Below are 121896 nucleotides of genomic sequence, written 5' to 3' on the forward strand. Positions count from 1 at the left end.
TGCCCTCCAACCCCCCTTGTCGCCTGCAGGACTTCACCGCCCGGCCCCGGGTGCCCCCCACCCCCTGCCCCCCGCGACAGCTTGAGGGGACAGGGGGCAGTGGACCTTGGGGGGGGCACCCTGTGCCTGTACCCCGGCCCCCGGTGTCGGGCGACAAGCTGGGCCCCCCCACCTACGAGGTGCACATGCAGCGGGTGCAGGCAGCCCACGCCCGCCGTGGGGGACCCCCCCCTTACATCTCCCCCCCCGCCTATGACGGTCCCCACCGCACCCTGCAGCTCCGCCCCCTGCGGGGACCCCGCAGCCCCCCGCCGGCACCTCGGGCCCGCGGGGCTGTGCCGGGGGGCTGGAGCCACACGCTGCCCCGGGCGGCCACCGAGGCCAAGCACCGCTGGCCCCGTGGGATGCAGCCGTCCCCAGGAGGGCCTGGCACCCCTCGGCAGTGCCAGACGCTGCCGCGGGCAGCAGCGGGCCGGGAGCGAGTGCCGGGGCGCGGGAGAGGGCGGCGGGGGACGGGGGGACATGTCCTCATCGACGCCACCCGTGTGGTCGTCCGCGCCCAGTACGTGCCACCTCCACAGCGACAGCAGGTCCGCTATGCCAGGGGGTCCCTGGGACCTGGTACCCCTCCTCGCAGCCCTTCCGTGCCTCCTGGGGTTGCCAGCCCCTCCGCTGCGCCCTCGCCCCCCCGGCAGCCCTCCGGCAGCCCCCGCAGCCCGGGGCAGAGCCCAGGGGGCTGCCGGGGTGCCCGCGGGCAGCCCCCGCCGCGGCGGCCGGTGCTGTACGCCCAGGCGCTGCGCGAGGCCGTGTCCCGCATCCGCCGGCACACGGCGCCCGACTCGGACTCGGATGCCGAGGGGAGCGTGGGGGGCTCCCGGCAGCGGCTCTGCCGAGACCCCCGAGCCTACAGCAGCAGCAGCAGCAGCCTGGAGAGCACCGGGGCCCCCCCGGGCCGCGCCAGCCCCACCCCTGCCTGAGGGGTGGGGCTTGCTGGGGTGTGGCGCTTCTGGGGCGGGGCTTGCCGGGGTGCGGTTCTCGGGGGCGGGGCTTGGAGGGTGGTCTCGGGGACGGGGCTCAGGACTGGAGGTCCCACGGGCTGACCTAAATAAAAGCTCCGGGGTCTCGGTGTGTTGCCTCTGCCCCTGTTTTTTTGAGGTCGGCGGGGGGCCATCACCCCCTCAGGCCTCTCTGTGGCCCCCAGCAAGGACACAGGTGTCTGGGCACGCCCCCATGACATTCCCGGTGTCCGGACCCCTCCACCGTTATGGTGCCGGGGTCAGTCGGAGGTCCCGGGTGTCCTGGCGGCCACCCCAGTGCGTCACAACCCGGGTGGGATGTGCCAGCTCCCCCCGTATCCCCCATAATGAGTAGGTGAGCACAGCAGGTCTGGCCCTCGGCCACCGGCCCCACGTCACGGCCGGGGGGGGACCCCGAGTGACTCACCCGGGGGAAACTGTCCCCCCCCCAAACAGCCGCCACCTCTTAGTCACGCTGCGGGGGGGGGGAGGATCCCCGCGGCCCCAGGAAACCGCACAAATATCGTGTCCAATTTGCACGTTATTTAAAACCGGCTCCTCCCCCGCCCCCCTGCGCGACCCTGTCATTATCCCGGTGACACCGGCCCGGAGGTCACGGCACGGGGCAGCTGCCGCAGCAAGGCCACCCTGTAGGCTGGGGGGGCACCCCCAGGGCCACGTCACCCCATGTGTCCCCTGTCCTGGCACGTGGCCAGGATGGCATCGAAGTCCCACATCTGGGTCTGGCCTGAGCCACTGCGGCGAACTGCAGCCCACCTTGGCACAGCCGTGGTGCTGCACCCGGAATGGTGGCACCTGGCACGGCCTGGCATGGCATGGCATGGTTGGCGAGGCATGGTATGATCCGTGTGTCATGTCACGGATTGGCACGGCACGGTGCGGTCTGCCACAGCCTGGCACAGTTTGGAACACGGCTTGGTGTGACCCGGCACATCTCGGCACAGCTTGCTGTAGCCTGGCACAGCTTGGCACAGGTCATCTCGGCACAGCAGCCTGGCACGGTTTGGCAAAGCCTGGAAGAGCCAAGCACAACTCAGCAGCTTTGGCATGGTTTCGCATGGCAAGGGGCAGCTCAGCAAAGCCCAGAACAGCTCAGTGCAGCCTGGCAGAGCTTGGCACAGCCTGATACCACCTGACACGGCTCAGCACGGCTCGGCAAAGCCCAGAACACTCAGCACAGTCTGTTTGGCAGAGCTCATCACAGCTGGGCACAACTTGGCACACCTTAGCACGGCCTGGTACAGCCTGGCACGGCTCAGCTTGGCACAACACAGCACGGAACGGCCACCACAGCTTCACAAAGCCCAGAACAGCTCTTTGCGACTTGGCACGGCTTGGCACAGGCTGGTATAACCTGGCATGGCTCAACACAAACTAACACAGCTTGGCACGGGCTGGTAAAGCCTGGCATGGCCCAGCACAGCACGTCATGCCTCGGCGCGGTGCCCGGCGTGGCGCGGGGTGTCCCAGACGCGGGGGCAGCGGCGCGGCCCTTCCCGTGGGATCAGCTCCTGCCCAAACCCGCTCCCCGCCGGGAAAATCACCTTCTAATTCGGGCTGCGCCGGCGCCAGCGCCTTCCCCCGGCACCCCCGGGCCACCCGCCGGGCCCCGAAACTCGCCGCAGCCTGGAGTCCCCCCGGGGCCGGGGAGGCTCAGCCCATGGGGGTCCCAAGGCGTGGGACAGGGGGGTCGTGCCCGGTACCGGAGCCGCCGGACAGGGACGCGTTGTGGCCTGTGGCCGCCAGATGTCGCCGCGCAGCCGGTGACCGATCGCACCGGGGGGCACAGGGGGTCCTGCCTGGCCCGGGAGCGGTGGGGTGAGCGGTACCGGTGTCCCCAAAGAACCACGTGTGACATCCGTGCCGCTGCTGTCTGAGAGTCACGGCAGTCCTGTGTGTCACCGGGGCTGGCCATGTCCCCAGGAAGCTGTGACCGTCGTGTGTCACTGGTGACGGTGGTGTCCCCGGAGGGCTGTGTCCGTGGATGTGCCAGCTCTGGCTGTGTTCCCAGAGAGCCGCGACCTACATGTGTCATGGGTGCTGGCGGTGTTTGAGAGCCACGACCCTTGTGTGTCACTTGTGACAGTGATGTCGCCAGAGACCTGTGCCCATGTAGGTGCTGATGCTGGTGCTGTCCCCAGACAGTCGCGACCTGTGTGTGTCACTGGCGTCCCCAGAGAACCGGTGACTCTCATGTGTCACTGATGCTGGCAACGTCCCAAAGGAGCCATGTCCATGTATGTGCCAGTGCTGGCGGTGACCCCAGAGAGTTGTGACCTTCGTGTGCCACTGGTGACAGTGGTGCCCCCAGAGATTTGTGTCCATGTGTGTGCCGGTGTTGGCAGTGTCCCTGCAGAGCCGTGCCACAACACACGTGTGCCAGCAGCGCTGTCCGTGTCCCCACAGTGCGGTGTCACCCGCTTACACGCGGTGCCAGCCACGCCACGTTCCTGAGCATCCACATCCCACCGTCCCCACCGTGTCCCCGCAGCCACGTGGTCCTGCCCGCGGTGCTGGCTCTCCCAGGCCGCGCGAGGAGCCGGTGGGAAGGGTCCAGTGAATGCGGCATTGTTGCGCGGGGTTGGAGTCACAGATAATTACCTCAATTAGTTACAATGGCAGAGTAATAAATACAGGCTTAGCGGCTCCTTCCCCACTGCGGCTTCTCAGATTAATCCAGCCCGGGCGAGCGGAGCTGAAAGGATTGATGGACAATTCATTAAACCCGCCGAATGCCGCACAAGGCACCCGTGAAGGCCGGCGTTAGCCCCCGGCTGCTCCGCTTTGTCCCTAATTGTTCGTCTCGGGCATTGGTCACCTATCAGGGAGTGGGTGACGGCGACGGTCCCCCCGGGGCTGGCATGCCCGGGGATTAGAGGCCGGCGCTGCCACCGTTGCTGGGCGCGTTGGCCCCGCGCCGGAGGAATGCGGCGGATGGGAGGGGGCGGCCGGACAAGCCGGGAGCTGGCGGGACGTGGGTCCGCACCGACCGGAGGCGAGGGGAGCCGGGACGGAGCTGTGCCGCTGGCGATGGTGACAGGGGATGGGATGGGGACGGTGCCGCAGGTGGAATGGGGCCACCTGAGGATCTGGGCAGGTGGGCACAGCTCTGTCTGTCTGTCCTGCACCTCTGGGTACTGTCCTGTCTTTCTGTCCTGCATTTCTGGGAATGTCACAGTCCTCCTGCCACACACTCCTGGGCACTGTCCTGTCCTGTTCTGCACCTCTGGGAATGACACAATTCCTCTGTCCTGCACCTCTGGGCACTGTCCTGTCCCTCTGTGTAGATTCTTGGAGTGACACCATCCCTCTGTCCCACATCCCCATCCCTCTAGGCATGGCTGCATCTCTCTGTGTCATCCTGTGCCTCTGTCCAGAAACTTTGGGCACTGTCCTGTCTTTCTATCCTGCACTTAGGGGAATGTCACCATCCCACTGTCCTGCACCCCTGGGCATGGCTCTGTCCCTCTGTCCAGCACCACTGGGCACCGTCCTGTCCTTCTGTCCCACACCTCTGGATACTGTCCTGTCCCAATGTCCCACATTTCTGGGAATGACGCTTCTCTGTCCTGGAATCACCCCTGTCCCTCTGTCCTGCACCTCTGTGTGTCATCCTGTTTCTCTGTCCCACACCCCCAGGCAGAGCTCCCCTGCACCCCATCCCTGAACGGGGTTGTCCCAGTCCACATCAGGCCCAGCTTGCGGCCACCATCCAGCTGTTACCCGGCTCCCCAGATGTGACAGGCTGGGGCAGGATGGGACCGCCCTCTCCCTGTCCCTGCTGCTGGCCCTGGCCCTGCGCTGGCCCACAGCAGCTATTTCCAGCACCCAGGAATATTTGTCCAAGCCAGGGAGGTCTGTGCCCCGTGCCCAGGGTGCCCCTGCCCACTCGGGGGTCGGCAGGACACGCAGGAAAAGCTGAGTAACAGAGGTGACTTATAAGAATGTCATTATCTATATTCCTGACTCCTACCGCAGGAAAACAGGCTATTTTCATGCTGAAGCAGGAGCAGAATTTAGCAGGCAGATAACCCGGCAGGCGGGAGATGCTCGGAGGGTTATTTCGGGCTGTGTTCCTTTCCAGGCGTTTTCCTTGCGTTTTGGTATTTTATTCTCCACGCTGGGCTGTGTTTTGACCTTGGCGCGGGCAGCGGGGGCCCCCAGGGTGTTTTTCCCCCCCTCCTCGGAGTCTAAACATCAACTTTTCCACTATCGGCTCCGCGGGATATTTCGGGCGGTGGCAGCGTCATCCCGCAGCCTTTGATGCGGCAGAGCCTCAGGGGCCCTGAGAGGTTCCCGGCTCTGGGGGGGAGCCCAGGCTGTGGGGACCCCTGGGACAGGTGGGCACCAGGCTGGGGGTCCCCCGGACACAGAGAGGGAGGCTTTGATGTCCCCAAGTGTGGAGTCATGGTGTAGGGAGGATGTGTGGACCCTGTGCCCACCCCAGGGGTGCCTCTCACAGGGGGATGCCCGTCTTGGTGGGAAACCCATCCCCGTGGGATACCTGTCCCAGAGGGATGCCCATGCCGAGGATGCCCGTTCTGGGGATATGTCCACCCCTTTGGGATGCTTATTCCAGGGAAAAAGCCATCTCAGTGCATGTCCTGAATGTTGAATTCCCATCCCAGTGGGGTGCCCACGCCTGTGGGAGGACTGTCCCAAGATGATGCCCATTCTGATGAGATGCCCATTGCAGAGGGATGCCCATCCAGAGGGGAGCCCATCCCGGACAGATGCCCATCCCAAAAGGATAGCCATGCCAGCAGAACACCTGCCAACCACAGAGCTGCACCCCACCTTTGCCACAGCCTTTCTCTTGTTGTGCTCAGACCCCACGCATGGATGTGGGGCTCTTTGTGGGGCCAGTGGCCATCTCTGTCCCCTCTGGCCCCTGCCCCGGTAACCCCGGTGCCCTCCCCGGCCCTACTTTTCCCCCGGAGCCAAGGGGAGCCGTCAGCCCCGGCCGGGATCGGTGATGGACGATGCTCATTCCCTGTCTGTCGTCTTGTACCTCCCGGGGCCGCTCCCAACGCCCGGCCTCGGCGGCACCAGCCCCACCGCCCCAGCAAATTCCAGCATCGGAGATGCTGCAGTCAAGGTGCCATGGTGATGGGCGCCGCAGCCGTGGGGACGGACGTCCCGGCCGGGAGCGGCGGCAGGAATGGCTGGGATGGAGACGGGCACAGCGGGAGAAAGAAGGGGGTCTGCGGGGAGGGGATGGCAGAGAGTGGAGGGAAGGAGGAGGAAGACGGACAGACAGCAGCCAGAGGGGCTGATGGACGTGGAATGGGGAGGTGAGGGGATGGAGAAGTGGTGGATGGACAGACGGACACGGGTGGCACATCCCACAGTTCAGAATACATTGGTGTCCCTCCCGTAGCTCATCCCTTCCTTCCCCCAGCCCCACAGACACGAATCAGGGCAGGACTGATAAAAATATATTCTTTATTCTTCTCTAAAGGCTATCAATGACACTTGTAACAAAGCATCATTATTATTAATTATTATTAATTATTATTATCTTTAATTATAAAAAACAGGGCCTGGGGCCAGTGAAGCAGGGTGGGGGTGGCGGCACCAAACTGTCCCCAATAAATATTTTATTTACAGCAAGAAGGGACCCCGTGGAGCCGGGGGGGGAGGAGGTGGCCGGGAAGGTGAGTGGCACTGAGCCCACCCATGGCGGGATGGGGGTCCCTAGGACACATCCATCCCTCCACCCATGGGTGCCTTCAATCCAGCCGGGTACCCGTCATGGGGGGTGGGTGGCGCAGACCCCCTCCGGGGCTGGGGAGGGTGTTCCCAGGGCAGGTCACAGGCACTCATGCAGCACCTGGGTGTTGGTGCAGTTGAGGCAGCTGACGTGGCAGCACCAATGGAAGGTGCAGTTGCAGCGCTCGGTGACGCGCTGGGTGCGCGTGCGGTACCCGCGCCCGCAGCACAGCAGCTCACACCCGTCCAGCCCCGGCGAGGAGCTGTTGCAGAACCTCCCTGCTGTGCCTGCTGTGCCCGTCTTCCCGCTGTAGGTGCAGAAATTGGGGGATTTCTCGAAGTAGACGAGGTCGTGGGGCGAGGGGGGCTTGTGGGCCGGGTTCTCGGGCTCCAAGTGATGCAGCTCCACCCGCGACGCCCGGTTGCTGCCCTTGTTGCCGTAGATGACGCGGGAAGCGCCGTCAAAGCGATCCTTCAGGACGTCGCCCACGGCACGGAAGGTGGGCAGCCGCATCCAGCAGGTGCGGACGGTGCAGGAGCCCGACATGCCGTGGCACTTGCACTCCTGGCGCATCTCTGAGAAGACCGTCTGGAAGGAAGGGGGGATTTGGGGCCTTGTGAGCAGCCTGGGACCACCCTGGGAGCCACCGTGCTCCTCCGCCCCTCATTTCTGCAGTGTCACGTCACCCTCGGACATCACTTGTCCCAAAGACAAGTGCAAAACCCATCTCCAGCTGTTCCCAACACACACATGGGAACAGGCTGAAGATCTTGGTGGCCATGCTTGTCTCCGTGCCCACCCCAGTGCTGCCCACAGCCCCCAGTGCCCTCACCATTCCCCCAGTGCCCTCACCATGCGCCCGGCCTCGTTATTGTGCAGGTTCATGAGGAAACGCAGGTCTCGGCCCTTCTCACTGGAGTCCACAAACTCCCTCCCAAAGAGGCGACCGAAGTCGATGTTGTCACTGCAGCCCCCCCAGTGCCAGTCAGGCCCCCCAGGGCCACGGCGCCGGTAGTCACAGGTGCAGGACTCGATGGACCCCTCCGAGCATGACCGGGCCACCGAGTGTGTCACGCCAGCGCTGGTGATGGCAAAGATGAACGCTGTCTCCCGGCAGCCTGTGGAGGGAGCGGGGCCTCAGGATGCTGCCGGGATGGGGAGGGGGTACCCACCGGCACCTCCAACCCTCCATCACTCTGGGCTGGTGATGCCCCATGGCAAACCAGGGGCGCTTTGACGAGCATCCCAGCTTGGGGCTGCATGGGGGAGGTCCGGGGACCCCAGTGCTGACCCCCAGCCTCACCCCGGTTGACGATTTTGCCGAAGATGTTGGGGCCCTGGGAGGTGGGACAGTTCCAGCGGCGGTTGCGGAACTGCCACTTGCACTCCTTGATGGCTGTCTGGAGGCCGGAGCTGACGCTGTGCAGGATGCCGGGGTTCTGCCGGATCAGCTTGCGCTGCTTTCGGCTCAGCAGCTGCAGGCTGGGGTCCAGCACCAGCTGCACGTTCTTGGAGTCTGTCAGCAGGTTGGTGGACGAGGCCACGTTGATGATGCCCCTGTGGCACAGGTGGGGATGGTGACCGCTAGTAGGGGGTTCCCAGCACCTCCCACATCACCTCAACCTCCCTGCAGGCTCCTCGATGTGACTGGAGCATCTTCCCCTCTGGTACCCCTTTAGGGATCCCAAAAGGGGGTCGCAGCCCTGTGTCCCCCCACACGCCCCATCCCTGAGTACAGGGCAGTCTCTGCTGTGCCTGTGCCAGCCCCGCCCTCCCGCCTCACCACCCCGGTGCCGGTACCGGTGCCGGTGCTGTCCGACTCACCACCACCGCCCGCTGTTGTTCACTGCCAGCGTGTTGGAGAGGGAGGAGAGGGCCAGAGCCCAAAGTGCCCGGAGCGCCAGCCCCAGCGCGGCGGCGCGCATGGCTCCGGCCCCGGGAGCCCCGGCAGAGTGCGCGGGCGAGCGGCCGTCCCGGTATTTATGGTGCAGCAGAGCCCCCGGCCCGGCCGCTACATCCACGCGTGTTTCCGGATGCGCGGGGCGGCTCCGAGATGAGGACGGCCGCGGGGGGACGCGGGGAGCGCCGGGCGTTCGGGCGGGCCGGCACCGCCACCGCCACCGGGCTGCAGCCGGTGGCCGGGGCGCGGCGTCGGGGGTGCGGTGCCCAGCGCACACTGACCGGGCCCTGGAGCGCGGCGTCGGGCGCTCCGTTCGCGGTGCCGCTGCTGGGGACCCGGTGTTCTGCGCCCGGTGCTCGGCACTCTGTGCGCGGTACCCGGCGTCGGTACCGGTGCTGGTTCTCGGCGGTCCGTGCGCGGTCGCCGGTGCCGGTGGTCGGTACCGGCAGCTCCCCGGGGAGCCGGCACGGCTGGACTCGGCTCGGCGCTGCGGGTGCAAAGCGCTCAGCACCCGGGAGCATCTTCCAGCCCCTTCCCTCTTATAGGGGCGGCGCGGAGGGTCCCCGTGGGCCGGTCCCGCCGCGCGGGGCCTCCCCGCGTCCTCGCCCTAACAATGGGGAGCGGCGGAGCTGCGGCATCTCTTACGGGGCGGCGGGAGCGGCGGCGCCGGGGCTGTCCGTCACGGCCCGGATTAGCCCGGCGGGTGGCTGCGCCCCGGCCCCGTGCCCAGAGCTCCCGGCTGCCGCCCCCCGCCCTCCCCGCCGTCCCGCACACACGTTCTACAGGCACCGGCACCGGCGGGGGGACAGCCCGGCACGGCCCGCGACAGCTCCCGGCGCAAGGAGGAGCTGGTCCCGGAATAACCTGGCACGGCCCCGGACGGCTCGGGGCTCACGAAGGGAGCGGGGAACGGGGAGAGCCCGGGCTGTCCCGAGACAGCAAAGGGGCAGGAGTGACGGGATCTCCCGGGACAATTCCGGGCGCACGGGGGAGGCAGAGTTCCGTGACAACCCAGGGCGCACGGGGACCACAGTCCCGGGAAAGCCCGGGGACACTGTCCTGGGGCCACCGGCTTTCCGGGGGACAGGACGTGCAGTCCCCAGGGACTTGGACCTTCGAGGCTTCGTCGCAGCCCACGGAACCCTCTCCCGCCCTAGTCCGTGCCCGGTGGGACGGGGCTACAGCCTCTTATAGCCAATAGAGTCCGGGCTGTCCCGGGCTGTCCCGGCGGCACCTCGGACCCCCGTGAACGTGCCCGTGGACACCCACGGTGTCTACAACCCGCGTGGGCTCGGCACGGCCCCGCACGGCTCGCGCTGCCCCGGAGCGCCCAGTCTGGGCCGGTACCAGGTGTCGCAGGTAGGGATGGACCGATGGGTGGAGGGATTGAGGGATGGAGCATAGAAGGAAGGGCAGGGGGTCTTCGGACGCTGGCGGGGGGCGGCCTGACGTCCCCACGGCCAGAACACGGACTCGGAGCGCTGGTTCTGACCCGGTCTCCGTTGGGACAAGACTGTCCCCATCATCCCCCACCCGGGCCGATTGTGGGTGGGTATGAAGTCCCCAGTGCGGGGCCCGACGGGCCGGGGGCCCTGAGCTGAGTCCCCCGTTGGGGCGGGAACCGGGGGGGGTAATCCCCCCGCCGCGGTTTCCCCGGACCAGTCATGCGGGGCCGGATTAGCCCCGCTCGCCCGTCACGGCCCGGGGCCGCCGCTCACCAGTTTAATTCAAGGAAGGACAAAGCCGGGGACGGTGGCGGGGGTGGGGGGCTCGCACCGGCACCCACCCGCACCCCTTCCCCCGGCCCGGGAGGAGCCCAGGGCCGACCCGGGGTCTGCTCCAGCACGGCACTCCCGCCCCCCCCGCCCCGGTTCCCGGCCGGGCCGGGCCGTGTCCACGCCCTCGGGCCTCCGCCCCGTCGGGGCTCCCGGGGCTGAGGTCAGCGGCCGCGGGGAGGCCCCGGGGCGCGGCTGGGAGGGCCCTGCCCGGGGCTGTGCCACCAGCGGCGGGGCGCAACCATGGCCCTCGCCTCCCCCGCTCCATCCCGGGGCCCTCCGGCCCTCTAACTCCTTGCCGGCTGCCCCGAGCCCCCGTTCCCTCCATCCCCTCTGCTGCAGCTCACGGCGGCCCGGCCGCCCGATGCTCGGGATCCCCCCAGTCCTGGGGTGCCCCTGGAACAGTTCCCGCAGCCGTCGGGGCGGTCGGTGCTGCCCGGCGCCCCCGGGCTGGCCGCCGGTACCTGCCTGGAAGCGGGGGGCATCCGTCCTGTCCCGTGGCACCGAGCAGGGACGGACAGGAGGACAACGGGGACAGACGGACATGGGAAACACCCGCGAGTCCCCCGCGCCCCGTCCCGGCCCCTGCCCTGCCTGCAAGCACCGGACGCCTCCGTACCGACTCTATCGGCAGGGTGCGGGGGTGCTCAGCCTGCCCGCCCCGTGACGGGGTTGGGGTCCCCGTCCCCCGTGAAGCACAGGGACCCCCCTCGGTCGGGACTCTGCCTCCCCGCTGCTCACGGCAGTGCTGGGGGGGGATACCCGGGACTCCGCTCTCCCCATATCCCCATATCCCGCCCCGCCGGTGCAGCTCCCCTTCGGGCGAGGCTCTGCCCCTCCGGTACGGGTCCCGGTGCCCCCAGGAACGGGCTCATGGAGGGGGGACACACACACGCACCCGGGGACTCCCCCTCACAGCGTCCCCCCCGCACTGCTGCAGCCGTTGCCATGGTAACGCCTCGTGGCTCTCGCGATCGCACCCCCCGCTCCCCGCGCGCGCCCCCGGTCCCGGGGGGGGGTTGCGGGAAGCGGTGCGGGGCGGCGGGGGGGGGCCACCGGGCGCTCTCGCGAGATCGGCGCGATCGGGGCCTCCGCTTCCGGCGGCGGGAGCGGTGCAGAGTCAGCGGCGGCGGGGGCGGAACCGGCACCGGCACCGGCACCAGGTGCGGGGGGCCGCACCGCTCGGGGATGCGGGGCGCGGGCATCGCCGTGGGGTGTGCGGGGGTACAAGGGGGGGGGGGGGGTCGGCACGGCACCGGTGCGGGGGGGGGGGGGGGGCTGCAGCGCGTGCCGGGGTGCCCGGTGCGGCGGGGGCGCGGAGCCCCGGTGGGTAGGGGGTCGTACCGGGGGCGGGGGGGAGATGCGGTGCGGTGCGGCGGCCGGGGGCGGGGGGCAATGCGCAAGGGGGGGGGGGCGGCGCAGTGCGGGGTGGAGAGGCGGTGGTTTGGGGGCGCGCTGCGATGGGGGGGTGGTAAAGAGGGGGAACGGTGAATTCGAGGGTCCCGGGGACGCGGGGGCTGCACACGCTGGGCGGGAAAGGGGCGCGCTGCGGTGCGGGGGAGGCGATGGGGGCCTCCCCCTCCGGCGAGGCTGCGGTGATGGGGGCATCGTGCGGAGGCTGGGGATGCAGAGGAGGGGTCGGGTCCGCGGGGGCTCTGCTCCTCTCGAGGAGGGCGACAGTCCTGCCTCAGTTTCCCCCAGTGCAGACCCCTGGGCTGTCCTTTTGCAGGGTGCAGCAGGGGGGAGCTCGGGATCCCCATCTTTGCAGCCCCCCATATCGAGCTGCACACAGAGACACCCCCGTGCAGTGCGCAGCCCCCTCCTCAGCCCCTTGCCTGGGGTCCCCCAAGCCCTGCATCCCCCCAGGACATAAGGATCCCCGATCCCTGCAGCCCCCCCGCAAGCACGGGGGACCCCTCAGCCCCATCCCCGCAGATTTCAGGACCTCCCCCAGCCTGCCCCATGCCCCTGCAGGATCCGGCCTCGGAGCCAGCGCCGCCGTCACCATGGGCAACATCTTCGGGAACCTGCTGAAGAGCCTGATTGGGAAGAAGGAGATGCGGATCCTGATGGTGGGGCTGGACGCTGCTGGGAAGACCACCATCCTCTACAAGCTCAAACTGGGGGAGATCGTCACCACCATCCCCACCATCGGTGGGTGGGGTTGGGGGGGGGGACACTGAGCAGAGACCGCTCCCCGTCAGGTCTCCTTTGAAGGGGCTGGTGGCTCCCCGTGCCTCAGTTTCCCTCCGCTGTCGCTCCCCGCAGGGTTCAACGTCGAGACAGTGGAGTACAAGAACATCAGCTTCACCGTGTGGGATGTGGGTGGGCAGGACAAGATCCGGCCCCTCTGGAGGCATTACTTCCAAAACACCCAGGGTAGGTGTCTCAGGGGACACCGTGGTGGGGGACTTGGGGAACAGGGGGGCCACAGAGACCCCGTCAGTGCCCGCTCCTCTCCCCAGGGCTGATCTTCGTGGTGGACAGCAACGACCGGGAGCGGGTGAACGAGGCGCGGGAGGAGCTGATGCGGATGCTGGCAGAGGATGAGCTGCGGGACGCCGTCCTCCTCGTCTTCGCCAATAAGCAGGTGGGTCTGGGGGCGGGGAGGGCCCTGCGCTGGGGCTGAGACATCCCCAGGGTGTCAGGGCAGCTATCCCTGGTGTAGGACTTCCTGTGGCATCAAGGCTGGTGTCAGAGAGGCTGTGTGACAGAACCACGTCCATCCCTGTGGCATCAGGGATGGTGGTGGCCCCCCGGGGCCATCCCCGTGGCACCAGGGCTGGTCTTTAACACACCCCCCGGCCGTCCCTGTGGTGTCAGGGCTGGAGTCTCCCATCCCCACGGCGGATTTCCCACTCCTTCCTGTAGCATCAGGGCTGATGATGGTCCCCTGTGGCAGAGTTGTGCCCGCCCCTATGGCATCAGGGCCGCTGCCAGCCCCCGTGGAGGGGTTGTATCCGTTCCTGCAGCATCGGGCCCCTGTGTGACCTCCCTTGTCTGCTCCAGGACCTGCCCAATGCCATGAACGCAGCGGAGATCACGGACAAGCTGGGGCTGCACTCCCTGCGCCACCGTAACTGGTACATCCAGGCCACCTGTGCCACCAGCGGGGATGGGCTCTACGAGGGCCTCGACTGGCTCGCCAATCAGCTCAAGAACAAGAAGTGAGGGGGGGTCCCCCTGTGCCCCCCCGGCCCCCCTGGGCCGCGCCAGGGCCCCCCCCGGCCGCCCCCTCCCTGCCCCGGTTGGGTTTTGCTTTCTTCTGGCACCGGTTGCTGTGGGGTTTTTTCGCCTTTTTTGGGGTCCCCCTGGTTCCCCTCGGATCTCATGTGTGCGTGCGTGGAATTAGAGCTCTATATAACGCCCAGGGGGGCAGGGGCAGAGCCCCGGGAGGGTGGGATGCGGGCTGGGGGCACCACCTTGGCACTGCCCTGCCCGGGGGGGGCCGGGGACACCCCATCCCCATGCATGTCCCTGCACCCCTCGCCTTCCTGTGGACCAAATGTGGGGGCAGCAGGGCCATGGGGCGGGGGGGGGGGGATTTGGGACTATACACCTCCCCCTCCCTCCCAGCACCCCCTCCCGGCCCCGTGTGCCCCCCTGGGCGTCCCACACGTCCCCGGCCCCCCCATGTCACTTCGAGGCAGGTCTCCTCCCCGCAGCGTGACCCCCGCAGAGGGGGGGGGCACGGGGCTGGCAGGACCCTCATGGTCTCCCTGGCCATGCCCCCCCTCCTCGTCCTGGCCGCCTGCCCCCCCCCTGCCCCATGCCAGCATAGTGATTGTATGTCCCTGCCCCTCACGGACGGATGGTGTCCTCCCCCACCCCGTACTGTGCCCCCCTCCCCAGCACCGTATTTATACCCCTGGTCTGTGCTTGGTGTGACGTGTCGCTGCGGCTCTGCCCTGTCCAGGGACGTGTGTTCTCAGCCCCCACCCCCCCTCCAGCCCCCTGCGCCTGAGACGGTGGGTGACCTCCCCTGACCCCCCCCTTGGATATTAAACATGTTTTATGTAGCGCTGCCCCTGGTCTCTTCTTCCGCAGCCCCCCCCAGCGTGGGGGTCCTGCGGAGGGGACGGTGATGGACAGCCCTGGGCTGGCTTTAATTAGAAAGAGCTTAACGGGGCAGGGGGGGGTGAGGTGGGGCTGGCAGGGGGCAAGGGGGGCCCCCACCCCTTCCCAGGCTCATCTTTAGGGGAATATTGGATGAAATGGTAAATCCCATTAGCGCTAATCCCAGCTGGGGCGTGGGGACGGTGCCAGTGCTGGGATGGGCGCGAGTGGGACTTGGCCCCCCCCCACACCACCCCTACCCCATGTCATCCCCCCGCATGGGTTAAGGGGGACTGAGTCGCATTTGGGGCCAGCACTGCCATCCCATCCCCGTGTCCCCTCTGGATTGGTGGCCGGGGGGCTGTTGGCTGTGTCGCTGGCTCCCTGGTGGGTGGGAGCTGCAGAATCAGCATCAGGGCCTGGAATGGGGGTGACCGGGGCTCCCCAGTGCGGTGGGGGCCGTGGAGATGACATGGGGGAACTCCAGTGCCGGTAACCAGTGCCCCACAGTGGGCTGGGGGCCGTGGCTATGATAGCGGGGTGTCAAAGTGGGGATGACCGGGGCTCTGGGAGCTGCATCGGGGGCTGCAGTGGGGATGACCGGGGTTCCCCGGTGGGTGGGAGCAGCGGAGCCGGCACCGACGCGTTCCCACCGGCTGGACCGACGGCTTTGTGTGGCGAGGGCTGACCCGGCGCCCCTAATCCCATTAGCGCCCCGAGCCCAGCCGCCAGCCCTGCTTCCCCACCTCTCGGCAACCGAGGCTGGTATGTGGGTGCGCCGGTGGGGCCGGCGTGCCGATGCCGTCGTCCGGGAGCTGCACCCGGCGTCAACGTCGTCACCATCCTGGAGCTGCACCGGGGCCGGTGACACCAGGGCCGGCAATGAGGCCATCCCCGCGGACGGGGCGGGGGACCCAGGCTGCCCACCGTGTGACCCCATCAGACCGGGGAGATTCCCTTTGTTCCCAGAGATTCCCTCTGCCCTAGGGGCTGGATATCCCCAGGGACGGGGACGGGGGTTATGGGGCAGGTTCCCTCACACCGGGCTCCTGCCGGCCCGCGGGCCCCCCAGCCCGGGCGCGGGGCTCGGCTCCCCGTGTCCTGCACAGCCGGGGCTGGAAGAGCTGCCGAAGTCTCGGGAGAAGGAATGACTTACACCTGTGCGGTGCTGGAGAAGGATTCTGCACCCGGGGAGGGGTCCTGCGCCCCGGTGGGTGCCGGTTTCCCCGGGCTGTGCTGCCGCCTGCTGGCACCGGCGGCGCCAGGACACCGGGGGCTGCAGCCAAACCGGTGCCTGGGACGCGTCCCCCGGCCCGGACCCCCGCCCAGACCCCCCCGCCTTGACCCCCGCTCTGACCCTCACCCGGAGCCCCCGCTCGGTGTGGGCCGAAGCCGCCGGGACGGTTCCCGGGCAGGGCAGGACCCAGGTGCCCACCGGGATCCCCACGGAGCGCAGGCGCCCGCGTGGCACCGGGCACCGAGGCGGCGGCGGTCCTGAGCATCCTCCTGTCCCCCAACTCCGCTGGAGCCCGGAGCGGCTGCGGGTGCCCGTCCCGGGGCCGGTCTCGGTGTGGGGGCGGTCCCGGGGGCGGGGCCCGAGGTGGGGGGCGGTCCCGGTCCCGGTCCCCGGTCCTCCGCCGCCAGCCCGGCCATGCCGTTCCCCGCCGCGCTGCTGTTCGTGGCACTGCTGCTGCCTCCGCCGCCGCTCGCCCGCGCCGCCGAGAGCGAAAGCGAAACGGGCGCCCGGGAGCTACGGCTGGAAACGATCGTGAGCCCCGGGGGGGGACGGGGGAACCGGGGCTGCACGGGAGACACCGGGCACCGGGGATCCACGCGGCCCCCCTTGGGCAGGGAGCTGAGACCGGGGCGGGACCGGCAGGGAACGGCGGGAGCGGCGGGACACGGGGCAGCAGCGGGATGGTGCTGCTCGGGGGGCACCGGGGAGCCCGGCCTGGGCACGGGGCGGGGGAGGAAGCAGCGGGAGGCCCGGGCTGCGGAGCGGGGGAGCCCACGGGGCACCGGGAGGACCGGGCTGCGATGGGAGGGCACCGGGAGGACCGGGCTGTGGCGGAGGAACGCGGCTCACCCAGGGCAGGGGGCCCGGGTGGGAGCTGGGCTCTCGGAGCGCTCGGGGGACCCGTGGGCACGGGGGGCTGTGCGGACCCCGAGGGGAGGGGGTCCCGTCCCGGCTCCCCGTGACCTCCCCGTTGCAGGTGCCCCCCCCCGAGGGCTGCACGGAGCTGTCGGCGCCGGGGGACACGGTGCACATCCACTACACGGTGCGGGCTGCGGGCGGGCGGCGGGAGGAACACGTCAGCACTGCGCTCCGGCGGGCGGGGCTGGGGGCACCGGCACCGGCACCGGCGAGGGGGGGCCTCGGCCGGCACCGGGGCGGCTCCGGGGCGGTACCGGGGGTGGTACCGGGGTGGGCAATAGGGCGGTACCGGGGTGGGTAATGGGATGGTACCGTGGTGGAACCGGGGTGAGCGTAGGGGTGGTACCGGGGTGGGCATGAGGACGGCGCTGGGCTGGACAAGGGGATGGTGCCATGATGCCACTGAGACTGGCATGGGGACAGCCCCAGGTTGGGCTCTGGGTGGCACCTGGAATGCCACTGGGGCTGGCACGGGACAACCCTGGTGTGGGCATGGCTGGCACTGGGATCAGCCCGAGGATTACCTTGGGGTGGCCCTGGCACTGGGAACGGTGAGCAAGTCCCAGAGTGACATGGAGAGTACCAGGCCTGGGATCAGCACAGGAATGGCACAAGGGGGCCACAGGGACTGGGATCAGCACCAGAGCAGCACTGGGAACACACTGGCAGCCACATAGAGGAAGTGCCAGGGCTGTGTCACCATGGGTGACCGTGACAGTGACTGTGGCTATGCTCCCCACAGGGCACCCTGGAGGATGGCCGGATCATCGACTCCTCGCTAAGCCGGGACCCCCTCCAGGTGGAGCTGGGCAAACGCCAAGTCATTCCCGGTGAGTGAGGGGCTCAGGGGGAGCGGGGTAAGGAAGGCAATCAGGGTAATCCCGACCAGCCCCACTCACCCACACCCCACTCTGTTACAGGTCTGGAGCAGAGTCTGCTGGACATGTGTGTGGGGTAAGCGTGGATGTGGGACACGGGGGTGGGCAGTGTCCCCCCCACGGTGTCCCTGCCACAATTTGTGGCACCAACGCTCTCACTGTGGCAGGGAGAAGCGCAGAGCCATCATTCCCCCTCACTTAGCCTACGGCAAGCGGGGCTCTCCCCCCACCATCCCAGGTGAGTGCAACCCTCAGGGTCCCCGTGGGGTCTCCGTGGGGTCCCTGCTCAGGCTGTGCCCCCCTTGCAGGTGACGCGGTGCTGCGGTTCGAGGTGGAGCTGGTGGGGTTGTCCCGGGCCAGTTACTGGCAGAAGGTGGTGAACGAGGTGGTGCCACTGCTGTGCCTGGGGCTGGTGCCGGCACTGCTGGGGCTCATTGGCTTCCACCTGTACCGCAAGGCCAGCAGCCCCAAGCTCTCCAAGAAAAAGCAGAAGGAGGAGAAGAGGAACAAAGCAAAAAAGAAATAAAACTTTCCCCTCGGCATCTGCGGCTGCTCCGTGGCTGCTCTTCCTGAAACGGTGATGGGCATGGAGCAGTGGGAAGAGGCTGTGCACCCCTCAGCTCCCTGCCTGCTCCAGGGCCTTGACGGGTCATGGCAGACCTGAGCGGGAGGTGACGGACTCAATGAATGCCAGAAATAAGACCCTGGAGCACATTTTCAAGGCAGTTTTGCTCTTTTAAGGCATATCCAGGCACTGACAGTCCCTGGAGTCCCCAAACACCAGGCAGGTCCCTGGTCTGCCAGGGAGCTTCAGCTGCAGCTGGTGGAGCCAGGAATGGGGTCCTGGTGCTTTTCCCCTCCCCAGAGGCTCTTGGGGTGCACCATGCCCAATGTCCCCGAGCGTGGCTCCCCCACAATATGTGGCTCATTTTTGGGGATGCTTGGCAGTGAGGAGAGGGTGGGGGGAGTCTCAAGGCATCTTCTGGTTGATTGCAACCCCTGCCAGGTGCTGCTGGAGGAGCCCACGAAGGTTCTGGTTCCTGTCTGCCAGGGCTGCCCGCGCCTGCTCCAGCACCTTCTCTTCCAGCTTCGCCTTGTTGAACCGCTTCCAGAACTGCTCCAGCCCCACGTAGTCCTGCAAGGCCTGGGGGGAAGGCAGTGGGGAGAATTTGGGGTCTCCAGCCTGGCTCAAGCACCAGCTGGGTGAACCCCAGGGCCGGATCACAGCCCTTGTTCCCTGTGGACTGCAGAGGTGCCTCCTCACCAGTGCCAGGGGCTCAATGGGGGGCTGCTCCAGGACCTTGCGGGCATTTTGCTGCTCCTGCTCGGCCAGCGAGGAGGGGTAGAAGGGCAGCACCTCCTCCTCCTCTGTCTCCAGCCTGCGGCACATCTCAGCCAGGCGCAGGATGCGCTGGGCCTGGGAGGGGGACGCCAGGAAGTGCAGGTAGGAAAGGACAGCAGGGTGCAGGGACATCCCCACTCAGCACTGCCCAGCTCACCTTCTCCACCAACTGCTGCAGCACCTTGAGGGTGGCACTGCACTGGCAGGTGAGCGTGACCAGGTGGGTGTGAGCCGTGGCCCTGGCCTGGCTGCTCTGAGCCCGGAGCTTCTGGAGCTTCTGGAGGGCGTGTTCCTTGTCCTCCCGTATGCGCTGGTTCTGCTTCTCGCTCTCCTGCAGGTGAGCCGCGATCTGGGCCCTAGTGGTTGTAACCATCTCCTGGTGAAACAACAGATGGGATACTGGGGAAAATTCCTCCTTGGAAAGGGTGGCCCAGCATTGGAATGGGCTGTTCAGGGCAGTGGTGGAGGCACTGTCCCTGCAGGTGCTCAAAAACCATGTGGATGTGGCCCCTGGGGACATGGTTTAGTGGTGGCCTTGGCAGTGCTGAGAGAACAGTTGGACTTGCTGGTCTTAGAGACTTTTCCAACCTCAGTAATTCCATGATTCCATGGCTCAGGAACTGCTCCACAAACTCTTGGAGGGCCCCTGCTTAGCCCGGCCTATTGTCACCTCTTTGCCAGTTCCGGGTTGGACTTGATGGGTCTCAGAGGCTTTTCCATACTCAATAACTCCACGATTCCACAGAAAATGAGTGGGGAATGCGGGTGACCCCACTCCCATAACCACCCAGCACCCTGCCAAAACCTGGAGGTTCTGCAGCTTCTTCGCCTGTGCATCAATATCCCAGGAACTCTTCTCACACTTCTTCTTCAGCGCCTCGAACTCCACCTTCTTCTTCTCTGTGGCCTGGGTGTAGTTCTGCCGGGCCTCCTGGATCTGGTCCCACAGCTTCTCCAGCCTGGCCACGAGCTGCAGGCGGCAGTACTGCTGCTCCTGCCAGCACTGGGGACACACAGGTTACACCCTCAAACCTCCCTTGCCAGCCCTGAAAGCCCCCCGATGCTCCTTTGTGCTCCCTGCCTTGTTTTTGATGTCGTCCCGGGCGCTCTGAAAGTTCAGCATGGCCTCGTGGTGATTCCTGGCGTGATCCTGCTCCATGGCCAGCGCCATGTCCCGCAGGCAGCAGCTTTCCCACTCTTGCTGCTCCAGAATGGTCCTTCTGCAGGGACATACGGCAGGGCAAAGGGGTTTCCTCCCTGACAGAGATGCTGCGGGGGTCCCAGTGGGGCCAGGGAAGGTTCAACTCCATCCCAGGAGAGCCCATGGCTGCCACTGCTGCCCCATTCCCCTTTCTCCCTCTGAAATTCCACACCTCTCAGCCTCAAAATCGGCCTTCAGGGTGTCCACCTGGGCATTAAACCCCTCCTCCAGGTAGCCCAGGCGGCCGCGCTGGAGGTGCAGCAGTTGGTCCGTGAGGTGCAGGTGGCTGCGCAGGGCTCGGCTGTGCTGCTCCTCCGCTTCCTCCAGCTCCCTGACCAGCGCCTGGGGAGTTTTTTGGGGGGGGGGGTCATGTGCGTCCCCTGGCACCTCCCCCTGCCCTGCCAGCCCTGCAGCCACCTCGATGACGCCATCCTTGCAGTCTATGACCCGTGTGAAGGTCTGACTGAGGATCTCGATGTCCTGGCGCAGCTCTTGGTCCTTGGTCTTGCGCCGGGCCGAGCGCCAGGCCGTGCGGACCTTGTGGAGACCCCGCTTGCTGCTCTGCTCCTCACGGGATAATTTCTCCTGTGGAAGGGCCGTGGGAGGTGGGAAAGGGGCAGGAGTGGGGTTGGGGCTGCCTCTGGTACCAGGGGGTGCAGCAGAACAGGGGCAGCCCCAGCCCCGGGTGGGATGATGGGGGCGTTTGCTGGGGAAAGGTGGTTTGGGGGGCTTAAGGGGACGGAGTTTGGAGGCGATCGAGGGAGGCTGCAGTGGGGTCCCGGACCTGCAGGAAGCGAGTGAGCAGTTCCCGTTTGGCTTTGGCCGCCTCCTCTTCAGGCAGTGCTTGCTTCTGCAGCAGCAGCAGCTCGGCCTCGGCCGCCGTGGGGGCAGTGAAACGGGACCCCGCCATGGCTGGAGAAGGGGACACGGCGGGAGGGGTCGGGGGATGCCTGAGGTCTGCGTGGTGGCCCCTCCACGGCCAGTTCCTCCTGCCCATGTCCACCTTCCGCTCCAGCCCCCCGCATTACGGGGTCCCCCAGACGCCACAGCCTTCTGCCCACCCCCATCTCCCTCCCCAGGCTTCCCCAGGCCCGCTTCCCCTTGCTCACCCGCAGCTCCCCCACCACTCATCCCCATCTCCCTTCCAGTGACCTCCCAGACCTATTTCCCATCTCCCCCCCCAGGCCTCCCCCAAGACCCATTTCCCGCTGCCCATCCCCATCACCAGAGCCCTCCTAGGCTCACCCCGCTCCCTCGCAAGCTTCCCCAGCGCCCACCTCCCCTTTCCCACCCCCTTCTCCGCCTCTTTGGGGCCTCCCTTCCCGCTTTGGGGTCCCGTTCCCCGGTACCGGCCCCGCTCCCGCGTCCCGCCGGTCTCCCAGCAACGGCGGCCTGTGCTCGGGGGCGGAGCCGCCGCGGCACTTCCGCCCTGACCCGCACTGGCGCCCCCTGGCGGGCAAGAGCGCGCTGGCACCCCTATAGGGCGGGTCCCGCCGGGTCTGCCTCTCCGCTATTGGCCGGCGCTCCGGGATTCCCAGCGCTGATTGGCGGGCGGGGGCCGCCGTGGGCGGGCCCTGGTGCCGGCGGGGTATATACGGGCGCTGCGGCGGCGGGGCGCAGGGCGGTGGGTGGGTGACGGCGTGGGGGACCCGTGCGGCTTTCCGCCATGCGGGAGCGGAGGCCAGCACCGGCCGCTCCGGCCCGCTGCAAGCTGGTGCTGGTGGGCGACGTGCAGTGCGGCAAGACGGCCATGCTGCAGGTGCTGGCCAAGGATTGCTACCCCGAGGTGAGCCCAGACCGGCACCGGGAAGCGGCGGCGGGGCACCGGCAAAGAGGGACTGGGCGCTGACGTTCTTGGTGCCATTGCAGACGTACGTGCCCACCGTGTTTGAGAACTACACGGCGTGTCTGGCCAGCGAGGAGCAGCGGGTGGAACTGAGCCTCTGGGACACCTCCGGTACCGGGGGGAGACACACGCGGTGCATGTTTAGGGGACTGGCGGGGGATTTGGTACCGGTGGAGTGCGGCGGGGGCTGCCCCGGCCCTGGAGGGGGTTGATCGGGCTGATTGCTGGGGAAGGTAGTTTGGGGTTTCGGGGGGGTCGGGGGTGTTGGTTGGGATTGCGGGGCTGCAGTGAGCGGGGGGTCGCTGCAGTGGGGTGTTTTGGCGTCCCGAGGGTGTTTTGGGGACCCGCAGCGCGGGGAGGGAGGGGCGTTGGTGGCCCTAGTGAGGTCTCGGTGGTGTTTCGGGAAGCCCGGGGGTGTTTTATGGTCCCTGCGGCGGCGAAGGGGAGCTTGGTGGCGGCGGAGGGTGGGCTTCAGGTCTAGCGTCATATCCCTGGGTATGGGGGGCGCAGGTACTCCCCAGGGACCGACCTCACTGTGGGGGGCTCACCGAGGGCTGAACCTCTTCCTTGGGGGACTCCCCACACCGTTGAGCCTCCCCCGGGTGGGGTCCAAGATGCGCCCTGCCCGTGAATCGGGAGGATTATGGGAGATCCCGGTGTTGCCCTTCCCTGGGCACCCCGAAGAGTTGGGGGGGTCGAGGCAGCCCTGCCCGGTGCTGCAGTGTCCCCCCCGGCGGGGGGGGGGGGGGTCCCCGCCGGTCCCCGGTTGCCATGGCGATGCGCTGGCGCAGCCTCTTTGCTATTCTGTGCACGGAGCGTCTGGGCTACGAAACCCCTCCGAGGCCTTTGGGGGGTCGGCGGGGGGGGGGGTCGGGGGGTGGCATCCCGGACCCCCCCACCCCACTGACCCCGTCTCTCATCCCCCCCGCGCCGCGACCCCCGCGGTCCCGGGTGCGGAGCTGGCGGCTCCGTGTCCCCCGAGGACCCCGAGGGGGTGGCAGCGTGTCCCACTCCCTCCTCCCGCTTCCCCCCAAGCCCGGCACCCCTCGGTGCTGCCGGGGCTCCCCGGAATGGGGGGCGGGAGGGGCTGTTACATAAACACCGCGGGATCCATTTCCCGCTGCCTCGTGAAGGCGCGATGCGACGTTGATGGGCTGCGGGGACGGAGGTGGCGTTTTTTTCGGGGAGGGGGGGGTCCAGAGCTGTGCCCCTCTCCTCGGCACGAGGGGGGCTGTGTCCCTTTTAAGGGGCTCTAGAGCCGTGTGTCCGTCTGTCCTTTCTGGGGAGCTGCGTGTGTTTTGGGGGGCTCTGTGCCTTTTGGGGGGCTCTAGAGCTCGGTGCGCCCACGTCGGGCACAAATAGGGTTTGTCTTTTTTGAGGGGGTCTAGAACTCTCTGTCCCCCTGTGCCTTTTGGGGTGCTGTGTCTGTTTTAGAGGGCTCTAGAGCTGTGCTCCGCTCTCCCTTTTGGGGTTCTCCAGAACTGTGAAACCCCATGCTGGACAGGAGTGGGGCTGTGTCTATTTTGGGGGGGCTCTGTCTTTTTTGGGGAGCTCCAAGGCAGTGCACCCCACCCCAGGCAGGAGGCGGCTTTGTGTTTTTGGGGGGGCTGTGTCCCTTTTGAGGGGCTAAGGAGCTGTGTCCCTGTGTCCTTCTTGGGGTTCTCTAGAGCAGTGGGCCACCACCCTGAGCAGGAGGGGAGCTGTGTCTCTTTTAAGGGCTGTGTTTTGGGGGGGCTCTAGAGCTGTGTGACCCCCACGTCGGGAGGGGGAGGGCTGTATCTGCTTGTGGGGTCTCTGTCCCTTTTGAGGAGCTAAAGAGCTGTGTCCTCTCCCCCCCGGCCTTTTGAGGAGCTCTAAACCTGTGCCCCCCACTCTGGACAGGAACGGGGCTGTGTCTGTTTTGGGGTCTCTAGAGCTGTGCCCCCCACCCTGGACAGGAATGGGGCTGTGTCTGTTTTGGGGTCTCTAGAGCTGTGCCCCCCCACCCTGGACAGGAATGGGGATGTGTCTGTTTTGGGGGTCTCTGGAGCTGTGTCCCCATCTGGGCAGGAATGAGGATGTGTCTGTTTTGGGGTCTCTAGAGCTGTGCCCCCACCCTGGACAGGAATGGGGATGTGTCTGTTTTGGGGTCTCTAGAGCTGTGCCCCCACCCTGGACAGGAATGGGGCTGTGTCTGTTTTGGGGTCTCTAGAGCTGTGCCCCCCCACCCTGGACAGGAATGGGGATGTGTCTGTTTTGGGGGGCTCTAGAGCTGTGTCCCCATCTGCGCAGGAACGGGGCTGTGTCTATTTTGGGGTCTCTAGAGCTGTGCCCCCACCTGGACAGGAATGGGGCTGTGTCTGTTTTGGGGTCTCTAGAGCTGTGCCCCCCCACCCTGGACAGGAATGGGGATGTGTCTGTTTTGGGGGGCTCTAGAGCTGTGTCCCCATCTGGGCAGGAACGGGGCTGTGTCTGTTTTGGGGTCTCTAGAGCTGTGCCCCCCACCCCTGGCCAGGAACGGGGTTGTGTCCCTTTACCAGACCCCCTTTCCTGTGTCCCTGTTTTGGGGGGCTGAGCGGTGACACCCCCTTTTCCCCCAGGCTCTCCCTACTATGACAACGTGCGTCCCCTGTGCTACAGCGACTCGGACGCCGTCCTGCTCTGCTTTGACGTCAGCCGCCCCGAGACCCTCGACAGTGCAGCCAAGAAGGTGGGGAGGGGGCTCAGGCCCCAGGACAAGTGTCCCCGTGGGGTTTGAGGGGTTCAAGGATGTGGGGACACCGATGCAGGGGAATCCCTGTGAGGTTTGGGGGACTCACAGACACAGGGGACACTGATGCTGCAGGGTTTGGGGGGCTCAGAGATGTGGGGACACCACCCCATGGCAGTCCATGTGAGGTTTGGGGGGCTCACAGGCAGAGTGACACTGATCCTGTGGGGTTTGGGGGGCTCAGATATGTGGGGACACCACCCCATGGCAGTCCATGTGAGGTTTGGGGGGCTCACAGGCAGAGTGACACTGATCCTGTGGGGTTTGGGGGGCTCAGATATGTGGGGACACCACCCCATGGCAGTCCATGTGAGGTTTGGGGGGCTCACAGGCACAGTGACACTGATCCTGTGGGGTTTGGGGGGCTCAGATATGTGGGGACACCACCCCATGGCAGTCCATGTGAGGTTTGGGGGGCTCACAGGCACAGTGACACTGATCCTGTGGGGTTTGGGGGGCTCAGATATGTGGGGACACCGGCCCAGGGGTGCCTGTGGACTTTGGGGGCTGCAAGGACAGGGGAACAATGATGTGGGGTGATCCCTGCACAGGGTTTGGATGCACAGAGACGTTGCCCAAGGAGGTCCCTATGGAGTTTTGGGGGCTCAGGGATGCAGGGACATGGTCCAGGTGGGGTTCCTGTGAGGCTTGGGAAGCACAGGGACATTGACCTGGGGGATCCCATCAGGGTTTTGGGGGTTCAGGGCTGTCAGGACACCGTCCTGGGAATTCCCTGTGGAGTTTGTGGTGCCCGGGGAGACTGAGCCAGGGGGTTCCTGTGGGATTTGGGGATGCAGGGCTGAGGCACACTCCCTTTGGGGGGGCTCAGGGACGTGGGGACACTGTCCTGGGAGTCTCTCCGTGGGGTTTGGGTTGTGCTGGCACACGGAGACACCACCCCGCTGGGGTCACCCTCTGGAGAGGGTTTTGGGGTCCCCTGAGAACACCTCCGTGCCCTCACCCCTCAGTGGAAGACAGAAATCCTGGATTATTGCCCCAACACACGAGTGCTGCTCATCGGGTGCAAGACGGACCTTCGGACAGACCTGAGCACCCTCCTGGAGCTCTCGCACCAGAAACAGGCGCCCATCTCCTACGAGCAGGTCGGGGGGGGGGCCGGGGGTGGATTTAGGGGGGGTCCTGATGGTTGGAGGGGGTCGGTTTTGGGCTGTAATGGTGGTCTGATGTGGGGGTGAATTTGGTGGGGTCCTGGTGTTTTCAGGGGAGTGGGTTTGGGGTGTTCCTGTGCATGTGGGGGTGATTTTGGGGGTCCCTGTGTTTGCAGAGGGGTGGGTTTGGGGTGTCCTGATGTTGGTGGGGGTGGGTTTGGGGAATCCCACTGTTTGCAGAGGGGTCAGTTTGGGGTGTCCTGGTGGACTGATGTGGGGGCCTGTTTGGGGGGATCCTGGTGTTTGTGGGGATGATTTGGGGGTGTCCCTGTGGTCTGGTGTGGGGGCAGGTTTTGGGGGATCCTGATGTTTGTGGGGGTCAGTTTGGGGTGTCCTGGTGTTTGTGGGGGTAGATTTGGGGGGTTCTGGTGTTTGTGGGGATCAGTTTGGGGTGTCCCAGTGTTTGTGGGGGTGGGTTTTGGGGGATCCTAGTGTTTGTGGGGGTCAGTTTGGGGTGTGTCCCAGTGGTCTTACGTGGGGGTGGGTTTTGGGGGATCCCAGTGTTTGTGGGGGTCAGTTTGGGGTGTCCCAGTGTTTGTGAGGGTGGGTTTTGGGGGATCCTAGTGTTTGTGGAAGTGGGTTTGGGATGTCCTGCTGTTTGCAGGGGGAGTCAGTTTGGGATGTCCCTGTGATCTGATGTGCGGGTGGGTTTTGGGGGACCCCGGTGTTTGTGGGGGTCAGTTTGGGGTGTCCCAGTGTTTGTGAGGGTGGGTTTTGGGGGATCCTGGTGTTTGTGGGGGTGCTTTTGGGGTGACGCTGCTGTTGCTCCCAGGGCTGTGCGGCCGCCAGGCAGTTGGGAGCCGAGGGATACCTGGAATGCTCGGCCTTCACCTCGGAAAAGAGCGTCCACAGCATCTTCCGGACCGTGTCCGGCATCTGCCTGAGCAAAGCCCCTCCGCAGCCCCCCCGCAGCCCCCCCCGCAGCCTCTCCAAGAGACTCCTGCACCTCCCCAGCCGCTCCGAGCTCATCTCCTCCACCTTCAAGAAGGAAAAGGCAAAAAGCTGCTCCGTCATGTGAAGGGGGGAAGGGCATAACCCCGCACACACACACACACACCTTTGGGCCCCCCCTCCCCAAGCCTCTGGAATGGGGTGGGGGGGGGGCTGGACAGGGCCATGGAGCCCCCCCCCCAAAAAAAGGAGGATGGGGGGGCTGCTGCCCTCCCCTCGCACCATTGCCCTGCCAGCCCCACAGCCTGGGGGGCTGCCCCCATGGGAGGGGGTACCTGGGGGGTGTCTTCACCTGCTCCCCAACCCTGAGCGAGTCCCTGGGGGGTTTGGGGCGCACAGGACCCTGGGGACATCAACCCTGGGGGGGGTCCCTGGGGGGTTTGGGGTGCCCAGACCCTCAGGGACATCAGCCTGGGATGGTCACTGCGGGGTTTGGGGGACACAGGGACGCTGTCCTGAGGATCCCTGTGGGGTTTGGGGTGCACATCATGGGACTCATCCATGGACTCATCCTGTTTTCTCCCCCTTTACCCCATCCCTCATCTGCTGCTTGGCCCAGGGGGACCCTGGTGGGTTGGGGAGGGGGGAGGGGGGCTGTTTTATGGACTGTCTTTGGGAGGGGGGGGTGTCTCTGTTCCATGTCAGTGTTATTAAAAAGCTTATTTATTATCAGAAATATAACACCTACCTATGTGCAGCACTGCGTGGTTCTGTGTTTCGGGGAGGAATCCTGGTTTTTTGGAGGATGTCGGGAGTTTCGGGGTGTGCTGGTATCACTGGTGATGGTGACACTGAGGTGGGGGCTGTGCTGTCACCCCTGGGTGCTGGTGCAGAAGGCAAAATCCCTGGGGTGGGGTGGCTTTGGGGGGTGCCAAAAGGGTCCCCCCACCTCTTCTGCTGCCCCCAGACTCAGCCTGAGACCCCCCCTACCTTGTGAATGGGGACGCAGTGGCGGTCTGGGGCTCCGGCAGGGACACTGATCTGAGGGTCCATGGCGACTCTGGGGTGCGCAGGGCTCTGGGGACCTGGGGCGGTCCCCGTGGGGTTTGGGGCGTGCAGGGACATGGGGGACACCGACTCGGGAGGGTCCCTTCAGCATTTGGGGTGCTCTGGGCCGCGGGGACACGGCCCCGGGGGCCTCATTTGGGCACGCAGGAGGTGCCTGCGGGATGTGGGGGGCTCAGGGACACGGGGACACCGTCCTGGAGGACTCTTTGCGGTGGGGAGGGGGGGAGTCGCCGCGCGGCGGAAGGATCACGGGGCGCGGCGGTGCTTCGACCGCGCAGGGACGCCGGGAACGCGCGAGGGATGCTGGGAGCTGTAGTCCAAAGGCGCGAGGGCTGCCGGGAGCTGTGGTCCCGTGCCGTCCCGGCGTGCCCTGCGGGCCCGGCAGACATGGCGGCGGCGGCAGAGCGACGGCGCTAAACCCGGGACTGCGGCGGTGAGCGGGGACCGGCGGGAGCGAGCGGGGGGCATTGCAGGAACACGCGGGGGACCTCCTCGGGGCCCAGGGACTGGAAAGCTCTGCTGCCGTGGCACCGGGCGGAGCCCCGGTACTGGGCACCGGAGCAGGGCCTGGAGCGCCGTTGCGCCGCGTCCCCCGGGCCTCCCGGGTCCCTTTCGGTGTCCCCCGGGTCTCCCTGTGCCCTCTCGGGGTCCCCTCTTCCCTCTTCGTTCCCTCCTCGAGGTCCCCTAGCCCTTCCTGCTCCTTCTTGGGGTTCCTCTGTGCCCTCCCGGGGGTCCCCCAGGCCTCCCCACTCCCTCCTGAGGGGCCCTTGGCACTCTCCCCGGGTTCCCCACCTCTCCCTGCTGCTCTTTGGCGTCTGTCTCTCCCCTCCCCGGGTCCTTCAGCCTCTCCCCATTTCCTCCCGGGTGTCTTTTGGACCTCCCCACGCCTTTTTGGGGTTCTTGTGCGGTTCCCCCCTGGGTCGTAGAACCCTTCTCTCTCCCTCCTGGGTCCCTTCCCGGGTCCTCCTGCAGCCCCCGCTCTGACCCCTCCCCACAGATGGCCGGAGAACTGACGGACAAGAAGGAGCGGGATGCATCCCCTGTGAAGGAAGAGAGGAAACGTTCCCGCTCCCCTGACCGGGAGAGGGAGCGGGAGCGGGACCGCAAGGGCTCCCCGGCCAAGGACCGGAAGCGGCACCGATCCCGGGACCGGCGACGGAGCCGCTCGCGCTCCCGGTCCCGCTCCAAGTCCGCAGAGAGGTGAGGCGGGTCCGGGGGCTCCCTGGGTTTTTGGGAAGAGCTTTGACGGCCTCACAGAGGGTGATTGAGGGCTCTGGGGTGATGCTGTGATCCCCTCCCGTTCCTCAGGGACCGGCGGCACAAGGAGCGGGACCGTGACCGCGGCAAGAAGGAGCGGGACAGGGACAAGGATGGGCACCGGAGGGACAAGGACAGGAAGCGATCCAGGTGGGTGCTGCAGCTTTTATCAGGAGTTCCTGCTCTCCCCTGAACCCCCTGGAGGTTGGAGATCCCTCAGGGCTGTGTCAGGTGTCTTATTCCGTGCTGTTTTCTTTGGAAGCTTGTCCCCAGGGAGGGGGAAGGACTCCAAGTCTCGGAAGGATCGGGATGCGCGGAAAGCAGAGGAAGAGGAGGAGAATGCCCTGAAGAAGGAGAAGGTGAGGAAGGGTTGGATGGGGTTTGGCTGGGAGTGGCTCCAGGGGGATCCAGGTCTCTGGGAGTGCTGCTGACATCTAGCCTCACTTCCAGGCGCAGCCGCTGTCCTTGGAGGAGCTGCTGGCAAAGAAGAAGGCAGAAGAGGAGGCAGAAGCCAAGGTGGGAGCAGGAACAGGAGCCTCTTCTCTCTGCTGGGGGTGTGGATGTTTGCAGGGACACCGCAGAGGGGACCCCAGGAGGGAACAAGGAGGGTTGAGAAACTTGGGGATGCAGAGGGACCCCAGAAGGAAGCAGGGGAGTGCCAGGGGACACCAGGAGGGATCATGGGATGGAGAAGGGAGGGCTGGAGGTGTTGGGAGGGTACAGGGCAGGTGGGCCGGGGAGGGCATATGAGACACAGGAGGGAGAGGGGAGGCCTGGAGGATGCCCAGGAGGGAATGGGGAGGACTGATGAACCCACTGCAGGGCACAGAGGGACCCTAAGAGGGAAAGGAGGGCTGGGGGACACAGAGCAAAGAGACCCCTGGGAGGGAGTGGAGAGGTCTGGGGGAGCCAGGGAGGGAGAAGGGAGGCCTCGGGGCCCTGGGAAGGAGCAGAGAAGGCTGAGGGGTCCCCCAGCAGCATGGGGGTGGCAGCCAGGCCCAGTGTGACACTGCCTCTCCTATCCCAGCCCAAGTTCCTGTCCAAGGCCGAGCGGGAGGCTGAGGCGCTGCGGCGGCGGCAGCAGGAGGTGGAGGAGCGGCAGCGGCTGCTGGAGGAGGAGAGGAAGAAGAGGAAACAATTCCAGGAGATGGGCAGGAAGATGCTGGGTAAGGGCTCATCCCTGGAGCCCCCAGCTCAGCCCTCAGAGGGTGGGTGCTGGCTCTGAGCTCCTTCCCTGCTCCCCAGAAGACCCCCAGGAGCGCGAGCGTCGGGAGCGCCGGGAGCGCATGGAGCGGGAGACCAACGGCACCGAGGATGAGGAGGGCAGGCAGAAGATCCGGGAGGAGAAGGACAAGAGCAAAGAGCTCCACGCCATCAAGGTGGGGCTGGGGACTGCCCTGGGGGGCTGGGGAGAGAGGATGGAGGGGTCCCACTGAGCCCGGGGTCCTGCAGGAGCGGTACCTGGGCGGGGTGAAGAAGCGCCGGCGCACGCGGCACCTCAACGACCGCAAGTTCGTGTTCGAGTGGGACGCGTCGGAGGACACGTCCATCGACTACAACCCCCTGTGAGTGCTGGGGCGCCCCCAGGGCTGGGGGTGTCCCTGTGGGGTGCAAGGCAGCCCCCAGCCCTGCTCCTGACGCTCCCACCCTGCTCCAGGTACAAGGAGAGGCACCAGGTGCAGCTGCTGGGCCGCGGCTTCATCGCCGGCATCGACCTGAAGCAACAGAAACGGGAGCAGTCGCGGTTCTACGGGGACCTGATGGAGAAGAGGCGGACGCTGGAGGAGAAGGAGCAGGAGGAGTGAGGTTTTGGGGAAGTTGGGAAGGTGCTGAGGGGTGTATGGGGGCTTGGCTGGCTTAGTTTGGCTGGGATGTGGAGCTGGGCTGTAGCAGTTCCAGCAGGAAATTGGCAGGAGGGTTCTAGAAGCACAGGGTGAGCCCTGTCCCTTTCTCTTTCCCCTTCCTCACCTTCTTTGCTCCCTTTTGTAATCCCTTTCCTTGCCTTGCCCTCATCACCCTCCTTTATCCCTCTGTTCTTGTCCTGATTTCTCCCATCCCATTTCCCCCATTCCCTTTTCCTTTATTGTATTTTCCCTATTCTGTTTTCCCCATTCCCTTTTCCCTCATCCCCTTTCCCCCATCTCTCTCCCTTTTCCTCATTCCCTTTTCCCTGAAACCCCTTTCCCCCATCCCTTCCCTCCCTCCGGCCAGGGCGCGACTGCGGAAGCTGCGGAAGAAAGAGGCCAAGCAGCGCTGGGATGACCGACACTGGTCCCAGAAGAAGCTGGACGAGATGACAGACAGGGACTGGCGCATCTTCCGTGAGGATTACAGCATCACCACCAAGGGGGGCAAGATCCCAAATCCCATCCGCTCCTGGAAGGACTCCTCCCTGCCCCCCCACATCCTGGAGGTCATTGACAAGTGTGGATACAAGGTGGGCACGGAGAGGAGGACCTGGGGAGGGGGAAAAAGGGCTCGTCAGGGATTCAGAGAGGGGGAACAGGGGAAGTTCTGCTCCCAACCTGCTCCTCCCCCGGCAGGAGCCGACCCCGATCCAGCGCCAGGCCATCCCCATCGGGCTGCAGAACCGGGACATCATCGGCGTGGCCGAGACCGGCAGCGGCAAGACAGCGGCGTTCCTGATCCCACTGCTCGTGTGGATCACCACCCTCCCCAAAATCGACCGGTGCGGGGACACTGCCCAGGGGACGGGGTGGAGTGGTAGGGTGACACTGCAGAGGGGTCAGGATAGAGTGGCACTGTGGAGGTCTCAGGATGGGGTGACAGGGTGACATGGTGGAGGGGATAGGGTCACACCTGAGGGTACACATGTGGCACTATGGGTGACACAACCATTTCCTGCCACGCTGCAGCATCGAGGAGTCAGACCAGGGGCCCTACGCCATCATCCTGGCCCCCACGCGTGAGCTGGCGCAGCAGATTGAGGAGGAAACCATCAAATTTGGGAAACCCTTGGGCATCCGCACGGTGGCCGTGATCGGCGGCATCTCCCGCGAGGACCAGGGCTTCCGCCTCCGCATGGGCTGCGAGGTGAGTGGGGGGAACTTGGGGGGTCCCAGGGGGGCGGCTCAACCCCGGGCTGCTCCCACCAACCCCCCCACGTCCCCCAGATCGTCATCGCCACGCCGGGCCGGCTCATCGACGTGCTGGAGAACCGGTACCTGGTGCTGAGCCGCTGCACCTACGTGGTGCTGGACGAGGCCGATCGCATGATCGACATGGGCTTCGAGCCCGACGTGCAGAAGATCCTGGAGCACATGCCCGTCACCAACCAGAAACCCGACACTGACGAGGCCGAGGACCCCGAGAAGATGTTGGCTAACTTCGAGTCTGGGAAGCACAAGTACAGACAGGTGGGTGTGGCCTGGGAGGGGCTCCGTGGCGTAGGGAGGGACAATTTGGGCTTTTGGGGAAGGGGTTGAGGGAATGGGAGTCGCGTTTCTGCTCTGTGGAGGAAAGTTCCTGCCCCACAGTGGACATTCCTGCCCCGTGAGAGGACATTTTTACCCCGTGGGGGGCATTTCTGCTCTGTGGGGGACAATCCTGCCCCTCAGGGAAAGGTCCTGCCCCACAGGAAGATGTGGCTGCTCCATGGGTAATGTTCCTGCTCCATAAGGGGGTCATTTGTAGCCTTCTGGGGTCGTTCCTACCTTATTGAGGGTTGCTTCTGCTCCATGGGGGATGTCCCTGCCCCACTGGGGTTGTTCCTATTTCACTGGGAGATGGAGGGGGAACATTCCTGCCCCATCAGAGTCATTTCTACCTTAGTGTGGGATGTGCCTACCCCATGGGGGATGATCCCAGCCACACCAGGGTCATTCCTTCTTCATGGGGCGGGGGCATTCCCACCTCACGGGACCCCATTCCCTTGCAGACTGTCATGTTCACGGCCACCATGCCACCAGCAGTGGAGCGCCTGGCCCGCAGTTACCTCCGGCGCCCGGCCGTGGTCTACATCGGCTCTGCTGGCAAACCCCACGAGAGGGTGGAGCAGAAGGTTTTCCTCATGTCCGAGTCCGAGAAGAGGTGAGCAGCACAGGGTTTGGAGGTGGCCTCGGCTTGGAGGGTGAAGGGGGACTCCGCAGGGTACTTCAGCATCTCTTTGCCCAACTCTCTTCCTCCTTTTTCTCCTCTACAGGAAGAAGCTCTTGGCCATCCTGGAACAGGGCTTCGACCCACCCATCATCATCTTTGTCAACCAGAAGAAGGGCTGCGATGTGCTGGCCAAGTCCCTGGAGAAGATGGGGGTGAGTCTGGGCTTGGGGGCTCACCCTGAACCCTGTCTTCCTCATCCCCAAGTGGGGACGCTGTGATGTGCCCCCCGTTGACCCCCTTTTTCCCACAGTACAATGCCTGCACCCTGCACGGTGGGAAGGGCCAGGAGCAGCGAGAGTTTGCCCTCTCCAACCTCAAGGCCGGGGCCAAGGACATCCTGGTGGCAACGGACGTGGCCGGACGTGGTATCGACATCCACGACGTCTCCATGGTGGTCAACTACGACATGGCCAAGAACATCGAGGGTGAGGCTGGGGGGCACTGAGGGGCTGCCTGGGCCGGTGGGGCTGTGGGGGAGTGCTTGGCCCTGGTGTTACCAGCACTGGAGGGGCTTGGGGGGCTTGCCCAGCCCTCGTGCTGCCACACTGAAGAGGCTGTGAGGTTGCCCAGCCTTGGTACAGGGTGTGCAGGGGGTGCCTGGCCCTGGTACTGCCCTCACCAAGGGGGGTGCAGAGGTGCCCAGAGGTGTTCTTGGGGTGGAGGGGGTGCCCAGCCCCAGTGCTGCCTGTACCAGGGGCATGGGGGGGTTCCTGGCTTTGGTTCTTGTGGCTGGGGGACTGCCCAGCCCTGGTGCTGCCGCACCCAGGCGGCTGTAGGGTGTCTGACCCTGATACTGGGAGTGCAGGGGGGGCTGCAGGGAGTGCCCAGCCCTGGTGCTGCCCACACTGAGCAGCCCTTCATTTCCCCCCCACCCCCAGATTACATCCACCGCATTGGGCGGACGGGCCGAGCAGGGAAGAGCGGTGTGGCTATCACCTTCCTCACCAAGGAGGATTCCACGGTATTCTACGACCTCAAACAGGCCATCCTGGAGAGCCCCGTGTCCTCCTGCCCCCCCGAGCTGGCCAACCACCCCGATGCCCAGCACAAGCCAGGCACCATCCTCACCAAGAAGCGGCGGGAGGAGACCATCTTCGCCTGAGGCCCCACTGGCCCCTCTTCGTCACCCCTCTGGGGACAACAGGACCAGCAAGGCTGCCAGGACTGATCTGGCTGTTCTTTTCCCAGTTCCTTGTGCAACCCAAGGACTGCCCACATGCAGAGACTGGGTCTGGGATTATCCCAAAATCCCCCTGTTCTCTCAGTCCCCCTCCCCACTTTCCCCATGGAGCAGAGGAAATGCTGGAAGCTGTTTGGGGGCCGGTCCTGCCCTGCAGCCAGGGCAGGGGTGTTTTTTGGGCTGTCCTGGGAACTGTCTGCACTTCATCCTTTGGGTTTTTGGGAGTTTTTTTGTAGCTAAAGTTCCAGGCTGCAGGAATAAACCGGCAGCGGCGTTACCAGCGTCGCCTCCTCGTCCTCTCCCTTCCCTGGGTGCTATTGCCCAGCCCCTGGGTGCCACTTCCCACGGAGACAGAAGCCAGCAGTGCCCAAAAGGAGCACTTTTGAGGTGCTCAGCACCCACCAGCACCGTCCCTTTTCCCCTCAGACCACGTCCCCCACGTCCCCTCCACAGACACGGACACCGGCACCTCTGAGCACTCGTGTGTTTCTGAAACCAATTACAGGGAAATCAGTGCTTTCTACAAAAGAAATTATAACAAATCTGTGGCTCCCACCCCGTGCCCCCCCCTCCCCACCAGTAATGGCCCCGGGGGGGGGCTCAGCCCACGCCAGGACCCCCGGCCGAGGGCAGTGGGCGCTGTATTTACAGGACTCTGTGGTGACGTGCGGTGACAGCATGGGCAGGGGGACATGGGGTTTGGGGCAGTGGGTGCAAGCGTGGAGCAGCCCCCCACAGCCCGTGCAGCCCCCCCACTCTGTCCTCCCCAGCCCGGGGGCAGGAGGGGTGTGGCTGCGGTGGCCGGGGCGGGGGGAATCGGTGCAGAGCGAAGCGAGTGGTGTGACCCACTCCTCCCGGGGGTCCCATGCAGGGGTGAGGAGGGGGCAGGCCAGGTCCCGGGGATGAGCAGGCACCTTCCTTTTCTTCCTCGGGGCTGTGCGGGGTGGGGGACGCTGCTACAACTGCCCCGCCTCCTTACCTCCCCTTTTCTGGAGGGGGGGCACCCACTCTCCATTGGCAGCTGCCCTGCAGAGAATGAACCAGCCTGTGATGCAGGGCCCGGGGTGGGGACACTGAGGCAGGGCGAAGGCGTGTGTCTGTCCCCGGGTTCCCCAGAACTTTGGCGGGGAGTCCCAGGGCATCCTGGCCGCCGGCCCTCCCCTCCCCGCGCTGTGCTTATGGCTGAAGTCGTGCCCGGGGGCCCGGGCGAGAGGAAGCTGCCGGTGCGGAGTTCGATTGTCTGAGCACCCCCAGCGCGGGGCTGGGGCGAGGCGGGGAGCGCCCGGGGTTTGGGGAGGGGCCGGTTCCCAGCCGTGCCCCCCCCCCCTTCCCCACCCCTAATAGCTGTCCTTGGCCCAGGGCCGGCTGCGCTGCCAGTTCCTGTCATGGTTGCGCTCGCTCGGGCGCTCCGGCGTGCCGGGACCGCTGCCGTGGTGCCGGTGGGGCTGGTACAGGTCGGGGTAGGGGTCCCCGTACTCCTCCTCCTCCTCCAGGTGCCGCGAGCTGCGCTGGGATGTGGCCCCCCAAGGCTGGGGCGAGGTGTCCCCCGCTTCATCCGACGGCATCAGGCTGTCGTGCTCCAGCGGCGAGTGCTCGCCCCGCTCCCCCAGCAGCTGCTGGCTCTGCGGGCAGGGAGAGGCTGCGGGGCCGGCGCGGTGGGGGCTGCGTGTGCCCCTCCGCCGGCCCTGGCAGCCTGTGCTGGGTCCCCGTGGGAAGCAGGGAGGGGGCTTTGTGTCCCCCACCCCGTCTGTGCACCCCTGTGCCAACAGTCCATAGGGAGCGGGGAGGGGGCTGGGGAGCCGCGTGTCCCCTCCAGCCTGGACACCCCAGTGCTGGTCCCCGTGAGGAGCACATAACGGGGCTGTGTGTCCCCAATTCTGACCTGTGCACCCCCCACCCTGTCCTGTGGACCCCTGTGCCAAGTGCCCGTGGGGAGCAAGGGCGGGGGCTGTGAGGACAGTGTGGGGGGCTCTGTGGCCTCCTTGGCCTCAGCACCCCTGTGCTGAGTCCCCATGGGGACAGTGGGGGATTGTGTGTCCCCCCCACGCCCTCCCCTGTGTGGCAGTTGCCACTGGGGAGCAGGGAGGGGACCGTGGGGTTACCTGCAGGCCTGGGAGTCCGGTGGGCGAGGGGACAGCGTGGGGGGCGTGTGGCGGGTGGTGCGTGGCACGCCAGTAAACCTCCAGGTACTCGGCCAAGTGCTCACAGGCATCCTCCAGCTGGTTCTCATCCAGGATCACATCAAAGAGCTCCTGGGGGGGGGGGGTGGGTGAGAGGGGTCAGGGAGGGCTCCGGGTTCCCCCCAGGTATCCCCAGGACAGGGGGACAGGCTGGCTCACCGGGGGACACTGCACCAGCTTGTCGGCTGCCATCATCTGCACATTGAGGTGCTTCACCTGGGACTTGCCCCTGGACTTGATGAGCCGCTGCAAGACCTGGGGAGGGGACAGGGGAGTGACAGCACTACGGGGGACAGCCAGGACCGCCCCCAGAGCCGTGGTCACCCCTCACCTTGGGGGAGGACACCTTGACGTAGACGATGATGGGTGCCAGGGAGGTCTTGGCCAGCTGGGCTGGGTGGTTGATGGTGTCAGCGTCCAGCACCACCAGCTGCAGGGACTTGGCCAGCTCAAAGATGCGTTCAATCTCACTCTGCACCTCAGCTAGGGTGACACGAGGTGGGTCGTGTCAGGCTGGGCTGGCCCAGGGAGGGGGTCCCTGCACCCCCAGGCTGAGCCTGGCCCCTCACCAATGCTGGAGCGGGTGGTGGAGCGCTCCAGGATCGCCTGCTTGCCCAGGTTGTTGAGGATGGAGCGCTTGGCCAGGGACAGGTCAGCTGTGATGTGGGTGATGGAGATCCTGGGGAGCACAGGGACACAGTGGGCACCTGCAGGCCGTGGGAGGAGGGGGGTTCTGGGTGGGGTGGTGGTCTCACCTGCCATCGAATCTGTGCTTGAGGAAGTCGAAGAGGGCTTTCTGCATCATGTCGGTGACCTGCCGTGGGGCCGCCAGCCCGGTGAGCCACGGCAGATGGCACCGGCAGGGAGGTGGCAGCTGCTCAGCACCCTGCCAGCCGCCCTGGGCCCCACCATCTGCCCGCTGCCAGCACACGGTGGGCAGGGAAGGGACAAAGGCCACAGGCCACCCCCCTGAGGGCACGACGAGACCACCCTGCATCCCCCCCCATACCTCATATCCTTTCAGTGAGGGCCCCACCAGCACCACGGGCCGCATGGAGGGGACCACGTCGTAGGGTGGGATGTGCTGCGTCTGCAGGGGTACACGGGGGTGTGTCAGTGCCCTGTGCTCCCACCCCCAGCCAGGAAGGGGTCAACGAGCCCATTCCAGAGAGTCACGGCATCCTGGAGCCCTCCCAGCCCCATAACCCAGGAGAAGAGGGGGGGTCTCTGCTCCCAGCCCACCCCAGAAACAGCCGCTATTGGCCCTGCCTGCAGCCCCCTCCCCACCCACCCCCCTGCCCAGGGCACAGCCCTGCGCCTGGGACTCACCTGCTTCTGCTTCTGCTTGGCTTGGGGAAAGAAGAGACAGAGGTTGGTGACAGTAAAGTGGGGACCCTCTCAGGAAGCCCCTGATTCCCCTGGGCCAAGATCTGCCCTTACCTAAGGAGGGGGGAGGCGATCGCCGGCTCCCGCTGTCGCCGAGGCCCGAGGCATTGCCAGCTCTCCTAGGGAAGAAGGGGGTGAGCGAGTGTTGGGGGTCCCAGAGTGGGGCCAGGGGGTCCCATCCCTACCTGGCTTTCTGCTCCTGCTTGAGCCTCATGGCTTCCAGGCGCTGGGGGCTGGGGATGAAGGCGATGTCCCCCCCCTCCTTCACTAGGCGCCCGATCCACCAGTCATTGCTGTATTTCTGGGTGAGGACAGGGCAGAGGTGAGACCAGGGGATGTCCCTGGCCCTGAACAGAGCCCCCAGCACCCCAGCTGACCTCCTTGATGTGCAGGAAATCTTTGGCTTCGAAGTTAATGGCGGCTCCCTGCACTGGGCACTCCTCATCCAGCGCCCCACAGTAGCTGACATTGGTGCGCACAGCGAAGGCGACCGGCTTGTGCTAGGGGTTTTTGGGGGTGATCAGCACCCCCGGGCCCTGGCAGCAGCCCCGGGCCATGCCCTGGGTGTCTCCCCATCCATACCTTGGCCCTCTCGAGCTGCTGCTGAGCCTGGCTCTCCACCTCGCGACGGGCGCCCTCACGGTCCTCTTCCAGGGACACGTCGGAGTCCAGGGATGGGCGGCTGGTGTAGGAGTCCGCCGAGCCCTGGGGGAACGGGGAGGAGTGCCGGGGGGCTGCGAGGGGAACCCCCACAAAGAGGGACCTCGTGCTGAGCCTCGGGAGGGGACCCTACTGACCCGCCTCCAGCTCTCGGGGGTCCAGGGTGGCATCAAGCCGGGTGTGGCAGGTGGCATCACCCAGCACAGCCGCCCTAGGGGGGCAGCCCCCACGTGCTGGGGGAGTTATGGGTGAGACCCCCGCAGCCCCAGGGATGGGGACATGACCCCTGTCACCCTGAGAAGTGGATCTTGCCCCTGCCGCCCCCCCACCGTGGGGTCCTCAGCCCAGCACCCCGACTCCCCCTCCCCGCCGCGCCGCTATTTACCCACCGCCCGCTGCGCCTAGAACAGGCGCAGAAGCTGCGGTGAAATATTTATAGGTCCCTGGATGTGGCTGAGCCCCCCCCCGCGCCTCGAGGCCCCCCGGGCCCTGCCGGGCTGAGCTCAGCGCCGCTGCCCAGCACCGCCCCCCCGCTAACCTGCACATCCCTCCCCGCTCACACCGGGGGGAGCCCGGACACCCCCTCCGGCCCCCCCCGCGGGCAATATGGTTGCCCAGCACGGCCCCCCCCAACATGGCCTCCCCAGCACGGCCCCCCAGCATCGTCACCGCGCCCCGAGCATCCTCCACCCCCCAGCATCCCCAGGATGGCTCCGCAGCGTTCCAGCGCGGCCCCTCAGTACGACACCCCCATCATGCCCAGTGAGGCCCTCCAGTACAGCATCTCCAGTCCCCCCATCATGCAAGGACCCCCCCCCCCCCCCATGCAACCCCCCCGGCCTGGAGCATCGGCCCCCGCGGGGCCCCCGGTATCGGGATTCTCTTCCCACCTCGTCCCGGCGGTACCTGCCGGGGGGGGGGGCGAGAGCGGTGGCGGCGGCGGCGAGGAACAAAGGGCCGGGGGGCGGCACAGCACCCCCCCCGCACCGGGCACGGATCCCCGAGGCACAATCCCCTCGTGCGCCATCATCACCCGGGGGGCGCAGCTCCCCCCCAAACCCACGGCCGCCCCCCGCGCACGGTCCCCCTGATAGCGCGGCCGGTACCGGAGCCGGTACCTCGTTGAGCAGGAAGGTAGCGCTGGAGTCAGAAAACGACATAGACGGGGCGAGCCGAGCCGAGCCGCCCGCGCCCCCCCCCGCCCCGCTCCACCGGCACCGGCTCCGGTTCCGGCTGCGGCTCGGGCTCCGGCTGGCCCTGCCCGCTCCGCCGCCACCGCCCCTCCCCGCCCCTCCCCGCCCCCGCCTCCCACCGCCCCCCCGGGGCGCACGGAGCCGCCCCCGCCGCTCAGTCCAGGGGGGGTGGGGGTGTGTGTGTGTGTTGGGGGTCGCCGTTCCCCCTTCCCGGTGCTGGCGGGGGATTCCGGCTCCTCTCCGGTGGGGGCCGCGGGGGGGGGCTGCGCTGGCAGCCGGGAGTCCCGAGCGGTCCCGGTGAGCTGCACCCGGACGGGTCACCGGCGCCGCTCCCGGCGGTCCGGGGTGGGGGGGATAGTTTGCTAAGAGATCTCTGGGTGAGAGGGGAGTCCCGGGGCAGCGGCGGAGGGGCTGTGCAGCCTCCCGCAGCGCGCAGCTCGGGGGTCCGGGGCGGCGGCGGGGGAGTCCCGGTGGGTACCTCCATGCTCCGGTGCAGCGGCTCCGGTCCTGCCCCGAGCCGGCAGCAGCCCCGTCTGCAGGGCGAGCCCTGCGGCGGGGCCGGAGCCGCTCCCGCCCCCCCGCCGCGCCCCCCCCCCCCCCCCGCCCCCGAGAAGGGGGGCAGCAACGGGCCCCGGGGGACCGGGCCGGCCCGCCCCGTTACCGTGCAGCGGGACGGGCCCGGGCGGGCCCGGCCCGGGACTGCTCACGGCCGGCCCGGGGACATCGGGGCAGCGCTCGGCGGGGTGGGGGCTTCGGACAGCGGCGGGACCGGCCGCGGACACCTGCACCGGGCACCAGGCATTGAGCACCGGCCCCGGTACCGGGCACATGGCGGGACCCAGCCGGGCCCTCTCCGAGGTGCTGAAGGGGCCGCGCCGGGTGCTGGGCCGGGTCGCGGGGTCCCTGGGGGTACCGGGGAGTGCCGGAACAGCAGGTGCTACCCCACGAGGGAAACGGGATGCTCGGGCCGCTCTGCGCCTCCTGGGGCCGCCCCGACAGGAACCCCCGCCCTCCGCGGGGCCTCCCCGGTACCGGCTCACCCGCCGGCGGCCGGGGAGGGGGCGCAGCTCGGAGCCGGAGGAAACAGAAGCACCGCTTGGGGGTGGCTGGGAGGTCCGTGCCTCTCCCCGGCAGCGCGAGGAGGCGGCCCGGTGCTGATTGAGGGAGCGGGAGGGGACCCCCGCGGCCTCTTCTACGGCCCCCCCCAGACCCGTTCCCCTTCCGCTGCCTCAGTTTCCCGGGGCCGCCCCCCACGCCGCAGTGCCGGTGCCCGCCGCCGGCCCGGCCCTGACGCAGCACTCGCTATTTTTAGCCGCGGGGAGCGGCTGTTGCGATGCCACCGGCACCCGGTGCCGGCGCCCAGCCCCGGTCCCGGGGGAGCGGCGGGGCGGAGGCGGGCCCCTAGCTCCCTCCAGTGCGGAGGTTGAGGTGGGAGATGCTCGGCCGCTCCCCGCTCCCCACCCCAGGTCCGTGCTTTAATGCGGAGCCGCAGCAGCGGCGGGCCCGGGGCTGGCGTGGCTGCCCCACCCCAGTGCCGGTGCCGGTGTCGGTGCCGGTGCCGGCCCGCTCACCTGCCTGCGGAGGATGCTGGAGGTGGTGTCGGACGAGGTGCTGCCGTCCGAGCGCTTGAAGCGGCTCTTGCGCTTCGGGAGCCTCCGGGGGCTCTGCGGCGAGAGCGGGCGGTGAGCACCGGGCAGCCCCGGGCGGCTCGGCCCCGCCGCGGCGCGGCCACCGGCGGCCCCCGGCTCTGCGGGCAGAACCGAACCGGGCCGCACGGGGTCCGCGACTGCCGGGAAGGCTCCGGTCTGCTCACCTGGAAGGAGCCGGAAGCGTCAGGCTGCGCCGGGGCGGACATCCCCGGCGGCACCCACCGGAGCCCCAGGGATGCCGGCGGGGCAGCCCCACACCGGACCGCGGCGCTCCGCGGGGAAGGGCCGCGCTGCCGCCACTGCCGCGCTCCGCATCACACGGGGCCGCCGGGGCGTCCCGGCCGTCCCCGCCCCCGCCTGCCCGCCCCCGCGCCCATCCCCGTGGCGACCGGTCCGCGCCCCCGCAGCTGGGCAGCCACCGGGAAGCACCGGGAGCGGACCCTGCCCACAACCCGCAGTGCTGCGGCGACCGGCCGCGCGGTACCGGGGAAAAGGAGCTCCCACGGAGCCGCCGCGGCCCTGCCCACGCGTGTGCGGGGATGCGGGAGCCCGAGCCCCTCCACCCGCATCCCACCGGGACGGCTCCCGCAGTCGCCGTGCCCCTTCCACAGTTGTTTTTTTTTTTTTTGCCACCCCCACGCGGGGCTATCATCCCCCCACGCGGGGTTACGCCCCTAAAGACCCCCGCGTGGGGCAGGAGGGGCCGTGGGGAGACGCAGCCCACCCACCCCCCCGCCCCGTGTCCCCGCCGTGCCCACGGTGGCCGCCGGTTCCGATGCTGCAGCATCACCGGACCGGAGGGGCAGAAGGGGACCGGGGGCCGGGAGTGGACGGGGAGCCCCACGGAGCCCCAGCATGGGCCCCCCCATCCCCCGCGCGGCGAGACTTCCGCGTGGGGCCGCAGGGACACGGCCCCGCCGGCGGCTCCTAATTAATGATTAATCAGCGCTCCCCGGGGCCCGACGCCGGGGCGGGGGGGGGGGGGGGGTGCGCGGCCCGGCGCCGCCGCTGCGGGGGAGGGAAGGGGGGGCACGGGGAGGTTCCGCCACGGGGGGAGGGCAGGGCCGGTCCCACGCTCACTCGTGGGGTACGGGGGGCCTGGGCTGGTGGGGACCGTAGTGAGGGGGTGCCCTGTGCCAAGCTGGGCATGAGGGTGCGAGGAAACGTGGGGGCGTCGGCAAGGGGTGTGTGTGCGCGTGTGTGCATACAAGGGGGGCTGTGGGTGTGTAAGGGTGAGGGTGCGTGCAAGGGGGGCTGTGATTGTGGGTAAGGGGTTTGTAAGGAGTGTGTGCAAGGACTGTGGGTATAAATGTGGGGGCAGTGTGTGTAAGGGCTGTGTATGTGTAAAGGTGTGTGTGCAAGGAGGGAGTGTACGTGTGTGTGCAGGGGAGTGTGTATGAGGTGTGTGGGGTGTGGATAAGGGGGGTGCGTGCCCCTGTGAGCGTCTATGTGTGTGCCAAGGGTGTGTGTGCAAGAGCTGTGTGTGCAAACCGTGCGTGTGCACCTGCACATGCATGCACAGAGCTGTACCTGAGGGGTGCACAGGTGTGTGAACACGGGGATTCGTGTGTTTGCACACGAATATAGAGGGACTGATGTGTGAGTGCATAACGGGGATGCCTGAGTGTGCAAGGGTGTGTGTATGTGCAAAGGCGTGTAAAGGGGCAAGGAGGGTGCATAAGTGCAATATCTATGTGTGCGGCATGGAAACCTGTATGCAAGGGTTTGTGTTCTGGTATGTGTGCGTGTGCAAAGGGATGTGTCTGCGTGTAGGGGTGCGTGCAAGGCGGTGGGTGCACGCCACGGGTGTGCAGGGGGATTCGTGTGCGTGTGAATACACATGTGTGTGCAACACGCGTGTGCCAGGGTGTGCAACGCCTGCGTGTGCAAGGGGGGCACCGGGATGTGCATGAGGCGGGTGTGCAGGGGAAAGGCACTGGGGGCACTGGGGTGGGCGTGCAAGTGACACACTCCGGGGGGGTTGTGCGGACGCAGGGGGCCCGGGAGGTGCGGACACGGGGGGGGGGGGCCCAGCCGCGCGTGTCCCCGCCGTCCCCGCCATGTCGGTGCGTGTGCTCTTGTCCGTGTCCGTGCGCGTGTGCGCAGCCCCGGGGGTGCGAGTCCGCCCCCACGGCTCCGGGCCGTACCGGGCCGTTCCCGCCGCCGCCGCTGCGCCTTTAAGGCCGCCGGCCGGGAGCGCCCGGGAGCGGATCCGGGCGGGGGGGGGGGGGAGGGGGGGGCGGGCACCGGCCGGGGCGGGCCGGGGCTGCGCGGCCGCGACCGGGACCGGGGCCGCCACCGCCACCGGGGGCCCGGCCTGGGCGCGGGATGGGGCGGCGGGGACGCGGCGCGGCCGCCGTGTAGAAGCGGGCGGCGGCGGGGCCGTGGCGGGGCGCGGGGCCCCGCGGGCGGCAGCGCCGGAGGCGGAGGTGAGCGGGGCCGCTCGGGCGCACCGGGAGCGGCGGGAGAGGCGGGGGGGGGGGGGGAGCGGCGGGAGAGGCGGGGGGGGGGGGGGGAGCGGGGGGCGGATCGGGGCGGCGGCGGCGTCGGGTATCGGGACCGGCACCGGGAGCGGGACTGGGACTGGGACTGGGATCAGGGCTGGGGGGGCGACACCGGGCTGGGCCCCCGGGCGGCGGGAGCGGTGCGGCCCCGGGGAGCTGCGCGGTTCTCGGGGGGGTCCGGTGCGGCGGCCGGAGGGCGCTGGTGGGTCCCGGTGTACGGGCCGGGCTCGGCGGGGCTCCCGTGCCCGGAGCGGGGAGGGAGGGAAGGGAGGAGGGAGGCGGCCGCCGCCACCGGGGCCGGCCCTTCCCGGTGGCCATTCTCCACCGCTGCTCGCCCGGGGCAGAGACCGGCTGCCACGTCCCGGCTGGTTCCCGGTGCCCCGGGGCGGTCGTGCCCGGTACAGCCCGTTGGCCGCCGTTCAAGACAAACAGGGCCGGGACGCCCGGGTCGGTCCCAGCTTTGTCGCAGGTCGCTGCACCGGGAAGGGCGGGCTCGGGGCGGCCTCGGCAGGGCCACACACCGGGCACCAGGACACTGGGCACCGGGACAACGGGAACCCGACACCAACGGGAACCCAGAGCTGTGCATCAGGATTCTGGCACCGGGCACCCAGCACCGGGACACTGGGGCACCGGGAACCCAGCACTGGCCGTTTCCACAGGGGCCATGGGCGCAGTGGGAGAGCTGAGACTTGGGCTCTGCATCCCCCAGGGTGGTGTTGGGGACATCAGGACCCTCCACTCCTTGTCCACCCCCGTGGACACCAGGGCCCCTCTTGCGGTGTCAGGGTGGGGGACCGAGCGCTGACCCCTCCTCGATGCCCACAGCATGTCGTGGTTCAGCGGCATCCTGGTGCCCAAGGTGGACGAGCGGAAGACGGCATGGGGGGAGCGCAACGGCAAGAAGGGCCCCCGGCCCCGAGCCGGCCTCTGTGGCCCCCGCTACATGAGCTGCCTGCAGGACCCTGAGATGGAGCGGGGTGCGGGACCCCCCCGGGGGCTGCGCTGCACTTGGCAGGAGGATCATTACGGCAAGAAGGGGCCCGCAGGCGACCTGGGACTCAAATCGGTGGACGCGGGCTTGGAGGACGGCGAGGCCAAGGGGCCGAAGGGAGCCGTGGGACATGGCGGGCGGCCATCGGCCGGCGAGTGCTGGCGGCGGCTGCTCCAGGTTTTCCGCTCCAAACGCTTCCAGTCGGCCAAACTGGAGCGGCTTTACCAGCGCTACTTCTTCCAGATGAACCAGAGCAGCCTGACGGTGCTGATGGGAGTGCTGGTGCTGGTTTGCGGGGTGATGCTGCTCTTCCTCTGCCTGCCCGGTGCCCCGCACGTGCCGGCGGCCGCCGCGCTGGCCGGTGCCACGGCCCTGTTCCTGCTCCTCATGGTGCTGTGCAGTCGCAGCGCCTTCCCCCAGGACTACATGTGGGTGGTGAGCTATGTGGTGCTGGGGCTGCTGGCCGGGGTGCAGGCGCTGGGGACGGTGGCCGTGGCTCCCCGAAGCGCGGCCGAGGGCGTTTGGTGGAGCGTCTTCTTCATCTACATCACCTACACGCTGCTGCCCGTGCGGATGCGGGCGGCCGTGCTGGCCGGGGTGCTGCTCTCCGCCCTGCACCTCGCCATCGCCTGGCACCGCAACGCCGCCGACCCCTTCCTCTGGAAGCAGGTAAGGACACACCTGGGAGGGACTGAGCACGGAGGGTCCCGCCCTCCTGCAGGTGGGACCTCCCGTCCCTGAATGCCGCTCTGCGAATTCGTGATTTTTTTTTTTTTTTTTGCACTTGATGTTTCTGCTGGTGGAAAGTTCTAGATGCAAGAGGAGCCCCTTGGCTACACGGGGATAGGGGGAGGTCCCATGCTGGTGTCCCGTGGTGGGGCCGGGGGTCTCTACAGTACCAGAGCCCCTGGGGGATGGGGCCCCTCATCCCGGCACAGACCCATCATTGTGGGCTGCACCAGGAGGAAGGGGCACCCACAAAGCCCCTGTTGTAGGGCTGGCGGAAACCCCCGAGGAGGGACGCAAGTCCAGGGCACCAGGGCAGGGGAGTGACTGTCAACCAGGGGGGCTGGGACACTGCCAGTGTCCCCTGTCCTGCCCCTCTGAGGTGGTGGGTGCTCCCAGTGGGGTGCTGCTTGCACAGGGGGTGCAGAGGGGTCCCCCATCCCTAGGGCCGCGTGCTCCCAACCCCAGCAGCTCCCCCTCCTTGAGCAGAGCCACTCGTCACCCGTCACCCTCGCCCTGCCTGGCCAGAGCCGGGGCCACGTGTTGTCCCTGCGGGGCACAGGGCGAGGAACACAATGACATCCGAGGCCAGCGGGGTCATGGGAGGGGCCGGCCCCTGGGTAGGGTTCACCCCTTCAGGGCAGGAGTGATGGGGCTCCGGGGGGATGCGAAGGGGCCAGGGAGGGGATGTGAGGCCTCTGCTCCCAGTGTCCCAGTGTGCTGGAGTGCTATAAATAGCCCTGGCCCCGGTCCCGGGGGATGGGGACGGGGGGAAACCACAGCTCCCTCCGCAGTCATCTCCGCTTTCTGACTTCCTCTGCTTCCCGAGGGCGTCCCCATGACCCCCATGCTCCAGGCCCCCATGTACCCCTGGCCTTGGGCTCCTGTATCCTCATATCCCCCCTGCTTTGGTCTTCTACATCCCCACATCTCCATGTCCCCCCTGCCCTGGATCTCCAGGTCCTCCACGTTCACCCTATGCATGTCCCCTGCATCCCCAAGTCCCCTCTGCCACCCTACCCTGTGTCTCCAAGCCTCTGTAATCCCCCTACCCTGTGTCCCCTTTGCCCCCCCTACCTTGTGTCCCCATGTCCCCTTTGCCCCCTCCACCCTGTGTCCCCAGGTCCCTGCATCCCCTGTTCCTGGTTTCCCACAGCCCCGAGTCTCCCATGTCCCTGCAGACCTCTGGTCCTGTTTTCCCACGTCCTTTGGTGCCCCATATGCCCCAACCCTGTCCCCTGCATCTCCATGTCCCTGCATCCTCCCTGCCCCATGTCCCAGAACCCTCCTGTCCCCCTGCCTTGAGCCCCCATGTTCCCATACCCACATCCCTCTCCTTGCAGCCCCCTCTCCTGCCCTTAGCAGCACCCATCAAACCAAAGCCAAGGTTCTGTGGTGCAGAGGAGGGTGGCAGAGCTGGCTGGGGCTCCTCAGGTGGTCACAGTGAGCCCTCCTCCCCCCCAGCTCAGCGCCAACGCCCTGATCTTCCTCTGCACCAACGTGGTGGGGGTCTGCACCCACTACCCGGCCGAGGTGTCGCAGCGCCAGGCCTTCCAGGAGACCCGTGGCTACATCCAGGCACGCCTGCACCTCCAGCGGGAGAACCGCCAGCAGGTGGGACGGGGGATCCCGGGGGTCCCCGTGCTGGGCTGGGGGTCCATCAGCACCCCGGCCCTGCTGACGGGACTGCTCTGGCTGCAGGAGCGGCTGCTGCTGTCAGTGCTGCCGCAGCACGTGGCCATGGAGATGAAGGAGGACATCAACACCAAGAAGGAGGACATGATGTTCCACAAGATCTACATCCAGAAGCATGACAACGTCAGGTACTGTGGGGACAGGGGTGCAGGTGAGGTTTGGGGGAGGCATCACCAGGGGAGGGTGTCTGGGGCAGTGTGTGTGCCATCCCCAGCCCGTGCTCTTTCTCCTTGCAGCATCCTCTTCGCAGACATCGAGGGCTTCACCAGCCTGGCCTCGCAGTGCACGGCCCAGGAGCTGGTGATGACACTCAACGAGCTCTTTGCCCGCTTTGACAAGCTGGCTGCGGTGAGTGGAGGGGCTGGGGGACTTTGGGGGGTCCTGGAGCCCTCCTAACCCGCTCGTGCCCCCCCAGGAGAACCACTGCCTGCGCATCAAGATCCTGGGGGACTGCTACTACTGTGTGTCGGGGCTGCCAGAGGCGCGCGGGGACCACGCTCACTGCTGCGTGGAGATGGGCGTTGACATGATCGAGGCCATCTCGTGAGTGGGGCAGAGCCCTGGACTGTGCCTGTCCCCAGTGCCACCACAGCTTGGGGGGCTGCACCTGACCCTGCTGTGCCCATCTCCTGGGCCGGCACATCCCCAGTGCCACCACAATCTGGGGGGCTGTGCCCATCTCCTGGGCTGGCACATCCCCAGTGCCACCACAATCTGGGGGGCTGTGCCCATCTCCTGGGCCGGCACATCCCCAGTGCCACCACAGTCTGGGGAGCTGTGGTCATCTCCTGGTCTGGCACATCCCCAGTGCCACCACAATCTGGGGGGCTGTGCCCATCTCCTGGGCTGGCACATCCCCAGTGCCACCACAGTCTGGGGGGCTGTGCCCATCTCCTGGGCTGGCACATCCCCAGTGCCACCACAGTCTGGGGGGCTGTGGCCATCTCCTGGGCTGGCACATCTCCAGTGCCACCACAAAGCTGCATCCAGCCCTGGTGCTGAGGTGTCCCCAGTGCCATCACAATGTGGGGGGCCGTGCCCATCCCTTGGGCTGGCATGTCCTGAGTGCTGCCATAACTCTGAGGGGCTGTGTCTGGTACTGGTGTGTCCCAGGTGCCACTGCAGCTTGGGGACAGCTCCCATCCCTAGTGCTGGCACATCCCCAGTACTTGCCAGTCTGGGTCACAGCGCCTAGGGGTGCCTCAGGGCGCCATGGGGTGCTTGGGGGTGCCATGGGGTTCCTGGGTGTGCCGTGGTGCCTCAGGTGCCTGTGAATCCAGTGATGCTTTGGGGTTCCTTGGGGTGCTGTGGTGCCTGGGAATCCTGAAAAGCCGAGGGCTGCTTGGGGATACCTGAAGTCACCTGTGGGTTCCATGGAGCGCCTGGGGGTGACACGGTGCCGGTCCCATCTGCAGGCTGGTGCGTGAGGTGACGGGGGTGAACGTGAACATGCGTGTGGGCATCCACAGCGGCCGGGTTCACTGCGGTGTCCTGGGGCTGCGCAAGTGGCAGTTCGATGTCTGGTCCAACGATGTCACCCTTGCCAACCACATGGAAGCGGGCGGCAAAGCCGGGTGAGCCAGGACGGGGGGACTGGGCTGGGCTCTGGGGTGGGGGGTGCTGGGCAGGGAGGGCTCAGCGTCTTCATCCCCTCATCCCCAGGCGCATCCACATCACCTGGGCAACGCTGCAGTACCTGAACGGGGACTATGAGGTGGAGCCGGGCCACGGGGGTGAGCGCAACGCCTACCTCAAGGAGCATAACATCGAGACCTTCCTCATTGTCGGCTGCAGCCAGAAGCGCGTGAGTTGGGGGTCGTCTGGGGGGCGGCGGGGCCCTGGGAAAGCTGGGGTCACCCCCTCATGGCCGTGTCACCCTGCAGAAGGAGGAGAAAGCCATCCTGGCCAAGCTGCAGCGCACTCGTGCCAACTCCACCGAGGGGCTGGTGCCACGCTGGGTGCCCGAGCGCTCCTTCTCCCGCACCAAGGACTCCAAGGCCTTCCGGCAGATGGTGAGCAGCCCCGGGGTGGGCATCGGGCACGGGGGACCCACAGGGCACCCACAGGGCACCCACGGCGCTATCAGACACTCGCTGCCCTTCCGTGGTTGTCGGTGGTTTCCCCAGCCCTGCTCGCAGACCTTGCAGCTTCCTCCTGCTGCGCACGGGCCTCAGGGTGTTCCTGGGTGGCCCCCATGCTCAGCAGACCTCGGAGATCCTTGTTCTCACCACTCCTGGGCACCCTCAGAGGTGTCCCATCTTCACTGGTGTTAGATATCCCCCCTAGACCCCTCCCTCCTCCCTTTGCTGATCCCTGGGATTCTCTTGTCCTTGCCAAGAACTTTTGAGGATCCTGCCGCCCCATTTACCCCTGGAATTCTGTCCCCCATCCTGGGTGACCCTGGGGATGTCCCATGTCCTTGTCATTCATGAGGGTTGTCCCCATCCATGCCAGTGTCTCTGACACCTCCGTCTCCCTTGTGTCTCTCAGGGCATTGATGACTCCAGCAAGGACAAGTAAGTGTTCCCATGCTGAGCTGCTGGGGGGGTCAGGAGCAGCCCCTCCCTTGGGCAGAGCTGGGAGCCTGGGAGGGTCCTGACCCCTCCATTCCCCAGCCGTGGTGCCCAGGAGGCCCTCAACCCCGAGGATGAGGTGGATGAGTTCCTGAGCCGGGCCATCGATGCCCGCAGCATCGACCAGCTCCGCAAGGACCACGTCAAGAAGTTCCTGCTCACCTTCCAGACCCCTGAGCTGGAGAAGAAGGTTGGGGGACCCTCTGTTCCCTTTGTTCTGGACCCACCGTTCTGTCTGCCTCTTGGAGTCCCTTCTGCCCTGGCCCCGTCAGCATCTTTGTCCTCCCGTCTCTCCTCCATCCCTTGGGATCTTTGTGCTGGTTTCATGGTCCCTCCACCTTCTCAACCTCGTCCCCTCCATTCCATCCCCTGGGGTCTCCCCTGTCCCCTCCCATCCCCTGGGGTCCTCTCATCCCCCACCATTCCATCCTCTGGGGTCTCTTCCCTGCATCCCTGGACTCCCCCCCATTCCCCTCCATCCCATACCCCAGGGTTCTCCTGTCTCCCTTTCCCCCACCCTCTGGGGTCCCCCCCCCTCCCTCCATCCCATTCCTTGCATGCCCTGGGGTTCCCTGTTCCCCTCTATCCCACCCTTTGGGATTGGCCCTGTCCCCCTGCATCCCATCTTCTGGGATGTCCCCAGTCCCTCCCTCATCTGCATCCCATCCTCCCATTTCCCTCCATCCTGTCCCCCAGGTTCCCCCTGTTTCCCTCCACCCCATTCACTGGTGTCCCCTCAGTCCCACCTCCATTCTTCCCCTGGGATCCCCCTGGAGTTCCTGGGGTCCCCTCCCTATCCATCCAACCATCCCACCTCCCTCTGTCTCCTCAGTACTCCAAGAAGGTTGATGACCGTTTTGGTGGCTACGTGGCCTGTACCCTCCTTGTCTTCTGCTTCATCTGCTGCCTCCAAATCCTGGTGTTCCCCCAGTAAGTGCCACAACCCCCCCAAATACCAGCTCTGATCCATCAACCCCATCACTCACCTCCCACCTCTCCCCAGCTCCTCGCTGATGCTCGGGGTCTACGTCAGCATCTTCATCCTCCTTGCTGCCATCCTCTTCATCTGTGCCATCTACTCCTGCGTCACTGTGAGTACCTGAAGGTTGGGAGGGTTTTTGGGGGGCTCAGCCATGCCTGACAGGCTCCTTGGTGCCCCCCCAGCTCTTCCCCGCCGCCCTGCAGCAGCTCTCCCGCGGCATCGTCCAGTCCCGCGCCCGCAGCACCGGCATCGCCGTCTTCACCATCCTCCTCGTCTTCATCGCTGCCTTCGTCAACATGGTAGGGTCATGGGGGATTGGCGGGTGTTTTGGGGGGCTGTGGGGAGCTGTGGAGCTCACCCCTCTGTCCCCCCAGTTCTCCTGCAGCCGCGTGGCCCTGCGGGACTGCGCCGCCCGCGAGCTGAACGTCACCCCCGGGTCCGTGGGGCCCTGCCAGCTCCGCGCCCTCAACTTCTCCCTGGGCACCCCCGCGGGCTCCTGCCACGGTGACGGGCTGGCCTGTGACTTCCCCGAGGTGAGCGGCCGTGGGCACCGCCTGCTGTGGGGTCAGCTTCCCACGGGGGTCACTGATGGTGCCAGGTGCTCCCTGGGTGCTGGCAGAGGGTCCCCATGGGGGTAGTGTCCCCAGGAATGCTGGCATCCATCTCTGTAGGTGTTGTGTCCCCAAGGGTGCTGGCCCAGTGTTCCCAATCATGGTGGCACCGGGTCCCAGAGGGTTTGGTGTCCCCCAGAGTGCTGGCACTGGGTCCCCATGGGTGCAGAGTGCCAGCACAGGGCCCCCACACACACGGGGTGCTGGCACAGGTCGCTTGGGTCCAAGGTCCTCAGTGGGTGCTGGCACTGAGCCCTTGAGGTTGCTGGGTGCTGGCACAGTGTCCCCAGGGGTGCAAGGTCCCCATGGGCGTGGGGAGGTGCTGGGATTCTGGGGTGCTGCAGGAGTTCCAGGTGTGCTGCAGGGTTCCCAAGGGTGCCATCCAGTGTTCCCAAGGTGCTGCAGGGGTTCCTGGAGTGCTGTCTGGCATCCCTGGGGTGCTGCAGGAGTTCCTGGGGTCCCAGCTGGTGTTCCCAAGGTGGCAGAGGAATCCCCAGGATGCCATTCAGGGTTCCTGGGGTACCATCCATGGTTCCTATATGCCATCCAGGGTTCTTGGAGTGCTTTAGGAGTCCAGTGGTGCTGGCTGGTGTTCCCAGGGTTCCCTGGGATGTCATATGGGGTTCCCAGTGTGCTGCAGAGGTTACTGGGGTGCCAGCAGGGGTTCCCAGGATGCCATCCAGCATTCCAGGGGTGCTATCCAGGGTTCTCAGGGTGCTACAGAGGTTCCTGGAATGCCACTCCTGGTTCCTGGGGTGCCATCTGGGGTTCCCAGGGTGCTGCAAAGATCCCAGGGGTGCCACCCGGTGTTTCTGGGTACCGTCTGGTGTTCCTGGGGTGCCGCTGCATCCCACCATGTCCCCCCCAGTACTTCAGCTACAGCGTGGTGCTCAGCCTGCTCGCCTGCTCCGTCTTCCTGCACATCAGTAGCATCGGGAAGCTGCTGCTCATGGTGGGCATCGAGGCCACGTTCCTGCTGCTGGTGGAGGGGCCACACGCAGCCCTCTTTGACAACGCCGACCTGCTGGTCCTGGCTAATGCCCTGTGAGTGCTCCCGGTCCCCCAGGGGTCCCCACCTTGGAGCCGTGTCCCCACCCCACTGACCGCTGGCTCCTGTCCCCACAGGCCCTCCTTCAACGTGACCCAGGGAGAGTGGTGAGTGAGAAACTGGAGCCAGTGGGGACCTGGGTTTAGGGGGTGAGGGTGGGCAGAAGCAGGAGGGTTCCTTGGGGGGTCTGTGCTGCAGTGTTGGGGGGTGGGCACAGCCTACGGGTCTCTTCTGGTGCGGGTTCAGCTTTGGGTGCTGTGTGCAAATTTGGGGCTCCTTTGGGTGGGTGAATGGATCTTGGGGGTCTACCATGCAGATTTAGGGTCCCTGGGATGGGGAAGTGAATGTTTGGGGTCTGGATTCAGGTTTGGGGTTGCTGAAGGGGGTGAGTGCGTCTTGGGCATCTGGGTGGAACTTTGGGGTCTGGGTGCAGGCTTTGGATCTTTTGGGTGAGTGGGTCAATCTTTGCGTTTGGGTGCATGTTTGGGGTTCCCCTGGGTGGGTGAGTGGAACTTTGTTGTCTGAGTGCATGTTTGGGGTCTGAGTGCATGTTTGGGGTCTGGGCGCAGTTTGCGGTCTCTGGGTGGGCAGGGACGGGTCCCTCAGCCTGCCTCAGGGGTCCCGGGGGTCCTGCAGCCCGGCAGAGGGGAAGGTGGCCCTGCGCTATGTGACCCCCGTGGTCCTGGCCGTGTTCGCGCTCGCCCTGTACCTGCACGCGCAGCAGGTCGAGTCCACCGCCCGCCTCGACTTCCTCTGGAAGCTCCAGGTATGACCAAGGTGTGGGGGGCTGGGAACGACCCTTTTCCTGCATCCTAAAACTGGGACCAAGCCCCTCCCTGTAGCCCAGAACAGAGGTGGTTGTGGGACCAGGACTGACCCTGCTCCCTGGGATTAGGGTGACTGTGGGGCTGGACCCAACCCCTTCCTTGCACCCTGGGACCAGGACTGACCCTACTCTGCACCCCAGAACTGGGACAATCATGGGACAGGGACCAATGCAGGGCCAGGACCAACGCCCTCCTCACACCCTGACCCCAGAGTGGCCGCAGGGCTGGGAGTGACCCTTTCCCTGCACCCAGAACTGGGTTGACTGGGGGTCAGGGACCGACCTCCTCTCCACACCCTGATGCTGGGATAGCTGTGGGATCCCGTGGCAGCTCCCACCCGGGTCTGTGCCCACAGGCAACGGGCGAGAAGGAAGAGATGGAGGAGCTCCAGGCCTACAACCGGCGGCTGCTGCACAACATCCTGCCCAAGGACGTGGCCGCGCACTTTCTGGCACGGGAGCGGCGCAACGATGAGCTCTACTACCAGTCCTGCGAGTGTGTGGCCGTCATGTTCGCCTCCATCAGCAACTTCTCCGAGTTCTATGTGGAGCTGGAGGCCAACAACGAGGGTGTGGAGTGTCTGCGGCTGCTCAACGAGATCATCGCCGACTTCGATGAGGTGCTGGGGCGGAGAAGGGGCGAGGGGAAGTGGGTGCACAGAGGTGAAGTGCACAGGGATGGGGTGCAGTGGACGGGGTTCATGGGGTGCTGGAGAGGGTGTGGAGCAGCGTGGATGAGGTTGTGGTCCAGGGAACGTGGTCATGGGGTGCTGGAAAGGCAGTGGAGCAGTGGGGATGAGTACATCCTGTACTCCATCCTTGGAGATGCCGTGGAGCAGCTTTCATGGATCCACAGGAACAGGTGCAGGGCATGCTGGAGAGGCTGTGGAGCAGCACGGATAAGGTGCACGTGGTTGGGGTGCAAGAAGATGGGGTGTTGGGGAGGCTGTGAAACCAGGTTTGGGGACAGGGTGCAGGAGATGGTGTGCACAGGGTGCTGGAGAAGCTGTGGAGAACCGTAGATGAGGTGCAAGAAGGTGAGATGCAAAAGGTATGGAGAGCCTGCAGAGCACCATGTTTGGGGACAGGCTGCATGAGATGGTGTGCAGGGGGTGTTGGAGAGCTTGTGGAACACCATGGAGGACGTTGGGGTGCAGGGGGTGTGGTCATGGGGTGCTGGAGAGGCTGTGGGGCAGCATTTGTGCAGCCACAGTGCAGGAGGTGCTGGAAAAGCCATGGAACAGCATTCACAGAGCCACAGTACAGGGTGCAGGATTTGGGGTACCCATTGCCCCGTCGAGATGCTGTGGGGGTGACCCCACCCTGTCCCCCCAGATCATCAGCGAGCAGAAATACCGACAGCTGGAGAAGATCAAGACCATTGGCAGCACCTACATGGCGGCGTCGGGGCTCAACGCAGCCACCTACGACCGCGAGGGCCGGAGCCACATTGCGGCGCTGGCCGACTACGCCATGCACCTCATGGAGCAGATGAAGTACATCAATGAGCACTCCTTCAACAACTTCCAGATGAAGATCGGTGAGCCCTTGCACACCCCTTGCACGCCTCTCTGCACCTCCAGCCATCCCATGCTGTTGTTCATGGCTTTGTGCCTGGTGGCTCTTGCACTCCTTTTTCCTCTCTCGTCCCCCCTTTCCCAATCACCTCTTCTTTTTCCCTTTCATATCTCATTTTCCTCTCTCACACTCCCTTTTCCTTTTGCACCTCCTTTTCTCTCCTCCTGCCCTTTTTCCCCTCTTGCACCCCCTTTTCCCCCCTCACCCGTCCCCTTTCCCCTCTCACCCCACCTTTTCCCCTCTTCACACCCCTCTTTTCTCTATCACCCCCTCCTTTTCCAATCTCACCTTCCCACTCCTTCTTTTCCTCCCTCACCCCTCTTTCCCCTTTTCCCCACCCCCTTTTCCCCTCTCACCTCCCCTTTTTCCCCCCTTCACACTCCTCTTTTCCCAATCTCACCCCTTCCCTCCCCCCGTTTCCCTGAGTGTGGAGGTCGTCCCTGACTCTCAGCCGTGTCCCCCCAGGCCTGAACATGGGCCCAGTGGTCGCAGGGGTCATTGGGGCTCGCAAGCCCCAATACGACATTTGGGGCAACACCGTCAACGTCTCGAGCCGCATGGATAGCACCGGGGTCCCCGACCGCATCCAGGTCAGTCAGGGGTGGGAGGGGCACAGGACACCCACCCAGAGACCCCCCAAGGACCCTCCTCACCCCCGTGTCCCCCCTCCAGGTGACAACGGACCTGTACCAGGTGCTGGCAGCCAAGGGCTACGTGTTGGAGTGCCGGGGGCTGGTCAAGGTCAAGGGCAAGGGGGAGATGACCACCTACTTCCTCAATGCGGGCCCTGGGGGCAGTTAGGGGGGTCCCCATGGTGTCCCCCCCATGCCGGGGGCTCCCCCAGCCTGTGCCAAGCTCAGGCAAAAAAAAAAAAAAAAAAAGGAAAAATCCCCAAATCCACATATTTAAAAAAAAAAAGGGAGAAATGGACACAAGGGAGGTGGTTGGGGGGTGTGGGGATGTAACCCTGTGCCCCCCCTCCGTGGGTGTTTTAGGGGGTGTTTCCCAGCCCTGCACCGGGGTGGTTTTTTTTTTTTTGGGGGGGGGGTTCATGGTAACCCCCATCCCTTTGCTGAAACCCCCCATGTGCCAAAGAGGGGAGATGGGGCCCCCCCAGGAAAGGGACTGCAGGGGGTTTTTGGGGGCAGGGGGGATCCCCAGCCCCTTCCATGTGCCAAATTGAAGTGCCGCCTGCGGGGGGTGGGGAGGCGCAGGCCCAGCATCTCCGCAGCCCCCTCACCCCCCGGGGGTCCCAGCTCCCTCCGGGGGGGCTGTGGCGGGGAGGGGGGGGGCAGACCCTCCCCCTTTTAAATGCAAAAAAACCTAATGAAGTGACTTTTTTTTTCTTTTCTTTTCTTTTTTTTTTTTTTTTTTTTGAAGCAGTTTTGGGGCGGGTGGGGGGGGCTCAGCCCAGGGGGAGTGTGGGGGGGCACTGGCCGCCTCACCCCAGCGCAGACCTGAGGTACTTTGTCCTTCGTGTGTACAGATAAATTATATATAAAACACTTTGGATACGAGCTGTGGCCTGGCCTGTGGGGCGGAGGGCGGCCCGAGGGGCACACGGGAATGCCGGCTGGGAGGGGGCCCGGGATCCCGGTGAGGAGGGGTCCCGGAGGTGGGCACAGCGGCGTCACAGTGCGAGGGGTTTCTGGTGAGGAGGGGTCCCGGTAACGGAAGGAGGGTGACAAGTCGGTTGGGAGGTACGGGCAACGTCTTGAGGTGCGGCGGGCTGCGGGACGCCGGTAAACACGGATCTTGGAGCGGTGGGGGAATCTCGCTGTCCCGGTGTCCCGGAGTGGGAGGGAACATACCGGAGTCCCGGAGAGAGAAATACACCGAGGTCCCGGTGAGGAAGGGGATCTCGGAGTGGAGAGATACACCGGTATCCTGAGAGTGCCCGGGTGTCAGCGCGTAGAAGTGCCGGTAAGGAGGAGCCGAGAGGCCGCTGGTGGGGCCACAGGGACCGCCCCGAGGTGCGGGGCTGTCTCGGTACCCGCGGCAATCAGAGCCCCTCACGGCACCGCCCCGAGCTGCGGGGGCTTCTCGGTACCCGCGGCAATCAGAGCCCCTCACGGCACCGCCCCGAGGTGCGGGGGCTTCTCGGTACCCGCGGCAATCAGAGCCCCTCACGGCACCGCCCCGAGGTGCGGGGGCTTCTCGGTACCCGCGGCAATCAGAGCCCCTCACGGCACCGCCCCGAGGTGCGGGGGCTTCTCGGTACCCGCGGCAATCAGAGCCCCTCACGGCTCTGAGGGGGGGGGGGGGGGGGGGGGGGGCGAGGGCGGCACCTCACCAAGCGAGGCGGGGCCTGTCCACGAGGGGGCGTGACCTCTTCTCAGTCCCCGCCCACTAACCGGTCCCGCCCTGCTTTGGAACGCTCGCGCCTCCAACGGTTCCCCTCGCGCCCACCCAACGCCTGACGTCAGCGCCTCACCGCGCTGCGTGCTCACGCCGCGTTCCCTGCGCGGGCGCAGAGCCGCCATGGAGGCCTCGGCTGGCGGCGGCGGCGCCGGGCCCGGGCGTCGCTGGTACTTCAGCCGCGAGCAACTGGAGCGGAGCCCTTCCCGCCGCGCCGGTCTTGACCCCGACAAGGAGCTCTCGTACCGGCAGCAGGCGGCCAACTTGCTGCAGGACATGGGGCAGCGCCTCAACGTGTATCCGGCCGCGCTAGGCCGCGCTAGGCCGCGGGTGGGAGTGGAGCGGGGCGGGGAGAGCCGGGAGCGGGTGAGGGGAGAGCCGGGAGCGGGTGAGGGGAGAGCCGGGAGCGAGTGAGGGGAGAGCCGGGAGCTAGTGCCGGGAGAGCCGAGTCTTTTGTGGGGATCGAGGAGAGCCCGGCCCCGGGACGGGGAGATCAGTGCCGGGCTGTGGGGAAGGCCCGACCCGGCTCTCGGAGCGGGGAAAGCCGAGCCCGTTTTGGGGTCGGGTAATGCCATTTCGGGCGGAGGGAAAGCTGTGCTAGCGTGTTGGAAAGGCTTGGGAAGGCCTGGCTGCCTCGGGAGCGGGGAGAGCTGTGTCGGGGTGCTCGGAAGGGAGCAGTAGGCCCGTCCCGGGTGCGCCGAGCTCGTTTTGGGATCGAGGAGATTTCGGGAGTGGGGAAGGTAGTGCCGGGATGCGGGGAAGGGAGGACACGGCCAGACCGGGTGCAGGGACAGCCGAGCCCATTTCGAGATGGCAGAAATCGCGTTTCACGAGCAGGGAAGCCCGTGCTGGTGTGTCGGGAAGGCCCGGCCTAGGAGTGGGGAGAGCCGAGCCCGATTTGGGATTGAGGAAATCCGGTTAGAGGAGTGGGAAAAGCTGGACTGGAGTGTTGTGAAGGCTCGGTAAGGTTCTGCCCACGAGTGCCTGGGAAAGCTGAGCCCATATTAGGACCGGAGAGATCCCAGAAAGGATTTCGAGAGCAGGGAGAGCTGTGCCAGGTTGTCAGGAAGGACCGTCCAGGGAGAAGGGAGAGCTGAGCCTGTTTGGGATCAAGGAGACCCCATTTTGGGAGCAGGGAGTGCTCTCCTGGGGTGTTGGGAAGGCCTGGCTTGGGAATGGGGAGCGCTGAGCTTGTTTTGAGATCGAGGAGAGGCTGTTTCAGGAGTGAGGAGAGCTGTGCTGGGATGCAGGGAAGGCCTGCCCTGGGAATGAGAGGAGCCTGTCCCGTCCTGCTGCCGTTGGCGTGTGGGGTCTGTTCCAGTGGCTCCCCTGGGCCTGCCTGGGGCTCTGTGAACTTTTCCTTAACCCCATTCCCAGCTCCCAGCTCACCATCAACACAGCCATCGTGTACATGCATCGCTTCTACATGGTGCAGTCCTTCACCCAGTTCCACAGGAATGTAAGTGCCGGGATCTGGGGGGTGTGGGGCGCTGGGAACCCCCCAAACCCACTCCTGCTGCTGTCTGCGTGGGGGACCCACCTTGGGAGGAGGTTTGGGAAGGGAGAGGGACTCTCTTCTCTCTCCTGGTGGTGACCAGACTTGAACAGCCTTCTTTCCCTGAAGGAATATTGAGAATCCACTCAATTTATTTGCTTTAATCTTGAGTTTGGTGGCATTTTGAGCAAAGGGAGTATTTTCCTCCACAGTCGGTGGTGCCAGCAGCGCTTTTCCTGGCAGCCAAGGTGGAGGAGCAGCCCCGGAAGCTGGAGCATGTCATCAAGGTGGCACATGCCTGTCTGCACCCCCAGGAGCCTCTGCTGGACACCAAGAGTGAGGTAAGTGTGGGCATGGAGCCTTGGGATGTGCTGTGAGCGCCAGAGGAGCGGGAATGGCACCCGGAATCGCGCGGCTCCGGTGGCTCCTCGACCCTCCTGAGGTGCTCAGGGGCAGCTTCTCAGTCCAGCCTCTCCTGCTACAGAGAGATTCGGGCTTCCCCACTCTGTACAAAGCCTTTTCTCCTCTGCTGCACACTTGGATCCAGGTGTGCTGTGTGCCAGGGTCCCTGGAGTGCTGCCTGGGGGATGCAGGTGTGGATCAGAGGAGCTCCACTGTGGGAGCAGTTTGGCCCAACACCTGTCTTAATGGGTTAAAAACATTGCTGATCCCTCATCTCTCCAGACAGCCCCTTTTACCTGGAGCTGAGCAGTGAGTCTGTTTTTCCAGGGAAACTTACAGAAAATTAAAAAAAAAAAAAATGGGCAGGAAAAGCAGCTGATTCCTGCACTGCTCATGTGCCGCCCCAGGAGTGTGGGGGACCAGCACCCAGAGCCCCCCCAAACACTCTGATCCCTCTTTCTTAGAATCTCCAGATGGTTTGGGTTGGAAGGACCTTAAATCCCATCCCATTCCACTCGCCTGCCAAGGGCAGGGACATTTTCCACTAGCCCAGCTTGCTCTGAGCTCCATCCAGCCTGGCCTTGAACGCTTCCAGGGAATCTGTGCCAGTCTCCCCGTGCAGGGAGATTCCCATTTTTGCCCCGGAGAGAAGGGTGTTAGGAATGTGCAGGCTTGATCCGAGTGCCTCTCCGTGAGTAACCTGCCTGTCCTCTCAACCCCAGGCTTACCTGCAACAAGCCCAAGACCTGGTCATTCTAGAGAGCATAATCCTACAGACCCTGGGTAAGTTCCTCGAAGCGGCCGGACTGCCACACGAATCCCAGAGCCAGGAGAATTCCACAGGCTGGAGAGCCTCACCCCTTCCACACAACAAACCCTGTTTTTCTGCCCGACTCCTGTTTTAACAGCAATTTTTCAGGTGTAACTTGTGCCAGGCTCAAAGCTGAGAGGTTTAAGTGTGGTTTGTCTCTCTTTGTGGGTTTTTTTTTGTTTTTTTTTTTCCCCCTAAAGAAACCCCAGGATTTGTGCTGCTTGGAAACTGGCCCTTGTGTCCTGGGTTGTGCATTCCGGCTCAGTCATAGAATCATGGAATGGTTTGGGTTTGAAGGGACTTTAAAGAACATCCAATTCCAGGCCATAATGTTCCAGTTCTGTTGCAGGAAGCAGTTTGTACAGAGAGATGTCTTTGAAAAATGGGTTAAAAGTGAATATTTTGATCAAATAATTAAATGGGGGAAAACCCCCCAGAACTCAACAAACCAGGAACAGTTGCTGGGTGTTTTTGGAAGTAGGAGTCTCCACGTAGGGCTGTGGCTGGTGGAGCTGGTGCGCTGTTTCTTTATCAAATGTACTGTTAAAAAGTTGTGTTCACTAACAAATGTTCTGTTTCAGAGGCAGTTTGTAGGTAGATTTTTCCCTCCAGAAGAGCAGGATTTGTTATTCCTGGCTGGATTCAGAGCAGATGCCCCATGTCCCTCCTTCAGTGGGGGCAGAGGGGGCTAAACCAAGCCCAGTTCTGCAGCCTCTCAGTTCTCCAGAGGCCTTTTTAAACATCCCTGTTCTCCCAGAACATTCTGCAGATCTGCTGTGCACATAGACCAATTGGAATTCTTTTTTCCCCTTTCAAACATAATTCCCAAACTGAGGAGGAAGCGGGAGCGAGGATTAAACTCAGTTGTCCTCAATGCTTTAGGCCCATTCAAAGGAAAAACAATCTGCTTCCTTTCAGCATTTTGGGTGAGAGAAATTCCTTGGAGCAGATGCCATTGTCTTTGCCTTCCTCCCAGCTGCTTCAAGAGGCTTTGTCCTGCTATTTTTAAAATCCTTAATAGTTGTTTTGTTTCCAGTGAGGCTTTCAGAAGCTGGGAGGTCTGGCAGTACCAGAGACCTTCTGGGTTTGTAGCTGGAGAACTTGAGGCTTCTGGATTCAGGAAAAAACGGGCTCCTCTATTCCTGCCTGGCTCTAAGCAGGGCTGTAGGAGGGAAGGGGTGCAGGAAACGTGGATCCAGGGCTGTGCTGCTGGTTCTGATGGTCTTTTGTCTGTGTCCTTCCAGGGTTTGAGATCACTATTGACCATCCTCACACCCATGTGGTGAAGTGCACCCAACTTGTCCGAGGTGAGAGGGAATTGGGAGGAAAATATGGGGGAGTGTCCAGCTGGGATTGCTCCAGAGCTCCCCAGAACCCTGGGATGGATTGGGTTGGGTGGGCAAGGACAACTTCGACTTGCCCAGGTTGTTCCAACCTGGCCTTGGATACTTGTAGGGATAGGGCAGCCCCAGCTTCTCTGGACAATCAGAGCCTCCCCACCCTCACAGGGAGGAATTTCTTCACAATATCCCATCCTTATCTCACCTTTTCCAAGTGAAAAACTATTCCTGCTTGTCCTGCCACTCCAGGTGCCATCCAGAGTCCCACTTCAGCTCTCTTGGAACCTGAGAGGCCACAACAGGGTCACCCCAGAGCCTTCTCCAGGCTGAACAATCCCAATTCTCCCAGCTTTTCCTCCCAGGAGAGCTGATCCATCCCTCTTGATTCTCAAAACAGAGGCAGTTTTAGATGGTTCTGCCTCTTCTGAACCACACAAAGCTCTCAGTGCACAGCAGTTCTGAAAATCCTTGTGCCTGTGGCCTGCTGGTCAATCTGTGGGAGGCCCATGGTTCTTGCACTAAAATATGATAACGTGAAAATATGCAAATAACACCCTGATTTTTCCTTTTTTTTTTTTTCCTTGCAGCCAGCAAGGACTTGGCACAAACTTCCTATTTCATGGCTACAAACAGGTTAGTATTTTATTATTTTATAATTTTATAATTGACTGATAATTTATTTGCTGCCTGTGGCCCCAGAGGCATCGCTCAGCCTGGGAGCAGCTGGGAATCCCACAGGAAGAGCCTTTAGAAAGGGTTCCAGCTATTTTTCCTGCCAGCTGCTGGGTAAAATGAGCTGGAAAATAAGGCAGATGGGTTACTCAGGAGCTTTGCTGCTTATTTGATAGGAATTTAGTTGTGAAAGTTAAAAAAAAAAAATCCAAACAGACCAAAAAGATGGATGGGAAATGAATATATAAATTTTTCCTTGGTTTTCCCCGGGTGTTGGAAAGTTTTCACTCAACAAGGTGCTGTGGAAATCATCCACGAGTATGGTTTGTGCTCCAAAAAAGGCTGATTTGGGGCATAAATGAAGAAAAATCAACTCCAAGGTTTTTTGTATGGGTTGTTTGGCCCCTAAGTTTTTCTTGGAAATTAAAATCAGTCCCGAGTTCTTCATTTGGGTTGTTTTGCCCCTGAATTTGCCCGGGATGAGATAATCAGCCCTGTATTCTTTCTCTAATTTTTTTGTCCCTACATTTTCACTGCCAGCCTGATGCCAGCACTTTTGCTGGGATTATTTTTAAATTTAACTTCCTGGATTATCAGCTTCAGTCGAATCATGGAGTTTAATATTTGGAACGGACAAAAATCGTGGACATAAAAAACACTGAGTTTTTGGGAAATGATGGAGGGAAAAGTTGTTTAGGTGCCAACGCAGGTGAAGCTGCAGAGCCAGAGATGCCTCCCAGCTCTGACTGGGAATGTCTGGGCACGTGGTTTCCCTTTTCCACCTGGGAGGTGTTCCCTGCTCACCTTCACTGTTTGTTGAAGGTGTTTCGGGCTCCAAAGGGCGCCCTGTGGATTTCCGGCCTCGGGAATGTGGTGTCGGTGATGTTTGGGTAAACACAGCCCTTGAAACCTCTTTTATCCCTGCAGCAAGAATTTCAAAGCCATGGGATTAGGAGTTAAGGCTGTAATTGAGGGAAATCCAGGCAGAAAGTGTGAAGAAGAGCCTCACTTTTGCCTGAGAGAGACAGTTCTGGCATGAACTGGATTTATCCTTGTGTTCCCTTTGGTTTCATTCTGGCATCGTCGTGGGGCAGAGTTGAGGCTCTTTGTTATCCTTGAGTTTGCTCTGCCAATTGCTCTGAATTTCCTGGGTTTGACTTCTCTGGATAAACCCAATATCCATGAAGCTTGAGGATTTTTGGGTGTACATGCCAAACTTCAGCTTGTCTGCTTTTCACTGATGAAAAAAAGTTGAATAAGGGTGGTGAGGAGATGGTGCCATGTGGGGGCTCGGTGGCAGAATTCCCAAAGGGCCCATTCAGGAGTGGGCAAATCCCACACTCAGGACTTGCTTCCGTGTTTCCTTAAGCTCTGGTGTTCCTGCAGGATCCTCGTAGTGCCTCAGTTCTCCTGGTACTGCCCACACCTCCCAGCATTCATGGCCATGTGGAAAATCAATTTATTAATGAAAATATTTGATAGGTCATCTGACTGGAGTTCTCCTGAGTCACTTCAGCATAAAGTGTAGTCCTAAAAATCCTTTGGGAGAGATCAGACCCTTCCTAAAGCTGAAAAGGGCAGGTTTGCTCCTTGAATGCCATCCAGGAGTTGTGCTTGGAAGTTTCTCCCCAGAGCAGAGGTGGGGCTGGCAGGTGACCCCAGGGCTGACTTTCGTCCTTGGAGATGCCAAATTTTCTGTAGCAAAACAGGGATGAACAAAGAAACTAGTGGAGGAGATCCCGAATCTCCTGTAGCAAACCAAGAATGAACAGAGATGGAGGAAATCCCAACTTTCCTGTAGCAAAACAGGGATGAGCAAGAAAAACAGACAAATTTCTCTTCAAGAGCAGAAGTGGGGCTGCTCCCCAGTGACTTTTCCCCTTGGAGGGGAATCCCAAATTTCCTGCATCAAAACAGGGATAAACAGGGAGATTGGTGCAGGAGATCCCAAATTTCCCGCAGTAAAACAAGGATGAGTTTCTCCTCAGAGCAGAGAGGCTGGCAGGTGACCTCAGCACTGATTTTCTTCCTTGGGAGGAGATCCCAAATTTCCTGTAGCAAAACAGGGATGAGTTTCTCTTCAGAGCCCAGGTGGGGCTGGCAGGTCCCCAGTGGCTTTCCCTCTCAGAAGGAGCTCCCAAATTACCTTTTCTAAAAACCGTGAACAAAAAAACTGGTGGTGGAGGAGAACCCAAATTTCCCCGTAGCCAAACCAGGCCCGAACAAGCGAAGCGGTCACGAAGCCCCCGCTGTGCTGGAGCAGGATGGAGCTGGCTGTGCCCGAGGGTCGTTCTGGGGAGGTCCAGAGGGCCACATTTCCCCCCATGTCCCGCGTGGATCTGCAGCTCAGGCGTGGGAGTTGATGGCTTTTTGTTTTCTCTCCCGGTGACGTCAGCCTGCACCTGACCACCTTCAGCCTGCAGTACACCCCGCCCGTTGTGGCCTGCGTCTGTATCCACCTGGCCTGTAAGTGGTCCAACTGGGAGATCCCAGTCTCCACGGACGGGAAGCACTGGTGGGAATACGTTGATGGCACTGTAACTCTGGAGCTCTTAGATGGTAAGTCTGGGAGCGAGGTTTTTTCCCTGCAAAAAAGGCTCTTAAATTATTTTGGCATCGCTGGTCCTGGGGCTGATGTTCCAACACCACCTCACGGGCTCCAGGAGTTCAGGGCAGCCAGCAGCAGCTTCTGTAGCACCACAGAGAAATGAGTTTCAACGGGTCAGTGATTCCAGTTGTCAGAATTCCCCTCCTGGCACAGCTCCATCCCACCAGTAGCTCCATCTGTCAGATGAGGGGGTTGTCCTGATGGACCGGGGCTGCTCTGACTCTCCTGCTTGGGTTTGTGTCTCCTCTGCAGAACTGACTCATGAATTCCTGCAAATCCTTGAGAAGACTCCCAGCCGACTGAAACGGATTCGGAACTGGAGGGTAAGAACCTTGGACATGGGCTGTGGTTTCTTTGGGGATTCACAATGCAGGGGCAGCAAGGAAGGGAATTGTGTGTGGAACTGGGATTCTGTGTGGTGCTTGTGATGCTCGAGTTCATCTGTTGTGAATTAACTTGTACAGAACTTTGGTCTTCCAGCTGCATTAGCAGCCCTGCTTCCAGGGGTTGGGAATTTTCCCACAAGGAGGGATGGGAGCAAAGTGGACCTCTCTTTAAAAGAAGACCTTGCACTCTTCTGGTGAGCTGCTTGGATTAAACCAGCTCCAGCGACACCCCAAGTAAACACCCGCTGATTTGTTTAATTCCAGGCCTCTCAAGCAGCCAGGAAATCCAAGACGGATGACCACGGTGACGACGAGAGCCTGTCAGAGCAGACAATCCTGAACATGATCTCCAGGAACAACAGCTCGGACATGAACATCGCTGGGCTCATGAGCATGTCCACGTCCTCCACCGCCGGAGCGGGGTCGGCGCTCCCGACCGCGGCCGATTCCCCCGGGGAACCGAGCGCCGCGGATCCATCCCAGGCGGATCATTGGCATCCCCCAGCCAAGCTGGACATCCACCGGACTGGCGAGAGCACATCGGCTGCTGAGCACCCGCAGCAGGATGGTGCTGCCTACCCTAAGCAGAACACCAAGAATGCACCCTCGGCCAAGGTGTCCCTAAAGGAATACCGGGCCAAGCACGCCGAGGAGCTGGCAGCGCAGAAGCGGCAGCTGGAAAACATGGAAGCAAACGTACGCTCCCAGTACGCCTACGCCGCACAGAACCTCCTGGTGCAGCAGCAGCGGGAGAGGGAAGGGCAGCAGGACAGCAACCCCTCCCCAATCGTGCTGAAAATCCCCATCGCAGGGTCAGAGAACCCCGAGCGCCCGCCCGGCACCGACAAGGGTGACAAAGCTCTCAAGATGAGGATCCCGGCGGTGGCGGGAGGCGGGGAGAGACCGATCCCCTCCAAGCAGGAGGAGATCAAGATGCGGATTAAGGTGCCGGGTCCCGGAGACAGACACGGCTCCGCGGACGAGAGCGGCGGGAAGAGCCGGGAGTACAAAGAGAAGCACAAGGGCCACTCGTCCAACCACCACCATCACCACCACAACCACCACTCGCACAAACACTTGCACGCCCAGCTCGGCGCCGGCCCCAGCACCGCGGCCAAGCGCCCGGGGGACTCCAAACACGGCGCCCAACCCGGTGCCGCCACCACCCCCCACAAGGGCTACGGGCCTCTCGCCCCCACCCGCAAAAGACCCGTGCCCGAGGAGCCCCCGGCCATGCCCCACGAGCACCAGCCCAAGGTGGGCAAAGTCTCCAAAGGCCCCGGAGTGCCGTTCCCGTACGCCCACCTTCCCGGGGCCGCCCATCTCGCTGGGCACAGCTCGGATTTATCCCAGCCCAGCAAAGCTCGGGGCACCCACAAATCGGACAAGGGGCCTTCGGGGGCCAATGGGCACAACGTCAGCCAGGCCAGTGACTATCAGGACACGGTGAACATGCTGCACTCGCTGCTGAGCGCGCAGGGCATGCAGCCAACCCAGCCCCCCGCCTTCGAATTCCACTCATATGAGCTCCTGAACCCTCGGGCTTCCAGCGGCTCCAGAGCTGCCACCAACACGGACAAGCCTCGACCGCCCCCCCTGCCCTCGGAACCGCCACCCCCGCTGCCTCCCCTCCCCAAATAACCCCCTTTTTACTACTGAGTCCAGAGCCCGAGCCCAAACCTGCAGGGCTTTTCTAAGGGCTTTTTGATCTCCACTGCCTCACGAAGAACTTATTTTATTATAATATAACTTTTATTATTGATATTTAGTTGTTAAAGCTGTGAAAGGATAAGGAACCCTTTCTCTATTCCTCCCTTTCCCCCATAGGCTCCCAGTTAGTGTTGGGCTTTGACCCCCCTCTGGGGAACATGGGGGATATTTAAAATATGTCACAGAAAATTTAAGATGTTTTACAAATAATTTAAGCATTAACTTATATCTTAGTGGTTTGGTTCCTTTTAATCCTTAGGGGCTGTGGCAGATCCCAGGGAGGTTCCACTTGAGATGTTGATATTGTTTTTGGGGGAGGGAGGGAGGGATGTGGGGGGCTGAGGGAATCCCAGGTGATGGGAACTGTTCTCCCTCCCGTGGGTTCTGTTTCCTTGCCCCTGCACCTGTTCTGGTTTGGGATCTGGTCTCCATCCCTTGCTCCCTTCCTGCAGATCCCGGGATTTCCACCGGAAACCCTGAGGGCACGGGGGATCTCAGGGGGGCACATTCCCAGTGGGATATGGGATGAGAAAGTGCCAGGCTGGTCCTATAGGCACCATGCCCAGGGCAGCTCTTCAGGGAATCACATTGCTGGGCACATAGCTGTTCCCAGCTGAGCTGGAAGCAGCTTCTCCTGGAACCTCAGCCCAGGGTCCGGGGACCTGCCAGGGTTTGGGTTGAGTATTTCCTTTCTTTTTAGACTTGACTTTTCTGACCTTCAATAAATGGGTGGTCTCTGGATGGTTTTGGCAAACTCTTGTTCCACGCCGAGCTTGTTTTTAGGAGGAACTGCTGCTGCCAAACCCCCTCCATGGATTTGGGGACAGATTTGGTCCAGTTTTGGGACCAATTCTTAGATTTCAGTCTCTGGCCAAGGCCTGTCCCTTGCTTCCCTTCCCGCTCTTGGAGGTGGCTCCTCCCGGAATGTCGAGGCCTTCACGGAGAGGCACAGTGTGGTCCGTGGCCGGCTTGGGAAACCAGGAGGGAACCCCGTGATGCCAGAGGGGCTCATGGTGGTGCTCTGGGACCCAGCCGGGCCTACTGCGAGCGTCCTCTGACCCGGAGAAAAAGCCCACGCTCGGTCCCGGCTCTCCTCCGCCCCGGTTTCGGGGGCGATGAACTCCCAGGACCCCACCCGGTGTCCTGGCCTGGGACTCCCTGACCCCTCCGGTGTCCTGGCCCGGGATTCCCCGCCCGTTCCCCCCAACGGGGTCCTGGCCCGGGAACTCGCCCCGGTCCCGCCGCGCCCACGTGTCGCGTTCCCGCCGCGCCGCCCTCACGTGACCCTAGGAGGGCGTGGCCCTTTCCGGCGTGAGTGACTGCGGGCTCAGCCAATCCCGAGCGGGAACGCCCCCGTGCTCGCCGCTGATTGGCGAGCGGGCGGGCCACTGAGGCGGCGGGGCGGGTGCACGGCGCGGCAGCGCGGAGGCCGCGGCGGCAGCGAGGTAAGATGGCGGCGGCGCGTCCTGCTGTCAGTGGGGCCCGGTTTGCCCCTCAGCGCAGCCCCTGAGTACTTCTCCAGGGCTCCTCCGTCCTGCTCCGTCCCGGGGGCGGGTTTCGTCCCGCTCTCCGCTCCGATGGCGCTGCCTGGGCGCCCCTCGGGTGTGCCCCCTCACGCCCGCCGCCCGCGGACAAAATGGCGGCGCCGGGGCGGCGGGAGGGCGCATGCGCGTGAGCGCGGCGGCAGAGCACGTGTGCGGGCGGGGGGCGCTGAGATAGAGCGGGATGGGCACTGGGAGAGAGGCTGGGATGGACCGGGATATACCGGGAGAGAGGCGGGGATAGATCAGCATGGGGGCACCGGGAGAGAGGCTGGGATGGACCGGGATATACCGGGAGAGAGGCGGGGATAGATCAGCATGGGGGCACCGGGAGAGAGGCTGGGATGGACCGGGATATACCGGGAGAGAGGCGGGGATAGATCAGCATGGGGGCTCCGGGAGAGAGGCTGGGATGGACCGGGATATACCGGGAGAGAGGCGGGGATAGATCAGCATGGGGGCTCCGGGAGAGAGGCTGGGATGGACCGGGATATACCGGGAGAGAGGCGGGGATAGATCAGCATGGGGGCTCCGGGAGAGAGGCTGGGATGGACCGGGATATACCGGGATAAAGGCCGGGATAGATCAGCATGGGGGCACCGGAATATGGACGGGGATACGCACTGGGGGATACCGGGATAGAGGCGGGAATAGACCGGGATGAGCACCAGAAAAGACCGGAATAGACCGTGGTTGAGGGTGGATGGGCAACGGGGATGCACCGGTATGGAGGCGTGGATGGACACCGGTAGCGGGGCAGAACGAGTCACCGGGATATGTCGGGATAGAGGCAACGATGGGCACTGGGAGCACCGAGGAGATGCACCGGGGGTGCACTGAGGAAAGAGGATCCCTCCACAGATTTCTGTAGGGCTAAAACTTCCCTCGAACATTATTGGGAATTACCTCCATAGGAGCAGCCTCATTTTCTGCTGACGGGGTCAGACTTCTATTCGTATTCCTTCTCGCCGCTACTTTTCATTTTATCAGCGTTTTATTCCATTGCCTGTCCTTGCTCTGCATCCCTTCTGCAGCGTGGGCATGAACAGGATCCGGATTCACGTGTTACCGACGAGCCGGGGCCGCCTGACCCCGGTGCCGCGGCCGCAGGAACCCCTGGCCTGTGCCTTCACCCCCCGGCCCTGCTCCCAGCCCCGCCTGGAAGGGCAGGAATTCTGCATCAAGCACATCCTCGAGGACAGGAACGCTCCCTTCAAACAGTGCAGCTATGTGTCCACAAAGAACGGGAAGCGTTGTCCCAACGCTGCTCCCAAACCCGAGAAGAAGGATGGGTGAGTGGCTTTTCCTCCTGGTTTTCCAGTTCTAAACTCTATGGAATTAAAACAGGCGGGGGGGGGGGAGGTTTTTCTCTTTGTCTTCCCTGTTGAAGGAATGGCTGGAGCTGTGTCAGGGGAGATTTATTCTGGGTTTTGGGAAAAGGTGTTTCCCCCAATTGGGCAGTTGAACAGCTTCTCAGGGCAGTGGTTACATTTCCAACCTTGCCAGAGCCCAAGGAATATTTGGATAATGCACCCAGGAGCATGGTGGGATTTTAGGGTGTCCTGTTTAAGGCCAGGAGTTAGACTTGGTCAGCCTTGTGGGTCCATTTCAGGATATTCCATGATTCTTCTGTTTCACCTGCTGCATTTGGATTACCTCTGAAAAGCATCTCCTTTTCCCCAAAAAGTTTTTAAGCTGGGGAAAGACTGTGGATTTATTTTGGGACTGTGGGCTGTGCGCTGGCCCAGCAGAAGGTGGCTGCAGTGCTCCAGGCCCAGCACTGGATGTGTGTGTGCCTTCCCTCCCTCATCCCAGCACATCCCTCTGCCTGTGCCAGTGGATAATCCCCAGAGCAGCCACTCACATCCTCGTGGAGCTTTGACCTGGTTGTGCTGCTGCTTCCCTTAGGCCTTTAAAATGCTCGAGTGGTGGGGGTGGAATGGGTGGAACAGTTATGGATGGTGGAGCACAGATTCCTCATGGGAGTGTTGCTTCCAGGGATTTACTGGGATGTGGGCAGTAGTTGTCTCCACCCTGGTCTCTGTGCCATAAAATATGGGAAAGGCAGAGTCCAGTGAGAATGTTGGAAGAGCTCAAAAACTCACCCACCTCACTGGCTTTAACTGAAAGCTCTTTTTACTCCCTGCTGCTTTTGCCAGAGGTGATGTTCCCATGGTGCTGGGTGGGCTCTCAGCATTCCCAGGCTGGACCTGCAGCCAGCTCCCTGTGAGAGATTCCAGGTGCCAGGGGTTGTTCCCTGCCCTTCTGCCCTGCTCAGGTGAAACCTTGCATCCAGAGCTGCCTTCCAGCCCTGCCCCCACCACAGGAAAAACATGGAGCATTGGAGTGAGGTCAGAGAGGCTCCGAGATGAGCAGAGGGATGGAGCAGCTCTCCTAGAAGGAAAGGCTGAGAGAATTGGGATTGTTCTGGAGAAGAGAAGCTCAGGGGTCACCTAATTGTGACCTTAAAGTGCATGAAGGAGCTGCAGGAAAGATGGAGAGACAGTTTACACGGGGTGGAGTGCCAGGACAAGGGGGAATGGCTTCCCCATGCCAGAGGGCAGGGTTAGGTGGGATATTGGGAAGGAGTTTCTTCCTGTGAGACTGGGGAGGCCCTGGAATGGATTTCCCAGAGAAGCTGGAGCTGCCCCATCCCTGGAAATGTCCAAAGCCAGTTTGGAGGGGGCTTGGAGCAACCTGGGATAGTGGAAGGTGTCCCTGCCCATGGCAGGGGTGGAACTGGGTGATCTTTACATTCCCTCCCAATCCAAAGCATCCTGGCATCCTGTGAAAATGCAGGATTGCAGAAGGTTTGGAAACTGGGTTGGTGGCTGCTCCTTTGGAATGGCTGTGCTCATTGAAATCCCTTGAGGGGCCTCTTAAAAAGAGGATTTTCCCCCCACAGCCCCATTTTCTCTCACACGAGGAAAACAGGAAGATTTTAATCCCCAGATTATTGTGGCATCACCCTGCATTGCAGCCAACGCACTTGAAAGCCTCACAGGAATGAACCGAGGCAAATCCAAAGCACCGGGATCCATGGGAGCTGCTCTTGTGAGTGAGGTGTCCCCTCAGTGTTTGGCTGCTCCTGAGATTGCTGAGCGCTGCTGTTGGAGGCAAACCTTGGATGTGCTTTGGAGTCTGGTGATGGAGGAGGGATTCCAGCAGCAGGAAGCAGGGATCAGGCTGGGAGGGGGCTCAGATCAGATTTCAGGTCCTTCCTACCCAAACTCCTCTGTGATTCCTTGCCTGGCTGGCTGAGTGTTGTGCTGAGCCCGTGGTTTGTCCCGCAGCACCTCGTTCTGTGCGGAGCACGCCCGGCGGAACGCGCTGGCGCTCCAGGCTCAGGTGAAGAAATCCAACCCCGGGCCCGTGGGCGAGACCCTCCTGTGCCAGCTGAGCTCCTACGCCCGGGCAGAGCTGGGCTCCCAGAGCACAGAGAGCAGCAGGAGCGAGGCCAGCCGCATCCTGGGTAAGGGTTGAACCTCAGGCATTGAGATTTGAGCCTTTGTGTTTCTCAAATCCTGAGCTGCAGTTAGTGCATAACTCTAAACTCCATATAGAGTGTCAGCTGCTGTCTTCACATTTTGGTTGGACAAAACAATTCTAGGCCTGAAATTCAAGGGCGTCCTACAGCCTCAGGCCCTGAAAGTATGAACAAAAGTGAATTGGGGGGGGACAAACTGGGGGGAATATGACTTCATTACCTGAAGCTGTATTGGAGGATTGACCCCTGATATGTGAATGGACCAAACTTATTTCTGTCTGAAAAACTCGTGACCATCGTCCATCTTGGGTGTAGCTTCTGATTGCCTAAGATGTGTCTATTGAAGGCCTTTAATAAATACCCACTTTATTCTCTTAACCTTGTCTAGCCTCTGTTCTGGGGAGCCACTCCAAGGCATCAAACCCAAAGGCAGTGCTGGGCTGCTCTGTTCCTGTGGGGGACAGCCAGCAATATCCCTTCTTCAGTCCAGTGGGAAAAAAATCCCATGGTCTGGGTGTAAAAGCTGGGGTTTTGTAAAGCCTGGTGTGTCTTGCCTGCAGAGAAATCGCGCTGCCAGACCCAGATCCAGCAGGTTTAGCATGGAAATGTTAGTAGGGCTGCTAAACAGTACCACTGGAATTCCATGGTTCCTGGGAGGGCTGAAGCATCATTCCCAGTGTGTTCTGGCTGTTCCAAGCTGGGAGGTTTCCTGGGGTGGAGAATTCCCTTTCATGAGGCAGCCAGCTCAGCTCCGTGGGGCCGAGCTCCAGGGTGTCCCTGGCCATCCTGGGATGTGGGACAGTGTCCTGTGACTCCCGGTGCTGTGTCTTGCAGATGAGGACAGCTGGAGTGACTGTGAGCAGGACCCTGTCACCGTGGAGCAGACATGGCGTGGGGACCCTGACAGTGAAGCCGACAGCATCGACAGCGACCAGGAGGATCCCCTCAAGTAGGTTGGGGATTTAAATCCATCTTAGGTTTTGAGGGAGCTCAGCCTGGAAAAAAGGCTCAGGGAGGAACCTTCTGGCTCTCCACAGCTCCCTGACAGGAGGCTGCAGCCAGGTGGGGGTCAGGCTCTGCTCCCAGGAAACAATGGACAGGACAAGGGGGAACAGCCTCAATCTGTGCCAGGGGAGGTTCAGGAGGAATTTCTTCATGGAAAGAGTTGTCAGGCGTTGGAACTACCCAGGAGGGTGGTGGAGTCCCCATCCCTGGAGGTGTCCAAGGAATGACTGGATGTGGCACTCAGGGCTCTGATGGGGGTCGGACACAGGTTGGACTCAATCCTGGAGAGCTTCTCCAGCCTCTTGAGACTCTGGGATTCCATGGTGGCTGCTGCCTGCTACACAGATATTCCCTGTTTTGGGCTCACTGTGGCTCCAGGGGACAGTGGTTGTGCTCCAAACGTGACACTGTCAGTGGTTTCTCATGGATTTATGCCCACGTGGTTTGTTTCCTGTGGATACTCTCAGGTCCTGGAGCTGGGGTTTTCTGTTCATCCTCTTCCAGAGTGGAGTGGGTCGCTCAGCAGCTTCTCTGGGTGATCCCATCCCTTAAAAAAAAGCCTGAATTTGAGTATTTCAGTTCATCAGTTGTTGATGGTGTAACCTGGAGTGTTCCCAATAACATCAGTGTTGTTTGTGGAGGGGAAACAGCCTAGAGGGACCCCCACATACTAATAGTCTTGAGAGAGCCCCACAGATTCAGAGAATCAAGCTTTGAGGGTCTCCCAAATCCTTTTGGGGATCAACCCTAAGGCACCCCCAAACCCTCTGGAAGAGTAATCCTGAGAGACTTCCCCCCCAACCTTTAGAGGTTCAGCCTTCGGAGACCTCCGCACCCTTCAGGAGAACAGCCCCATGGGACCCCTCCACATCATTTGGGGTTTAGCCCTGAAGGATCTCCACACCCTTTGTGGCAACAACCCCAGGGGACCCCCACACCATGAGGGGGATCAGTCTTGAGGGGTCCCTACACCCTGAGAGGGATTGGTCCTGGGGGATCCCCACACCTTTGGGGGTTCACCTTGAGAGACCCCCACGCTCTTTTGGAGAACAGCCCTGAGGGACCCCCATCCCCTTTGGGATTTCCTCCCTGAGGGACCCCCAGACCCTTCAGGGATCAAACCCGAGGGGCCCCCACACCCTTTGGGGGGGGATCAGTCTCCAGGGACCCTCCCAAGCACACCCTGTTCCATGGGTTTTCCAGGCACGCCGGCGTGTACACGGCCGAGGAGGTGGCTCTGATCATGCGGGAGAAGCTGATCCGGCTCCAGTCCCTCTACATCGACCAGTTCAAGCGGCTCCAGCACCTCCTGAAGGAGAAGAAGCGCCGGTTCCTGCACAGCAGGAAGGGAGAGCACGAGGCCATCGGTGAGCCCAGACCTCCTGCCTGAGGGCGTGCACAGAAATCTGCTTAAAAAGGGGCTTTGGGCCTTTCTAGAGGCAGGTTTCAGAGCAGGGTAAGCACGCTCAGAGCCCCCTTTCATTGAGGGGCTGGAGCACAAGGAGAGCTGAGGGCCCTGGGGAGGGGCTGAGCCTGGAGAAAAGGGAGCTCAGGTGAGATCATCTCACTCTCTAACTCCCTGTGGGGAGGGTGCAGCCAGGTGAGGTCAGGATCTGCTACAGAACAATAAGACAGGAGGAAATGGCCTCAAACTATGCCAGGGGAGGTTTGGGTTGGACATCCAAGACGATTTCTTTATGGAAAAGGTGGTCAGGCATTGGAACTGCTCAGGGAGGTGTCCCTGTCCTCGGAGGTGTTCAAGGAACAATTGGACATTGCACTCACTTGCTCTGGTCTGGTTGACAAGGTAGGGATCAGTCACAGGTTGGACTCTGATCCTGGAGAGCTCTTCCAGGCTGACTGATTCCATGATTCTGTGCTGGTCCTGTGCCCAGAGATCCCTATCACTGGAGTTCCAAAGCTTGTGCATTTCTTTGCTCTTCAGAGCTTGCAGCCTGGGCAGGAAATGAGCTATAATGTTAATTCTGAGACAAAAGTGCTTATTTTGTACTGGGATTTCCTGTTTTTTCCTTTTACGAACAAAAAATATTCGTCCGTAAGGCCCTTGGTGTTTGCATAGGGATTGGTTCCAGTAATGCCAGTGCTGCTGTACTGGCATATTCCTCCTTAGAAAGGATGCAGCTTTCCCTCTGCCTCTGCTGGCATTCTCCCTGTGCCGAATTATGCTCTTGGAAGCAGGAATTCCCAGTTCAGCAGAGGCGAAACGGAGTTGTGTAACTGATTTGTATTGCAGAGCAAAGGACTCTTTTTCCAGCATCATCCTTTAATAGCTCATCCTGGAAAACGCCATAATTCAGCTCAGGCTCAAGTAAAAATAACCAGGAGTTTGGTACATACCAATTTTGCAGAACTCTTTTTAGCAAACGAGTCAGAGAAAAGCAGATCCTGAGCGCTGCCCTGTAATTACACCAGGAATGCTGGCGGGAAGCTTCCAGAACTCGCACAGGAGTGACCTGGAATTTGACAAGTTTCTATTCTGCTGCTGAAATCACAATGGACGGGAGCGACTGAATTATTTTTGAAGGAGGTTTTAAAAATACTCTGTGAGCCCAAGTGTTCCTGGTGCGTGCAGAGAGGTCAGGATGAACTTTGGGATGGAACCTGCACCGCCAGGCGTCACCCGAAGCTGCGCTTCTCTTGGTCCTGTGCGTGGAGCTCTCAAAGCCCTCGGTGGCTCATCTGGCCCCTTGATAGGCAAAAAAAAAAAAAAAACAGGCAGGTGGGTGGAAATTCCTGACTCTTCCTTTATTCCTGCAGGGAGCAGCCTCCTGACAGGGCCGGAGGGGCTGATGGCCAAGGAGAGGGAGAACCTGAAGCGGCTCAAGTGCCTGCGGCGTTACCGGCAGCGCTACGGGGTGGAGGCTCTGCTGCACCGGCAGCTCCGGGAGCGCAGGGTCCTGGCCACCGATGGTGCGGCCCAGCAGGTCCGTGGGGACATCCTGGATGGGTCTCTCCTCTCCTGTCTTTCTGGGAGTGACCCCAGGGCCTGCCAGATCGCCCCATGTAACAACCTTCCCCTCCCTGGCTCCCACCCTCCTGGGTTTGGGAGGAGCTCCTGGGTTTCTTGAGGCTTGTTTTTATGGGAGCTTCTGGATCTGTGGTAGCTCTTGGGTCTGTGAGAGCTCTTGGTGTCCACACCTTGAATGCTGGAGGCAGTTTTGGGCTCCTTGCAGCAAGAAAGACATTGAGGGTCAAGTCCAGAGAAGGGAATGGAGCTGGGGAAGGGTCTGGAAAACTCCTGAGGAGATGAGGGAGCTGAGGGGGCTCAGACTGGAGAAAAGGGGGCTCGGGGTATTTGGAGGCTTGAGGAGTTTGGGGAGCTCCTGGGTCTGTAGAAGCTCATGGGTTTCGGAGGCCTGTGGGTTTGTCAAGGCTCTCAGGTTTTTGGGAGCTCTTGGGTCTGTGGGAGCTCCTGGGTCTGGGTGAGTCCATTCCAGTGCCTAAAGGAGACAATAAAAAGAGGGTGAGGGAGTTCTAAACAGACAGGCAGTGACAGGACAAGAGGGAGTGGTTTTAAACAAAGAGATGAGAGGTTTAGGTGGATATTGGGAACAAATTCCTCCCTCTGAGGGTGCGGAGGCGCTGGCACAGAGTGCCCTGAGAAGCTGTGGTCTCCCCATCCCTGGAGGTCCCCAAGGCCAGGTTGGATGTAGCTTAGAGCAGCCTGGGATAGTGGAAGGTGTCCCTGCCCATGGGAACAGGAGTTTAAGGAGCTTTAAGGTCTCTCCCAACCCAAAGCATTCCATGATTTCAGGCCCACACCACCCGCTCCAGCCAGCGCTGCTTGGCCTTTGTTGATGACGTGCGATGCTCCAACCCGTCCCTCCCGATGACCCGGCACTGCCTCACACGTATCCTTCCATCCTGACACTCAGGTTCCTGTTTGCCAGCAGTTTGCCCCGTGCCTGTGCCTCCTTTTTCCCTCCCTGGCCCTGAATCAAGGCCATTGGTTTGCTGTAGCCTTTGGTTTCAAGCAGGAGCCCAGAGGAAATGTCTCCCAGTCTGTTGGTGCTCCCATCCCGTGGAACAGCCAATTCGTGTGGGAGCAACAAAGGGCTGGGCTGGTCCGTGGGGTGGTCCTGCTGTGGCCTCCTGGGTCCAGAGCATCCAAACAGGATGGGCATTTCACTTGGGAGCAGAGAATCCAGGCAGGCCTGAGCTGTGAGGGATGTGCATGTGGATGGGGATTCTATCACCTCCTTGAGCAGCCCTTCTGAAGTCTGACAACCCTTTTCCATGGAAGAAATTTCTCCTGATGAATTCAGAAGTTGCTGAACCTCCCCTTGACAAAACTTGAGGCTCTTCCCTTTTGTCCTGTTCCTTGTTCCCTGGGAGCAAAGCCTACCCCCCACCTGAAGACACCAGAGCAAAGCCTTGGGGATTTTTGGGAGGATCTGCAGGGGTAGTTCAGAGCCTGTTTGGAGCTGCTGTGGCCCAGCTCAGTCTCTCTGACCCTTCAGAAGGTTCACATGTGAGCAGCCTTGAGCTGTTCCACTTCCCAAATCAGCCTCAGCTATTGGAGAGCTGGCTCTGAAAGTTCCACTGGGATCCCCCAGCTCAGGGATGACCCCGCAGTATGGGATCCATGACCCCAGCATTGCCCTGGGATTCCATCTGCTCCATCCACTCTTGCGGGAGTGGGTGCTTGTGTCCAGGTTTGGATCGGACTGGAGCTGCAGGAGGGAGCAGTGGGGTGAGTCAGGACGAGTTCTGGCCCTGGGTCCAAGGGCTGGGTGAGGAGGAGCTGGATCTCTGGGAGATCTTTGATTTGTGGGAGGTGCCGGGTTTGTATGAGCTCTTGGTTTTATCAGAGTTCCTGAGTCTGTGGGAGCTCCTGGGTCTGCAGGAGCTCGTGAGCTTTTGGGAGCTCTTGGGTCTTGAGGAGCTTTCAGATTTCTTGGGAGATTCCGGATTTTTAAGAGCCCCTGGGTTTCCTTTGTCCCTAGAGTTGTCAGCCTCCCCCGGCCCTGTACCGGGAGCAGGAGCTGGAAGCTGCCTTTGTTTCTCTCTAACCACCACAGACCTCAAAATAAAGACAGGAGAAATCCCATAAAACAGCCGGAGAAGCTGCTGTTGGCAGCTGGTGCTCCCGGGAGGGAGGGGAAGAGCTGGGTCTGGCGGGAGCTCTCAGCTGACTCTCACTGACACAAACAAGCTTTTCCTCGGGCAGCTGATAACATCTGATAACATCTGTGGCTTTTCGGGAGCCTCTTGGGCTCTGTTTGTTTCCAGGAGCTGGATTGTTTGTGACAGGGCACTAAAGGGATGGGGAAAGGCTGGGGGACTCCAGATGGAGCCCGGGACTTTTGTCCTCTTGGCAATCTGTGCTTTTGGCTACCAGTAAAGTCAGTGCTGGAGCTGGGAGTTGCTCCAGGAGATGAAAATCTGCCTTCCCCACCCCGTGTTCCCTCACCACATCTTCCCTTGGGTGTCCCAGGCCCTTCTCTCTTGGGCTGGGCTCTGACATTGCTGCCAGCCTGGATTATGGCTCCTCACAGCCTGCCAGGAAGTGGATTCCTTAGAAATCCTTGGAGGAGGGAGGAGAGGAGAGGAGGAAAGGGTGAATCTCAAACTTAGACAGCTTGAGAAACTGGCTTAAAACTTGGTGTCTTTTCCCAGTTTTACGTGGGTTTGGGATTTTTCCTCCGCTCTTACACTGGTGTGTGTGAGGAAATTGCAGTTGGGACGATCCTGGTTGGGAAGGGATGTAAGAGGAGAAAGGTGGGAGGAAGGGGTTGGAAGAAGTGAATGGGGATTGGAAAAGGAAGGGGTGGGAAGAAGAGAAAGATTGAAAGAGAACGAAAAGGAAGAATGGAGTCAGAAGAGGATGGAGTTGGAAGAGGGGGAAGGGGTTGGAGAAGGAGGATGGGATCAAAATGGGGCTTGGAAGAAGAGAATGGGTGTGGGAGGAGGAGGCAGTGGGAAGAGGAGGAAAGAGTTGGAAGGTGATGGGATCAGAGCAATCTGGGTTTTGATCTGTAGCTGCTCTGCCTCTGGATCGCTCTGCAAGTGTGATGCAATTGAAGCAGTTTCTGTTTGGGATTAAAGGCAGGAAATCCCATTTACACCTCTGGCAGGAACAGGTTTTCCATTGGGAAGGAAAATGCAGTGGGAAGATAGAAATACCAGAACTAAACTCCTGGCTGTGGAAAAGGCATTGTGTGTGCTGGGATCTCCCTGCCTGTGGGGCTGGAGCTGATCGTTTTCCATGGATGTCTGCAAACAAAAGTTAATCCTGTGCCTTTGTGAAATCCAGCTGAGTATCTGTGAGTGGTTTCCAGGGATCCAGCCACATCTCCCAGCCCCCACGGGGGGAGGCTGTGGCTGTTGTCCCAGTTTTCCATCATGGAAATTATGTCACCCACATCCCTGGGCAGTTGGGGTGCAGCTCTAGGCTCCAGATTCCTGATCTGGGAGAAATAGGAGTGGGTTTAACACCGTTTGTGGGGGGGAATTGGGAGCATTTCTCAGCGTTTATCCCTCTGGATGTGTCTCTGGCTGTACTTGTGCTGCTTTCCTTGACCTCCTCTTGCCAGATATCTGCCAGGATACAAACCAGACGCTGTTCAAGCCGTGCCAGGGCTCGGAGGAAGTTCCCTGCAACAAGCCCGTGCCCGTGAGCCTGTCTGAGGAGCCCTGCTGCCCCCTGCACCTCCGCCTGCCCCCCCAGATGTACGTCCCAGAACAGGTCCTGGCTGTCCCCCAGGAGCTGGGAGCTGCTCCCACGGATCTGTACCTGAGCGCAGCCGAGCTCCAGCCCACCGAGAGTTTGCCCCTGGAGTTCAGCGATGTAAGTGGGAAAGCTGCCCCTCTGCCCGCCTGGAATGCTGCATCCAGGTCTGGGATCATCAGCACAGCAAGAGCTGCTGGAGAGAGGCCAAAGGAGGCCACGGAGATGCTCCAAGGGCTGGAGCAGCTCTGGAGCCAGACTGGGGGAGCTGGGGATGTCCGGCCTGGAGAAGAGAAGGATCTAGGGACACCTTAGGGTCCCTTCCAGTGTCTTCAGAAGGCTGGAGAGGGACTTGGGACAAAGGATGAAGTGCCAGGACAAGAGGGAATGGCTTCCCCATGCCAGAGGGCAGGGTTAGGTGGGATATTGGGAAGGAGTTTCTTCCTGTGAGACTGGGGAGGCCCTGGAATGGGTTTCCCAGAGAAGCTGGAGCTGCCCCATCCCTGGAAGTGTCCAAAGCCAGTTTGGAGGGGGCTTGGAGCAACCTGGGATAGTGGAAGGTGTCCCTGCCCATGGCAGGGGTGGAACTGGGTGATCTTTATATTCCCTCCCAATCCAAAGCATCCTGGCATCCTGTGAAAATGCAGGATTGCAGAAGGTTTGGAAACTGGGTTGGTGGCTGCTCCTTTGGAATGGCTGTGCTCATTGAAATCCCTTGAGGGGCCTCTTAAAAAGAGGATTTTTCCCCCACAGCCCCATTTTCTCTCACACGAGGAAAACGGGAAGATTTTAATCCCCAGATTATTGTGGCATCATCCTGCATTGCAGCCAACGCACTTGAAAGCCTCACAGGAATGAACCGAGGCAAATCCAAAGCACCGGGATCCATGGGAGCTGCTCCTGTGAGTGAGGTGTCCCCTCAGTGTTTGGCTGCTCCTGAGATTGCTGAGCGCTGCTGTTGGAGGCAAACCTTGGATGTGCTTTGGAGTCTGGTGATGGAGGAGGGATTCCAGCAGCAGGAAGCAGGGATCAGGCTGGGAGGGGGCTCAGATCAGATCCCAGCCCCTTTCTGGGCGAACAGGAGGTCTGTTTTTTGGGTTAGAAAGGAAAAACGGGACTGTTTTCCCTCATCCTGTCCTTTGAGAGGGTTCCAAGCTCCCTCTGGAATGCTGCAGATTCATGGAAGCTGCTTGGGGGCATCTGTGTTGTGTCTCACATCACACCAGGCTGGGGAAGTGCCACTCGTGAGTCACAGGAATCTCACCCTCGTGTCAAACCCCCTTTGGAGCCAAAACAAATCCCAGTCACTAAATCCTCGTTAGGGAGGGCAGATGGAGGAGTCCTCAGAGCCTGTCCATTCCCATCTGTGGTGTCAGGGCAGGCGGAGGAGGTGTGACATCCTAGAAGAGGGTGTGGTTGTTCCAGGTATCCCCTGGAATGTGTGTGACACTGGAGAGCAGGGATTGCTCCGGGGGTCCCCTGGATTGTGTGTGACATCCTGGAGAGCAGGGATTGCTCCGGGGATCCTCAGGAATGTGAAAACCTGGAGATGGGCGACTGCTCTGGGGGTCCCCAGAAGGGTGTGATTGGACCCTGTCAAAGCCATTCCAGGTGCTGGAGGGACACTTTGGGGACAGCACGTCATACTGGGCTCCAGGGGGTGTGTCCCACACCTTGTCCTCAGCACTGCCAGCCGGGATCACAGCATTCCAGGAGGAGGAGGGGGTTCCTGGGGTGTGTTCCTGGCTGCTGGCCAGGGGTCCCACTGGCATGGTGACCACTCCTCCTCCTCCTCCCTGCCTTTCTCCCTTTCCTGCTGCTTCAGAGGATTGGAGTCTCCTCGGACCCCCCCTGATGAGCTGCTCTGCTGTTTTCCCTGCCAGGACCTGGACGTGGTGGGTGATGGGATGCAGTGCCCCCCATCCCCTCTGCTCTTTGACCCTTCTGTGACCCTCGATCCGTCCCTGCGGGACATGTCCGAGGCTCCCATCGACATCCTGGCGCTGGAGGAGCCGGACAGGGGCAGCTCCTCCACGCCCCTCGTCCCTCCAGCTGAGGGGCCTGTGCAGGTAGGGCTGGAGGGACTGCCCCCCACCCCCTGGGATGGGTTTTTCCCAGCAGGAACCCCCCCTCTTCTCCCTCCAGGCCCGGGGGGCTCCTGTCCCACACAGCAACTCCAGAGCTTGGGTGTGCCCATGGTCTGGGTGGCATTAGGAGTGCCAGGGTGGGGGTGGCAGCCAGAGGCCAGTCCCCGAGGTGGCTCTGTGGTTGGCTCAGTGCCACTGATGTCCTGGGAATGTCTGGGACACTGCGGGTGTCTGCCTGCTGTTGGAACCTCTTAATCCCAGCTGGGGTTTTTTGGGGGGACTTTGTTTCCCATCCCAGACCGGGGATTCTTTCTTCCTTGGAGTTTTATTTTTCACTGGAATAACAAAGTTGCTCCTGTCCTCCTGCCTGGAGCTTGGGGCTTCTTTGGGGTGTCCCCACAGGGACAGGTGATGTCACCCACCCCCCTGTCGTGCCTCTCCTGTCATGTCTCCTGGGCTGAAAGCCAAGTTTTGGGGTGGAGGGGCCACAGCCCAGGCTCTGACTGAAGACCCCCGGTTTGCTGTAGCCGTTGGTTTCAAGCAGGAGCCCAGAGGAAATGTCTCCCGGTCTGTTGGTGCTCCCATCCCATGGAATGACCAATTCGTGTGGGAGCGACACTGTCCCAGGCTGTGTCCCACCACGGCCAACACCCTGTCCCTGTCCCCAGCAGAGCCACCTCCCGTACCAGCCCCGGGATGAGCAGCGGCCGGAGGAAACAGCCTCGTCCACCCCGGCCCGGGGAGCAGCTGCCAACGGGAGCCTGGAGCCGGGGGCCGTGGGCTGAGCCCGGCAGCACCGGCGTCTCCACACCCAGGGGACCCTCAGCGTGGGATTTGGGGGGACTCGAGTGCTGCAGTCCTGCTCCAGTGCCGGGATGAGCTGCAGCTCTGACTTCTCCACTGATTCTTGGAGCCACAGGGACCCCCTGAAACCCCAGGATGGGATCTCCAGACCCTCCCGTCCTCTGTGGGGATGGAGTAGCCGCAGAAGATTGGGGAGGGAAATCTCTGAAGTTCTGGGATCGGTTGCGACGCCCTGTTGTGCCCTGGGGCGGTGGGTGATGTGACCCTGTAATGTTTTGGGGGGACAGAGGTTCCATGCCGCGGGATCCCCCACAATAAAGTGATGAAGGTGACTGCTCGGTGTCCCTGTGTCGTGTGGATGAGCCGAAGGATTTTGGGGGTGCCCTGGGGGGCTGTGTCCTCCCGGGGAGGGGGGACCCGGCTGCGGCCAGACCCCAGGGGTCTCTTTGGGGGTCACCCTTTATGGGTCACCCTTTTTTTTTCGGTCTCGGCTGCCGTGGCGGGGGGGGCGGGGGGGCTCCGTGGTGTGCGGGTTGTTGCGGCCCCGTCCCGGGGCAGCCGCGCTTGGGCGCTCGGTACCGATTCCCGCCGGGAGGACAGAGGGGCGCGGGTACCGGCTCCGTCTCGGGCGGCTCCGGCGATCACGGGAAGGGGGGATTCGGGATTCGGGGGGGGGGGGGGTGCCCGGGGCGCGGATTGGCGGCGGCGGGGGCGCAGGGCGGGGCCGGCCCGGTGGAGCCATGACGTCACCGCCGCCGCCGGTCCCGCCCCGGTCCCGGTCCCAGCCCCGGCCATGCCGTCCCGGCCCCGGCCCCGCCGTAGCCCCCGGTGAGTCCGGTCGCTCCGCGGCCAGGGGCAGGCGGGGGGACCGAGGGGTCGGGGCGCTCCTCGGGGGCACCGGAGGCGGGGGAGGGGGGGAGGGGCATCCGTGGCCCCCGGGCACCGGATCGTGCTGTGGGAGGGTGGGGGGTTGAACCCGCGGGAACGGCGGGGGTGGGCCGGCCCGTGGTATTCCGCACGTCCCCGGTGTCCCCCGGTGCATCCCCGTTGTGCCCTCGGCTCTCCCCGCTGTCCCCGCTGCATCCTGGGGTGTCCCCGCTGTCCCCAGAGCATCCCGGCTGTCTCTGAGGTGTCCCCACTGCATCCGGGGTGTCCCCGGTGTCCCCAGTGCATTCCGGCTGTCTCTAGTGTCACCAGTGCATCCTGACTATCCCTGGTATGTCCCCAGTGTCCCCATTGCACCCCGGCTGGCCCTGGGGTGTCCCCAGTGTCCCCGTTGCACCCCTGCTGTCCCCAGTGCATCCTGACTCTCCCTGGGGTATTCCTGGTGTCCCCACTGCATTCTGAATGTCCCTGGTATGTTCCGACTGCATCCTGACTGTCCCTGCGGTGTCCTCAGTGTCCCCACTGCATCCCGGGTGTCCCTGGGGTGTCCCCCACGGTCTTTCATCCCACCCGCCGGTCCCCAGTGTCCCCAGTACACCCCAGCTGTCCCCTGCCTGTGTCTCTGTTGTCCCCACCACATCCTGACTGTTCCCACTGTCCCCCATCGCATCCCTGGCTGTCCCTGCGTGTCCCTGCGAGTCCCAGCTGTCCTCGATGTGTCCCTGCACCCCGAGGCTGTTTCTCTAGCACATCCCACTTGTCCCCTGTGTCTCCCGGCTGTCCCCAGGGTGTCCTTGCTGTCCCTGGTGCATCCTGGCTGTCCCTGGACTGTCCCCAGCATGTCCTGGCTGCCCCCAGAACAGCTCAGCAGGGCTGGGGACACTCAGGGCTGTCATCCCCTGTCCCTGGGTTCGGCATGGGGACCCCGGTGTGGGGCAGGCCGGGGCCAGCCCGTCACAGCCACGCTGGCATGTCCTGGGCCGCGGTTTGGGCACGTGCCGTGTCCCCACGCCGCGTCCCCACAGTGCCCGGGGCAGCGGGGACCAAGTGACTGGGGGGTGCTGGGGAGGGGACACGGGCTCTGGGTGGCCCTGGCTGTGCCGGAGCCGTGTCCCCCTCCCCACAGGGACCCTCGCGCTGCCCCCGCGGGGCCCCGCGCTGGGGGAGGGGATGGCCGCGCTGTCCATCTGTCGGGGCCCCCCCGGCTGTCCCCGCCGGGGGCTTGGGGGGGCCGCGGGCTGCTCTTCCCCTCCAGACAGAGCCTCACTTCCCCCCGTGACGCAGCCGGAGCCGCCGGCCCCGGGGCCGCTTCCTGCGCGGGGGGCAGGCGAGGGGGCCCACGGGCACCTCAGGGACAATGGGGACCACGGGGACCCGCGTGGGTTCACCCCACGGGCTGCAGGGCATGGGGACAGCACGTGCGAGGTCTGCCCGTGCCTCCCAGATCTTCCCCTTGTCCCTCCATCACCCCCAGACCCTCTTCTTGTCCCCTGCATCACCCTCAGACCCTCCTCTTGTCCCCTCCGGTCTCCCTCGTCCTGCCGAGCCCCCCTCTCCCTGCCGCGGGGCCGTGGGGTCCGGGTGAACCGGGGACGCGTGGCCCCGTGTGAACCCCCAAACCCCAAACCTCCCCCTCGAGGGGCGGGGGGTGGAGGCCACGGCCGGGGCTCACGGCTCGGCTCCGCGTCTGCCGGCCCTGGGGGCTCCCCGAGGGGTCCCCGGGCTCCGGGCAGTGCCTCCAGAGGCTGCGGGATGCCCTGTGGGGATCCCCCTGTGCTCTGCCCTGTCCCTCCGGCGGTGCCCGGTGCCCCGGGGGGATTTCCCGGTGCCTCCTCTCCCGGGCTGATTCCCGCTGTGCCGGTACCGCCGTTCCCGGGGGCCCCAGCGCCGGTTCCCCGGGGCTGGCGCTGGCGGAGCCGCGCACCGGGGGAGGCGGCGGCTCCATCCCGGCTCCTCCCCGGCCGCGGCGGGAAGGCGGAGCCGCCGCCGCCGCCTCCCAACAATAGCGCGGCCGGGCCGGGCCGGGATGGAGACGCCGCCGTCGCCGGGACCGGCCCCAGGGCCGCTCTGAACCGAGACCGGCGGCGCCGCCGGGAGCCCCGGGCGTGAGTACGGGCCGGGGCCGGGGCTCCGCGCAGGAACGCAGCGGCACCGGCGGCGGGGGGAGCCCGGGGTGGAGCGGGGGGTGTGCGGCACTGGGGGGGGGGGGCCCGTCTGAATGCCGGAGGTCCTGTGCACCGGGGCTGCGCATCCCGGTGCCCCGGGGCCAGGGTCAGCAACGAGGGTGCTGCATATCCCGGTATTCCGGAGGTGCTGCACGTCCCGGTGCCCCGGGGCTGGTGCCGATTCCGGTCCCAGTGGTCCTGCGCATCCTCGTGACCCTGTGCCGGTGGCGGTGCCGGTCCTTGGGGCACACCGGTGCCCCCGGGGCTGATGCCGGTGCCAGTCCTGGTGGTGCTGCACATCCCGGTGCCCCGGGGCTGCTGCTGCTCCCGGTCCCGGGCGTGCTGTTCATCCCTGGGCCGATCAGCTTCCCCTGTACCACCGGGAAGGAGGTGGGCAACAGGAGGGGTCCCTGTGTCCCGTGGTGCCCGTGGGGTCAGGACTCGGGCCTCGGGGTCTTTCGAGGCTCCATCCCCCTCCTCAGCCCAGTTCTCCCTGGCAGGTGACATCGCACAGGGACGGGGCTGGGGACATCTGAAGCCAGGTAAGAGAGGGCCGGGCCGTGCAGGGCCTGCGGGTGCCTCAGGCTAGGTGCCACGGCCAGGGGCCAGCAGGGAGCCCGTGGTGACACGTGTCCCCCACAGCAGTGATGTCGGAGAGCGTGGCCGAGGCGCCGGGAGCCGGGAGCCCAGCAGGGCTGGGAGAGACGGGCACCAGCCATGAGCTGCTGCAGCGCCTGCGGGAGCTGGAGGTATGAATGGGACCTGCAGGACACAGGAGCACTGGGCAGCTGTGGCCGGTGCCGCCGTGCCAGTGCCGTGGAGCCACAGTCTGGACACCGTGGTGATGGGTCACACTTTCCAGCTTTCCATGGCCCTCATGTGCCACTGCTCCTGGGGCAGCCCCATCCTGCCGTGTGTGGCCCTGAGTCCCACCAGGAGACAGAGGGTCTGCTTGGTGCCATGGGATGTCCACAGTGTCCCCTGAGCTGTCCCTGCTCTGTTGTAGGCAGAGAACTCAGCCCTGGCCCAGGCCAATGAGAACCAGCGGGAAACATACGAACGCTGCCTGGACGAGGTACTGGAGAACGCCGGGACACATGGCACATGTGTGCACACGTGTGTGCTGGGGCACAAGGCTGCGTGTGTGCCCTGTGCCCCACCCCAGACCTCCCCTCTCCTCCCCAGGTTGCCAACCACGTGGTGCAGGCACTGCTCAACCAGAAGGTGGGTGTCAGGAGGGCAGGAGGGTGTCAGGGGGCTGGGAGGATGCTGAGGGGCTCCAGGCGTCCTGGCTGACCCCCCACACCCTGGCCAGGACCTCCGTGAGGAGTGCATCAAGCTGAAGAAACGTGTCTTCGAGCTGGAGCGGCAGAACCAGGTGCTGAGCGACCTGTTCCAGCAGAAGCTGCAGCTCTCGACTGGGTCCCTCCCCCAGGTGTGCCTGGGGCTGCATCAGGGATGGGAGGTGGGCATGGGGCAGAATCCCCCCCAAAAAGCTTAACCCAGCATCTCTCTCCTCTCCAGCTGCCGCTGCACCCGGTGCCAGTACCCCCAGATGTCCCAGTCACCCCCCAGCCAGGCTCTGCTGAGCCACAGCCACCCCCGCTGCTCCCTGGCCTCTGTCTGTCCCTGCCCGAGGTGGGTACTGGTGTTGCCAACCCCTTCCTGTCCTAGCGTCCCCCACTCTGGGCTGTGTCACCCCCTTCCCTGTGGTCTTTTCCCAGTGTGTTGGTGTCACCAGGCCTGTGACACGTGGCTTTCCAGGCCCACGGTGTCTTCTCCTTTCCCCCTCCCTGGATCTGTGGTGTGCCCATCCATGTGCCTATGGCATCATACTGTCAGCTGAGTCCCTGTGATCCCTGTGGTGTCACCTCTCCAGGTCCACGGTGTCCAACTCCCCAGGCCCCTCCATCTGTGATATCTCTGGTTCCAAAACCCATTGCCCCAGATGTCCCTGTCCCCACCGTGTCCCCGTCCCAAAGCCTATTGTGTCCTTCTCTGTTTCCAGAGTGTCCCCCTCTGGTACCGGGGCCCTCAGTGCTAGGTGCTCACAGGGTGACGGTGTCCTGTCCCCACAGGTGCTGCCGCCGGTGCCATCGGGCAGCCCCGGGCTCAGCCCTGGTGCCCCACCCCTGGATGCCCTGTCCCCCTTCTTCAAAAAGAAAGCCCAAATCCTGGAGGTGCTGCGCAAGCTGGAGGAGACAGACCCGCTGTTGGGGCCCCCTCCAGCCTCCCCCGGCTCCCCCGAGCCCTGCGCAGCCCTGGGCTGGCCCCCTTGCCCTCTGCGGGGGCCGGGGGCTGCGGGGGGCTGGCGGGGGCCCGAGGGCAGCCCCTGCTCCTCGCCAGAGGAAGGGGGGCCGCCGCGGGGGGCTCTGCTCAGCGCCTTGGCCGAGCGGCTGCTGCGAGGTGAGGGCGGGGGCTGCTGCCGGCGCAACGGCGAAGCCCCGGGGGGACCCCCACGGCAGCGGCGCGGGGAGCACCCCGCTTTCCTGGGACTCTACACGCCGGGCGAGGAGAGCCCAGAGGGGGGCTTCACCCCGCTCTCGCCTGGGGGGGTCCCCAACCCCCTGCCCTCCCCCAGCAAGGTGCTCAAACTGCCGCCCCCACCCCCCGGGGGGCTGCGCCTCAGCCCCCAGCTCGCCCACCCCTCCAAGATCCCCTGTCGCGGCGCCCACCCCGAGGCCTCACCGGCGCTCAGCCGCCGCCCATCCCCCGATGCCCCCCCGGAGCCCGGCTCCTCCGAGCCCCCCGCCTTCCCCCACCCCCGCACCTTCGAGGCGGTCGAGCAGCCCCCGGGACCACCGGGACCCGTGGCCGGCGGGGAGCGGGCGGCCGCTTCCCCCCCCAGCTCTCGCCGCGGCGCGGGGGGCTCGGCCCCCTGCCGCCGCCCTGGCAAGAAGCCCCCCGAACCGGGCTACCTGCCCTTCAAGGAGCGCCTGGCCGCCCTGGGCAAGCTGCGGGGCGCCGAGGGCCGCGAGCAGCCGGGCCCAGGGCGGCCCGAACGGGGCCATGGGGCCGAGCTACGCCCTCCGCCCCGGGGGGGCTTGGGGGGCAGCCTGAAGCACCCCGAGCCAGCGCACGGCGCCGAACCCCTGGCCCGCTGCTACTCCTCCGGCTCCATGGGCGACCCCGGCAAGGCGGGGGCTAAGGGGCGCCCCGGCACCGGCCGGACCCCCTCACGGACCCCCCCCACGCCCCCCGCCAAGACCTCCCGCAGCCCTCACGGCAGCCCCACCAAGCTGCCCACCAAGGCGGGCAAAGCCGGGGCGCCGCGGGGCGAGGAGCCGGCGGGCGCCAAGGCTGGCGGGGGTCCCCACAAAACCCCCGCGGACCCCGAGCCCGTGGGGCCGGCGCCGAGCGCCGCGGGCCACTCGGCCATCGAGGAGAAGGTGATGAAAGGCATCGAGGAGAACGTGCTGCGGCTGCAGGGGCAGGAGCGGGCGCCGGGCGCCGAGGCCAAGGGCAAGGCGGCCGGGCTGGCGAGTTGGTTCGGGCTGCGGCGCAGCAAATTGCCGGCGCTGAGCCGGCGCGGGGACGGCGGGCGCGGGCGCGAGTGGGCCGGGACCCCCGCGCCCCTTCGCCGAGAGGTCAAGTTGGCCGCCCGCAAGCTGGAAGCCGAGAGTCTCAACATCTCGAAGCTGATGGAGAAGGCGGAGGATCTGCGGAAGGCCCTGCGGGAGGAACACGCGTTCCTGCAGGGGCTGGCGCTGGAGAAGGGGCGTCCCCGTGGGCCCCCGCGAGGCCCCGGCCCTCTCCCCGTCATGTACCAGGAGGTGACGGCCGAGACCTTCATGCAGCAGCTGCTGGACAGGTCAGCTCCCACCTGGGTCCCACTCGGGGTAGGGGTGAGGGTGGGCTGTCCCCCTGATCGTTGTCTCCCCCCAGGGTGGACGGGAAGGACGTCCCCTACGAGACCCGCCTGGAGCACAAGCGGGAGCTTTGTGACCTCCGGAGGGTCCCCCCCGATGCCAAAGAACCGCGGCTCTGCCGCCCGCCCCGCAACGGCATCGTGGGACACCTGCGGGAGCCCTCGGACAAGGTGAGGATCCCCCTGCAGCCCCCAGGCCTCCGCTCCAGGGGGACCCCGCAGCCATTCAGCCTCTGCGTGCCCGCAGGTGCCTGACGTGGGGCTCCGCGATGAGCTGCCGTCCGACGAGAGCCTGTCCGAGTCGGGGACGTCGCAGCATTTCGCTGGTGAGGGGGTGATGGGGAGGTTACGGCAGAAGAAGGAGCACCGCAGTGAAGTCCCCGGCACTGACCCCTCCCTTTGTGCCGCAGCCTGCGGGTCTCTGACGCGGACACTGGACAGCGGGATCGGGACCTTCCCGCCCCCCGACTATGGGGGGGTCCCCGCCAAAAGCACCCCCAAACCGCGGGGCCGCCCCGAGCCGCTGCCCGGGGCCGTGCCGGCCGCTGTCACCAAAGTGCCGCGCAAGGCCCGGACGCTGGAGCGGGAGGTGCCCAGCGCCGAGGAGCTGCTGGTGCCTGGAAAACACCGGAGCGCTCCGGGCTGCCGCCTCCCGGCCCCCCCCAGCTCGCACGGCCACCGCGCTGCGCCCCAAGGTGGGTGTCCCCCCCATCTCCGTGCACCCATCCTCGTTAAAGTGCGACGGGAGCTGGGGGGCGTGGGGGGCCCTGCAGGTCAGCGCTGCCCCCCGTTGTTCCCACAGACCCCGGGGATGACGCCAGGAAGCCGCGGCGTGTCCAGCAGAGCAAGAACTGGACCTTCCCCAATGCCAAAGCCTGCGGTGCTGCTGACCCCTTTGTGTGCCCCCCCGGGGGGCTGGAGGGCCTGCATCGGCCTGTGCAGGTAAGGGCAGGTTATGGGACCCCCAAAATCCTGGAGTACTCCGAAACCTTGGTGAGGTCCTCAAAACTCCGGAGTGAGGGACGCTGAAACTCTGGAGCAGGACCCCAAAACCCCGGCAGAGGGACCCCAGACCCTCCTGCCCATGCTATGGGAATGGAGAAGCCGTGGGGAGAGGATGTGGGGGGAGTTCTGTGATCATTTCCCACACGTGCCCCGCAGGGGGGGGCGGGATTTAAAGTGACCCTCTAATATTTTGGTGGGGGGGGGTCGCAGAGGTTCCCCGCCACGGCAGAGCGATGGGTGTGGATGTCATTAGCATGTCAGGGCAACGCCCCCTGCCCACGCTGTCCCTCCCCAGGCCCCCGTGTGCAGCCCGGCGGGGCATCGGGGGGCATCCCCGGAGACCCCCGCACCTCTGCCCCCCGCCCTGAGCGCTAGCAGCAGCCGGACCCCCAGCGCCTCAGACGTGGGGGACGAGGGCAGCACGGAGGCGCGGTCCCGGGATGGCGGGCACGGCCCCGCCGGGCTGGAACACTCCGAGTCCCTCAGCGATTCGCTCTACGACAGCCTCTCCTCCTGCGGCAGCCAGGGCTGAGCCGCCCCGGCCCCGCTCCCACGTCTTCCACCCCCGCCCCCGCTGCTCCCCGCTCCTGCTCTGAGGGTGCTGCCTGGATTGGGAGTGTCCGGTGTCCTGTCGCTCCCTCTCCCGGCTCTCTCCGATGGTGCTATGGCCCTGTACAGCCCCTGCCGATGGGTTTTTAACTCAATAAAGCCGCCCCCTCTCCCGCCTGGGTTATTTATACACGTGATGGTGCAGCCGCTGTATCCCCGCGCCCCAGGGAGGGTGGGACGGACGGGTGGACGCGGGGGGGGATGGAAAAGAGGGGGGACCAGAGTTTGGAGTCTGAGCGATTTATTGAATCATCCCGGTGTACAAAGAGCGGAGATGGCGGGACTGAGAGCGCTGGGAATGCCACGTCCCCACGGCCCCCTCCCAGCACTGGTTCATTTCTTGGCACTGGTGCTGAAGGGGAGGCTCCACCGATGAGTTTGGCTGAGGGGGGGTCCCACCAACGACCCCCCGGGGGCTGGTTTTGGGGTCTCACAGCCTCCCGGGGAAGGGAAACACCCCGGGTGGGGCTGGGGACAAACCTCCAAGGAAAGAGGACACGTGGGTGACCACTCCAAGGGCCACAGGCCGGGGAAAACCAAGGGGAGCCAAACTCCAGCGGGAATCCACGAATTGGCTGGTTTTTAATCAAAAAAAAAAAAAAAAAAGAAAAAAAAAAAAAGCTGAACAAGAGAAAAATCCACGAGGTGCGAAAGCTTCTGGCTGCTTCCTCGGCAGCAAAGCGCGGCCCCTTTAATGACACAGGGACAGGAGGGGACATGGGGACACAGGGGTGGCTCCGCCTCGGCCCAGAGCTGCTTCACTTCTTCTCCTTCTTCTTGTTCTGCAAGAGGAAAAGTGGCCACAGTCCCCATGGGCTCCATCCCTCTGTCCCCCACACCACGGGGCAGCTCTGTCCCCCTGCTCTGCCCCCGTGTCCCCTCGCCCACCTCAGACATTCCCAGGATCATCAGCAGCTCCCGGAAGATGTTGACAAAGTCGAGGAAGAGATCAACGCAGTGCCTGGAGAGAGGGAGGGAGGGATGGATGGATGCTCAGGGAGGGCCACCCTGCCCCTGTGTCACCCCCCGAGGTGGCCCCAGCACCCACCAGATGTAATCCTTGTCGCCGCTCTCCGCCTTCTCGATGATGAGCTGCGTGTCGAAGAGCACGAAGCCGCACATGATCATCAGCGCCACGTACAGGTTGGCCTGCAGGGGGAAGAGAGGTGTGAGGTGGGGACAGTCCCCTGCTGCTGTCACCTGGCTGTCTGTCTGTCCATCCTCGGCAGCTGGAAGGGGACTCACCGTGAAGAGCCAGGTGGATCTCACAAAGGCGTTAATCAGGGAGGAGAGAAGCATCAGGGTGAGGCCAGAGAGCAGGAAACCTGCAGGGCGAGGGCCGAGAGTCAGGGTCAGGTCAGGGGAGCCCCACCCAGCACCCACAGGGAGACCCCAGCCCCCCAGGAGTCCTCCCCAAAGCCCCTCTCACCTCCCAGGTAGAGGTAGCTGCGGCGTCGGGCGTAGAGAGCGCTCAGTGAGAAGCAGGCGAAGATGGTGGCAGTGCCCAGGAAGGCGGTGGGGATGATGCTGGGGGCAAAGAGAAGGAGGTCAGAGGGTTTTGGGGCCAGCTGAGGGGCATCTGTGGGGGGGAACAGGATCTCTGTGGCGGCTGGAGGCGAGGGACGGGCTCTGTGGGGGTGTCTCCTACCTGGGGTTGACCGAGATGCACATTTGCAGGAGAGGTCCCAGATTGATGCCTGCAAGGACAGAACTGGGTGTCACCAGAGCCGTTCTGGGGGGCTTCATCCGGCCCCTCTGCAGCATTTGGGGCCCCATGGGATGTGGGGGATGTAGTCCCAGTGCCCACCTACCCGTGAGGAAGGCGAAGCCAACCAGCATCCCCAGCCTCTTCTGCTCCGTCTCACGGCTGTGTGGGGTGGCAGTGAGCCAAACCATCAGCCCCAGTGAGCCCAGGCCAGTCAGGAGCCCGAACTGGGAGAGGGAGAGACAGATGAGGGCTGGGCATTGCCTCACCCGGGTGGTGCAGGGCTGGGGGTGCCACCTGCGGCCCTTCAGAAGCCCCTCTCACCTGGAAAAGGTGGGTCACCACATTGATGTAGGCGCCCGCAGCTGCCACAAACATGCAGATAGCAAAGCTGCCGTAGACCCTCTTCAGGTGCTCCTGGGTGGAGGCCGAGCTGTGGGTGAGGAGGGGGTGGTGAGGGGGGGCAGGGAGGGCTGGCACAGCCCCCCAAAGCCCCCCCTGCCCTGCCTGCGTGTCACTCACATGTGGGAGAACTTGAAGAGAGCATCAAAGTTGATGCTGCGGTCGAAGACGTTCATGGTGCCGGGCTGGGATGGGCCCACGGCCGCTCCACAGGGCTGCAAGCTGCAGGGGGAAACGGGGTCAGGAAGGATCTGGAGCCCACCCAAAGCTCCCAAACTTCCCCCAGGAGCCGGGTGGGAGCCCAGGAGCTGTGGAGTTAGTGGCAGGAGCTCCCGGGGCTCCGGAGCCTTCCTTGTCCAGCTGGTGCAAGCACTGCTGACTGTTGCAAGGCCAGGGGAGGCCCTGGGGTGTTTCAGGGCTGTTGCAAGGCCAGGGGGGGCCCTGGGGTGTTGCAGGGCTGTTGCAAGGCCAGGGCAGCGCTCAGGGATGCCACAGCGGGGCTGTTGTGAGGCCAGGGGAGCCCCTGAAGAGCTCCCGGTGCCGTGGGAGCGCGGCTGGCAGCTGGAAACGTCGTTGTGCCAGGTGACTATTAGTGCCCGTAATGACGTCCCCAGAGGTGGCTCAGGCAGCAGGAGGCTCCGGGCAGGGCCTCCTCCTCCTTCTCCTCCTCTTCCTTGCCTTCCTCCTCCTCATCCAGCCGGCTCGGCCGGCTCTGTCCCCTCTGGCACCTGCCGGAGCCCGACCTGCCCAGCCAGTGGCACGAGCCAGCTGTCCCCAAGGGATGGAGGGGAGCGAGCAGGGCTCGACTGGGGTGCAGGATGGGGGCTACAAGCAGCCGCCCCGGCAGAGGGGAGGGTCCAGGAGAGGAGCCCCATCCCACCGCACCAGCACAGCCCAGGGGGCACAGGTTACAGCCCAGCACTGGGACGGCGACACGGGGTGGCACTGGACCGCTGCCACCCCTGGGCCGGTGCCAGGAGGCCCTGGGGAAGCTCCAGGTCAAAGGGCAAGGCAAAGGAGGAGGCGCGGCCACGGGGACAGTCGCCGGCGGGGTGTGGCGGTGGGGGTGTGTGTGACAGGGGTGTGACAGCCCCCACGGGGGTGACAGCCCTCGGGCCCTGGTGACAGCCGGTTCCATACGGCAGGGCCCGCTGAGTGCCGGCTCCGGGCCGGCAGCAGGACCCGGGCCCGGACCCCGAGCCGCCCTCCCCGCCCCCAGCGCCGCTTTCGCTTTCGCTGCTGCCGCCCCTGGTCAGCTCCAAGCGACCTTTACCCGCTGCTTCCTCCCCCCCCCCGCCACGACGCTGCCCCGGGGCTCCCTCCGCCGCTCCGATCCCCCCCGATTCCCCCCGACCCTCCCGTTAGAACCGGGCGGAGACCCCCGGGCCCGAACCCATACGCGTCCCCCCCCCCCCCCCCGCCATGGGGCCTGGTGGGGGCGGGACCCCCCGGGCCGCTCGGGGTGAGCTCGGGGGGTGTTGTGGGGATTGCTCGGGGCCCGCGGCCCCCCTGGGACCCCCGGGGCTGCCCCGGGCCCGCCCCGCCCGCGCCCCCCGCCCGCACCTGCGCCGCGTCCGCCGTCCGTGCCAGGCCGCGAGCTCTGCGCCACGCCCCCACCGCTCATTGGCTGAAACCCCGCGTAATCCCGCCTCCCGCCTCATCCCATTGGCTTTTGTCAGCGCCCGAGGCGGGGCTCGTCACCGCCGCCGTCACGGCTCGGGCCGCGCCCGAGCGCCGCCATTGGGCGAAGAGCTCCCGCCCCCGCGCGCGAGCGCGGCGCTGATTGTTCAACGTGGGCGCGGCGCGGCCAATCGGAGCGTCCCGCTGGCTGCCGGCCTTTGGGCGCCCTCCGGTGGCGCCGCTGCCCCGAAGGGCGCCCCCTGGTGGCGCCGCCGCGGCCCTGCAGCGCTGGGGCGGGACCGGGCGGGGCGGGCGGGGCGGGAGCGGGAGGCGGTGGCAGCGCCGGACACGACGGGCTGAACCTCCCCCACCGCCCCCCGGTGCCTGGGCCGGGGATGGGGAACGTGGAGAGCGCGGACGGGGAGGCGCTGCCCCGGGGCCCGGGATCGCCGGCGGCCCCGGGGGGAGCCGGACTGTTCGCCCCGGGCAAGATGCCGATGCCGGAGCCCTGCGAGCTGGAGGAGCGCTTCGCCTTGGTGCTGGTGAGAGGCCGCGCTCCCCAGTTCCCGGTGCTCACCCTCCGTTCCCGATGTGCCCCGTCGGTGCGCTTCGCCTGTTCGTTCCGCCGGTGTTCCCGCTCCGCACGCCCCGGTTCATCCCTTCCCGGGACTCCTCCCGATGCGCTCTCCTGGACCAGTTGGCGGGCACCGGGCACCGCCGGGATGGCACCGCCGCCCGGAGCCACCAGGGGCGGGCGGGGAGCGCCGGTGCCCGCGGGGATGGGCAGTGGCCGCGGGGCCGCGGGGACACCCCACCCGGGACAGCCCCGGGGGTGACGCCACTCCCGGTGCCACCGCGGGGGCCCCTGAGGCCCGGGGACTTTGTAAGCCGGGAAAGTCCCGTCGGGGCAGCGCGCGGGGCTGGAACTGGGGTTCTCCGTGGGTGCTGGGGACCGCAGGGCTGGGATTTCCCGCTGGGTGTGAGGGCTCCCGGTTTCCCGGTGGATGCAGTGGTTCCCGATGGGCGCGAGTGCCCTGCGCGATCTCCGGTCCGCTGTCACTGCCGGGGCGGTGGCCACCGCGGTGCCACCGCGGCCCCGGGACGTTGCTCGGCAATTCCCCCGGTGCCACCGGGACCACCAACACCGCGGAGGCGTCCCACCGGCGCTTGGGTCGCCCACGAGCCGTCCCGGTGACCCCTCCGCGGCGCCGGCTTTGTTTTGATGGGGGAGACACCGCGGGGCCACCAGGGCTGAGTGACACCGGTGCCCCACGGCAACCGGCCCCGCCATCCCGGTGGGAGCCGCCGCCAGCGGAAGCCGCAGCCGGGCAGGAAATGCCGAGTGTGGTCCCGCGGGGCTCTGAAAGCCGAAATCGGGGGCAACGCGGGGCAGCGGCAGCCCCGGCGGGGGCGCGTCCCGCCGGTGACGAGCGGCTCCCGCCCGCGGCGGCGCTGCCCGTCCCGCATCCCACGCGGGGCGGATGCGGCCGCCGGTCTCCGCGGGGCCTGCGGCGGGGGAGGGGGGGGGACACGTCCTGCCGGCCGGTCGTCCTGCCGGGGGGGGGTCAGTTTACAGGGCGGTGGCACCAGCCCCCGCCAAAATGTCCCCGCGGCCGTCGGCAGAGCCCGGTGCCGTCCCGGCTGCTGCCGGGGGTGGAAAATATTCCATCATGTGATAGAGCTCCGGCGGTCCCCGGAGGCGAGGATCCGCCCCGGAGCCCCCCAGCCCCGGGGCGGGCTCCAGCCCCGGTACCGCCGTTTCCCGGTGGGATTCAGCCACGGGATAATCATGGGGGCTCCCGGTGGGGGCGACGGCGGAGGAAGTGCCCGGCCGGGAGCGGCCGCGCTCCCACCACAAAGACAGGAAACGAAGCGGCGGGAACGCCGGGACGGGCGGCTGCGCTTCAAAGCCCCCCGCGAGTGCCCCTCGACCCCACCCGGGGTCTCTGTGCGTCCTTTCCGCCTCCATTCCCAGGGAGGCCCGGGATTTTACTGGTGGCCACGGGGGAATAACCGCAGCCCTCTGGGGAGGGGATGGCGCCCCTTTGGGGGGCAGTTTTGGCGGCTCCGTGCCGGTGGTCGGTCTCGTGGGAATCTGCGTCTCCCGCGGGACTCCTTGCCCTGCGGTGCTTGGCCTCGCCCGGGCCCTGTCCCGGTTTCCTGCGGCTCCGTGGGATCGGGATGAGCAGGGGAGGGCTAACTTTAGCTGACATGGGTGGGTGGAGCAGCCGTGGTGATGGCTCCTGATAATGGGGCTACCCGGAGCTGCGTCACTGGGGTGGCATTTCCCACCAGGGTGGCATCACCCAGCGCGATGGCATCTCCCACTAGGGTGGCATCGCCCACCGGGGCTGGCATCTGTCCCTGGGGTGGCATTGCCCCCCAGGGCAGCCCCGTGGCCCTCTGACATCCCACTGTGGCACCCCATTTGTCCTGTGCCACATCCCACACTGAGGATCCCCCCCCCATGGCTCTTCCCAGTGACCCTGGGCCAGCCCAGAGCCTGGCTTTGTGCCTGGTGTCCGAGGGAGCAGATAGACACCTGGCCTCGTGTCCGGTGTCCCGGGGAGCTGGCACCGGTGCCTGGCCTCGTGTCCGGTGTCCCGGGGAGCCGGCACCGGTGCCTGGCCCCGTGCCGCGGTCGGGAGCGGAGGCTGCGGTCTGTCTCTCGGAAGCGGGGGCAGACAGGAAGGACGCGTCAGGGATGGGGAGATTTGGTGCCGCCGGTGGCTGGCATGTGGCTGCGGTGGCACTGCTGTCCCCGTGCCACATCTGTGCCTGCTGGGGCATCCTGGGGCCAGGACTCTAGCTACGTCATGGGTCAGGGTGCCCCTAGAGGGGACCCTGGCTGTGCTCTGGGTGTTTTTTGGGAGGACCCAGGCTGTGCCATGGGTCAGGGTGCCCCTTGGGAGGCACTGTCCCCATGTGCCCCAGGGTGACACCCCCCCTCTGTCCCCAGAGCTCCATGAACCTGCCCCCGGACAAAGCCCGGCTCCTGCGCCAGTACGACAACGAGAAGAAGTGGGACCTCATCTGTGACCAGGTGGGGGCTGGGTGGTCCATGGGGGTTCTGGGGAGGGGATGTGCTGCTGTCCCAGTGTCACCACCACCCTTCTGTCCCCGCCAGGAGCGGTTCCAGGTGAAGAGCCCACCCCATGCCTACATCCAGAAGCTGCGCAGCTTCCTGGAGCCGGGTGTCACACGGAAGGTGAGGGGCTGGGGGGTTTGGGGGAGCCTTGGGGGGTTTGGGGAGTCTGGGGGAGCAGGGCTCAGCCTTGCTCTGCCCCCAGAAGTTCAGGAGGAGGGTGCAGGAGTCGACCAAGGTGCTGCGCGAGCTGGAGATCAGCCTGAGGACGAACCACATCGGGTGAGTGTGAGGTCCTGGGGAGGGGTTGTGGGGTCTCAGGGAAGGGTTGTGGGGTCTCAGGGAGGGCGTGTGGAGTCCAGGCTGGGGGTGCAGGGCACTGGAGTGGGGTGCAGAGTTCCGGATGGGGTGTGGGGTCCCGGCGAGACTGCGGGGTCCTGTCACCAGCCCCACACAGCTGCAGGGGAAGCCGGAGGTGCTGCAGGAACTGGGCCGGTTCCTGCCCCAGCCCGCGGGCAGGTCCCGGGGGCGGATGCCGGGGCGGATGGGCCGGCGATGACGCCCTGAACGAGGCAGCGCGGCCAGATCCTGGCCGGCTCCTCCCGACCAACCGGAGGGGCTCGGTCGGCACCGTCCCCGAGCCGGTGACACCCCGACCCGCACCGGGATGCCCCGGGGCTGCGCGGGGCGTCGGGCGGGACAGGGCCGTCCCGGGGGTGTTGGGGCCATCGGCGGCGGGTGCCCGGTGGCACAGCTGTGCCCGGGATGGCTCCGTCGCGCCCGGGGCGGCTCGTGCACGTGCCGGCTGTTCCCCGCCGCCGGCCCCGCTCGTCCCTGCCCACGGACCCAAAATAGCAGCAAGCCGGAGACAGGAAACGGGCTGAGGCGAGGGGCTGGCGGCGGCAGGAAAGGGGCGGCCGCGGCCCCCGGGGCTCCCTGACGCACGGCCGTGGGCAGCTCTGGGGACCCCCAGTGCTCCCAATGATCCTGGGTGAATCCCCCACCCCGTGCACCCCCACCCCACTTGCCCCCCCTGCTTGCCCCTGGGCACAGCCCCTCACAAGTGCCGCCCAAGGGTCGGGGCATCCCGAGTCCCCTCCTTTCCCCGCCACGTTCCCAGGGTGAGGGTGGGGGTGCAGCCCCAGCACCCAGCTCCGTTTCCCGCCCACACCAAGCCCTCCCTGCCCTGCACTCCTCAGATAACCCCGCGCTGGCGCTGGCACCAGTGATAGCGGAGGGGCTGCAACCACCATTGCAGCCCCGGGGTGTCCCTCACCGTCCCTGTGCCGGGACAGGGGTCTCCGTGGTGGAGGGGGTTGTGTTGGGGGAACCCCTGACCCCTGTAGGCTCTGATGGGTACCTGGTGCCGCAGGTGGGTGCGGGAGTTCCTCAACGATGAGAACAAGGGGCTGGACGTGCTGGTGAACTACCTGTCCTTCGCCCAGTGCGCCGTCATGTGAGTGGGGTCGGGGGGTCCCTGGGGTGAGGGGGGAAACCCAGGGAGTCCTTGGGGAGTGTGGAGGTTCCCGGTGGCTGCGGCAGCTCCCTGCTGGCGACGCCTGATACTGCTCGGTCCCTTATCATCCCTAAGGCAGGGACTTGTCTGCACCGGGGTTCTGAAGGACGCGGGATTTTCAGACCTTTTCTGCCTGCTCTGGGGATTCCAGAGCCACCCTCCTGCCTCTCCCCACTCCGCAACCACCCACTTGCCACCTGCCTCAGTGCTTGCATCTGTGCTGGAACCGTGTGCCCCCTGCCAGAGCCGTTTGCCCCCTGCCAGAGCTATGTGCCCCCCGCCAAAGCAGTGTGCCCCCCTGCTGCGCGCGTGTCCCCCCATCAGGTTGGATTTTGAGGGCCTGGAAGGCGGCGAGGACAGCGCACTGGAGAAGCTGCGTGCCTGGAGCAGGTCCATCGAGGATCTGCAGCACCCCAGCGCCCTGCCCGCCCCCTTCACCAGCAGCCTGGCCCGCTCCGCCCGCCAGACCGCCCTACGGTACGTGCCCGGGGGGATGTCCCGCTGTGGGGGGACGTCCTGCCATGGGGGTACGTCCTGCTTCAGGGCTCTGGCTGGCCACGGCGCTGCCGCTTGCTGCCCGCTGTGGTGAGTGCCGTGGCGTGTGCCAGCCTGCCGTGGTGTGTGCTGTGTCCTGCCGTCGTGCCCGGCGCCACTCACCGCCCTGTCACCTGCGTGGCACAAATGCAGTGCCTAGAGCTCAGGCTGTGCCTCGCCCTTGGCGTGGCCGTGCCGTGTCCCGTGCCATACATGCCGTGTCCCATTCTGCCTCGCGTGTCGTGTCCACCCTGCCGGCCCGTGCAGCCGTCGCTGTCTCGCCATTGCCGTCCTGCCTGTCCTCTGCGCCCCGCGGCTCCGCTCACCCCTGCTCTGGCTCTGTCCCTGCGCCCCGGGGTAATGCACCCCATCTCTGCTTCCAGGGCCGGGGTCCCCCTCTCTGGCTGTGCTCTCTCTCTCTCTCCTCCGCGCCAACCTCGCCGCTCTCCCGCCCGCCGGGTAAGTACCGGCTGTCCGGGGCCAGCCCAGTGCTCGCGGCGGCTTCGCTCCGTCTCTGCAGATTCTGTCCCTGTCGCCCTCCGACCGCTTCTCTCTGCCTTTGCCCCTCCGAAATCCTGGCTGTCCCCACTCTGTCCCCGTGCTGTCCCCACGCTGTCCCCACACTGTCCCTCGGTTCCCCGCCCATTGGTGCAGTGCTGGCGGGTGACGGTCCCGCTCACTGTGTGCCCCATCCCGCAGCTACGGGACGTTGCCCAGCCGCAGGGCACTGAAGAACTCGCGCCTGGTGAGCCAGAAGGATGACGTCCACCTCTGCATCATGTGTCTTCGGGCCATCATGAACTACCAGGTACTGTCACCGCACAGTGGGGACACCGCTGTCACCACTGCCACCACAGCTGACACGGTTTGTTCTCCATCCCCACAGTACGGCTTCAACTTGGTCATGTCTCACCCACACGCGGTCAATGAGATCGCCCTGAGCCTCAACAACAAGAACCCGAGGTAGGGGAGGGTCTGGCAGGGTGGGACGGGGTCCTGGAGCTGGCTGGGCGTGATGCTGATGGTGACGCTGTGCCCAGGATGAAGGCGCTGGTGCTGGAGCTGCTGGCAGCTGTGTGCCTGGTGAGGGGAGGCCATGAGATCATCCTCGCAGCCTTTGACAACTTCAAGGAGGTACGAGGGGAGTGGGAACAGCAGGTCCGGGCTGGGATGGGGGGAATGGGGGGAGACAGAACCAGGTTGGGATGGGGCTGCACCAGGAGGAGACAGGAACAGCCTCAGATGGGGGGAATGGGGCACCAGAATCAGGCTGGTACTGGGGAGCAGGACCCTGGGGACGGAGGAGCTGGGATAGGGAGTCTGGAGGGCAGGGGATGGAGGGATCAGGGAAGATGAGGAATGGGGGGTCTGGGAGCACCAAGACCAGACTGGGATTAAAGAAAACGGAGTCCAGGAGATGGGGAGGGGGATCAGTGGCTGAGGGAACCACACCAGGTTAACCCTGTTTCTGCCTGCTCAGGTGTGCAAGGAGAAGCACCGCTTCGAGCGGCTGATGGAATACTTCCGCAACGAGGACAGCAGCATCGACTTCATGGTGGGACACCCTGTCCTGGGCGGGCGGGAGGCTCTTTGGGAGGCAGGAGAACTCCTGGTGACACCAGCCCCGCCTGCAGGTGGCCTGCATGCAGTTCATCAACATCGTGGTGCACTCGGTGGAGGACATGAACTTCCGCGTCCATCTCCAGTACGAGTTCACCAAACTGGGGCTGGAGGAGTTCCTGCAGGTACGGGGGGGTCGAGGGTCAGGGGAGCTGTGCCGGGGGGTCGCCCCATCCTTGACGCTGCCTTCGTGCCCACAGAAGTCGAGGCACACGGAGAGCGAGAAGCTGCAGGTGCAGATCCAGGCGTACCTGGACAATGTCTTTGACGTGGGGGGGCTGCTGGAGGATGCTGAGACCAAGAATGTGGCCCTGGAGAAGGTGGAAGAGCTGGAGGAGCACCTGTCCCACGTATGTGAGCACGGGGGGATGCGGGGACGTTCCTTGCTGGGTCCTGGGGAGATCAGCGGTGACACCAGGGGGGTCCCTGAGCTGCTGTCACAGCTGTGTCCCCCTCCCCAGCTAACAGAGAAGCTGCTGGACCTGGAGAACGAGAACATGATGCGAGTGGCGGAGCTGGAGAAGCAGCTGCTGCAGCGAGAGAAGGAGCTGGAGGTGGTCAAGGTGTGCTGGGGGGGCCGTAGGGGCTGTAGGGAGTGGGGAAGGGTCCCGACCCCCCCTGGGCTGACGCTCGCTGTCCCCAGGAGACCTACGAGCACACGAGCCACCAGGTGCACACGCTGCGCAGGATGATCAAAGAGAAGGACGAGGCTTTCCGGCGACACTACGGTTCGGAGCCGCCCCCGCTCCCTAGCGCCGAGCCACCGCCTCCCCAGCCCGAGCCCTTGGAGGAGACCCTGCGACTCCCGGTCCTGCCCCCGGTGGAGGCTGCGCCGCCCCCGCCGCCGCCTCCACCTCCCCCTCTGCCGCCCCCCGCACCCCCGCTCCCAGGTGAGGAGGGGAAGCCCCCGGGGCACCCAAAACTGGGGCATCTCAGAGCTGGGTGTCCCCAGGGGTGGGAGGTCCCTGGTGCTGGGCCACTCCTGAGGGTGGGCGGGCCCCAGAATTGGGGTCTCACCCTCTGATGGCTTCACAGGGAAGTGTCCCCCGGCCCCGCCGCTGCCCGGGGCTTCACCCTCCATCGCCCTCACCGTCGGGCTCTCAGGTACGTGGGGATGAGGGGGGATCCCGGGACGGAGACAGGGGACAGGGAGGGTGTGGGGACTGGGACAGTGGGGACAGGGATGGTGTAGGGACTGCGGACAGGGAGGACACAGGAACTGTGGGGACAGGGACAAGGGACCAGGAAGGGTTGCAGGCACCAGGGTGCTGGGGTTGCAATCCTCAAGGAACACCCACTCAGGGACCCCAGCAAAGGGATGGGGTGGCCCAGGGGTTGATGACACCAGGCTCAGGCTGGGCACAGCACGTGTCCCCATGCCCCGGGGGTGCTGAGCTGGCTCCCACCCTGCTGGCAGCCATCCGGATCAAGAAGCCCATCAAGACCAAATTCCGGTTGCCCGTGTTCAACTGGACAGCGCTGAAGCCCAGCCAGATCAGCGGGACGGTGTTCAGCGAGCTGGATGACGAGCGTGTGCTGGAGGTGAGCCCAGGACCCCTCCCCACTCGGGCACCCCCAACCCCACTTCTGACCCCCCTCGTCCCTCCAGGACCTGGACCTGGAGCGCTTCGAGGAGCTGTTCAAGACCAAGGCGCAGGGCCCGGCGCTGGACCTGGTGTGTGCCAAGAGCAAGGCGGCGCAGAAGGTGGCCACCAAGGTGACACTGCTGGAGGCCAACCGTGCCAAGAACTTGGCCATCACCCTGCGCAAGGCCGGGCGCAGCGCCGACGAGATCTGCCGGGCCATCCACACGTACGGCCCCGCACTGGGGGGGGGACAGGGGCTGGTGGGGCTGCAGGGGGGGCAGGAATGGGGCTGGGAGGGTCAGGAATGGGGTGCAGGGGGTACACAGGGTTTGAGGGGGCTGGTAGGGGTGCAAGGGGGTTGGTTGGGGTGTAGAGGGGCTACTTGGGGTGCAGAGGGTTTGGACAGGAGACAGGTGGTCTGGCTGAGGTTCCAGTGGCCCAGAGTGCAGCGGGGTCTGGGTGGGGGACAGGGGTTTCGGGCAGGGTACAGGGCCTTGACTGGGGTACAGTGGGAACAGTTGGGACACAGGGGAGCCAGTTGGGGTGCAGAGGGACCAGGCAGGGTTCAAGGGGACTGGCTGGGTTGCAGAGGGTTTGGCTGAGGAACAAATGGTCTGGTTGGGGTTCAGGGGGGGCAGACATGGTACAGGGGCACTGGTTGGGGTGCGGCGGGGCTTGTTGGGGTCCAGAGGGAGCAGGCAGGGTGCGGCAGGCCTGGTTGGGATGCAGGAGGGACAGGCAGGGTTCCAGAGGGCTGGCTGGGGTGCAGATGGTTTGGCTGAGGGGCAGGAAGGCAGCCTGGGGTTCAGGAGACCTAGGCAGAGTACAGGGTGTCTTGGCAGAGGCCCAGCGGGAGTTGTTTGGGGTTCAGGGGTGTCAGGCAGGGTGCAGAGACACTGTCTAGAATGCAGAGGGGCTTGTTGGGCTGCAGAGGGTCGGGCCAGGGGGACAAGGGTCGAAGGGGGATCGACAGAAGAGCCAGGCAAGATGTAGGAGGGTTGTTGGGGTGCAGAGCACTTGGCTTGGGAGCACGTGGTCTGATTGGGGTTCAGGAGGTCCAGGCAGGGTTCAGAGGTTCAGGCAGGGTGCAGGGGCTCGGGCTGTGATTCAGGGTGGCCAAGCAGCTTGCAGGATGCCAGGATGGGATCCGAGGTTCCCAGACTGGGCACTGCTGGGAGCTGCTCCCCAACACTGCGGTGCGGGGCAGGTTTGACCTGGCGACGCTGCCGGTGGATTTTGTGGAGTGCCTGATGCGGTTCCTGCCGACGGAGGCGGAGGCGAAGGCGCTGCGGCAGTACGAGCGCGAGCGGAAGCCGCTGGAGGAGCTGGCGGACGAGGACAGGTTCATGCTGCAGTTCAGCAAGGTGGAGAGGCTGCCGCAGCGCATGGCCATCATGGCCTTCCTCGGCAACTTCGCCGAGAACATCCAGATGCTGACGCCGGTATGGAGCTGGGGAGGGGGATACCAGACCGGCCGTGGGGGTCCCTGCACACTGAACCCCAGCTGAGCCCCCTGTTCTGTGCCCCTGCAGCAACTCAATGCCATCATTGCAGCCTCGGCCTCTGTCAAGTCGTCCCAGAAGCTGAAGCACATGTTGGAGGTGGGGATGTGAGGAGAGGCTGGGTGGGGGTCCATCACTCCAGCCTCACTGTAGCTGAGTGAGGGGGATCCCGTGGGGGTCTTGCTCTCTCCTGACCCTCCAATCCCTGCTTTGGCCCTGCAGATCATCTTGGCGTTGGGCAACTACATGAACAGCAGCAAACGCGGTGCAGTCTATGGCTTCAAACTGCAGAGCCTGGACCTGGTGGGCAGCCCCCTCCCCAGCTCCCTGGGACCCCGAGGTTCTCATCCCACAGGCCTGACCCCCTCCCCAAATCCTCCTGCAGCTCCTGGACACCAAGTCAACAGACAGGAAGATGACGCTGCTGCACTTCATCGCGCTGACGGTGCGGGAGAAGTACCCAGAGCTGGCGACCTTCTGGCAGGAGCTGCACTTCGTGGAGAAGGCTGCGGCAGGTGCCCCTCAACCTGTGCCCACCGCCCCACCTCACTGCCCCAGCCCCACGCAGCCACTGACCCGTCCTGTGTCCCTGCAGTGTCCCTGGAGAACGTGCTGCTGGATGTGAAGGAGCTGGGCCGGGGGATGGAGCTTCTGCGGCGGGAGTGTGGGCAGCACGAGAGTGCGGTGCTGCGCGGCTTCCTGGGCGGCAGTGAGGGGCAGCTGGAGCGGCTGCAGCGTGACGCGCGCACGGCCGAGGTGAGGGCGGCTCACACCCGGCCTGGCACCAACCACGGGCACATCTGCTCGGCCACACCTTGCTCTGCATGCTCCTTGTGCACAGCTGGTCATCCACACCTTGCTCTGCATGCTCCTTGTGCACAGCTGGTCAGCCACACCTTGCTCTCCATGCTCTCCTTGCACTCCTGCTTTCCTTTGCATGCTCTGTGTCATCCCTCGTCATCCACACCTTGCTCTGCACACTCCTTGTGCACACCTGGTCATCCACACCTTGTCTTGTATGGTTCTTGTGCACAACTGGTCATCCACAGCTTGCTCTGCATGGTTCTCGTGCACACCTGGTCATCCACACCTTGCTCTGCACACTCCTTGTGCACACCTGGTCATTCACACCTTGCTCTGCATGCTCCCCTTGCACTCCTGCTTTCCTTTGCATGCTCTGTGTCATTCCTCGTCATCCACACCTTGCTCCATGCATTCTTTGCGCAGACCTGCACATCCACATCTTGCTTTGCGCACAGTCCTCGTGCACATCTCCTCATCCACACCTTACCTTGCACATCTGGTCCCACCCCTGGCTCTGCACGCTCCCGTGCACTGCTGCTTTCCTCTGCACGTTCCTTTTGAATCCCTTGTCATCCACACCTTGCTCTGCACACTTTTTGTGCACATCTGCTCATCCACACCTTGCCTGGCATGCTCCTTGTGCACATCTGGTTGCACTCCTGGCTCTGCACGCTTCTCGTGCACACCTTGCTCTGCACGGCCCTTGTGCACTCCTGCCTTCCTTTGCATTCTGCGCGCACATCCCTTGTCACACACACCTTGCTCTGCACGCTCCTTGCGCACCCCTGCCCTGCTTTGCCCACGCGTGATGCCCGCCATGCCTCGCGCACCCCCTGTGCCGGACACTGCCCGGCCCTGACCACCGGTCCTGTGCCAGGACGCCTATAACACCGTGGTGCGGTATTTCGGTGAGAGCCCCAAGACAACCCCCCCGTCCGTCTTCTTCCCGGTCTTTGTCCGATTCATCCACTCCTACAAGGTGAGGTGGGGCTGGGGAGGGGATGCACTGCAGGTGAATCACACCACAGTGGGGGAAAGCTGACACCCCCCACCTGCGTGCCCTGGCAGGATGCGGAGCAGGAAAATGAGACACGGAAGAAGCAGGAGGAGGTGATGCGGGAGAAGCTGCTGGCACAGGAGGCTAAAAAGCAGGAGAAGGTTAGTGGAGGCAGGCATGGGGTGGGCTGGGGAGTAGGGGGCACGGAGGGGACCCCTGTGTCCCTAACCTGGACCCCCCGTGCCTCCCTCGCAGCGGAACAAGTGGCAGCAGCAGGAGCTGATCGCGGAGCTGCGGCGGCGCCAGGCCAAGGACCACCGGCCCATGTACGAGGGCAAGGACGGCACCATCGAGGACATCATCACCGGTACGGCCCCTCAGCCCCCGGCCCCCCGCCCTGGCCCTGCCGGCCGTGGGGGCTGACGTGTCCCTGTCGCCCCCGTTCCCTGCCCGTGCCCCCGCAGCGCTGAAGAGCGTCCCCTTCACTGCCCGCACGGCCAAGCGGGGCTCCCGCTTCTTCTGCGACCCGTCCCACCACGACGAGTCCAGCTGTTAAGATCCCAGGTACCACCTGCATGCCTGGATCCCCCCGGATCCCACCTGGATCCCCCTGGGTTCCCCCTGACCCCGCATGCCCCCTTCTGCACGCTCCCTCCCTGCATGTTGTCACCCCAGGGTGTCTGATGGGCCCTGGTCCTTTGGACTGGGGCAGGCAAGGCTGGATCCCAGCACAGGATCCCAGCACAGGATCCCAGTGCAAGGCTGGATCCCAGCACGGGATCTCAGTACAGGATCCCAGTGCAAGGCTGGATCCCAGCACAGGATCCCAGTGCAAGGCTGGATCCCAGCACAGGATCCCAGCACAGGATCCCAGTGCAAGGCTGGATCCCAGCACAGGATCCCAGCACAAGATCCTGGTGCAAGGCTGGATTTCAGCACAGGATCCCAGTACAGGATCCCAGTGCAAGGCTGGATCCCAGCACAGGATCCCAGCACAAGATCCCGGTGCAAGGCTGGATCCCAGCACAGGATCCCAGCACAGGATCCCTGTGCAAGGCTGGATCCCAGCACGGGATCCCAGCACAGGATCCCAGCACAAGATCCTGGTGCAAGGCTGGATCCCAGCACAGGATCCCAGTACAGGATCCCAGTGCAAGGCTGGATCCCAGCACAGGATCCCAGTACAGGATCCCAGTGCAAGGCTGGATCCCAGCACAGGATCCCACTGCAAGGCTGAGTCTCAGCACTGGATCCTGGTGCAAGGCTGGATCCCAGCACAGGATCCCAGCATAAGGCTGGATCCAGATGCAAGGCCAGGTCCTGGCACTGGATCCCAGTGAAATGTTGCTACCCAGCACGGAGTCCTGGCACAGGATTCCAGCCCAGGATCTCGGTGCAAAGCCGGGTCCCAGCACAAGATCCCAACACTGGATCCTCACGTAAGGCTGGGCCCTGGCACAGGATTCCAGTTCAATGCTGGTACCCAGCACAGAGTCCTGGCACAGGATCCCAGCACTGGATCCTGGAGCAAGGCTGGATTCCAGCACAGATCCCACCGCACTATTGGATCCCAGAGTGGGGTCTTTGGGCATCACTGCATCCCAGGGCAAGATGCCAGAACACCACTGGGTCTCAAGATGGGATCCCAGCACAATACTGGATCCCAGCACAATACTGGATCCCAGAGCACTACTGGGTTCCGTGCAGGATCCCAGGGCAAAACTGGATCCCAATGCGGGGTCCCAGTGCAAAACTGGGTGCCGGGGTATGGTCCCAGTGCCCTACTGGAGCCCAGAGTGCGAATCCCAGTGCATGACTGGGTCCCAGCCCAGTGCCTGGAGGACTCACCCTGTGCTGCCTGTACCCCGGGGGGGTCACCTGGGCACCCCCTCAGGCCAGGCCAGACGTCCCTGGCTCTGTCCCTGACTGTCCCTTCCATCCCACAGCCCGAAGGTGGATCCGCCTGTAGCCGAGCAAGGCTGAGGAGCCCGACAGGGTGGTAGGGGAGGACTGGGGCTGCCTCAGTTTCCTCTCCTCACCCCCCTCTGCCCCCCAGGTGCCCAGAGAGGCTCCGTCCTGCCCTGACACCATGTGGGAACAGGGCCAAAATGTCCTCGTGCCACCATCCTCACGGGTGACATCCCTATGTCCAGGGAGACCCTGCACCCAGACCACCCCCTGCCCACCCAAGCAGAGGCCAAATCCATCTGTGGTGGGGCCCCAGCATCAGGAGCTGACCCGTGGGGTGCCCCCTCCCCGTCAGGGCCTCCCTGGGGGGTTCAGTGCCTCAGAGCCCCCACCCCCACTAGAGGGACCAGAGGGACCCCTCCACCCCGCGCTCGACACTTTGACCACTGATGTGAACACTAAGTGCCAAAAAAAAAAGGGACCAAAGCCAGGCTGGGGGAGGGGGGCATCGGGAGAGGGGCAGGATGGTGCCCCCCACCCCAGGACCCCCCTGCCCAGCCCCCCCCCGCAGTGACTTTTTGTACATGTGAAATATATGGAGTCTTTTACATGGCCAGTGCCTGATTTGGGGGAGCGTGGTGGGGGCACAGAGGCAGCCCAGGAGTCTGGAGGTCCTGTGTCCGGGGGGGCAGGGAGGGGGCACAGAGATGTGCAGGGACCAGACGTGGCAGGGCTTTGCAGTGTTGTTATTAAAACTGTGGGATTTAGGAGAGGGGGGACCTGGTTTGGGGAGGAATTGGGAGCCTCCCTGCATCCCCAGCCCCACTACAGTGTGGGGTGGTCCCAGTTCACCCTACTTTTGGTGGCTATAGGGGACTGGGAACAGATTCGAGGCTGGGAGGGGCTGCAGGGGGAGCAGGATGAAGTCCCAAAAGGATTGGAGGGGCAGGAGGGCAGAAAGGGCTTGTGGGGGTGGAAGGTGGCCACGGGGGTGGGAGGGACCGGGAGGGGCAGGATGCGACCCCAGACCCCCAGCAGTGGCACAAGGGCCTGGCCTCCCTCGCTGAGCCCCACCAGCCCAGGGATTAGCCCTGAAACAGGGAATAAAAGTTTCCCCTAATCCTCTTGGGGGGATTACCAGCACTGCCGCGCCCAGGGTGGGATCCAGCCCGGCCTCAGCTCCCCCAGCGCCGCCGCTGACCTGGGACCTTTTAATCCACCCACACGAGCCCCCTGCTCTGTCCTGGGGGACACTTGGAGATGCTGTGAGCAAAGATGCTGCTGTCCAGCTGTGTCCATCCATATCCAGCCATGTCCATCCGTCCATCCATCCATCCGTCTGCCAGGCTTAGACAGGTCCCACCTGCCCTCGGTGACATCCAGCCACGTGAGTCCCCAATGCTCAGGGCAGGATCCCAGCGCACACCCCGCCCTGTTCCCGAGGAGATGCTGCAGGCAAGGACACTGCTGCCCGGCCATGCCCATCCGTGTCGATCCGTGTCCGTCCATCCATCCATCCACCTGTCCATCCACAGGGCCCTGCCTGCCCAGTCCCTACATGAACTCGGTGACATCTACCCACACAAGCCCCCAGCGCTGTCCCACTCCCTCGGAGATGCTACAGGCAAGGTCATTGCTGTCCATCCACACCCAGGCGTGCCCGGCCGTCCAGCTGTCCATCTGTCCATCCCAGAGGCTCCAGCCGGTCCCTACGTGCCCTCGGTGCCGCCGTCAGGCTCGGACAGGCGTCGCTCGCCCTGGGCTGCGGGCGCTGCCAGGCTCTCGGCCTGCAGCAGCAGGTTGCAGCCGAGGAAGAGGATGGCAAAGGTGACGGCGAGGCAGAGCACCAGCACCACGGCAATCTGGGCAGCCTCGCTCACCCCTGTGTCCTCGCGGGTGCTGTTCATGTCCCCCTCCTCCTCCTCCTCCTCCTCCTCCTCCTCCTCCTCCTCCTCTTCTTCCTCCCGGGAGCCGAGTGTGGCAGTGACAGACGGGGAGGGTTTAAGTGATGTCAAGGACCGTCTTATCCCTCCCTCCCATGGCCCCCCTCACGCTGCCTGGCGCTGGGTGCCCCCCCCGGCAAGGGGCAGCAGCTTTGCTCCACCCTGGAGCACCCCTGGAGGGGTGCAGAGTTCTCTGAGGAAGGGGGAGTCACCCCAGCTCCCTCCCTAAGTGCCTTGGGGGGCAGCTGGGGCTGCCCAACTGCCCGCTCTGCCTCTCCCCACTGCAGTCACCCAGCCCCACGGCACTGGGGTGCAATGGGGGCCCCCACTTCAGCCCCAGGGCCCAGGGGATTCCCCAGCTCAGCTCCACAGCACGGGGGTGCAATGGGGACCCACAGCTCAGCCCCTCGGTTCTGGATGTGATGGGGACCACCAGCTCAGCCTCAGCATCCACTTCCCCCCTCCCATGCCTCCCCACAGCCAGGATGTCACCAGGCTCCATGTGAAAGCAGAAACACTTTATTTCTGGGGCAGCTCTGGCCCCCCAGGGACAAGGGTGACACCAGGAGTCAGGTGGTGATAAGGGACACGGCCAGCACTGGCTGTGTGGCACCAAGTATGCTGCAGAGGGGTGGGGTTCAGGTGTCACCCCGACCCCCAGCACCCTCTGCCAGGCCCCAGCACCACCCAGAGCTGGTGCCACACGTGCCCTGAGGACTCACCCCGGTCATCAGCCAGGCCGGAGCCACTGAGCCAGTTCTCCAGGATGAACAAAACCCCACGGCATAAACCAAGGAGCAGCAACCCTCAAATTACAGGCTAGGTCAAGCCTAGCTCCTCCCACAGAGGATTTCTGGAGGTGAAGGAGGGGATCCAAGCAGAGTCACTGTCCCAAAAGTGCCACGGCCCATGGTGACCCTGCCTGGGTGACACCAGCCCTACAGCGCCAGCGTGTCCTTGATGAGCCGGCGCATGGTGGTGGTGACTGAGGTGCCCAGGGAGTCTGTGATCTGGTAGGAGATCTTGTACAGGTAGGGCTGCACGTCCTTCAGGCTGGTGTCGAAGACGTTGTCCACCTCAGACTGGGTGGGCATCTTGGGCAGGTACTCGTGGCGATTCATCACCTCCACGATGTTGATGATCTTCTCGCAGAGCTTCTCACCCACCTTCTCGCGGCAGATCTGCCGCTCCTGCTCGTTGGCCAGGTTCACCACGTTCACCTTGATGGTCCAGAGCTCCCAGGGGATGCACTCGTCCGAGAAGGGCCACCGTGACTTCTTCTTCTGGTAGAACTCCAGGGAGATCTGCCCCATGCCGTCGGAGCCGGAGCCGCGCAGCGCGTCCTGCGTGACAGCACGTGGTTCATGGGGGAACAGGGAGTGACTGAGCCCTCCTTGGGCACATCCCACTGGGTTTTACAGAATCACTGAACATCCTGAGTTGGAAGAGATGCCCAAGGATCATCCAGTCAAACACCTGGCCCCGCACAGGACGCCCCAACAATCCCATCCTGTGCCTGAGAGTGTTGTCCAAACACTCCTTGAGCTCTGGCAGCCTTGGGGCCATGATCAAATCCTGGGGAACTGTTCCAGTGCCCAACGACCCTGGTGGAAGACTCTTTTCCCAATATCCAGCCCACTCCTTCCCTGCCAGAGTTCCCTCGGGCCCTGTCACTCTCCCAGGGAGCAGAGATCAGAGCTACCCTAAGGATGAAGCTGACGAGTCTCCTCTCAGTCTCCTCTCCTCCAGCTGAACAGATCTAATGCCCCCAGCTGTTCCTTGTGTGGTTTCCCTTTAACACCTTTCACGCTCCCATTGTCACCCCTGCTGGTGCTCCCTCACCTTGAACTCCCCGACAGCCTTGCGGAGGGCGCGGTCGAGCTCCTCGGAGGACACACGGACGTAGGCGAAGTCGATGAAGTCGCAGTCCACGTCCTGGGTGCCCACGGTGCCGATGGAGTAGGTGCCCTCCTTCTTGTAGTGGAACTTGCCGGTGCTGCGGTGCAGCAGGACGGTGTGGAGCACGGCCAACATGGCCTCCTCCACCTGCCGCCCCTCCACCGACACCTCCAGCACCTCGGCGCGGCAGTTCATGGCAGGGCCGGCGCTGGAGGGGGCACAGCAGCGGCTGCTGAGGGGACAGGAGGGTGGGCAGGGGGGTGTTGGTTACAGCCCAGCTTGGGTGACAGCCCCTCTGCCAACCCGGTGTCCCAGTCGCCCACAGGGACCTGGCGTGGCCCTCCCGGGAACCCACAGGGACCCAGGCGGCCTGATTTGAGTCTCCCACATGCCACAAGGATCCAGGCACCGTTGGTATAGACCCCCACAGAGACCCAGGTGTCTTGGTTTAAGTCCTCACATCCCACAGATTTGGACCCTCCCACACATCTCGCAGCAGCTCAGGGGGGGTCCAGGTGTCCCAGGATGTGCAGGCCTCCTCCACAAGGTCCCGAATATCCCGGTGTGGCCTTCCCACACCCCAGGGTGGTGTCCCAGTTCGTGCCCGCCCACCTCATAAGGGCCCTGCGGTGCCAGTACAGGCCTCTCAATACCGCACAGGAACCCAGATGTCCTGGCTTGAGCATCTAAGAAACCCGGAGAAACCCAGATGTCCTGACCTGGTCCCCTCACACCCCAGCCAGGCTCCCCCGCCAGCACACAGGGACGACAGGAGTCCTGGTATGGGCTCCGCAATACCCCAGGGGGACACAAATGTCCTGGGCAGGTCCCCTCAGGGACCCAGAGCACCCCAGGGGGACACAAATGTCCTGGGCAGGTCCCCTCAGGGACCCAGAGCACCCCAGGGGGACACAAATGTCCTGGGCAGGTCTCCTCAGGGACCCAGAGCACCCCAGGGGGACACAAATGTCCTGGGCAGGTCCCCTCAGGGACCCAGAGCACCCCAGAGGGTCCCGGGTGTCCCGGTACGGGCCAACCTCACCTCACAGGGGCCCGGGGGGTCCCGGTTGGGCCCTCCCAATACACCACACAGGTGCAGACGCCCCGGGCCGAGCCCACCTCGGTCTCCCAGCCTCAAGTTTCCTCCAGTCTCGAGGCCCCGCACCCCCCTCGGCCCCCGGTCCCAGCCCCGGCCCCCACTCACCGCCCGGGCCCGACCATCTGACGGCGCGGAGGGAAATGGATCGTCCCATCTGCGTGGGGGGATCAGAACACACCACCGGCCACCGTAGCGGCTCTTCCGGCCATGGCCACCGTGTTTCCTCACTCTGAAACTCTATCCTTTTACTATTTTGTCTCTTCCGTGCCGTTCCCGGCCGCGGGACGGCCCTGGGGGTGGAATCGTCGTTCTGAGGCCGTGGATTCCCCTCTCCCCGGCTTGGTTGGTTCCCGGGGGCCATAGAGCCGCAATGCCGCAGCCCAGAGCGGCTCAGCGGCTCCATTGCGCCCCCTGTGCTGGAGGTGGGCTCTGCAGCGGGGCGGGCGGGGCCGTGTCCCCCGCTGACCCCGGCGCGGACAAGGCGACAACGGAGGGGGACACGCGTGGGGACACGGGCCAGAGAGGTACTGACGGGGGCCGTGGGCACCACCGGGGCACGGGGGACACCTGTATGGGGGACAGGGATATGGGACAGCAGGGAATAAAAAGGGGGGACACAGGGACAGATGGACACAAGGGACAGCGTGACACAGGGGTATGGGGACGTGGGACGCAGGGGACACTGGATAAAGGGACATGAAGACTAGGGGGACAAAGGGACAGTGAGATGGCTGGATATGGGGACAGGGGGACATGTGGATATGGGGACACAGGGCACAGGGTGTAATGGAAGCAGGGACATGGGGACTTGAGGGACGCAGGAATGGGGGATGGATGGACATGGGGAGGACACAGGGCACAGGGGATACTGGAAACGGAGACCTGGGAACATGAGGGATGTGGGGACAGGGATGGACACACACAGGGACAGTGGCATGGATGGACATGGGGACAGAGGGATGCGTGGATGGACAGACACGAGGGACACAGGGGTTGGGGACGTGCGGATTTGGGGCACTGATCGGCCACGCTGCCGTGGGGACACATGGCTTGGTGTGAGTGGCAGCAGGAATGTGACCGCGGCGTGTCACCGGTGCGGGGAGAGCCGGGCACACACCGGGACAGCCACGTCGGTGCCGCGCAGCTCCGGGAGCGCCGGCGTGGCCGGAGTTGTCCACGGAGCTGCTTTTACTTTACCCTGCTGGTACATCGCTCTTGCGGCCGCCTCTGCCGAGGGAACGGGGACAGAGGTGGGGACAAAGCGGGCAGAGGGCAGCCCTGAGCAGTGGGGAGGGGACAGAGACCTGCGGCACGGCCGGAGCAGAGCCGTGCCGAGCCGTGCCGTGCCGGGTGCCAATCCCCGTGCCCACTGCGTGCAGCTCGGCTGTTCCCCACCCCGGCTCCCGTCCGCGGCCCCGCCGTGCGTCAGCGCTGTCCCCACGGCGGGGGCGGCGGCGGGGGGACAGAGGGACCCTTGTTGTGTGTCACTGCGGGGCGCCCCCGGCCCCGCGCCTCAATGTGGCCCTTGTTCCGCACCGGCCCTGGGTATCCCCGTTAACTTTTGCTCCGGGGCCAGGCTGTCCCCAGCAGGAGGAAGAGGACGAGCCGGGGGACATATCGGCCGCGCGTGTCGCCCCCCCACCCCCCCCCTCTCCGCCTTGGAACTCCTGGCTCCGTCCCCAGCTCCTGGGATCGGGATCCCAAACGCCGCCACCCCCCCGCCAGGGCTGGCCCTGCCGATGGCCACGTCCCCAGGAACACGAGCGGGGGACACGGTCACGCTTCCCGGTTATTTTGGGGAGGATAAATCAGGCAGGCGACAGGTGCGAGGCAGCGGCAGCCGCCGCCGCGGGAGTGAGTGACGGGTCAAGGGCAGCGGCGTGGGCAACGTGCGGCTCCGGCGTCCCGGCTGTCCCCGGCTCCGGCGTCCCGGCTGTCCCCGGCTCCGGCTGTCCCCGGCTCTGGAGCCACGGCTGTCGCTGGCTCCGGTGCCTCAGCTGTCCCCAGATCCACCGGCTCCGGCTGTCCTCAGCTCTGGCATCCCGGCTCCGGAGCTCCAGCTGTCCCCGGCTCCATCGTCCCGGCTGTCCCAGCTCCAGCGTACAGGATTTTTTTCCCCAGCTCCAGCGCCCTGTTTTTTTCCAGCCCGTGTCCCAGCTGCCCCCAGCTCCGACATCTGCACTGCCCGAGCCCCGGCTGTCACCAGTTCTGGTCCCCGGGACTGTCCCCAGCTCCGGCTGTCCCATCTCCAGTGCCCCCGCTGTCCCCAGCCCCTTTGCTCTGTCCCCCTTTCCCCATCCCCGAATATTAACTAAATGGGAACAACAAGGGACAAAGGTCCCACCCAGTGGCTCTCACCGTACGTACAAGTTTATATACAGAAAACGGCCAAAAAAGAGGGAAACCCAGAAAAATATATATAAAGGGGAAGGGGCCGAGGTTGAGGGGGTCGGAGCCACCCCTCGCCCGCTGCCCCCACTCTGTACAGGACCCGGCCGGCGCTATTTACATCAGGGGCATTTTTACAGGGGGAGGGAGCACCGCGCCGGCGATGCCCCCGGGGAAGACGGCACCGGGGCTGCTGTGGGGCGGCGCCCTGGGCCGTGAAGGCACATGGGGCACCCCCGAGGGTGCCCCCAAGAAGACTCAGGCATCTGAGGGGGTGGGGATCCAGATATCCTGGGAGTGATCCAGAGGGGATCGCAGGCATCCCTGGAGTGACGCAGGGGTGGTCCCAGGCATCCCAGGAGTGATCTAGGGGTGCCCAGAGGGTCCCAGGCATCCTGTGGGTGACCCAGCGGGGATTCCAGGCATTCTGGGGGTGATCCAGAGGTGCCTGGCTGGGACCCAGGAGTTTTGGGGGTGACCCAGGGAGGGAGGTCCCAAGAATTCTGGGGGTGGTTCAAGAGGGAGTTCCAGGTGTTCTGGTGCTGATCCAGGGGTGTACACAGAGTCTTGGGGATGGCCCAGGGGGGTCCCAGGTGTCCCAGAGGTCATTCAGGAGTCCACAGGGAGGTGCCAGGCATTCCAGGACTGATCCAGGAGTGACCAGGGCAGGTTCCAGGCATCCTGGGAGTGATCCAGGGATGCCCAGGTAGTTTCTGGGCATTTTAGGGGTCACCCAAGGGGGTCCCAAACATCCCAGGGTTGATCCAGGGGTACAAAGTGGATGTTCCAGGCCCCCCCAGGGGTGACCCAGGGGTGCCCAGGGGGTTCCCAGGCATCCTTGGACTGAACCAGGAGTGCCCAGGGCAGGTCCCAGATGTCCCCAGGTGGCTCAGGGGCTCACGGCAGCCCCTTGCCCGGGACTCAGAAAGGCAGCGTGTCCATGAAGATCTTGTCGACGATGGGTGGTGGCGGCACCAGGTCCTCCAGCTTGAGGTAGAAAATGCGCTGGAGGCCCTGGGTGCAGAGGCTGCGCAGCTCTGGCAGCTTCCCCAGCAGCTTGGAGAGGCAGCTGGAGCGCCCGGGCTCAGCCCCTGCTGCCGCCACGTGGTCCTTGAGGCAGCCCACGATGCGGTTCTGCAGCTCCTCCACCCGCTTGGGCTCCTTCAGCCCGTGCCGGTCTGGGGGTACACACAGGGTGTGGGACTGGGGTGACAGACACGGGGGGGGACGGGGACAGCAACGGGCCCGGAGCTGGGGGGGTCTCACCTGTGATGATGACGAGGGCGGCAAGGCAGGAGAAGGAAGGGACATCGACGCTCATGCGGTGCAGGCTCTGGGAGAACTCGAGGATGGCGTCGATCCACTCTCCGAAGCCACGCACGCACTGCTGCCGGTGCAGCACCACCCCGTTGCAGAAGATGAGTTTCCCTTCCTCTGGCTTTGAGCTGCCGGCAGAAATCCAGGTGTCATCCCCCCTGGGCACACCTCGGGCTCCCCCTGCTCCGCGCTGCCCCAGGGCTCACCGGTACGCCAGGCGCAAGATGAAGAGCTCCAGGAAGGCTGACTCCAGCAGAAGGTCCTGGTCATCCTTGGGCAGCTCGGTGAATCCCTGGATCTTCTCAGCCCACTTGCGGATGACGTCCATGGAGCCGGTGAGCAGGTCATAGAACTGCTGCACGTCCACTGAGTCCTCCTTCTCAAACGGGCACGGTGCCGACTCCTGGAACTGGGAGAGTGATGGGTCAGGATTGGGAGGGGCATGGGTGAAGAACTGGGATGGGGATGGGGTCAGGAACTTGAATGGGTCAGGAACTGGGATAGGGGTGGAGCAGGAATTGGGATGAGGATGGGATCAGGATCTGGGATGGACACAGGTCAGGACCTGACAAAAGGCTGGGTCAGGAACAGGGATGAGGTTGGATCAGGAACCACGATGGGGACAGGATCAGGGTCTGGGATGGGGATGGGTGAAGAACTGGGACGGGAACGGGTCAGGATCCAGCCCCAGCCCTGGCATGGCCCTGGGCAGGGCATGGAGTGGCACCAGCCCTACCTTGGAGTAGTCGAGCTTGGTGGCACTGGGGATGGAGTCAATGTGTGCCCGCACCAGCGAGGTGATGAGGCTGACCGGGGACGCGTCTGGCGGCTGTTTGGGCTTGGAGGGGAGACGGCCCCGCCGCCCCTTCAGGCTGTCAGTCCGGACCACTGTGGTTGGGACTTGCAGTGAGTGTCTGTCCTCAGTGCAGCCAGAAAGGCTGCAGAGCGGGGACTCCCTGCTCCTGCTGGGTACCCCCCACCCGTGACGGGACCCTGGTACCTTCTTTGACCATGCCGACGGCCAGGCACTTCTGGAAGCGGCAGAACTGGCAGCGGTTCCTGCGCCGCTTGTCCACAGGGCAATCCTTGTTGGCCAGGCAGATGTACTTGGCATTCTTCTGCACTGTGCGCTGCGGGTGGGGAAGGAGCGGCCGAGCTCAGCCCGGGGCGCCGAGCTCCAAACAAAAGCCCTTCTGTCCTCCCCTGCCTCCCGCTCCAGCCCAGCATCCGGCTCCGTGTCCGTGGGGAGGGCTCCGCGGCCGTGCTCCCTGCCCTGCCCCTCCCTGGGGCGCCCCGCAGCATCCTCCTGCTGCCGCAGAGCCCTGTGGGAACATCCCGCCGCAGCCCGTGATGAGGCGGGGGCGGAGAGGGGGTCCCCTTACCTTGAAGAAGCCCTTGCAGCCCTCGCAGGTGCGCACGCCGTAGTGCTGGCACGACGCGTTGTCCCCGCAGACGGCGCAGCGGCCCTCACCTGCCCCGGGGCTGCGCACCTTGGTGGGCGCCAGCGCCGGCCCCTCCAGCAGCGGTGAGGTGGGGACCAGGGGCAGCCCCGCGAAACCCCTGGGGGCACCTTGGCTCGGGGGGAAGGCGTCCGTGTCCAGCAGCCGTGGGTCCACACGGGGCGAGGGGCCCGGCTGCCCCTTCAGGGTTGCAGGAGACCCACCGGGGCTGGGGGCCGGGGGGCCGAAGGCGAAGAAGGGGGGCTGCGACCCCCCGCCCTTGGCTGGCTCAGCCCAGGGCTGCCCACCCTCGTAGTTTGGCAGCGGCGAGTACGCCCCGAAGGAGCCCTCCCAGCCTGGGGCCTGCGGGGGCTGGAAGCCTGGCGTGGCCGGCGAGGGGATGGAGCAGGGGCTCCCGTAGCAGTCCGAGCCACTGGAGGAGAGGGTCTCATCAGGCTGCCCACCGAAGGCGCTGGGATAGCAGCCGTACACCTGGAAGTCCTCCAGCTTGAAGGCGGTGGCGGCGCTGGGCTGGCCGCTTGCTGGCAGCTGGTAGAGGAAGGCGTCGAACTCGCCGGCGTAGCCCTCCATGAAGGTGCTGAAGCTGGGCAGGGCGGGGGCGGCCGCCAGATCGGCTCCAGCCACTTCCATGGGGAATCGGCCGCCCTCGGGGCAGAGCAGTTCGGCCGGGCAGCGCTCGCAGGGGCCGGTGCCCGTGGTGCTGCACTGGGCCTGGATGCAGGGCATCTCTGTGGGGAGAGAGAGGCATCAGCGGGGACGTCGCCACCCCTCCGCCATTCAGGCAGAGGATGGAGATGGGGTGGGAACCGTGGGAATTCCCCCAGGACTCCCCTCGTGCTGGATCTGGACCCCCATAGCCACCCACAGCCCCCAGGGCTGGCTGGTGGCGGCCACCACCGTCCCTGGGAAAGGTCACGGCACAGCCAATGGGCGCAAAGGACATTCCCCAAAACGCTGGCTTAGCAAAAGCCCTCAAAAGGGGAGGGGGGAGGAATGTGGCCAGCAGATTCCCAAGCCCTAGGGCTGGCCAAGGGAAGCCAGATTCGGGGCTGGACAAGGTTTTGAGGATCCCACTTCCCCTGTAACCCCTTTTTGGGTTTCTTGGGAATGTCAGTGCAGGCAGCCCTCCAGGTGGGGGGAAGAGGAGCCCCCCCTCTGTCCCTGGAGCCCCCCGGGGTTGTGCACACGTCTGGTGAGACATAAGACAACCGGAGTCCCATGTCCAGCTGAAAGCCAAGCCAGAAGTGACCCTAATGGCAAGACGATAATGTAATTCATCTTGCAGACCTTTAAAGGTCACGCTGCACTGGCCCCCGGCCACGGCCCTGGCACGGCCCCGCTGCCAGAGCCCCCGGATTCCCCCAGCCAAATCTGGGCAGCTCTCTCGGGCATCAAGAAAGCCGACACCCGCCGGGAGCTGGGTTTAAAAATACCCAGCGTGGGTCCAACTCTGGCACCCACGGCATGGCACCAGCCCCCAGCCTCCTGCTGGTGTCCCAGTGGAGTTTGTGCGTGTCCAACTGGGTTTAGAGGGGACAGTGACCCCTCAGCTGCCTCCTGTCCCCAAATGAAGCCGAGGGGACCTGAGGCTATGCCGGGGACACGGTCGCAGGGGACACTGTCAGTGCCAGTGGGAGTTCTCCTTGCCTACATGAAAATCCTGGCAGATGCAATGCCTCGAGCCTTCCTGCGGTCCTGGTTGTTTCAATGCTTTTGCTCTCACCCACTCGCAGACAGCATTTGGGGTCCCCTCTGCCCTATCCCCCTCACCAGGGACCGGGCACAGATTCCCGCAGCAGCCTCCACGCTGCCCACGGCCGGGCTCTATTTGCAGATTCCTCATTTGGGAGTGCAGGCAGCTGCCCGTGCCCAGCCCTGAGGCTGCTGCCGCCTGCACGGGCGGGTGGCAGCCGCTGGCACCGGGCCCCGGGCCGCGGGCGGGCGAGAGCAGCCGGTGGCACCGGGGGTGGCTAACGCTGCCCACATCCCTGCCGGCACCTGCTGCCCGGTAATGCCGGAGCGGCGGCTGCCAGGCCGGCGTGGGCAGCGGGGGGTTTGCCTGCGCGGGGCTGGCTGCCTGCACATCTCCACTGCCATGTCCTGGTGCTGCCGGCACATCCCCGCTCGCCATGCCAGGCTCCCGGTGCTGCCCGCAGGCAGGAGCCTGCCCCGGTGCTGCCCACTCCAGTTCTGTCACCACTCTGCTCAGGGGTGATGCCCGGTATGGGGTGACTCTGTCCCCCGCAATCCCCAGAGACGGGGATTTCCTGCATTTGCAGCTGGCCCCGGTTGGGGTGCCGTGATGGGGGAACCAGCCCGGTTCCCCGTGGTCCAAGTAGCGGCTCCCGGTCCTGCGCAGCTCCTCACAGAGGAGCGGGGTGGTGTCGGGCTCTCCCCGGGACGCTCGGGGCCGGGACCTCTGGCTCTGCCAACTCCCGCCGGCTGCGCGATCCCCGGCTCTTCCCGGTGCTACCGGCACTCCTCATCCAGCTCCTCCCGGTGCCAACTGGGACGTCCGATCCCGTGCACTTCTCAGAGCCACGCGGGACGCCCGACTCGGCTCCCCCGGTGCCACCGGATACCCACAAGGGGCAGTCCCGCACAGCGCGCACCGCCCGGTCCCTTCCACCGGGACCCCCGACTCTCGCCGGTGGCACCGAGGGTTCCTTCCACAGAGCGGGACGCGCGAGTCCCGGCTCCAGCGGGACTGGTGCTACTGGGACACCCGACCACATCCACCTTGCAGGACGCCCACCGCCCTGAGCCCCCGGTGCCACCGGGATGCCCGACCCGGATCCCCTCGGTGCCACCTGACACGCCCAATCTGAATCCCTCCGCTGCCGCCCGGGACAGTGGCTCCTGTTGCCCCGGTGCCACCGAGACACCCGACGCCGTGCACCTCCCGGTGCGCGCAGCCCGCCCCCGCTGCCGGCACGACCCCCGGTGCCCCCCGGTGCCCCCCGCCTGGTCTCCGCATCCCGGTGCCGCCCGTACCCGGGTGCCGGCGCGGCGGCGCTCCGGTTCCTGCTCCTGCCACCGCCGCTCCGCGGGCTCCGCCGGGCTCCGGCCCCGCCACTACTTTCTCTTAAGCGCTCGGTGACGCGCGGGGCGGCGCGGGGCCGGTGACGCACGGGGGGGGCGGCCCCGGCGGGGGCGCGGCCGTGACGCACGCGGGGTTCCATTGACGCACCCGCGGCCCCGGCTAAAAATACCCCCGCGGCCCCGGCTAAAAATAGCTCGGGCGCCCCTCGCTTCCCCACATATCCCCCCCGGGGCTCCGGGGGCCGCCGGCGGGGGGAGGGAGGCCCCGGTGTCAGGGGTATCCCCGGTGTCCCCAGGGCCGGTGCCCCTTCGGTGTCCACGGTGTCTCCTCGCTGCTGGTACCCCGGGGTTGGCGTCCCTCGGTGCCTCCATCCCCGGTGCTCTCTTGCTGCCGGTATTTCCGGTGTCCCCTCGTTGCTGGTACTCCGGTGCGTCCACCCCCGATGCCCCCTCGGCGCTGGCATCACTTAAGACCCCACCCCCGGTCGCCTCTCGGTGTGGGGTATCCCCGGTGCCCCCTCGTTGCCGGTACCCTGCCGCCCCCATCCTCGGTGCCCTCTCGATACCATTATCCCCGGTGTCCCCTCAGTGTTGGCATC

The 121896-nt window shown here is 64.5% G+C and overlaps 16 protein-coding genes and 2 non-coding genes across 33 annotated transcripts in view; 12 read left to right on the forward strand and 6 right to left on the reverse strand.

Moving 5' to 3' along the window:
* Window positions 1–1048, forward strand: part of DDN (dendrin) — a 1569-nt gene extending 521 nt beyond the window's left edge. Inside the window, exon 2 of the mRNA XM_066207487.1 lies at window positions 1–1048. This exon is cut by the window's left edge and continues 50 nt beyond it. Coding sequence (XP_066063584.1) covers window positions 1–977 — 977 coding nt within the window. The 3' untranslated portion in view covers window positions 978–1048.
* A 5801-nt stretch (window positions 1049–6849) lies between these two features.
* On the reverse strand, window positions 6850–8697 carry WNT1 (Wnt family member 1). The gene is made up of 4 exons (XM_066207537.1): window positions 8575–8697; window positions 8054–8307; window positions 7603–7868; window positions 6850–7338 (listed from the first exon to the last, which is right to left on the reverse strand). The coding sequence occupies exons 1-4, from the start codon at window positions 8673–8675 to the stop codon at window positions 6850–6852; spliced, it is 1110 nt and encodes a 369-aa protein (XP_066063634.1). The 5' UTR covers window positions 8676–8697.
* Window positions 8698–11481: 2784 nt separating this feature from the next.
* Window positions 11482–14444, forward strand: ARF3 (ADP ribosylation factor 3). Its single transcript, XM_066207528.1, has 5 exons — window positions 11482–11588; window positions 12400–12579; window positions 12694–12804; window positions 12891–13015; window positions 13435–14444. The coding sequence occupies exons 2-5, from the start codon at window positions 12432–12434 to the stop codon at window positions 13594–13596; spliced, it is 546 nt and encodes a 181-aa protein (XP_066063625.1). The 5' UTR covers window positions 11482–11588; window positions 12400–12431; the 3' UTR covers window positions 13597–14444.
* A 1663-nt stretch (window positions 14445–16107) lies between these two features.
* Window positions 16108–18056, forward strand: FKBP11 (FKBP prolyl isomerase 11). Its single transcript, XM_066207524.1, has 6 exons — window positions 16108–16249; window positions 16695–16760; window positions 17379–17466; window positions 17557–17590; window positions 17682–17752; window positions 17823–18056. The coding sequence occupies exons 1-6, from the start codon at window positions 16133–16135 to the stop codon at window positions 18038–18040; spliced, it is 594 nt and encodes a 197-aa protein (XP_066063621.1). The 5' UTR covers window positions 16108–16132; the 3' UTR covers window positions 18041–18056.
* Window positions 18057–18405: 349 nt separating this feature from the next.
* On the reverse strand, window positions 18406–21079 carry CCDC65 (coiled-coil domain containing 65). 2 transcript variants are annotated; one of them, XM_066207460.1, is made up of 8 exons: window positions 20842–21079; window positions 20475–20642; window positions 20230–20399; window positions 19938–20076; window positions 19662–19859; window positions 19014–19232; window positions 18779–18931; window positions 18406–18658 (listed from the first exon to the last, which is right to left on the reverse strand). In XM_066207460.1, the coding sequence occupies exons 1-8, from the start codon at window positions 21052–21054 to the stop codon at window positions 18485–18487; spliced, it is 1434 nt and encodes a 477-aa protein (XP_066063557.1). In that variant the 5' UTR covers window positions 21055–21079; the 3' UTR covers window positions 18406–18484. The 2 variants fall into 2 exon arrangements, with proteins under 2 accessions (XP_066063557.1, XP_066063556.1); XM_066207459.1 differs by having other exon boundaries at window positions 20230–20642.
* Window positions 21080–21688: 609 nt separating this feature from the next.
* Window positions 21689–27382, forward strand: RND1 (Rho family GTPase 1). The gene is made up of 5 exons (XM_066207518.1): window positions 21689–21843; window positions 21927–22014; window positions 24483–24592; window positions 25621–25755; window positions 26594–27382. Exons 1-5 carry the CDS (start codon window positions 21724–21726, stop codon window positions 26837–26839), a joined length of 699 nt encoding a protein of 232 aa, XP_066063615.1. The 5' UTR covers window positions 21689–21723; the 3' UTR covers window positions 26840–27382.
* A 754-nt stretch (window positions 27383–28136) lies between these two features.
* Window positions 28137–34613, forward strand: DDX23 (DEAD-box helicase 23). Of its 2 annotated transcripts, none has more exons than XM_066207431.1 (17): window positions 28137–28213; window positions 28778–28980; window positions 29089–29187; window positions 29300–29396; window positions 29488–29553; window positions 30065–30203; window positions 30283–30416; window positions 30490–30602; window positions 30695–30838; window positions 31249–31474; window positions 31581–31726; window positions 31914–32091; window positions 32172–32414; window positions 32936–33087; window positions 33200–33308; window positions 33407–33581; window positions 34035–34613. In XM_066207431.1, the coding sequence occupies exons 2-17, from the start codon at window positions 28778–28780 to the stop codon at window positions 34256–34258; spliced, it is 2448 nt and encodes an 815-aa protein (XP_066063528.1). In that variant the 5' UTR covers window positions 28137–28213; the 3' UTR covers window positions 34259–34613. The 2 variants fall into 2 exon arrangements, with proteins under 2 accessions (XP_066063528.1, XP_066063529.1); XM_066207432.1 differs by having other exon boundaries at window positions 30286–30416.
* A 197-nt stretch (window positions 34614–34810) lies between these two features.
* CACNB3 (calcium voltage-gated channel auxiliary subunit beta 3) lies at window positions 34811–41651 on the reverse strand. 2 transcript variants are annotated; one of them, XM_066207468.1, is made up of 14 exons: window positions 41569–41651; window positions 41327–41419; window positions 38485–38607; window positions 38280–38402; window positions 38088–38203; window positions 37957–38021; window positions 37846–37865; window positions 37526–37606; window positions 37272–37330; window positions 37086–37195; window positions 36848–36999; window positions 36676–36771; window positions 36439–36588; window positions 34811–35958 (listed from the first exon to the last, which is right to left on the reverse strand). In XM_066207468.1, the coding sequence occupies exons 1-14, from the start codon at window positions 41608–41610 to the stop codon at window positions 35674–35676; spliced, it is 1515 nt and encodes a 504-aa protein (XP_066063565.1). In that variant the 5' UTR covers window positions 41611–41651; the 3' UTR covers window positions 34811–35673. The 2 variants fall into 2 exon arrangements, with proteins under 2 accessions (XP_066063565.1, XP_066063564.1); XM_066207467.1 differs by lacking the exons at window positions 41327–41419; window positions 41569–41651 and adding an exon at window positions 39681–39788.
* Window positions 41652–43679: 2028 nt separating this feature from the next.
* Window positions 43680–56458, forward strand: ADCY6 (adenylate cyclase 6). Its single transcript, XM_066207402.1, has 22 exons — window positions 43680–43833; window positions 44737–45571; window positions 47093–47242; window positions 47330–47451; window positions 47560–47671; window positions 47739–47866; window positions 48739–48897; window positions 48986–49127; window positions 49207–49335; window positions 49814–49839; window positions 49939–50086; window positions 50729–50826; window positions 50900–50987; window positions 51061–51177; window positions 51253–51411; window positions 52358–52533; window positions 52615–52644; window positions 53174–53303; window positions 53720–53983; window positions 54699–54903; window positions 55407–55531; window positions 55614–56458. Exons 2-22 carry the CDS (start codon window positions 44738–44740, stop codon window positions 55740–55742), a joined length of 3471 nt encoding a protein of 1156 aa, XP_066063499.1. The 5' UTR covers window positions 43680–43833; window position 44737; the 3' UTR covers window positions 55743–56458.
* Window positions 56459–57364: 906 nt separating this feature from the next.
* CCNT1 (cyclin T1) lies at window positions 57365–66951 on the forward strand. Of its 2 annotated transcripts, XM_066207435.1 has the most exons (9): window positions 57387–57595; window positions 58677–58758; window positions 59007–59135; window positions 59919–59979; window positions 61252–61314; window positions 61935–61980; window positions 64415–64578; window positions 64880–64950; window positions 65278–66951. In XM_066207435.1, exons 1-9 carry the CDS (start codon window positions 57423–57425, stop codon window positions 66652–66654), a joined length of 2166 nt encoding a protein of 721 aa, XP_066063532.1. In that variant the 5' UTR covers window positions 57387–57422; the 3' UTR covers window positions 66655–66951. The 2 variants fall into 2 exon arrangements, 1 of the variants encoding a protein (XP_066063532.1); XR_010724290.1 differs by lacking the exon at window positions 64415–64578 and having other exon boundaries at window positions 57365–57595; window positions 65278–65366.
* Window positions 66952–68094: 1143 nt separating this feature from the next.
* On the forward strand, window positions 68095–82665 carry KANSL2 (KAT8 regulatory NSL complex subunit 2). 5 transcript variants are annotated; one of them, XM_066207445.1, is made up of 10 exons: window positions 68095–68168; window positions 69299–69556; window positions 71558–71736; window positions 72586–72700; window positions 73960–74123; window positions 75535–75701; window positions 76532–76628; window positions 79314–79567; window positions 81331–81516; window positions 82062–82665. In XM_066207445.1, exons 2-10 carry the CDS (start codon window positions 69306–69308, stop codon window positions 82317–82319), a joined length of 1671 nt encoding a protein of 556 aa, XP_066063542.1. In that variant the 5' UTR covers window positions 68095–68168; window positions 69299–69305; the 3' UTR covers window positions 82320–82665. The 5 variants fall into 5 exon arrangements, with proteins under 5 accessions (XP_066063542.1, XP_066063541.1, XP_066063543.1 ...); XM_066207444.1 differs by lacking the exon at window positions 68095–68168 and adding an exon at window positions 68311–69204; XM_066207446.1 differs by lacking the exon at window positions 68095–68168 and adding an exon at window positions 68316–69204 and having other exon boundaries at window positions 82203–82665.
* LOC136303878 (small nucleolar RNA SNORA2/SNORA34 family) lies at window positions 76704–76831 on the forward strand. Its single transcript, XR_010724296.1, has one exon. It is a non-coding gene; the product is annotated as a small nucleolar RNA SNORA2/SNORA34 family (small nucleolar RNA).
* Window positions 82028–82155, forward strand: LOC136303879 (small nucleolar RNA SNORA2/SNORA34 family). The gene has a single exon (XR_010724297.1). It is a non-coding gene; the product is annotated as a small nucleolar RNA SNORA2/SNORA34 family (small nucleolar RNA).
* Window positions 82666–83105: 440 nt separating the features above from the next.
* NCKAP5L (NCK associated protein 5 like) lies at window positions 83106–91002 on the forward strand. Of its 2 annotated transcripts, none has more exons than XM_066207411.1 (13): window positions 83106–83166; window positions 85889–85930; window positions 86031–86137; window positions 86395–86463; window positions 86574–86612; window positions 86704–86823; window positions 86913–87026; window positions 87467–89199; window positions 89274–89427; window positions 89504–89582; window positions 89667–89951; window positions 90059–90198; window positions 90557–91002. In XM_066207411.1, exons 3-13 carry the CDS (start codon window positions 86036–86038, stop codon window positions 90791–90793), a joined length of 3072 nt encoding a protein of 1023 aa, XP_066063508.1. In that variant the 5' UTR covers window positions 83106–83166; window positions 85889–85930; window positions 86031–86035; the 3' UTR covers window positions 90794–91002. The 2 variants fall into 2 exon arrangements, with proteins under 2 accessions (XP_066063508.1, XP_066063509.1); XM_066207412.1 differs by having other exon boundaries at window positions 86034–86137.
* Window positions 91003–91094: 92 nt separating this feature from the next.
* Window positions 91095–94626, reverse strand: TMBIM6 (transmembrane BAX inhibitor motif containing 6). Its single transcript, XM_066207508.1, has 10 exons — window positions 94541–94626; window positions 93098–93199; window positions 92900–93008; window positions 92682–92802; window positions 92519–92567; window positions 92300–92397; window positions 92116–92195; window positions 91919–92019; window positions 91759–91831; window positions 91095–91652 (listed from the first exon to the last, which is right to left on the reverse strand). The coding sequence occupies exons 2-10, from the start codon at window positions 93151–93153 to the stop codon at window positions 91629–91631; spliced, it is 711 nt and encodes a 236-aa protein (XP_066063605.1). The 5' UTR covers window positions 93154–93199; window positions 94541–94626; the 3' UTR covers window positions 91095–91628.
* A 272-nt stretch (window positions 94627–94898) lies between these two features.
* FMNL3 (formin like 3) lies at window positions 94899–108757 on the forward strand. Of its 4 annotated transcripts, none has more exons than XM_066207413.1 (27): window positions 94899–95139; window positions 97557–97640; window positions 97725–97805; window positions 97888–97964; window positions 99055–99138; window positions 99523–99675; window positions 100432–100540; window positions 100619–100695; window positions 100773–100866; window positions 101213–101287; window positions 101367–101477; window positions 101553–101702; window positions 101814–101915; window positions 101996–102242; window positions 102388–102456; window positions 102770–102894; window positions 102962–103164; window positions 104146–104380; window positions 104471–104539; window positions 104663–104743; window positions 104826–104955; window positions 105036–105196; window positions 106122–106223; window positions 106313–106402; window positions 106497–106608; window positions 106706–106805; window positions 108188–108757. In XM_066207413.1, exons 1-26 carry the CDS (start codon window positions 94993–94995, stop codon window positions 106795–106797), a joined length of 3060 nt encoding a protein of 1019 aa, XP_066063510.1. In that variant the 5' UTR covers window positions 94899–94992; the 3' UTR covers window positions 106798–106805; window positions 108188–108757. The 4 variants fall into 4 exon arrangements, with proteins under 4 accessions (XP_066063510.1, XP_066063511.1, XP_066063512.1 ...); XM_066207414.1 differs by having other exon boundaries at window positions 101556–101702; XM_066207415.1 differs by lacking the exon at window positions 106706–106805.
* A 1832-nt stretch (window positions 108758–110589) lies between these two features.
* Window positions 110590–113430, reverse strand: ATG101 (autophagy related 101). 4 transcript variants are annotated; one of them, XM_066207515.1, is made up of 3 exons: window positions 113196–113430; window positions 111935–112220; window positions 110590–111435 (listed from the first exon to the last, which is right to left on the reverse strand). In XM_066207515.1, exons 1-3 carry the CDS (start codon window positions 113210–113212, stop codon window positions 111031–111033), a joined length of 708 nt encoding a protein of 235 aa, XP_066063612.1. In that variant the 5' UTR covers window positions 113213–113430; the 3' UTR covers window positions 110590–111030. The 4 variants fall into 4 exon arrangements, with proteins under 4 accessions (XP_066063612.1, XP_066063611.1, XP_066063614.1 ...); XM_066207514.1 differs by having other exon boundaries at window positions 111935–112223; XM_066207517.1 differs by lacking the exon at window positions 113196–113430 and adding an exon at window positions 113034–113166.
* Window positions 113431–115442: 2012 nt separating this feature from the next.
* Window positions 115443–121437, reverse strand: NR4A1 (nuclear receptor subfamily 4 group A member 1). The gene is given in 8 exon segments (XM_066207440.1): window positions 115443–116656; window positions 116745–116923; window positions 117002–117204; window positions 117532–117683; window positions 117796–117925; window positions 118178–118983; window positions 121250–121287; window positions 121289–121437. Coding segments are annotated over 8 exon segments (1914 nt in total). The 3' UTR covers window positions 115443–116399.
* Window positions 121438–121896: the final 459 nt, after the last annotated feature.

Source organism: Chamaea fasciata, unplaced genomic scaffold, assembly GCF_029207755.1.
Source record: "Chamaea fasciata isolate MVZ Bird 193981 ecotype frontalis unplaced genomic scaffold, bChaFas1.0.hap1 SCAF_41, whole genome shotgun sequence".
NCBI lineage: Eukaryota > Metazoa > Chordata > Aves > Passeriformes > Sylviidae > Chamaea > Chamaea fasciata.

What these genes read in the sequence shown, in the direction of transcription:
- RND1 (XM_066207518.1), top strand. Translation starts at nt 21,724, where the DNA reads ATGCGGGAGCGGAGGCCAGCACCGGCCGCTCCGGCCCGCTGCAAGCTG. An exon ending in CCAAGGATTGCTACCCCGAG is followed by an intron (nt 21,844 to 21,926) that starts GTGAGCCCAGAC and finishes GTGCCATTGCAG; the next exon opens with ACGTACGTGCCCACCGTGTT. An exon ending in CGCCCATCTCCTACGAGCAG is followed by an intron (nt 25,756 to 26,593) that starts GTCGGGGGGGGG and finishes TGTTGCTCCCAG; the next exon opens with GGCTGTGCGGCCGCCAGGCA.
- TMBIM6 (XM_066207508.1), bottom strand. Translation starts at nt 93,153, where the DNA reads ATGAACGTCTTCGACCGCAGCATCAACTTTGATGCTCTCTTCAAGTTC. An exon ending in TGGTGACCCACCTTTTCCAG is followed by an intron (nt 92,803 to 92,899) that starts GTGAGAGGGGCT and finishes TCCCTCTCCCAG; the next exon opens with TTCGGGCTCCTGACTGGCCT. An exon ending in TGGCTTCGCCTTCCTCACGG is followed by an intron (nt 92,568 to 92,681) that starts GTAGGTGGGCAC and finishes CTGTCCTTGCAG; the next exon opens with GCATCAATCTGGGACCTCTC.
- ADCY6 (XM_066207402.1), top strand. Translation starts at nt 44,738, where the DNA reads ATGTCGTGGTTCAGCGGCATCCTGGTGCCCAAGGTGGACGAGCGGAAG. An exon ending in TCGGCTGCAGCCAGAAGCGC is followed by an intron (nt 49,128 to 49,206) that starts GTGAGTTGGGGG and finishes GTCACCCTGCAG; the next exon opens with AAGGAGGAGAAAGCCATCCT. An exon ending in TCATCGCCGACTTCGATGAG is followed by an intron (nt 53,984 to 54,698) that starts GTGCTGGGGCGG and finishes CTGTCCCCCCAG; the next exon opens with ATCATCAGCGAGCAGAAATA.
- ATG101 (XM_066207514.1), bottom strand. An exon ending in AGGCTGTCGGGGAGTTCAAG is followed by an intron (nt 111,436 to 111,934) that starts GTGAGGGAGCAC and finishes GCTGTCACGCAG; the next exon opens with GACGCGCTGCGCGGCTCCGG.
- NCKAP5L (XM_066207411.1), top strand. Translation starts at nt 86,036, where the DNA reads ATGTCGGAGAGCGTGGCCGAGGCGCCGGGAGCCGGGAGCCCAGCAGGG. An exon ending in AGCGCCTGCGGGAGCTGGAG is followed by an intron (nt 86,138 to 86,394) that starts GTATGAATGGGA and finishes GCTCTGTTGTAG; the next exon opens with GCAGAGAACTCAGCCCTGGC. An exon ending in CGACTGGGTCCCTCCCCCAG is followed by an intron (nt 86,824 to 86,912) that starts GTGTGCCTGGGG and finishes TCTCCTCTCCAG; the next exon opens with CTGCCGCTGCACCCGGTGCC.
- DDX23 (XM_066207431.1), top strand. Translation starts at nt 28,778, where the DNA reads ATGGCCGGAGAACTGACGGACAAGAAGGAGCGGGATGCATCCCCTGTG. An exon ending in AAGAGCTCCACGCCATCAAG is followed by an intron (nt 30,417 to 30,489) that starts GTGGGGCTGGGG and finishes GGGGTCCTGCAG; the next exon opens with GAGCGGTACCTGGGCGGGGT. An exon ending in TCCATCGACTACAACCCCCT is followed by an intron (nt 30,603 to 30,694) that starts GTGAGTGCTGGG and finishes ACCCTGCTCCAG; the next exon opens with GTACAAGGAGAGGCACCAGG.
- FKBP11 (XM_066207524.1), top strand. Translation starts at nt 16,133, where the DNA reads ATGCCGTTCCCCGCCGCGCTGCTGTTCGTGGCACTGCTGCTGCCTCCG. An exon ending in AGCTACGGCTGGAAACGATC is followed by an intron (nt 16,250 to 16,694) that starts GTGAGCCCCGGG and finishes TCCCCGTTGCAG; the next exon opens with GTGCCCCCCCCCGAGGGCTG. An exon ending in CTCTCCCCCCACCATCCCAG is followed by an intron (nt 17,753 to 17,822) that starts GTGAGTGCAACC and finishes CCCCCCTTGCAG; the next exon opens with GTGACGCGGTGCTGCGGTTC.
- CACNB3 (XM_066207468.1), bottom strand. Translation starts at nt 41,610, where the DNA reads ATGTCCGCCCCGGCGCAGCCTGACGCTTCCGGCTCCTTCCAG. An exon ending in AGCAGCTCGAGAGGGCCAAG is followed by an intron (nt 38,403 to 38,484) that starts GTATGGATGGGG and finishes AAAAACCCCTAG; the next exon opens with CACAAGCCGGTCGCCTTCGC. An exon ending in ATTTCCTGCACATCAAGGAG is followed by an intron (nt 38,204 to 38,279) that starts GTCAGCTGGGGT and finishes GTCCTCACCCAG; the next exon opens with AAATACAGCAATGACTGGTG.
- KANSL2 (XM_066207445.1), top strand. Translation starts at nt 69,306, where the DNA reads ATGAACAGGATCCGGATTCACGTGTTACCGACGAGCCGGGGCCGCCTG. An exon ending in CGAGGCCAGCCGCATCCTGG is followed by an intron (nt 71,737 to 72,585) that starts GTAAGGGTTGAA and finishes TGTGTCTTGCAG; the next exon opens with ATGAGGACAGCTGGAGTGAC. An exon ending in TGCCCCTGGAGTTCAGCGAT is followed by an intron (nt 79,568 to 81,330) that starts GTAAGTGGGAAA and finishes TTTCCCTGCCAG; the next exon opens with GACCTGGACGTGGTGGGTGA.
- FMNL3 (XM_066207413.1), top strand. Translation starts at nt 94,993, where the DNA reads ATGGGGAACGTGGAGAGCGCGGACGGGGAGGCGCTGCCCCGGGGCCCG. An exon ending in AGCCGGGTGTCACACGGAAG is followed by an intron (nt 97,806 to 97,887) that starts GTGAGGGGCTGG and finishes CTCTGCCCCCAG; the next exon opens with AAGTTCAGGAGGAGGGTGCA. An exon ending in AGGCTAAAAAGCAGGAGAAG is followed by an intron (nt 106,403 to 106,496) that starts GTTAGTGGAGGC and finishes CCTCCCTCGCAG; the next exon opens with CGGAACAAGTGGCAGCAGCA.
- WNT1 (XM_066207537.1), bottom strand. Translation starts at nt 8,675, where the DNA reads ATGCGCGCCGCCGCGCTGGGGCTGGCGCTCCGGGCACTTTGGGCTCTG. An exon ending in AACAACAGCGGGCGGTGGTG is followed by an intron (nt 8,308 to 8,574) that starts GTGAGTCGGACA and finishes CCTGTGCCACAG; the next exon opens with GGGCATCATCAACGTGGCCT. An exon ending in CGGCAAAATCGTCAACCGGG is followed by an intron (nt 7,869 to 8,053) that starts GTGAGGCTGGGG and finishes CTCCCTCCACAG; the next exon opens with GCTGCCGGGAGACAGCGTTC.
- ARF3 (XM_066207528.1), top strand. Translation starts at nt 12,432, where the DNA reads ATGGGCAACATCTTCGGGAACCTGCTGAAGAGCCTGATTGGGAAGAAG. An exon ending in CACCACCATCCCCACCATCG is followed by an intron (nt 12,580 to 12,693) that starts GTGGGTGGGGTT and finishes CGCTCCCCGCAG; the next exon opens with GGTTCAACGTCGAGACAGTG. An exon ending in TCGTCTTCGCCAATAAGCAG is followed by an intron (nt 13,016 to 13,434) that starts GTGGGTCTGGGG and finishes TGTCTGCTCCAG; the next exon opens with GACCTGCCCAATGCCATGAA.
- CCNT1 (XM_066207435.1), top strand. Translation starts at nt 57,423, where the DNA reads ATGGAGGCCTCGGCTGGCGGCGGCGGCGCCGGGCCCGGGCGTCGCTGG. An exon ending in CATAATCCTACAGACCCTGG is followed by an intron (nt 59,980 to 61,251) that starts GTAAGTTCCTCG and finishes GTGTCCTTCCAG; the next exon opens with GGTTTGAGATCACTATTGAC. An exon ending in AACGGATTCGGAACTGGAGG is followed by an intron (nt 64,951 to 65,277) that starts GTAAGAACCTTG and finishes GTTTAATTCCAG; the next exon opens with GCCTCTCAAGCAGCCAGGAA.
- CCDC65 (XM_066207459.1), bottom strand. Translation starts at nt 21,054, where the DNA reads ATGGGCAGGAGGAACTGGCCGTGGAGGGGCCACCACGCAGACCTCAGG. An exon ending in GGGACGACATCAAAAACAAG is followed by an intron (nt 19,860 to 19,937) that starts GCAGGGAGCACA and finishes GTGTGTCCCCAG; the next exon opens with TGCTGGCAGGAGCAGCAGTA. An exon ending in CCATTGAGCCCCTGGCACTG is followed by an intron (nt 18,659 to 18,778) that starts GTGAGGAGGCAC and finishes CCTTCCCCCCAG; the next exon opens with GCCTTGCAGGACTACGTGGG.